At 42.1% G+C, this 144,179-nt stretch overlaps 7 protein-coding genes and 1 long non-coding RNA gene across 11 annotated transcripts; 4 read left to right on the top strand and 4 right to left on the bottom strand.

Moving 5' to 3' along the window:
• Positions 1 to 11,854: 11,854 nt before the first annotated feature.
• Positions 11,855 to 23,692, top strand: LOC135468333 (tRNA (cytosine(38)-C(5))-methyltransferase-like). Its single transcript, XM_064746529.1, has 7 exons — positions 11,855 to 11,970; positions 12,360 to 12,471; positions 15,755 to 15,862; positions 16,727 to 17,160; positions 18,560 to 18,617; positions 20,342 to 20,504; positions 21,376 to 23,692. Exons 1-7 carry the CDS (start codon positions 11,855 to 11,857, stop codon positions 21,489 to 21,491), a joined length of 1,107 nt encoding a protein of 368 aa, XP_064602599.1. The 3' UTR covers positions 21,492 to 23,692.
• Positions 23,693 to 27,131: 3,439 nt separating this feature from the next.
• On the top strand, positions 27,132 to 33,646 carry LOC135468618 (heat shock 70 kDa protein 12A-like). 2 transcript variants are annotated; one of them, XM_064746967.1, is made up of 5 exons: positions 27,132 to 27,262; positions 27,897 to 28,222; positions 29,079 to 29,285; positions 31,705 to 31,864; positions 32,296 to 33,646. In XM_064746967.1, the coding sequence occupies exons 2-5, from the start codon at positions 27,911 to 27,913 to the stop codon at positions 33,354 to 33,356; spliced, it is 1,740 nt and encodes a 579-aa protein (XP_064603037.1). In that variant the 5' UTR covers positions 27,132 to 27,262; positions 27,897 to 27,910; the 3' UTR covers positions 33,357 to 33,646. The 2 variants fall into 2 exon arrangements, with proteins under 2 accessions (XP_064603037.1, XP_064603036.1); XM_064746966.1 differs by lacking the exon at positions 27,132 to 27,262 and having other exon boundaries at positions 27,671 to 28,222.
• A 4,626-nt stretch (positions 33,647 to 38,272) lies between these two features.
• On the top strand, positions 38,273 to 41,920 carry LOC135467595 (heat shock 70 kDa protein 12A-like). The gene is made up of 4 exons (XM_064745367.1): positions 38,273 to 38,584; positions 38,876 to 39,082; positions 40,091 to 40,241; positions 40,530 to 41,920. The coding sequence occupies exons 1-4, from the start codon at positions 38,273 to 38,275 to the stop codon at positions 41,585 to 41,587; spliced, it is 1,728 nt and encodes a 575-aa protein (XP_064601437.1). The 3' UTR covers positions 41,588 to 41,920.
• A 73-nt stretch (positions 41,921 to 41,993) lies between these two features.
• On the bottom strand, positions 41,994 to 45,143 carry LOC135469021 (uncharacterized). Its single transcript, XR_010444275.1, has 3 exons — positions 44,959 to 45,143; positions 43,165 to 43,263; positions 41,994 to 42,956 (listed from the first exon to the last, which is right to left on the bottom strand). It is a non-coding gene; the product is annotated as an uncharacterized LOC135469021 (long non-coding RNA).
• Positions 45,144 to 56,167: 11,024 nt separating this feature from the next.
• On the top strand, positions 56,168 to 85,260 carry LOC135466325 (battenin-like). 3 transcript variants are annotated; one of them, XM_064743754.1, is made up of 14 exons: positions 56,168 to 56,379; positions 57,180 to 57,259; positions 57,871 to 57,938; positions 58,184 to 58,258; positions 58,677 to 58,729; positions 59,618 to 59,652; positions 60,356 to 60,462; positions 68,404 to 68,458; positions 71,046 to 71,221; positions 72,725 to 72,804; positions 75,106 to 75,225; positions 76,375 to 76,485; positions 84,598 to 84,763; positions 85,116 to 85,260. In XM_064743754.1, the coding sequence occupies exons 1-14, from the start codon at positions 56,305 to 56,307 to the stop codon at positions 85,175 to 85,177; spliced, it is 1,263 nt and encodes a 420-aa protein (XP_064599824.1). In that variant the 5' UTR covers positions 56,168 to 56,304; the 3' UTR covers positions 85,178 to 85,260. The 3 variants fall into 3 exon arrangements, with proteins under 3 accessions (XP_064599824.1, XP_064599825.1, XP_064599826.1); XM_064743755.1 differs by lacking the exon at positions 75,106 to 75,225; XM_064743756.1 differs by lacking the exons at positions 75,106 to 75,225; positions 76,375 to 76,485.
• Positions 85,261 to 87,100: 1,840 nt separating this feature from the next.
• LOC135467594 (galactose-3-O-sulfotransferase 2-like) lies at positions 87,101 to 88,482 on the bottom strand. Its single transcript, XM_064745366.1, has 2 exons — positions 88,460 to 88,482; positions 87,101 to 88,076 (listed from the first exon to the last, which is right to left on the bottom strand). Exons 1-2 carry the CDS (start codon positions 88,480 to 88,482, stop codon positions 87,122 to 87,124), a joined length of 978 nt encoding a protein of 325 aa, XP_064601436.1. The 3' UTR covers positions 87,101 to 87,121.
• A 4,954-nt stretch (positions 88,483 to 93,436) lies between these two features.
• Positions 93,437 to 99,513, bottom strand: LOC135466773 (glycoprotein 3-alpha-L-fucosyltransferase A-like). Its single transcript, XM_064744443.1, has 2 exons — positions 98,382 to 99,513; positions 93,437 to 94,357 (listed from the first exon to the last, which is right to left on the bottom strand). The coding sequence occupies exons 1-2, from the start codon at positions 99,365 to 99,367 to the stop codon at positions 93,994 to 93,996; spliced, it is 1,350 nt and encodes a 449-aa protein (XP_064600513.1). The 5' UTR covers positions 99,368 to 99,513; the 3' UTR covers positions 93,437 to 93,993.
• Positions 99,514 to 110,322: 10,809 nt separating this feature from the next.
• On the bottom strand, positions 110,323 to 118,389 carry LOC135466774 (glycoprotein 3-alpha-L-fucosyltransferase A-like). Its single transcript, XM_064744444.1, has 3 exons — positions 118,315 to 118,389; positions 112,656 to 113,909; positions 110,323 to 110,689 (listed from the first exon to the last, which is right to left on the bottom strand). Exons 2-3 carry the CDS (start codon positions 113,648 to 113,650, stop codon positions 110,341 to 110,343), a joined length of 1,344 nt encoding a protein of 447 aa, XP_064600514.1. The 5' UTR covers positions 113,651 to 113,909; positions 118,315 to 118,389; the 3' UTR covers positions 110,323 to 110,340.
• Between the last annotated feature and the right edge of the window lie 25,790 nt (positions 118,390 to 144,179).

The following is a 144,179-nucleotide window of genomic DNA, read 5'->3' as shown; positions in this document are numbered from 1 at the left end:
GATGAGTCCCCCATGTCAGCACATCTCCAGTGTACATTCTGTTCACTATTTCAGGCTGTGACTGTGGAAAAGCTGACTAGCCTGTGTGTAGACATGATTGTGATGAGTCCCCCATGTCAGCACATCTCCAGTGTACATTCTGTTCACTATTTCAGGCTGTGACTGTGGAAAAGCTGACTAGCCAGTGTGTAGACATGATTGTGATGAGTCCCCCATGTCAGCACATCTCCAGTGTACATTCTGTTCACTATTTCAGGCTGTGACTGTGGAAAAGCTGACTAGCCTGTGTGTAGACATGATTGTGATGAGCCCCCCATGTCAGCACATCTCCAGTGTACATTCTGCTCACTATTTCAGGCTGTAACTGTGGAAAAGCTGACTAGCCTGTGTGTAGACATGATTGTGATGAGTCCCCCATGTCAGCACATCTCCAGTGTATATTCTGTTCACTATTTCAGGCTGTGACTGTGGAAAAGCTGACTAGCCTGTGTGTAGACATGATTGTGATGAGTCCCCCATGTCAGCACATCTTCATTTCAGTTTATATTCTGTTCACTATTTCAGGCTGTGACTGTGGAAAAGCTGGCTAGCCTGTGTGTAGACATGATTGTGATGAGTCCCCCATGTCAGCACATCTCCAGTGTATATTCTGTTCACTATTTCAGGCTGTGACTGTAGAAAAGCTGACTAGCCTGTGTGTGGACATGATTGTGATGAGTCCCCCATGTCAGCACATCTCCAGTGTACATTCTGTTCACTATTTCAGGCTGTGACTGTGGAAAAGCTGACTAGCCTGTGTGTGGACATGATTGTGATGAGTCCCCCATGTCAGCAAATCTTCATTTCAGTTTATATTCTGTTCACTATTTCAGGCTGTGACTGTGGAAAAGCTGACTAGCCTGTGTGTAGACATGATTGTGATGAGTCCCCCATGTCAGCACATCTCCAGTGTACATTCTGTTCACTATTTTAGGCTGTGACTGTGGAAAAGCTGACTAGCCAGTGTGTGGACATGATTGTGATGAGTCCCCCATGTCAGCACATCTCCAGTGTACATTCTGTTCACTATTTCAGGCTGTGACTGTGGAAAAGCTGACTAGCCTGCGTGTGGACATGATTGTGATGAGTCCCCCATGTCAGCAAATCTTCATTTCAGTTTATATTCTGTTCACTATTTCAGGCTGTGACTGTGGAAAAGCTGACTAGCCTGTGTGTAGACATGATTGTGATGAGTCCCCCATGTCAGCACATCTCCAGTGTACATTCTGTTCACTATTTCAGGCTGTGACTGTGGAAAAGCTGACTAGCCTGTGTGTAGACATGATTGTGATGAGTCCCCCATGTCAGCACATCTCCAGTATATATTCTGTTCACTATTTCAGGCTGTGACTGTGGAAAAGCTGACTAGCCAGTGTGTGGACATGATTGTGATGAGTCCCCCATGTCAGCACATCTCCAGTGTACATTCTGTTCACTATTTCAGGCTGTGACTGTGGAAAAGCAGACTAGCCTGTGTGTGGACATGATTGTGATGAGTCCCCCATGTCAGCACATCTCAAAAGTGTACATTCTGTTCACTATTTCAGGCTGTGATTGTAGAAAAGCTGACTAGCCAGTGTGTGGACATGATTGTGATGAGTCCCCCATGTCAGCACATCTTCATTTCAGTTTGTATTCTGTTCACTATTTTAGGCTGTGATTGTGGAAAAGCTGACTAGCCTGTGTGTAGACATGATTGTGATGAGTCCCCCATGTCAGCACATCTCCAGTGTGCATTCTGTTCACTATTTCAGGCTGTGACTGTGGAAAAGCTGACTAGCCAGTGTGTAGACATGATTGTGATGAGTCCCCCATGTCAGCACATCTTCATTTCAGTTTATATTCTGTTCACTATTTCAGGCTGTGACTGTGGAAAAGCTGACTAGCCTGTGTGTAGACATGATTGTGATGAGTCCCCCATGTCAGCACATCTCCAGTGTACATTCTGTTCACTATTTCAGGCTGTGACTGTAGAAAAGCTGACTAGCCTGTGTGTGGACATGATTGTGATGAGTCCCCCATGTCAGCACATCTCCAGTGTACATTCTGTTCACTATTTCAGGTTGTGACTGTGGAAAAGCTTACTAGCCTGTGTGTGGACATGATTGTGATGAGTCCCCCATGTCAGCACATCTCCAGTGTACATTCTGTTCACTATTTCAGGCTGTGACTGTGGAAAAGCTGACTAGCCTGTGTGTAGACATGATTGTGATGAGTCCCCCATGTCAGCACATCTCCAGTGTACATTCTGTTCACTATTTCAGGCTGTGACTGTGGAAAAGCTGACTAGCCTGTGTGTAGACATGATTGTGATGAGTCCCCCATGTCAGCACATCTCCAGTGTATATTCTGTTCACTATTTCAGGCTGTGACTGTAGAAAAGCTGACTAGCCTGTGTGTGGACATGATTGTGATGAGTCCCCCATGTCAGCACATCTCCAGTGTACATTCTGTTCACTATTTCAGGCTGTGACTGTAGAAAAGCTGACTAGCCTGTGTGTAGACATGATTGTGATGAGTCCCCCATGTCAGCACATCTCCAGTGTATATTCTGTTCACTATTTCAGGCTGTGACTGTAGAAAAGCTGACTAGCCTGTGTGTGGACATGATTGTGATGAGTCCCCCATGTCAGCACTTCTCCAGTGTACATTCTGTTCACTATTTCAGGCTGTGACTGTGGAAAAGCTGACTAGCCTGTGTGTAGACATGATTGTGATGAGTCCCCCATGTCAGCACATCTCCAGTGTACATTCTGTTCACTATTTCAGGCTGTGACTGTAGAAAAGCTGACTAGCCTGTGTGTAGACATGATTGTGATGAGTCCCCCATGTCAGCACATCTCCAGTGTACATTCTGTTCACTATTTCAGGCTGTGACTGTGGAAAAGCTGACTAGCCTGTGTGTAGACATGATTGTGATGAGTCCCCCATGTCAGCACATCTCCAGTGTACATTCTGTTCACTATTTCAGGCTGTGACTGTAGAAAAGCTGACTAGCCTGTGTGTAGACATGATTGTGATGAGTCCCCCATGTCAGCACATCTCCAGTGTACATTCTGTTCACTATTTCAGGCTGTGACTGTGGAAAAGCTGACTAGCTAGTGTGTAGACATGATTGTGATGAGTCCCCCATGTCAGCACATCTCCAGTGTACATTCTGTTCACTATTTCAGGCTGTGACTGTGGAAAAGCTGACTAGCCTGTGTGTGGACATGATTGTGATGAGTCCCCCATGTCAGCACATCTCCAGTGTATATTCTATTCACTATTTCAGGCTGTGACTGTGGAAAAGCTGACTAGCCTGTGTGTAGACATGATTGTGATGAGTCCCCCATGTCAGCACATCTCCAGTGTACATTCTGTTCACTATTTCAGGCTGTGACTGTGGAAAAGCTGACTAGCCTGTGTGTAGACATGATTGTGATGAGCCCCCCATGTCAGCACATCTCCAGTGTACAATCTGTTCACTATTTTAGGCTGTGACTGTAGAAAAGCTGACTAGCCTGTGTGTAGACAGGATTGTGATGAGTCCCCCATGTCAGCACATCTCCAGTGTACATTCTGTTCACTATTCCAGGCTGTGACTGTAGAAAAGCTGACTAGCCTGTGTGTAGACATGATTGTGATGAGTCCCCCATGTCAGCACATCTCCAGTGTACATTCTGTTCACTATTTCAGGCTGTGACTGTGGAAAAGCTGACTAGCCTGTGTGTAGACATGATTGTGATGAGTCCCCCATGTCAGCACATCTCCAGTGTATATTCTGTTCACTATTTCAGGCTGTGACTGTGGAAAAGCTGACTAGCCTGTGTGTGGACATGATTGTGATGAATCCCCCATGTCAGCACATCTCCAGTGTACATTCTGTTCACTGTTTCAGGCTGTGACTGTGGAAAAGCTGACTAGCCTGTGTGTAGACATGATTGTGATGAGTCCCCCATGTCAGCACATCTTCATTTCAGTTTATATTCTGTTCACTATTTCAGGCTGTGACTGTGGAAAAGCTGACTAGCCTGTGTGTAGACATGATTGTGATGAGTCCCCCATGTCAGCACATCTCCAGTGTACATTCTGTTCACTATTTCAGGCTGTGACTGTGGAAAAGCTGACTAGCCTGTGTGTAGACATGATTGTGATGAGCCCCCCATGTCAGCACATCTCCAGTGTACAATCTGTTCACTATTTTAGGCTGTGACTGTAGAAAAGCTGACTAGCCTGTGTGTAGACAGGATTGTGATGAGTCCCCCATGTCAGCACATCTCCAGTGTACATTCTGTTCACTATTCCAGGCTGTGACTGTAGAAAAGCTGACTAGCCTGTGTGTAGACATGATTGTGATGAGTCCCCCATGTCAGCACATCTCCAGTGTACATTCTGTTCACTATTTCAGGCTGTGACTGTGGAAAAGCTGACTAGCCTGTGTGTAGACATGATTGTGATGAGTCCCCCATGTCAGCACATCTCCAGTGTATATTCTGTTCACTATTTCAGGCTGTGACTGTGGAAAAGCTGACTAGCCTGTGTGTAGACATGATTGTGATGAGTCCCCCATGTCAGCACATCTCCAGTGTACATTCTGTTCACTATTTCAGGCTGTGACTGTGGAAAAGCTGACTAGCTAGTGTGTAGACATGATTGTGATGAGTCCCCCATGTCAGCACATCTCCAGTGTACATTCTGTTCACTATTTCAGGCTGTGACTGTGGAAAAGCTGACTAGCCTGTGTGTGGACATGATTGTGATGAGTCCCCCATGTCAGCACATCTCCAGTGTATATTCTATTCACTATTTCAGGCTGTGACTGTGGAAAAGCTGACTAGCCTGTGTGTAGACATGATTGTGATGAGTCCCCCATGTCAGCACATCTCCAGTGTACATTCTGTTCACTATTTCAGGCTGTGACTGTGGAAAAGCTGACTAGCCTGTGTGTAGACATGATTGTGATGAGCCCCCCATGTCAGCACATCTCCAGTGTACAATCTGTTCACTATTTTAGGCTGTGACTGTAGAAAAGCTGACTAGCCTGTGTGTAGACAGGATTGTGATGAGTCCCCCCATGTCAGCACATCTCCAGTGTACATTCTGTTCACTATTCCAGGCTGTGACTGTAGAAAAGCTGACTAGCCTGTGTGTAGACATGATTGTGATGAGTCCCCCATGTCAGCACATCTCCAGTGTACATTCTGTTCACTATTTCAGGCTGTGACTGTGGAAAAGCTGACTAGCCTGTGTGTAGACATGATTGTGATGAGTCCCCCATGTCAGCACATCTCCAGTGTATATTCTGTTCACTATTTCAGGCTGTGACTGTGGAAAAGCTGACTAGCCTGTGTGTGGACATGATTGTGATGAGTCCCCCATGTCAGCACATCTCCAGTGTACATTCTGTTCACTGTTTCAGGCTGTGACTGTGGAAAAGCTGACTAGCCTGTGTGTAGACATGATTGTGATGAGTCCCCCATGTCAGCACATCTCCAGTGTACATTCTGTTCACTATTTCAGGCTGTGACTGTGGAAAAGCTGACTAGCTAGTGTGTGGACATGATTGTGATGAGTCCCCCATGTCAGCACATCTCCAGTGTACATTCTGTTCACTATTTCAGGCTGTGACTGTGGAAAAGCTGACTAGCTAGTGTGTGGACATGATTGTGATGAGTCCCCCATGTCAGCACATCTCCAGTGTATATTCTGTTCACTATTTTAGGCTGTGACTGTAGAAAAGCTGACTAGCCTGTGTGTAGACATGATTGTGATGAGTCCCCCATGTCAGCACATCTCCAGTGTATATTGGGTTCACTATTTCAGGCTGTGACTGTGGAAAAGCTGACTAGCCTGTGTGTAGACATGATTGTGATGAGTCCCCCATGTCAGCACATCTCCAGTGTACATTCTGTTCACTATTCCAGGCTGTGACTGTAGAAAAGCTGACTAGCCTGTGTGTAGACATGATTGTGATGAGTCCCCCATGTCAGCACATCTCCAGTGTACATTCTGTTCACTATTTCAGGCTGTGACTGTGGAAAAGCTGACTAGCTAGTGTGTAGACATGATTGTGATGAGTCCCCCATGTCAGCACATCTCCAGTGTATATTCTATTCACTATTTCAGGCTGTGACTGTGGAAAAGCTGACTAGCCTGTGTGTAGACATGATTGTGATGAGTCCCCCATGTCAGCACATCTCCAGTGTACATTCTGTTCACTATTTCAGGCTGTGACTGTGGAAAAGCTGACTAGCCAGTGTGTAGACATGATTGTGATGAGCCCCCCATGTCAGCACATCTCCAGTGTACAATCTGTTCACTATTTTAGGCTGTGACTGTAGAAAAGCTGACTAGCCTGTGTGTAGACAGGATTGTGATGAGTCCCCCATGTCAGCACATCTCCAGTGTACATTCTGTTCACTATTCCAGGCTGTGACTGTAGAAAAGCTGACTAGCCTGTGTGTAGACATGATTGTGATGAGTCCCCCATGTCAGCACATCTCCAGTGTACATTCTGTTCACTATTTCAGGCTGTGACTGTGGAAAAGCTGACTAGCCTGTGTGTAGACATGATTGTGATGAGTCCCCCATGTCAGCACATCTCCAGTGTATATTCTGTTCACTATTTCAGGCTGTGACTGTGGAAAAGCTGACTAGCCTGTGTGTGGACATGATTGTGATGAGTCCCCCATGTCAGCACATCTCCAGTGTACATTCTGTTCACTGTTTCAGGCTGTGACTGTGGAAAAGCTGACTAGCCTGTGTGTAGACATGATTGTGATGAGTCCCCCATGTCAGCACATCTTCATTTCAGTTTATATTCTGTTCACTATTTCAGGCTGTGACTGTGGAAAAGCTGACTAGCCTGTGTGTAGACATGATTGTGATGAGTCCCCCCATGTCAGCACATCTCCAGTGTACATTCTGTTCACTATTTCAGGCTGTGACTGTGGAAAAGCTGACTAGCCTGTGTGTAGACATGATTGTGATGAGCCCCCCATGTCAGCACATCTCCAGTGTACAATCTGTTCACTATTTTAGGCTGTGACTGTAGAAAAGCTGACTAGCCTGTGTGTAGACAGGATTGTGATGAGTCCCCCATGTCAGCACATCTCCAGTGTACATTCTGTTCACTATTCCAGGCTGTGACTGTAGAAAAGCTGACTAGCCTGTGTGTAGACATGATTGTGATGAGTCCCCCATGTCAGCACATCTCCAGTGTACATTCTGTTCACTATTTCAGGCTGTGACTGTGGAAAAGCTGACTAGCCTGTGTGTAGACATGATTGTGATGAGTCCCCCATGTCAGCACATCTCCAGTGTATATTCTGTTCACTATTTCAGGCTGTGACTGTGGAAAAGCTGACTAGCCTGTGTGTAGACATGATTGTGATGAGTCCCCCATGTCAGCACATCTCCAGTGTACATTCTGTTCACTATTTCAGGCTGTGACTGTGGAAAAGCTGACTAGCTAGTGTGTAGACATGATTGTGATGAGTCCCCCATGTCAGCACATCTCCAGTGTACATTCTGTTCACTATTTCAGGCTGTGACTGTGGAAAAGCTGACTAGCCTGTGTGTGGACATGATTGTGATGAGTCCCCCATGTCAGCACATCTCCAGTGTATATTCTATTCACTATTTCAGGCTGTGACTGTGGAAAAGCTGACTAGCCTGTGTGTAGACATGATTGTGATGAGTCCCCCATGTCAGCACATCTCCAGTGTACATTCTGTTCACTATTTCAGGCTGTGACTGTGGAAAAGCTGACTAGCCTGTGTGTAGACATGATTGTGATGAGCCCCCCATGTCAGCACATCTCCAGTGTACAATCTGTTCACTATTTTAGGCTGTGACTGTAGAAAAGCTGACTAGCCTGTGTGTAGACAGGATTGTGATGAGTCCCCCCATGTCAGCACATCTCCAGTGTACATTCTGTTCACTATTCCAGGCTGTGACTGTAGAAAAGCTGACTAGCCTGTGTGTAGACATGATTGTGATGAGTCCCCCATGTCAGCACATCTCCAGTGTACATTCTGTTCACTATTTCAGGCTGTGACTGTGGAAAAGCTGACTAGCCTGTGTGTAGACATGATTGTGATGAGTCCCCCATGTCAGCACATCTCCAGTGTATATTCTGTTCACTATTTCAGGCTGTGACTGTGGAAAAGCTGACTAGCCTGTGTGTGGACATGATTGTGATGAGTCCCCCATGTCAGCACATCTCCAGTGTACATTCTGTTCACTGTTTCAGGCTGTGACTGTGGAAAAGCTGACTAGCCTGTGTGTAGACATGATTGTGATGAGTCCCCCATGTCAGCACATCTCCAGTGTACATTCTGTTCACTATTTCAGGCTGTGACTGTGGAAAAGCTGACTAGCTAGTGTGTGGACATGATTGTGATGAGTCCCCCATGTCAGCACATCTCCAGTGTACATTCTGTTCACTATTTCAGGCTGTGACTGTGGAAAAGCTGACTAGCTAGTGTGTGGACATGATTGTGATGAGTCCCCCATGTCAGCACATCTCCAGTGTATATTCTGTTCACTATTTTAGGCTGTGACTGTAGAAAAGCTGACTAGCCTGTGTGTAGACATGATTGTGATGAGTCCCCCATGTCAGCACATCTCCAGTGTATATTGGGTTCACTATTTCAGGCTGTGACTGTGGAAAAGCTGACTAGCCTGTGTGTAGACATGATTGTGATGAGTCCCCCATGTCAGCACATCTCCAGTGTACATTCTGTTCACTATTCCAGGCTGTGACTGTAGAAAAGCTGACTAGCCTGTGTGTAGACATGATTGTGATGAGTCCCCCATGTCAGCACATCTCCAGTGTACATTCTGTTCACTATTTCAGGCTGTGACTGTGGAAAAGCTGACTAGCCAGTGTGTAGACATGATTGTGATGAGTCCCCCATGTCAGCACATCTCCAGTGTATATTCTGTTCACTATTTCAGGCTGTGACTGTAGAAAAGCTGACTAGCCTGTGTGTAGACATGATTGTGATGAGTCCCCCATGTCAGCACATCTCCAGTGTACATTCTGTTCACTATTTCAGGCTGTGACTGTGGAAAAGCTGACTAGCCTGTGTGTAGACATGATTGTGATGAGTCCCCCATGTCAGCACATCTCCAGTGTACATTCTGTTCACTATTTCAGGTGTGACTGTGGAAAAGCTGACTAGCCTGTGTGTAGACATGATTGTGATGAGTCCCCCATGTCAGCACATCTCCAGTGTACATTCTGTTTACTATTTCAGGCTGTGACTGTGGAAAAGCTGACTAGCCAGTGTGTGGACATGATTGTGATGAGTCCCCCATGTCAGCACATCTCCAGTGTACATTCTGTTCACTATTTCAGGCTGTGACTGTGGAAAAGCTGACTAGCCTGTGTGTAGACATGATTGTGATGAGTCCCCCATGTCAGCACATCTCCAGTGTACATTCTGTTCACTATTTCAGGCTGTGACTGTGGAAAAGCTGACTAGCCAGTGTGTAGACATGATTGTGATGAGTCCCCCATGTCAGCACATCTCCAGTGTATATTCTGTTCACTATTTTAGGCTGTGACTGTGGAAAAGCTGACTAGCCTGTGTGTAGACATGATTGTGATGAGTCCCCCATGTCAGCACATCTCCAGTGTACATTCTGTTCACTATTTCAGGCTGTGACTGTGGAAAAGCTGACTAGCCTGTGTGTAGACATGATTGTGATGAGTCCCCCCATGTCAGCACATCTCCAGTGTACATTCTGTTCACTATTTTAGGCTGTGACTGTAGAAAAGCTGACTAGCCTGTGTGTAGACATGATTGTGATGAGTCCCCCATGTCAGCACATCTCCAGTGTACATTCTGTTCACTATTTCAGGCTGTGACTGTGGAAAAGCTGACTAGCCTGTGTGTAGACATGATTGTGATGAGTCCCCCATGTCAGCACATCTCCAGTGTACATTCTGTTCACTATTTCAGGCTGTGACTGTGGAAAAGCTGACTAGCCTGTGTGTGGACATGATTGTGATGAGTCCCCCATGTCAGCACATCTCCAGTGTATATTCTATTCACTATTTCAGGCTGTGACTGTAGAAAAGCTGACTAGCCTGTGTGTAGACATGATTGTGATGAGTCCCCCATGTCAGCACATCTCCAGTGTACATTCTGTTTCACTATTTCAGGCTGTGACTGTGGAAAAGCTGACTAGCCTGTGTGTAGACATGATTGTGATGAGTCCCCCATGTCGGCACATCTCCAGTGTACATTCTGTTCACTATTTCAGGCTGTGACTGTAGAAAAGCTGACTAGCCTGTGTGTAGACATGATTGTGATGAGTCCCCCATGTCAGCACATCTCCAGTGTACATTCTGTTCACTATTTCAGGCTGTGAGTGAGGAAAAGCTGACTAGCCTGTGTGTGGACATGATTGTGATGAGTCCCCCATGTCAGCACATCTCCAGTGTACATTCTGTTCACTATTTCAGGTGTGACTGTGGAAAAGCTGACTAGCCTGTGTGTAGACATGATTGTGATGAGTCCCCCATGTCAGCACATCTCCAGTGTATATTCTGTTCACTATTTCAGGCTGTGAGTGAGGAAAAGCTGACTAGCCTGTGTGTAGACATGATTGTGATGAGTCCCCCATGTCAGCACATCTCCAGTGTACATTCTGTTCACTAATTTCAGGCTGTGACTGTGGAAAAGCTGACTAGCCTGTGTGTAGACATGATTGTGATGAGTCCCCCCATGTCAGCACATCTCCAGTGTATATTCTGTTCACTATTTCAGGCTGTGAGTGAGGAAAAGCTGACTAGCCTGTGTGTAGACATGATTGTGATGAGTCCCCCATGTCAGCACATCTCCAGTGTACATTCTGTTCACTATTTCAGGCTGTGACTGTGGAAAAGCTGACTAGCCTGTGTGTAGACATGATTGTGATGAGTCCCCCATGTCAGCACATCTCCAGTGTACATTCTGTTCACTATTTCAGGCTGTGAATGAGGAAAAGCTGACTAGCCTGTGTGTAGACATGATTGTGATGAGTCCCCCATGTCAGCACATCTCCAGTGTATATTCTGTTCACTATTTCAGGCTGTGACTGTGGAAAAGCTGACTAGCCTGTGTGTAGACATGATTGTGATGAGTCCCCCATGTCAGCACATCTCCAGTGTACATTCTGTTCACTCTTTCAGGCTGTGACTGTAGAAAAGCTGACTAGCCAGTGTGTAGACATGATTGTGATGAGTCCCCCATGTCAGCACATCTCCAGTGTACATTCTGTTCACTATTTCAGGCTGTGAATGAGGAAAAGCTGACTAGCCTGTGTGTAGACATGATTGTGATGAGTCCCCCATGTCAGCACATCTCCAGTGTACATTCTGTTCACTATTTCAGGCTGTGACTGTGGAAAAGCTGACTAGCCTGTGTGTAGACATGATTGTGATGAGTCCCCCATGTCAGCACATCTCCAGTGTACATTCTGTTCACTATTTCAGGCTGTGAATGAGGAAAAGCTGACTAGCCTGTGTGTAGACATGATTGTGATGAGTCCCCCATGTCAGCACATCTCCAGTGTATATTCCTGTTCACTATTTCAGGCTGTGACTGTGGAAAAGCTGACTAGCCTGTGTGTAGACATGATTGTGATGGAGTCCCCCATGTCAGCACATCTCCAGTGTACATTCTGTTCACTCTTTCAGGCTGTGACTGTAGAAAAGCTGACTAGCCAGTGTGTAGACATGATTGTGATGAGTCCCCCCATGTCAGCACATCTCCAGTTTATATTCTGTTCACTATTTCAGGCTGTGACTGTGGAAAAGCTGACTAGCCTGTGTGTAGACATGATTGTGATGAGTCCCCCATGTCAGCCATTCACGAGGATGGGCAGACAGAAAGACCTGGCAGACACAAGGACCAACTCCTTCAGCTATCTCCTCACACTCCTACAAAGGCAAGTGTATCTTGAGTCTTTGAATTCGACTCTTATAACAAAGTATGGCAACATAAAAACAATCCAGCTGTGACTGCAGAAAAACAAAGCTTCTGTGCAGGAAATATATGCACCTATGACCACAAAATAAAACAATCCACCTGTAAGAGCAGAAAAACAATCCACATGTAACCACAGATCACTGAAGATTCCCCCAGGGGCTGTGTGCTTTTCTCCCACCATAATGTTGGCTGCTGTTGTATAGCTGAAAAATTTTTGAGTACTGCATAAAACTACAATCAGATAAATAAGTCATTGAAAATTCTTTGAATGACACATCTGCTCTCAAAATGTTAAAGGTTGAAAACAGGTACCAATAGTAAGTTTGTGGTGTTGTGGTTGTCTCCCCTTGACAGGTTGCCTGCCCGCCTCAGTATCTACTGGGTGGAGAATGTGAAAGGGTTTGAGACATCACAGGCCAGAGGTTCCCTGCTGGAGACACTGGGACAGTGTCAGTACATCTACCAGGTCTGGTCACTTTTATTCTGTTCAGTTAGCTGGATACAGAGAAAGATTACTTTGTGTCCATTCAGGAGATAAGTGACACAAAAGAGGAAATGCTGCGATTTACCCTGTCAGATTTACATGGGTGACATATATATCATATGGTGACATTGGAACTGTGGACTGTCAGGTGGATAACTGTCATCTGTCCTCCCCAGAACTCCAGGCTCCGAGCACAAGCTTCAGGTCTCCTGGGTGGTCATGTACTTGGTAAAGTATGCTGCTCTCTCTGCCGGCACCTCTTGTGGTTGGCGTAGAAGAAAACTAGAAAGCTTGCTTAAAAACTTATTACATTATACAATGTAAAAACTTGTTACATTATACACTGTAAAACTTATTACATTATACACTGTAAAACTTATTACAGTATACACTGTATTTGCAAAGATGCTTCTCTTAAGGATCATAGAATGTGTTCACTATTTGTCTACCACCTGGGATTAAGAGACATCTGTTAATCCCTGAGACATCTCTTAATCCCTGAGACATCTCTTAATCCCTGATCCAGTGGACCCAACATCCACGTGCCATACACTTGCTGACAGTTAATTATTCTTCTGCGCTATAAACTCCATAATATTACACAGTTCAATTTAACCTTACCTCTCGGTTTTCATTGTATATGCTGTACTGTTGTAAATAAATGCAACAAACACTAAAATAATTGAAGACACTCCAAGCAATATTTAATGCTTTTGTTGCTGAAATAAATATCTAAAATTTAAATAGTACTGTTACTGAACATTTGCCTGTGCAGGATTACACTGTGGAATTAAAAATAAAAACAAAACAGCCGACTTCATACAGCTGTTCACAGCTTAACAGAAAAGAAATTCATAACAAATAAATTATTTAAAAAAAAGATGTCCAAAAATGACTATTCATTGTAAATGAAACATGCTCTTTTTTTATATTTTTTTTACGCCATTAAGGATAAAGAACATGACTCATAGACGTACAACTATTTACATGGCAATTACAACCTGTAATCTACCAGATTTTAGTCCCTGGGCGCGTTAACTTGATTTTGGATGACCCGACAGCATTGCAGTTTTAAAGTGTGATTTGCGTAGGGGTTTTTCTCACTTGTGTCGAAGGTAGCGCCCCAAATTTTAATGCTGCAAAAGTGCTACAAGAGTTCAGTGCCTAAAACTAACAAAACCTGGGTCATCTTTTAAGCTTTGAAGCCCTAGGGTGAAAACTAAAAACACAAAGGAGAATTTGAAAATTCTTATTTTTAGATTTATTTATTTGATTTGATTGATGTTTTACGCCGTATTCAAGAATATTTCACTTATACGACGATGGCCAGCATTATGGTGGGTGGAAACCGGGCAAAGCCTGGGGGAAACCCACGACCATCCGCAGGCTGCTACAGACCTTCCCACTTATGGTCTTATTTTTAGATGTTTTCAACAAAAGAAAAAATGCAGCAAATTGCATAATACAAAAATATATTTACTTTAGGTACATTTTCCGAAATCACATTAATTAAGTCAGCATTGTTCAGGCTTGGGGTGGGACTGGGACTGATATTTTTTTAATAAAACTGAAACATGACCCCTCTACCAGAAGAGCAGACATTTGAGACGATGCCATTTTGACGACACTCTGGATCATACCACAAGAAATGTAGAATTAATTTCGGGGGTAAATACCAATCGAATTCATGATAGTTGAATTAATATGTAAACAAACATATTATACTGACCGGCTCCGATAGCACAGTTTCTAGAGTGTCCGCTTCGGGAGGGTCAATCCTGGGTCGAGTCACACCCAAGTCCTTAAAAGAGGAAGTTGTAACTTCCTCGGTTGGCGTTCAGCATTAAGGGGTTAGTGCAATGACTGGTTGACTTGTATCGGTATAATGGCTGGGTTGGGGCGGCTTACTTGCCTTTGGTAAGCCGTGTCAGTGAATCAGCACTGGATAAATGAGCGGAGGAAGTCCTTCCTGCTACAAAGAGGCACATTACAGAAGACGTTAAACCCCATGCAGTCACTCACTACATTATACTGACCTCTGCAACCTTTTCTGGAATCTGGTTGATGACTTTAGGCGTATTTTGAAGTGTTACGGCAAAGATTAAGCGATGACTTCTTCTGTGGCTGTTGAGTTAATCTGGTGAATTCCCAGACTGCCGCGTGATCAAGAGAAGCTAATCTGGTGAAGTCCCAGACTGCCGTGTGATCAAGAGAAGCTAATCTGGTGAAGTCCCAGACTGCCGTGTGATCAAGAGAAGCTAGTCTGGTGAAGTCTCAGACTGCTGTGTGATCAAGAGAAGCTAATCTGGTGAAGTCCCAGACTGCCGTGTGATCAAGAGAAGCTAATCTGGTGAAGTCCCAGACTGCCGCATGATCAATGTAAGCTAGTCTGGTGAAGTCTCAGACTGCCGCGTGATCAAGAGAAGCTAGTCTGGTGAAGTCCCAGACTGCCGTGTGATCAAGAGAAGCTAATCTGGTGAAGTCTCAGACTGCCGCATGATCAAGAGAAGCTAATCTGGTAAAGTCTCAGACTGCCGCGTGATCAAGAGAAGCTAATCTGGTAAAGTCCCAGACTGCCGTGTGATCAAGAAAAGCTAATCTGGTGAAGTCCCAGACTGCCGTGTGATCAAGAGAAGCTAATCTGGTGAAGTCTCAGACTGCTGCGTGATCAAGGGAAGCTAATCTGGTGAAGTCTCAGACTGCTGCATGATCAAGGGAAGCTAGTCTGGTGAAGTCTCAGACTGCTGCATGATCAAGGGAAGCTAGTCTGGTGAAGTCTCAGACTGCTGCGTGATCAAGAGAAACAAGATTCTCAAGCCTGACTGAGCGAAAACAGTAGAGCTTCATATCCCTCCGTCTACATGTATCTTAATCCCAGCTACCACCAGAGCAGAAGTAGTCAGCATGCTAGGGCGGCACAATGACCCAGGAGCATCTCACTAATACATAGGCCATTCCTGTGTATTAGGATGAACAACAAGTCTAATGGCAATGACTGTGATTCACTCTGCTGTCACACGCAGAATCTGCAGTTCCGTGTTTCTTGTTCAAAGTATTGTTGGTACAGGTGATGTAGGTACACATGTACAGGTACTTGTACTTTCAGGTGCTTACATGTACATACATCCACCTACAGAATGATGGCTCATGAAAATCACAGTCTAACTTTCGGGTTTACTCTCTCTGATCATCCAGTTTATGCTGAATGTGCGGGATAATCTCTATGCGCTATCACAATCTCACATTAGGTTTTTTTTTCTCCCAGGAGTTCATGCTGACCCCTCTACAGTTTGGGATTCCCAACTCTCGCTTGAGGTATTATCTTATAGCCCAGAGAAAAGCAGCTCAGTTTTCTTTTGTGAGGCAATCAGATGTAAGTAGTAATATGAAGTGTGCATCAAGTTCAAAACCAGCAGAGTGCCTAAGCTCTGCATGTTTTTGTGTGCAAGTTCGTATTATTTTGCATATTTCATAAGGATTTCTTTTGTTCTAGTTGGCAATAACTGTTCAGTGATATTGTCTGATTTTGACCAAATTAGTTTTGCAGACTCATTTGGTAGTCCCTCAGGTCAAGATCAAAAACTAACTAGATCCATACATGATTTTTGTATATTTACTGCAGAATATGAAACCTCTGGGATTAGCTTGTTAGGCCCCCTACTTGATAAGTGGGGGATCACATTTATAGCTGTTGCAGGACTGACTTTGGTGTAATATGGTCATATCTGGAAAACCAATTAGAGGAGTAACAGCTTTACAGTCAGTGTTTGAGACTGCAGACATTCGGACATTTGCCATTTTACTCATACCAACAGGTGTAGTGACTCACACGGCCGTGAAAATGTTGTCTAAATAACATGGGGGTTAATACAAAACTCACCTCTCTATACCTTCCCATGTTATCTCTCACCTCGTCGTCTGCTTGCCGCTGACCGATGCCTGGATGTCTCCGGTCTCAAAAGTTAGACACTTGTGCTTGGTGCGTATTTGAACATTTAAAATTGTGTATATTACACTCTGAATTTACTTGAGTATGCGTGACTAATATGCTTTATGATTATCAAAAGCGGGGTTTGCATGCTCAGAATCTTTGATTATAACTCATTTTAAGCTTTACACTAAATCCATCGGGGTATTGTAGTGAACTGGGATTTCTTTCAGAACTTTGCTCTGTTTTGTTTTGTCTTCAAATTGTCATGTTTTTTTTTGTCTGAATTCTGAACTATTTTGATTTCAGATAGTAATAGAAATCCCAGAATGTTGTACACCTTTCCTTGTTCATAAAGATCCGACTCCAGAGTCCTGTAACAGCCATCTGGGAGAAAACTCTCAAAATGGGTGTATTTTAACCTCAAATAAAGACCATTCTAGGGCAGGAGTAACAGCTATCGATGTGTGTGAGATCAAGGATGACAACTCCTGCAGTCATCATCATGTAAGGGCTGATAACAGCAGAAAGACTGTCATAGAAGAGTTCAGCCAGACATTGCGGCAACAGTATGATGATGATCACAGGCCATATCCTGACTGCCAAAGAGTAGAGAACTTTTTAGAGGAGAACAGTTTGGAATATTTCCAGAAGTATTTGTTGTCAGATAAAGAACTCCGAAGATTTATCATAATGGACATAGTTCCCTCCTCAGCCAGGAAAACGTCTTGTTTTGCCAGAAGGTGGGTTGTATGTACAAGTGTAGGAAATACAGATGGGGTCTTTTTTGGATACATTTGTCTGAATATCATTTGTCTGAATAACATTTGATTGAATAACATTTGATTGAATAACATTTGAAAATTCATTGTGACATGATTACTCAGCTGTGCTTACGTGCTTGTGCACACAGAATGTACCAAGAGCTGTTTCCCCATAGTGTGTGGAACAATTTCTTAAATCCTCAGTATTGATTTGGAATGAACTTTATGGTGTATGACTGGTATATGAATGTCAGATGACGCTCAGATACACAGGTTGATTTTTATTCTCTCTGTTGTCATATGTACATCTGCATCAGTGTTCCGTAATCCAAAGCAAACAAACTGTAAATTGAACCATATTGCTTTTAGAAGAAATGGAAATGGTAGTCTGCAATGATGGTTAAGCACATTCATTAAGTCAGCTTGGGCCAATAATTGATGTGGAAAGTATGAGGGAGCAGTCTGTGTGCCTTTGGTGTGAATCCTGTATACTGGAAGCAGTGAACCAGGGAGTAGATACAAGTAGATACAGGTGCAGCAGTTGACTTGCCTTTCAAACCATAGAGTTGATTGATACAGGTGCAACTGTCTGTTGACGTCCGAACCATGCAGTTGATAGATACAGGTGCAGCAATCTGTTGCCTTCTGAACAATACAGTTGACAGATTCAGGTGCAGCTGTCTGTTGCCTTCTGAACCATATAGTTGAGAGATACAGGTGCAGCTGTCTGTTGCCTTCTGAACCATACACTTGAGAGATACAGGTGCAGCTGTCTGTTGCCTTCTGAACCATACAGTTGATAGATACAGGTGCAGCTGTCTGTTGCCTTCTGAACCATACAGTTGACAGATACAGGTGCAGCTGTCTGTTGCTTTCTAAACCATACAGTTGACAGATACAGGTGCAGCTGTCTGTTGCCTTCTGAACCATACAGTTGATAGATACAGGTGCAGCTGTCTGTTGCCTTCTGAACCATACAGTTGATAGATACAGGTGCAGCTGTCTGTTGCCTTCTGAACCATACAGTTGATAGATACAGGTGCAGCTGTCTGTTGCCTTCTGAACCATACAGTTGATAGATACAGGTGCAGCTGTCTGTTGCCTTCTGAACCATACAGTTGAGAGATACAGGTGCAGCTGTCCGTTGCTTTCTAAACCATACAGTTGACAGATACAGGTGCAGCTGTCTGTTGCCTTCTGAACCATACAGTTGATAGATACAGGTGCAGCAGTTGCTTTCTAAACCATGGAGAACTTCCATGGTTATCTCATGCTTGTGATATTCAGGGTATTCAGAAGCCTCTTCCTTAGCTGATATACATGACTGTATATAATGTGGTCAAGTAAGGACTAATCTCTCTACCTTTTGCATTGTCAGGTATGGTAATTTTATCGAGGGAGGAGGATCAGTTTTCTTGATGACTGACAACCCACAGGTAAGTAGTATTGTTGTTACTTATATCCCACTTCTGTCAATGGCCTGCTACAGCAGTCTCTATTGTGTAGAATTATGCCACAATTCCAAGCTTCTGCTGCTCTCTCTTACTGCCATCTGCCAGGTCATTCCACACAAGATATATTATGGTCAAAAATTCCCCTTGTGACCACCACCATTAATACTAAATGCTATCAAGTGCAAACTGTGAGTCGGGTCAAGTGGTCATTGCACTCTACTTGTTTATACCAAGGTAAACCCAAATAAGCCAAAGGTTTCATTCTGTTGGGACTATTTGCAACTTCTTTCAGCAAGGCTTCATACATTCTCACACAAGCACTGGTCCCGATAGCACAGTTGGTAGAGCGTCCATGTTGGAAGCGGTAGATCCAGGGTCAATCCTGGGTTTGCTCACACCTAAGACCTTAAAAAAAAAAAAGAGGAAGTTGTAACTTCCTCGCATGGCATTCAGCATTAAGGGGATAGTGCAACACCTCGTTGACAAAAGAGTGGTGGAAATCCGTCCAGTGACAAGGAGGCACATTATATACACTTTAATATGACTGAAAAATTGTTAAGTACTCACTCACTCACACATCCAAGCTTCTACCCAAATGTCTGTGAACAGCAAAGCCCTTAAAGACATGAGGTGTACATCTCTGTTTGAGGTATTTGTACACCACAGTGTGAGGTATAGATGAGGTGTATACCTCATCCATATTATCTGAGGTGTACTGTTCCTCATGTACACCCCAGCCGTATGCCTATACCTCAGATATACCTCAGGAACTTTTTTTGAATATCAGGTAATGTACCTCAAATAGACCTCAGCAACTTGGAAACAAATCAACACTTAGAAGATGTACCTCAGGCATACCTCAGAAACTTTGAAAGTTGAAAAAAATTAATGATGTACCTCTGGTACACCTTACAGACTTCGACAGTTTTTGAATATATTTATGTGATCATGTACCATATAATGATTTATTTATTTATTTGATTGGTGTTTTACGCCGTACTCAAGAATATTTCACTTATACGACGACGGCCAGCATTATGGTGGGTGGAAACCGGGCAGAGCCCGGGGGAAACCCACAACCATCCGCAGGTTGCTGAAAGACCTTCCCACTTACGGCCGGAGAGGAAGCCAGCAAGAGCTGGACTTGAACTCACAGCGACCGCATTGGTGAGAGGCTCCTGGGTCATTACGCTGCGCTAGCGCGGTAACCGACTGAGCCACGGAGGCCCCACCATATAATTATGTGATCATGTACCATATAATTATGTGATCATGTATCTCATGTACCCTTCAGCCACTTTTTTAAAGTCTTAAAATAAGAGATGAGATTCAAACATTTTACTTCAAACAAAATGGTGACAAAATTGCAAATGTTTTTGTGGTAAAAGAATGATTACTAAATAAATATAAGCTATTGTCTGATTTGCCATGCAGTGTGCAAATATTGACCAATTACAGAGCAAGAATATATTTGCCACTGATTATTCCACGATGGCTGCAGTTAAGAATGTGCATATTTCAGTCTGTGAGCTCGAGATTTTCCCATCACCTGTTTGTATGTCTTGGTACATATCTCATTTCCGGGCACAATGCCGTGCATGTCCTTCATGGGGAATATGGTACCAAAACATTAATGCCAGCAGGTTTTGTGCCATGTCTGCTGTCAGTAACTCATAGTGACTCATACCTTTGTGTTATGTTGTCAGGCTGTGAAGTGTGCAAGTGAAATGAAAACATGTCTGGAGAAGAAGAAAGGTGACCCTAAAGAGGAGTGGCCAGAACATACCATGGTCACACTGAGGGATTTACAGCTACGCTGGTTCACCCCCAGGGAGATGGCTAACTTGTTGTGCTTCCCTGCATCATTTAGTACGTCATCTTACTCCATCATGTAGCCTTTAGGTTGTAGTCTTTGTTGTTAATTTCACTATTTTCTGGGTAGCTGTGTCTATTGTTGTAAGAAACTTATATGGACAGTTTGAGGTCAGCTGGAGAGGTGTGTAAAGTACAGCGGGTGAAGGACAGACAGAGTCAGCTATTCTTCAGTTTAAAACCATGTCCATTGAGACAGATTTACATGCGGTGTAGTGGCTACCATTTCCCTAATTCCTCAACAATTTCACATATGAAAGAGCAACTTTCAGTGCAGACTTTCAGAGACAAAACTACATTGGCCAATTTTAAACTTTGCAAAACATATTTATTTATTTATTTGATTGGTGTTTTACGCTGTACTCAAGAATATTCCACTTATATGACGGCGGCCAGCATTATGGTGGAAGGAAACCGGGCAAAGCCCGGGGGAAACCCACGACCATCTGCAGGTTGTTGGCAAACCTTCCCACTTACTTGCAAAATATATCAGTCTGCACATATTACCTTCAGAATAAATTTGAGTGGTTGTTTAGTTGTAATCTGCACGATACATAGTGAAACATGACTGCATTTCTGTCCACTTGGATTGTGTGTTCAAATCCAGTTTCATTTGATCTGAGAAAGTTGAGTTGTTTTTAGTGAGATTTGAAGACTTCCTGAGACTGAGTGCTCATGAACTTAGTGGGCAGTGAGCAGTGTCACAAAGACTCCACTGGGTCAAAACATGTTATATAGTTATATGATTGTCTACAGTGAGTGGATGTGGAAAACTTAAACTAGAGAGACATTGATGCAGCCTGTGTTTAATTATTATTACATAATTATTATATGAAGGTATTGACCAGCTTTATTTCTACTCTTTCAGGTTTTCCTGAAGATGTGACCAGAAAGCAGATGTACAAATGTCTGGGGAACAGTTTAAATGTGCATGTAGTTTCTGTTTTGATAAGATTGTTACTGATGGAGGGAGGCAAATGCTGATTTGTAGAATGTGCTGAATGCTTTGGGGAAGGATTGTGCAATAATGAATTATATGTCAATTTTATGTGTAAATTTTTTGATGACAGGAACATTAACCTATTAAAGATACAATTTCCTGAATTTATCAGTAACAAATGCCTTGTTGTAAAGAGAGTATTAGAGCAGAAGAAAAATACTGTCATACTGTTGTGAACAGTCCTAGAACAGAAGAAAAGTACTGCCATACTGTTGTGAACAGTCCTAGAACAGAAGAAAAGTACTGCCATACTGTTGTGAACAGTCCTAGAACAGAAGAAAAGTACTGCCATACTGTTGTGAACAGTCCTAGAACAGAAGAAAAGTACTGCCATACTGTTGTGAACAGTCCTAGAACAGAAGAAAAGTACTGCCATACTGTTGTGAACAGTCCTAGAACAGAAGAAAAGTACTGTCATACTGTTGTGAACAGTCCTAGAACAGAAGAAAAGTACTGCCATACTGTTGTGAACAGTCCTAGAACAGAAGAAAAGTACTGCCATACTGTTGTGAACAGTCCTAGAACAGAAGAAAAGTACTGCCATACTGTTGTGAACAGTCCTAGAACAGAAGAAAAGTACTGCCATACTGTTGTGAACAGTACTAGAACTGAAGAAAAGTACTATCATACTGTTGTGAACAGTCCTAGAACAGAAGAAAAGTACTATCATACTATTGTGAACAGTCCTAGAACAGAAGAAAAGTACTATCATACTATTGTGGTGAAGCGGTATTAGAATTGAAGTAAAATACATTCATACTGTCGTGAAGAAAAATACTGTTGTGGTAAACAGCTCTGAACTGAAGAAATATACTGCCATACTGTTGTGATGATGCAGCCTTAGAACTGAAGAAAAATCCCCCCTCTCACCCCAGCATCTCGTAGAGATGTGCAGGGTGAGAGGGATTCTTGGAGTATAAAAGGCCGACGTCATCATGCATATTCTATGCGCCACATTGGCGAGATAATTTGATACATCAATCGTTGAGGGCGAAAATTGATTAACCTTCCGTTTGTTACACCAAAAACACCATCTTTTCCAGGCATATTCATACTGGCAACTAGTGGACTGTCGCCAGGATTTGACGATGAATGTTGAAGCCTCGATAGAAACTCCTGACTTTCGGAGGCTATCCCAGATAATAACGCAAGCGACTAGTTTCAGTTTCTGGCCCATGGAGTGAGTCCTGATAGAACCAGGCAGAGGTAACAGGTGTGGGCTCCAAGGAAGGCAGACAGGATGATCGATGAGCATGTTGATCACTTTCCGAAGCCACTGCTGTGTTGTCCAGCGTGATACTATTATAATGGCCATGGCTACTCCATCGTCTATAATTGTGGCGAGGACCCTCGATATCAGCCTAAAAGGTGGAAAACAATATGGTTCAAATTTAGTTCAAGAGTACACAAAACAGCTTGTTATACAGGCACTCGGATCAGGTCCCCAAGTTGCGTACGTCACCACTTTCTGATGGACTCTTGTGGCAAAAAAGATCAATACTGGGTTTAAAAAATGTTTTACTTATCCGATTAAATATTGTGGTGTTCAAGCCCCACTCCAAGTTATCATTAAATTGTCCAGATAGGAGATCAGCCTGATAAAGCCTGCAAAGCTGGATGGACTGTCTTTAATTTTAAATCATTTGTATGTTTTACCGATTTTGTCAATGACCATCGACCATGAGCTGAAGTGCCTTATATGGGGCAGGTAGCTTTTCAACCAAGTAAAGATGCGTCAGTATATATAACTATGTCAGCACGTGGCAACCTAATGCGGCATCCGTGGTGAGAATGCAGATTCTGAATCCACCAGTTAATAGCAGAACGCCCTGAACTCGATCATGTCATAACAGAGTCATAATCTTGTGTATCATGAAGAGCGGTCATTTTATCTTGATCAAGACTTCCATAGTGCAATGTACCCAAACGTATGACACGTACACACCATACATACAACCCAACTAACCTGGCAATTTGACGAATAGTTACTGCTGGGGATAACAAAATTTCCCTTGAAAAATTCAATACTCTGATCTTCTTCTGTCAAGGAAAACTGTAAAAAAATTGGGAATTGATAATAAATCCAAGAGAAATGATTTCCTGCGTTGGATTTAATACCGACTTAGACTGGTGAACGGTGAACCCGAACTTTGGAAACTTGAACAAACATAATTAGTCTGCTGACTACAACCAACTAGGCTCTGGTGCATGAGCAGAGAATCATCTATGAAATATCCACAACGAATGCAATTTGAGCGGAAAACCACATACAATGGTTTGAAGGTTTTAGTATATACTTCTGGCGCTGAAGCCAAACCAAGGGAAGGACATGTATACTGATATAAGGATCCTTCCCAAATAAATCGTGAATACTGAAGATGTGTGACATCGATTGGTATGCTTATGATATGCTTTTTTGAAATCTATCGATGTGAAGAAATCATCTGGCTGTACCAACTGAAGAGTTATCTAAAGTATTTCTTGCTTGAAATAATTGTATTCAACAAATGCATTGAGATGTCTGAGATTTAATATTATTTTTTACCGCAGAAATATATTTGATAAAAACTGAGTTCACCCTTCAGTTGCACCGATTTTAAGGAAATCCAAAATCTGATCATTAACGTGTTCTTTCTCATTTTCAGAGAATGAAATAGGAGCTGGTGCCACACTCTGCACCAGGGCCTGAGAAAACTGAATTTTATGTCCAGTAACGTTTTGTAATACCCATGGATCGTTTGTAATTGATTTCCAGTGACAAATATTATTACTAATGGCTCCTGGAAAAGTTTGGCTCTACCCTCTTATTGGGGGTAGGTGTAGCCTTCATACCCTCGCGGCTGAAACATCCTGGCTCGGCCCCTTCGTCGCCAGCTCTGATTGTGCGGGACAAAACCGCCTCTTCCTCGAGAGGACCATTGCTATTGGGGGCGACGGGAAAGTAATTCCGTCCTCTTCCTCACTCATGCGATGTTGTCTATCTCAGACACCCGTTCTTTTATAGTGTTGCCAACAGGCTGTGTGTAGTGGGTACATTAGGAGCGCACAGGGCGGCATATGTTTTGGCTTGGAACGGTTTGAACACCTGCTGTCGTGCGATAGACACATCAAAATATGAATAATAATGACTAGGAATCTGTGGACCGACACGCGTGGATATTAACTGAATATTTCTGCTTGCATAAAGATTGCGCTAAACGGCCCACTGCCGTGATGCCGTAACCGAGTAAGGCCAGCACTTTTTGAAGGGACGCATCCCGTTGTTTCACCCAAGCATTTATGGAGTTCAAACCAGGACTATTTGTTGGAATTGTATGTTTTTCCATAATTTTCTCAACATCTATTTTATCTACGCCGACTTTGACTTCTGTTGGAATAAAAATGTCGGGTACGACAAATCGCTCGTTATCTGCCATAATGCTGTTGATAGGCACACCCACCACTGGTAATGGTAACTGGCAAACACCCGCTGTTCAAGAAGAAATCTCGTTGAAGATCACGTTGTCAGCTGACCGCATGATAGAATGTGAATGGTGACCCCGAATTAGGCCGAGGCCATACGAAAAAGATTACTGTTTTGGCAAACAGCCCTAAACAGGGGAAATATACTGCCCCATGTTTTGGCAAACAGCCCTAAACAGGGGAAGTATACTGCCACATCTTGTGGCAAACAGCCCTAAACAGGGGAAATATACTGCCACATGTTGTGGTAAACAGCCCTAAACAATTTTTCATTCTTATGACGATGAGGAGTCATTAGGTATGTGTACATATAGTGTGTCATTGTCGCAGTGCGAGTCATGCGTACCCACCCAGTCACACTGACACCAGGTCAACCAGTCCTGCTTCCTTTCTCTAGCTTCTCGGTGCTGAGGAACAAGTGAGGCAGCAACAAGTAGGGCCTACCACTGTTCAGCCCTCTGCCACTGTTCAGCCCTCTGCCACTGTTCAGCCTCTAGCTCTAGACCAATGACCTTGAAACATGCCTTAGGCACGGGTGGTACGTGTGGTACACTTTCAGTCTTAAATTCTCTTTTACATGATACTGTGAATGGGAAAATATTCCTCGTTTAAACATTTTAATAGAATAAACTAGAGATATCAGCGCTTCCTGATTTGCTAGTGTATCTGAAGATGTGGTATTGGGGATTTTATTTTGAGTAATTACATTTATCTGCGAAAAATATACAGTACTTCAGTAAATGTGAAGACTTTCAATAGGAGTGAACGTTTGTAGCAAACTGAAAGTCCGTGAGCGCTTAGTGAACTCCGTGTTTTAGTAGCACCCGTCGGTCTACACGCACCTTCTCTTAAGGTTTTGACGTGGTCTCATCCCTAAGATAATAGTTTACCTTTATATGTCAAGGGCTGCATGTATTTCATGCAAAGAAACGTTAGATTCATAATTAAAATGAGGGTTTCTGCAGACGATAATCACGTCTCATGCGATCGTGTGCTATCGAGCACGCTTTTCTTATTAATGTTTATGTTTAGCTTTTTGCAGGAAAACTTGTGAGTTAAAAGTTAATTCGGCAATGAAATAATGTTTTCCTGCAGTTAACAGGCGGAAATAAAGCTGTTTGAGTTTGTTCTATTCAATCAAGCCGTGAAATTTGAATGTATGGTAGCCCGTTTGGGAACATATACTTAGAGTTCTAAGTTACTGTTTCACGAATATAAATATATTCGCTGATAAATTCCTGTGCACAGTTAATAACATTTAATACGATACACATTAAGGATAAGTGTATTCATGTTATGCCTTTGTTTGTAATTACGGAAGACCAGCGGTGACATAAATGCACCGAACATCGGCGTGAGTTGTGATGCGGTTTGAGGGCGTGATTTGTAATGCGGCGGGACAGAGTGAGTTGTGATGCGGCTGGACAGAGTGAGTTGTGATGCGGCTGGACAGAGTGAGTTGTGATGCGGCTGGACAGCGTGAGTTGTGATGCGGCGGGACAGAGTGAGTTGTAATGCAGCGGGATAGAGTGAGTTGTGATATGGCGGGATAGAGTGAGTTGTGATACGGCGGGACAGAGTGAGTTGTAATGCAGCGGGATAGAGTGAGTTGTGATACGGCGGGACAGAGTGAGTTGTGATACAGCGGGATAGAGTGAGTTGTGACGCGGCGGGACAGAGTGAGTTGTGATGAGGCTGGACAGCGTGAAAAAGTCATGGCCCCAATGGGCTTCCTCGCGACGAGTGCATATGCAAAAGCTGATGACTTGAATCGGGCTTATGTCATCGATTTCACAGCCTTTCTTCCACGACAACATGATATCGTTGATAAGCTAATATAAACCTACCATCTAGATAACACAGCTGAGATGTCAGTGTGCAAATGACCTCTGAAGATGTCCTTGAACAACAATCGTATGGCTGAACAAATATCGATAAATACAACCTGCAGAGTACACAGGTGGCGAAGTCAACATTACAGGTACCATTCCTTTTAGGGTTCACAGCGGACGAATAATGCAAGAAAACAATTACACCTACAACTGAGATCTATTTATTTGTGGTCGATTTATACTAATATGGGGCATAGTGATATATATAGTGTAGGACATGTAATTTGTAGAGTCGACTCGTCTGATTCATCGCCTGTGCGACGATCTAGTTTCAGTTTCACGCTACTTCTCAGAAGTGACTTCACTGTCGTCCCATGAGATTGAGAGTGCCACCTGCATGTGTAGACGGTCCGTGCTGCAGAGAGAGGGAGAAAGACGTTAAGCTAAATCATCCGAAATCAGTGAGTTTCTGGTCTTAACAAATGTCACTGTATACGACCTTTATTTCCCTTCAAGATTTTTTTCAAAACAGTGATCATGATATCTATGCATTTTGATCATGTAAATTATAGTTGTGCTTTGGCACCATATATGATTAGGATAAACACCGTCAGTGTGACGCTAAACACTTAACATTCATGCTATAACAGCTCTTCCTGTATCTGGCTGGTGCTACTCCCTGTGCGCATGTCGCTACAGGACAGCATTTCCGTATACAAAAGCATTCGCCATCAGTGTAAGCCATCAGTTCTACGTATGAAGGAAAGCGGACAGTGCCCAGTGGCCATTTTAGTGCTACCACCAATGGAGGGCCTCCATGAGCCACTCGATTCGATAATTCTTGGCTATCGCTCAAAGGGCCACTCGACTAGACCAGTCATGACTACCGACCAAGGGCCTCGTAGGCCAGTCGACTCGGGCCATTTATAGCAACCGGCTACGGGTCTCCTGGGCCACTTGACTCAGCCAGTCTGTTTGTTGGTTAAGGGCATGAATTTGCCAATCAGCTGGGAAAGTTTTCATAAAGTTTTACCGTAGTGTATGACAATATAGTGATGTCTGTAGTGATGGCAATATTAACTTACACTGTTACAGCTCAGAGGGCACTCATGGCCGGCTACAAACCGCTTCTAGTGGTCGCCATTGATATGGGTACAACCTATTCGGGTTACGCCTTCTCCTTCCAACACGAGTTTCTGGCTAATAAACTGAAGATCACAACCAACAAGGTTTGGCAAGATGGATACAACCACCTGCATACGTCGTACAAAACCCCGACCTCTGTGCTGATAGACCCTGAGTGGCAGTTTCACAGTTTCGGATATGAAGCCGAGGCTAAGTATTCGGATCTCACCAAAAACAAGGGCGAGAAAAACTGGCTATTATTCAGACGATTCAAGATGAACCTTTACAGATGTGAGGTGAGAACAGCGGGCACTGTTAGCCGCGACGGGGTTTTCATTCATCTCGTACCTATCTGAGTGTAGCCTACTATTACAATGTTGTGTCATGATTCTTTGCTTCAGTATAGCATCTAGTTATCCACGTTTAGAGCGTCGGGTTTCACAAAGCCAGTGAACAAATATCTCTGTATCACTATTCGTTTTAATATTGATACTTAGTGTATCAAGCAGTCTGATTTTAAAATATTAACCTTTCTACTTACTTTGTGAGGATTTACATAGAATATAGAAATAGAAATGGAAATCATCATTTTATCATTGGCGACAATGTTCTTGTGAGGGATGTTTGAGAAGGCGCATTTTAGCAAGGAACTTGTACTAAATACATAGCACGGCTGTATTACCTGCGTACTGTCAGGTAACAAACATGGCACCAGAGTGTAGATTGTAGGTGACTAAACGAAAGCGAAACTTACCACTAGTGCTTGATAGGCTGTGAGCTTTTATTAGTAATTGCCAAATGATTTCAAAGCCAAAGCTAGGCGACCTCGGCGTCAGGGATGGAGAACAATGTGACAAGCCTATATACAAGTGACCTTCTCACCATTTGTGGGTAAGTGGATAAATTACTTACCATGATGGCCATATGACAGTATTCCGCTCAGCGGTTAAACCTGCGCATATCAGATGCCTGCCTTTACTGGTGACATGTTGCCAGATTGCAGTCAAATATAGTCTTGTGGGCTTTTGGCTGATTGGGGACTTTCTTCTCTCGTCCATCAGTAAAGGCTTGGAATTGTAACAGATACTGGCAGTTTGCGTGGGTTTTAATTTTTGAAGTTATAGGAAAAAATCACTTAACTTTATTTGACAGATAAGCGAATCTATGGAGTTAGAGTCGCTGTCCGGACAACGTTTTAATGCTCTCAGTGTATTCGCCATGTCAATACGGTACCTTAAGGAGCATCTTAGCCAAAGTCTTCCGCAGCAGGTCGCTGATTCAGAGATCCAGTACGTGATCACAGTACCTGCTATATGGGACGAGGATGCCAAACAGTTCATGAGGAAAGCCGCTGTACAGGTAGGTCAAGAGTTCATAAGGAAAGCTACTGTACAGGTAACGCATCCGTTCACGAGGAAAGCCCCTGCACAGGTAGATCCAGAGTTCATGAGGAAAGCTGCAGTAAAGGTAGGCTAAGAGTTCGTAAAGAAAGCAACTGTACACGTAGCTCAAGAGGTCACAAGGAAAGCTGATGTGCAGGTAGGTCGAGAGTTCATAACGAAAACTGCTGTACAGGTAGGCCAAGAATTTATAAGGAAAGCTTTTGTAGAGGTAAAGCAACACTTCAAGATGTTAGCCACCTTACAGATAAATCAACAGTCTATGAGGAAAGCTGTTCTACAAGTAAGTCAACAGTTCATGTGGAAAGGCGTTTCACAGACAAGACAACGGTTCACAAGGAAAAGCGCTGTGCTGGCAAGTCAACCGTTTATGAGAAAAGCCGATGTACAGGTAAGTTCATGAGGAAAGCTGCTGTATAGGTACGCCAGGAGTGCATAAGGAAAGCCGCTATACAGGTAAGTTAACAGTTCATGAGGAAAGTCGCTATACATGTAAGTGAACACTTCATAAGGAAAGCCGCTATCGAGGTAAGTCAACAGTTCATGAGGAAAGTCGCTATACATGTAAGTGAACACTTCACAAGGAAAGCTGCTGTGCAGGTAAGTCAACAGTTCATGAGGAAAGTCGCTATACATGTAAGTGAACACTTCACAAGGAAAGCCGCTGTACAGGTAAGTTAACAGTTCATGAGGAAAGTCGCTGTACATGTAAGTGAACACTTCACAAGGAAAGCCCCTCTACAGGTAAGTTAACAGTTCGTGAGGAAAGTTGCTATACGTGTAAGTGAACACTTCACAAGGAAAGCCGCTGTGCAGGTAAGTTAACAGTTCGTGTGGAAAGTCGCTATACATGTAATTGAACACTTCACTAGGAAAGCCGCTGTGCATGTAAGTTAACAGTTCATGAGGAAAGTCGCTGTACATGTAACTGAACACTTCACAAGGAAAGCCGCTGTACAGGTAAGTTAGCAGTTCATGAGGAAAGTCGCTGTACATGTAAGTGAACACTTCACAAGGATAGTCGCTTTACCGGTAAGTTAACAGTTCATGAGGAAAGTCGCTGTACATGTAAGTGAACACTTCACAAGGAAAGCCGCTGTACATGTAAGTGAACACTTCACAAGGAAAGCCGCTGTGCAGGTAAGTTAACAGTTCATGAGGAAAGTCGCTATACATGTAAGTGAACACTTCACAAGAAAAGCCGCTATACAGGTAAGTTAACAGTTCGTGAGGAAAGTTGCTATACGTGTAAGTGAACACTTCACAAGGAAAGCCGCTGTGCAGGTAAGTTAACAGTTCGTGTGGAAAGTCGCTATACGTGTAATTGAACACTTCACTAGGAAAGCCGCTGTGCATGTAAGTTAACAGTTCATGAGGAAAGTCGCTGTACATGTAACTGAACACTTCACAAGGAAAGCCGCTGTACAGGTAAGTTAGCAGTTCATGAGGAAAGTCGCTGTACATGTAAGTGAACACTTCACAAGGATAGCCGCTTTACCGGTAAGTTAACAGTTCATGAGGAAAGTCGCTGTACATGTAAGTGAACACTTCACAAGGAAAGCCGCTGTGCAGGTAAGTTAACAGTTCATGAGGAAAGTCGCTATACATGTAAGTGAACACTTCACAAGAAAAGCCGCTTTACCGGTAAGTTAACAGTTCATGAGGAAAGTCGCTATACATGCAAGTGAACGCTTCACAAGGAAAGCCGCTGTGCAGGTAAGTTAACAGTTCATGAGGAAAGTCGCTATACATGCAAGTGAACACTTCACAAGGAAAGCCGCTATACAGGTAAGTTAACAGCTCATGAGGAAAGTCGCTATACATGTAAGTGAACACTTCACAAGGAAAGCCGCTATACAGGCAAGTTAACAGTTCATGAGGAAAGTCGCTATACATGTAAGTGAACACTTCACAAGGAAAGCCGCTGTACAGGTAAGTTAACAGTTCACGAGGAAAGTCGCTATACATGTAAGTGAACACTTCACAAGGAAAGCTGCTGTGCAGGTAAATTAGCAGTTCATGAGGAAAGTCGCTATACATGTAAGTGAACACTTCATAAGAAAAGCTGCTGTGCAGGTAAGTCAAGAGTCCATGAGGAAAGCCGCTGTAGGCCTACATGTAAACCAACAGATTATGAGCACGGTTCAGAAATGTAAAAAAAAACATAAGGTTTAAAAAAAATCGGTTACTCTACTCGGCACTCCAGTAGTTTTACGCGAATTTCGCCATTTAAGGGAAATTATGCAATTTAAAACTGTTTTCAAATAAACCTTCTCAACTTTTTTTCATACAAAATGAGAATAACCTACAAGTACAGGTCAGCTTTAAAACCATTGCATTTAATGAGTTTCCGGCAGGTACTTTTCACATGTTCACAGGCCGGGATTCCCAGTGAGCAAGTCACCCTGGCCTTGGAACCGGAAGCGGCGTCCATTTTCTGTCAGGCTCTGCTGGCAACCAAAGGCTCAGGGGGCGATATGAGTGACCCAGACGACATCTCGGCAACAGGATCACGCTACATTGTCGTGGATGCCGGAGGTAGGCCCGTGTCACTACGCAATTCTGATGCGGTGAAAATCAAGAGGCATACGAAAATTTCTCTGAAACCTTCAAATGCCCGTTAATAGGATAATAAATTGTCAGGTGGCGGTAACAATATTAACTAAATTTAGTTTTCAAAGTACATAAAACATGCTATTTCATAACACACCTGCATGGTGAGTTTTGAAGTCCGTATATTCAAATCACTCACACGTGGTATTCCCTTCTGGCATACTGCTTCCGTTAACCAATCCAGCCGTCAGACATGTCAAGTGACATCTATTTCCATTACGAGTGTGGGTGGTCTATTCCATTCTAACAAATCATTTATACTGTACGATAATGTAATGTTAAAAGATATAATATTGCCTCGGTAAGCAAAGACAGACTGTCGTGACTGATTCAGTCATCGTTGACCCTTGGTTTAGGTGGGACAGTAGACACGACAGTCCATGAAATCGTCAAAGGAGAGCTTAAAGAACTACACAAGGCCAGCGGGGGAGGGTGGGGAGGCACTCAAGTGGACCAGGAATTTCAAGATCTTCTGATGGAGATTTTCACGACCAAAGTTATGCATGAGTTCGGCAAAAAATACAAATCTGACCAACTTGAACTTGAAAGAGAGTTTGAGATAAATAAACGAAGAGTGTCACACAATGATCAACAAATTGCTAGCTTCCGGTTGCCTGCGTCTCTGCGGGAGGTGTTTAGCCTGTACAACACGTGTTCATTAGAGGAACATGTTTCCAATTCACGATTTGCGGGGCTCGTGAGGTTTACAGGTGACAAGATGAGAATCAATGGCAAAGTGATGCAGAATTTGATGAAACCCACCATCCAGAAGATCGTTAGTCATGTGGAAACACTCATGGCGGATCCCAAGTGCTCAGGGATTTCCCACATCTTACTGGTAGGCGGGTTTTCAGATTCGCCATTTCTTCAAGAAAATTTTCGAAAGAACTTCCCGACTGTGGTGGTGGTGACCCCACTGGACGCCGTTTTGTCTGTGATGAAGGGTGCGGTGATATTCGGCCATCACCCTGGGGTCATTCGTATCCGCCTGGCCACATTCACTTATGGCTTAGACACCTGTACAGAGTTTGACGCACGGGTACATGATCGTAAAAAGATGGTTGTAGTGGAGGGAGAAAGATTCTGCAATGATATATTCTGCAGATTTGTAGCCATGAACGAAGAAGTTCCGTTTGGGAAAGGGACGGAGGAGGAAGTGTACTCTCCGATGTGTACCGGTCAGACGGAGATGGAATTCCCTGTGTTTAAATCCACGGAGGAAAGCCCCATGTATACAACAGACCCCTCCTGTACGCTACTGGGCACGTTCATTGTCCCCATGCCGGCCTTGATGGGGGAGAGGAATCGTGAGGTAGGTGTCAGGTTTGTATTCGGTGGCACGGAGCTGATGGTGAAGGCAGAGGAGAAGACAACGGGCAAGCTGGTCGAGGCCGCCTTCAACTTCATCACCAAATAAGTAAATTCATTAACCCCGCTCCGGCTGAGGGCTCCCTGTTGGGAGAGTGGATCTTCTCCGATCAGCTTCGTTATAAATTGGCTTGATGGATTAATTATTAAACAAATACTGATGAACATAAAAGGTTGGCAGTAACCGTTTACGTAACCAACCAACTCATTCGAACACTATCCGGCTTGATGGAAGACATTTAACCAAGACACTGCGACATACACACAGACCCCCCCCCCCCCCAAAAAAAATGGTCGGCTTAACCGGTTTTAAACTGTATTGTAAGCTGTTAATCACGATCGCTACAAAAAGCAGTTTTGTACTATTTTTTTTTTTAATAAATAAATTATGTGAAAAAATGTAAGCAAGTCATATGTATGAGTTTTCTTTTTGCTGAATGTCTCACATAAAAAGACTCTCGCACTGGCGGTCGAATACGGACAGACGGACATAATTTAATATACATTAATTGCAATGAATGCTGTAGTAGCTAAACAAGGATTGTTGATTAAGAGTGTTACACGCAAAGATGTGTCGCAGTCTCTAACGGCTCATTGGTGGGGAGGTGAAAGACTGACTGTGAGTCGCGGACTCTAACGGTTCAATGTTGGAGAGGTGTAAGACTGATTAAGTCGCAAGCCCTAACGGCTCAACATTGGGGAAGTATAAGACTGACTGTGAGTCGCAGGCTTTAACGGTTCAATGATGGGAAGGTGTACGACTGACTGAGTCGCAGACTCTAGCGGTTCAAGGGTGGGGAAGTGTAAGACTGACTGAGTGGCAAGCTCTAACGGTTCAATGGTAGGGAGCTGTTAGACTGACTTTGAGTCACAGGCTTTAAGGTTCAAAGGTAGGAAGCTGTAAGATAGACTGTGAGTTGCAGGCTCTAACGGTTCAATGGTGGAGAGGTGTACGACTGACTGTGAGGCACAGGCTCTAACGGCTCAATGGTGGGAAGGTGTAAGGCTGACTGTGAGTCGCAGGCTATAACGGCTCAGTGGTGGGAAGGTGTACGACTGACTGTGAGTCGCAAGCTCTAACGGCTCAATGGTGGAGAGGTGTACGACTGACTGTGAGTCGCAGGCTATAACGGCTCAATGGTGGGAAGGTGTAAGGCTGACTGTGAGTCGCAGGCTATAACGGCTCAGTGGTGGGAAGGTGTACCACTGACTGTGAGTCGCAGGCTCTAACGGCTCAATGGTGGAGAGGTGTACGACTGACTGTGAGTCGCAGGCTATAACGGCTCAATGGTGGGAAGGTGTAAGACTGACTGTGAGTCGCAGGCTATAACGGCTCAATGGTGGGAAGGTGTAAGACTGACTGTGAGTTGCAGGCTCTAACGGCTCAATGGTGGGAAGGTGTAAGACTGACTGTGAGTCGCAGGCTATAACGGCTCAATGGTGGGAAGGTGTAAGGCTGACTGTGAGTCGCAGGCTCTAATGGCTCCATGGTGGAGAGGTGTAAGACTGACTAAGTCCTGCAGATGTTTCCCAAATGTATTTATCAGTTCTCCAGGCACCTAAGACTGGTTGAGAAAACATGGTCACTAGGAATATGAGATTAGTGAAGGAAACAATCCTCTCGGGGCGCTTTGCTTATCATGTAAAGAAAGGTGGGCAGCAAAGAATACCTTTCAGCAGCATCGTTCTTTGTTGGACGTCCGCTCAGTACAAATGGTATCGTCCACAGTTTCCCTCCAGTGGCAAAGTAATTACCAATGTTTAACATCAGTGAAGCCGATGTTAACAAACAGGTGTTCCTTTCAACCTCACACATAGCGCAGTAAAATGTCATTTGTTTGCGACAATTTCTCAGTGTAAATTACAACAACACAGCTTTTGAGTAATTACATGCATGGGCCCAGTTTCACAAAGTTGTCGAACATGTACGATAATCGCCCATATACTACAATGGTACGGTAATTGTGATGTACAAAATATCGTACGACAAATGTACGATAAAAAAACTCGGCCCATTGACGAGTAATAAGATGTAATTAACATCACTGCATTTGTTAAAACCTAATTCTGCTTAAGCCATAATGCTAGAGAGCGTGTAATTTGTCACTTTTTAGGCATTTTCAAACATTTAGCATAAAACTCTAATGAGGTAAACTGATAAGGTGCTGACTTTCCCTGGTCGCGCATGGCCATTTGACAACTATCATACTGACTGGTCTGGTCTTACTCTCCTCGTTGTAATCATATAATCTTTACAGGTTAATGTCTTGTTACTTAAAGCGCAATGGAATCAAAACGTGTCGGCCTCCCCGTGGGTGAAATATTACATAATTATTACACACTGTAAGTTTCACTTTCCCTTTCATTTCTGAGAAGAGCTTGTGACACGCATTTACAGCCCACAATCTGACTCAGGTCGTGGTTACCGGCTATGCACCCAGACCGTTATGTTGTCATAACGTTGTTAAGTGTGTGAGCTGACTAGTGTTACCCCTACAACGTGGCTTTATACGTCCAACCCACTGTGGTCCATTTTACACGTCAGGTAAGAGTGTGGAATAGATCTTTTTATACAGCTTCCTGATGAGTGCTTCAAACTGTGGCGGTTCTCTGTGTAATTTACACCCTATGTAATAAGCGAACGGGCTATTCTGCAGGACCAGAGAGAGGAAGGCTATATCGATCGAGACTGCACACTGCGGAGCAACTTCAACATCGTACCGTTATGGTCAGCTGACGATTCTTATAGTTCAATTAAATTAGACGTTGAGGTCTATTTTCAACGATCTCTGATATTTATCTGCCTCAATATCCCATTGAACAAGGCATGCTATACTGAGACGGCTACGGACTGTTTTGTGTCCTGGATACAGAAACAGGTGACAGGTACAGCTTTGTGTTCAGGGTACAGACACAGGTGCCACGTACAGATCTATGTCCTGGATACAGACACAGATGCCATGTACAGGTTTGTGTTCTGGATACAGACACAGGTGCCATGTACACTTTTGTGTCCTGTATACAGACACAGGTGCCATGTACAGATCTATGTCCTGGATACAGACACAGGTGTTATGTACACTTTTGTGTCCTACATACAGAAACAGGTTCCATGTACAGGTTTGTGTCCTCGATACAGAAACAGGTGCCATGTACAGGGTTGTGTCCTGGATGCAGACACAGGTGCCATGTACAGATCTGTGTCCTGGATACAGAAACAGGTGTCACGTACAGCTTTGTGTTCTGGATACACACACAGGTGCCATGTACAGATCTATGTCCTGGATACAGACACAGGTGTTATGTACACTTTTGTGTCCTACATACAGAAACAGGTTCCATGTACAGGTTTGTGTCCTCGATACAGAAACAGGTGCCACGTACAACTTTGTGTTCAGGATACAGACACAGGTGCCATGTACAGCTTTGTGTTCGGGATACAGACACAGGTGCCACGTACAGATCTATGCCCTGGATACAGAAATAGGTGCCATGTACAGCTTTGTGTCCTGGATACAGACACAGATGCCATGTACAGGTTTGTGTTCTGGATATAGACACAGGTGCCAGTTACAGGCTTGTGTCCTCGATACAGACACAGGCGCCATGTACAGGTTTGTGTCCTGGATACAGAAACAGGTACCACGTACAGGTTTGTGTCCTGGATACAGACACAGATGCCATGTACAGGTTTGTGTTCTGGATATAGACACAGGTGCCACGGGCAGGTTTGTGTCCTGGATACAGACACAGGTGCCACGTACAGGCTTGTGTCCTGGATACAGACACAGATGCCATGTACAGGTTTGTGTTCTGGATATAGACACAGGTACCACGTACAGGCTTGTGTCCTGGATACAGAAACGGGTGCCATGTACAGGTTTGTGTCCTGGATACAGACACAGGTGCCACGTACAGGTTTGTTTCCTGGATACAGAAACAGGTGCCATGTACAGGCTTGTGTTCTGGATACACACACAGGTGCTATGTACAGGTTTGTGTCCTCGATACAGACACAGGTGCCACGTACAGGTTTGTGTCCTGGATGCAGAAACAGATGCCATGTATAGGTTTGTGTTCTGGATACAGAAACAGGTGCCACGGGCAGGTTTGTGTCCTGGATACAGACACAGGTGCGACGTACAGGTTTATGTCCAGGATACAGACACAGGTGCCACGTACAGGCTTGTGTCCTGGATACAGACACAGGTGCTATGTACAGTTTCGTGTCCTGGATACAGAAACAGGTGCTTTGTACAGTTTTGCGCCCTGGATACAGAAACAGGTGCTTTGTACAGTTTTGCGCCCTGATACAGAAACAGGTGCTTTGTACAGTTTTGCGCCCTGGATACAGACACAGGTGTATACTTGGAAGTTAGAGTTTTAGGCCTATGTGTTTGAGAATGGTTTTTTCACTGACACAGGCCTACGAGGTAGGGGTGGGAGTATCCGACTGACAACTCATGTGTGGCTGTGCAGCTCAGCATTGGTTGCTGACCAATAGTTTTCCACCATACAGTAAGGTGTGCATATCTTTGTACATTACACGTCGGAAAATTCGTCAGTGAATTGGCAAGATCTGTCGTTTATTTCGATATAACTCACCCATAAAATTTTTGAGTGAAATTGTGTTAAACAACAATCAGATAAATAACGTGTCAAAAGGGGTGATGTCGTGTGGAAATACTGAGCTAAGTTATAGTTCTAAAGTTTGCACTGAGTATACAGTCAAAGTGGCATGACTGGGGCCATGCCTATGATGCAAAACATGAACTGCAAGATGATGTGTACAGAGTACAGCAAAGGTAAACACATTGGAACAAAACTCGCTCGTTATACTAATGTCTCATGTTGATGCTTTGAATATGTTTTTACCTCTATTCACCTAACTGTTCGTCATTACATATAATACATTTTTTCTTCCTAAATATTTATTACAGCATATAATTTATTCCAAAGACAGTCATGGCTCAGTCCAAGCCCCTTCTCGTGGTCGCCATTGATATGGGTACAACCTATTCGGGCTACGCCTTCTCCTTCCAACACGAGTTTCTGGCTGATAAACTGAAGATCACAACCAACAAGGTTTGGCAAGATGGATACAACCAGCTGCACACGTCGTACAAAACCCCGACCTCTGTACTGATAGACCCTGAGTGGCAGTTTCACAGTTTCGGGTATGAAGCCGAGGCCAAGTATTCTGAGTTGGCCAGGGCATCTAAGCAGAAGCAGTGGCTCTTATTTCGCCGATTCAAGATGACACTTTACACCAGAAAGGTATATTATGGATCAGTGAGGTATTTTCTTCTTTTAACATGTCACTTTACAAAACTGTTACAAAGACCCAAAAGACCTCTCCAGGTACGACCGGAGAGGAATCCAACATGAGCTGGACTTGAACTCACAGCAACCGCATTGGTGAGTGGCACCTGAATCATTGCATGGCCGATTCCAGTCTGTTCAGGGAAGTTACTGAGGATAATTGAGAGCGTTGAGCAATCTATTAATTAGAAAACAAATATGATTTGTGAAAATAAAACCCACAGTTGGCTGTTTTTTGTTTTCCAGATAAGCGAATCTATGGAGTTAGAGTCGCTGTCCGGACAACGTTTTAATGCTCTCAGTGTATTCGCCATGTCCATACGGTACCTAAAGGAGCATCTTAGCCAAAGTCTTCCGCAGCAGGTCGCTGATTCAGAGATCCAGTACGTGATCACAGTACCTGCTATATGGGACGAGGATGCCAAACAGTTCATGAGGAAAGCTGCTGTACAGGTAGGTCAAGAGTTAATAAGGAAAGATGCTGTACAGGTAAGGCAACAGTTTACGAGTAAAGTCGCTTTACAGGTAGGTGGAGAGTTCATAAGGAAAACTACTGTACAGGTAAGGCAACAGTTCATAAGGAAATTTGCTGTACAGGTAGGTCAAGAGCTCATAAGGAAAGCTGCAGTACAGGTAAGGCAACAGTTCACAACGAAAAGCCGCTGTACAGGTAGGTCAAGTTAATAATGAAAGCTGCTGTACAGGTAAGTTAACAGTTCACGGGGAAAACCGCTGTATAGGTACGTCATAAGTTCATAAAGAAAGCTGTTGTACAGGTACGGCATCAGTCCACGAGGAAAGCCGCTGTACAGGTAGGTCAAGAGTTAATAAGGAAAGCTGCAGTACAGGTAAGGCAACAGTTCACGAGGAAAACCGCTGTACAGGTAGGTCAAGAGTTAGTAAGGAAAGCTGCAGTACAGGTAAGGCAACAGTTCATGAGGAAAGCCGCTGTACATGTGGGTCAGGAGTTCATGAAGAAAGCTGCCGTAAAGGTAAGGCAACAGTTCATGAGGTAAGCCTCTATATAGATAAGTCAACAGTTCATGAGGAAAACGACTGTATAAGTAAGGGATAGATGCATAAAAGGAAATCCGCTACACAAGTAAGTCAACATTTCATGAAATGGTACAGGTAGGTCCAGAATTCATGAGGAAAGCCGCTTCAACAGTAAGAAAGGGACAGGTGCATACAGAATGCTGTTCCATAGGTAAGTTTAACGGGAAATGCTTTCTTAGTTATTATAAATCGAAAGTCCAGCCCGTGAGATTACAACAAGCGTAAACGAGTGAGGATTCACGCAACAGAGCCGTTTCGAACGCAAAACTATATCAATGAAACTCTCAGGTCGTACGCGATGGCTGTCATGGTGATCATTTCAGTTTTAAGATATAAATTTAATGTTTAAAACTAGAGGCCTTAGGTGTAATGGGTAACAGCGCTGTCGTTTGTTTTACTTCACAGGCGGGAATTTCTCCACAAAGACTCACACTCGCCTTGGAGCCGGAAGCTGCCTCCGTTCTCTTCCGAGTTCTCTCCAGCAGAAATTCTTACGAGTTTAATGGTGCTGACATTTCAGAGCCCGGATCTCGGTACATCGTCGTGGACGCTGGAGGTAAATCAGGACATAAAGAATGGGCTGAGTAGTGGAAGGCCGATGATAAATGTAAATATACCCAATCATTACGAGTAAATTATCGTTTTGGCCGTTTGTATCCTTTATACTCTCTTATGACAGACGTTAATTTGAAAATTCTTTAGTGATTTGTACAAACCCAGAATAAAAGCGGTTTCAAAAACTCCTTGCTAGGGGTCAATTGTTAGCATGTTGATTTCAGAAGACACTGTTAAGGTAAGTCGAGATCTAAGTATTACAGTTATTAATATCCATTTCAATTCTCAGGGGGTACAGTGGACACAACCGTCCATGAAGTGATGACAAGTGGAAAACTGAAAGAGCTGCACAAGGCTAGCGGGGGAGATTGGGGTGGAACTCAAGTGGACGATCAATTCACCGAACTCTTGTTGGAAATATTTACTATAAAGGTGATGAAGGAGTTCGGCAAAACACACCAATCTGACTGGCTGGAGCTTGAAAAAGAGTTTGAGATAAATAAACGTAAGGTGTCCGGTAACGACCTGCAGGTTTCCAGCTTCCGGTTACCGGCGTCTCTGCGGGAGGCGTTTAGCCTGTACAACACGTGTTCATTAGAGCAACATGTCTCCAATTCACGATTTGCGGGGCTCGTGAGGTTTATAGGTGACAAGATGAGAATCAATGGCAAAGTGATGCAGGATTTGATGAAACCCACCATCCAGAAGATCGTTAGTCATGTGGAAACACTCATGGCGGATCCCAAGTGCTCAGGGATTTCCCACATCTTACTGGTAGGCGGGTTTTCAGATTCGCCATTTCTTCAAGAAATTTTTCGAAAGAACTTCCCGACTGTGATGGTGGTGACCCCACTGGACGCCGTTTTGTCTGTGATGAAGGGTGCGGTGATATTCGGCCATCACCCTGGCGTCGTTTGTGTCCGTCTGGCAAAATGTACATATGGGATGAGATACTGGCCATTCTTCAATGATGCGGTACACGACAAAGACAAGATGCATATTGTGGACGGCCAAAGGTATTGTCGAGATGTTTTCAAAACGTTTATTGCTGAGGGCGAAGAAGTGCCGTGCTATAAGGAATCGAGTGAGGAGATCTTTACACCAGTGTACTCTGACCAGAAGACAATGTCTCTGCCAGTGTATATGTCTACAGAGAGAGCTCCGAAGTACATCACAGACCACTCATGTCGACAGCTGGGAAAGTTCACTGTCACTCTGCCGACTCTGATCGGGAGGAGTGCTCGGGACGTAGGGGTCAGGTTTGTCTTTGGGGAAACAAGTTTGCGGGTAAAGGCAGAGGAGAAGGCCACTGGCAACATTACCGAGGCTACGTTTGGCTTTCAGTGAAAGTGGACCACATTTTGTGAGTTTAAATTAAAACAGAATTTAGGTAGGTGGCTAAAGAGATACTCGGTTTTAAGTTATTTTATGGATGACAAAAAGGAAAACAGATATAATTATTGCGCTGTGGAGAAGCTTGCATATCAGACACTTTAATACAGCTACATTTAAATCATACGCTCAAGCCAAACCTAGGTGATTCTTCTTTGATATCGCAAACGTACAGGTGGCCTTCTTATCTGATATTCAAACGTATACCGTTTTTACATGATGTACATCGATCTTATCTTCAAAACCTAGGCCGTTATAAGGTCATCAATGACGTAGGCCGCTCTTGATCTCCAAAACCTAGGCCATTCTTATCTGATATCAATGACGTAGACCGCTCCGATAGGATCACCAAAAGGTATGCCGTTCTTATGTGATAACCCAAACCTCTATACGCCATTCTTCTCTGATATCCCAAACGTGTATAGGTCTATGTCGTTCTTATCCAATATCGCAAACGGATACATGTTGTTCTTATCTGATATCGAGAACATATGCTATTGGTACCTGATACTCAAACGTATACCGTATTTACATGATGTATATCGATCTTATCTAATCTCCAAAACTTACGCCGTTCTTATTTGACATCGATGACGTAGGCCGATCCTATCTGAGCTCCAAATCCTATGCTTTTCTTACCAGATATCTAAAACGTATATATGCCTGTCTTATCTGATATCGAAAACGCATGTCGTTCTTCTATGATATCCAATACGTATGCCCATCTTATCTAAGCTCCAAAACGTATGACGTCCTTATTTGATATCCATAGCTTATGCTATGATATTAACAGCAGACAGGTGTTATTGTAACCGGACTAATAATTTGTTATTTCGATTATAAACAAGATGAATGTGGAAACTGAGGAAGGTGTATCGTAGTACACAGGTACTGATGGAGCTCATGACACAAGGAGCACGATTGTGCAATCTGAGCAGTGGACAAAATTACACGTCATATCAGTCAGCCTTAGGATGTGTAACTCTTGTTTGAATACAGGAAATGTTCAACGAACAGGCTTTATTATTAAGACGTTGTGAAAGACTTCTAAAACAACGCTGTAAAGATAAAAACAGCCATCAGTTTGTTTTCACAAAAGTCCAGATATACTGTACATAAATACTTAGATCTGGCACACTTGTAATAGAGTAGTATAAATAGTTGAGGTGACACCAAACTGTGCATTCACACGCCTACTTCTGATAGAAGGAGACGTATTCGGCCGGATAGAATCCATAACGTTTCGGCGCGAATCGCCCATTTTTGGTCCAACCAAAACAGTGGCCGTGTTCATCCCGTGCAACCTTCTGCTTAATCACCTGACCTGGAAAGGAAAAGATATGTGAAGTGTTAATGCAGGTATTTTGCTGAGAATATTTTCAAGCGTTGCCTAACGTTTAAGTAACGTGCAGTAACATGGTAATAATACGTTTGGTCAAGTTACATTCGGTAATGTATTGTTCAGAGCAGCAGTGAGTTCCATACGGACTGAGGAAATCAATTGCCGTATAACTGTGGAGATGGATACTAACCCTTGCTGAAGGTCAGATGTCCTTGTTCCTGGGTGAAGTAGTCACAAATAGCGCGGACCTTGCTGTTCACCAGACTGCCAGCGTCCTCTTCTTCGGCGCCTGTAAACATACAATGCAGCAAACTGCCATAATGCGTGTAATGACCTGGGTATATTAAAAATAAATATGCTAAAAAAATATCCATCAACTTTCAGATTCATCTTTCAAATTGCTTTCACTCTAGTAAAAACCTCCCAGCCATTTATTCTGACCTGCTTACCAACTCTAAAAATCAATTTTTAATGAGAAATTCTTTCGAGGCCATGGGATACTCCATGTTAGAGTAACCGGAAACATGATGTTGTGTCGCACCTCACTTTCACATGGTTAAAAGTAAAACAGGGTACGGGTGTCAGCAGAAACGGATGCGTCCTCGGGATTTAGAAATAACTTGTGATTGATTGGCTATAATTCATAAAATGGTAGCGCTTTTGAGTTTCTTAATATGCGCTATATGACTGACTTTGAACTGCGGTGTCGTAGAACTAGAATGTACTATTTAAACTTAATGCAGGATACTTAATTGATACATACGCATTTGGTCTATTGTTTTTTTGTTTTTTTTAAAGCATAGAATACGAGATATGGGTTATCTTAAAGGCAACGAAACAAAAAAAATGAAAAAGCTAAAGTACACTGTCTGTTGAAAGACCATTAAACATTGTCCATCAAAACTATTCTGTTACTGTTTTGACCTAAAATGCATTGAAACCACTGGATTCTATGGTGGCCTTTTCTGACCACATTGGGACCAGTGGCGCCAGACCAGGATTCTGTGGTGGCCTTTTCTGACCACAATGGGACCAGTGGCGCCAGACCAGGATGCTGTGGTAGCCTTTTCTGACCACATTGGGACCAGTGGCGTCAGACAAGGATTCTATGGTGGCCTTTTCTGACCACATTGGGATCAGTGGCACCAGACCAGGATTCTGTGGTGGCCTTTTCTAACCACATTTGGACCAGTGGCGAAAGACATGGATTCTGTTGTGACCTTTTCTGACCACATTGGGACCAGTGGCGCCAGGCATGGATTATGTGGTGGCCTTTTCTGACCACATTGGGACCAGTGGCGCCAGACAAGGATTCTGTGATGTCCTTTTCTGGCCACATTGAGGCCAGTGGCGCTAGACCTGGATTCTGTGGTGTCCTTTTCTGAGCACATTGGGACTAGTAGTGTCAGACAAGGATTTTATGGTGTCCTTTTCTGACCACATTGGGACTAGTAGCGTCAGACTTGTTATTGTTACTTAACACATACAGAACGCTACATTTCATCATCCAAAATGCATATACATATAGATCTATGAATACATTTACCGAATGGACCTTGAAAGGAATCATTTCCAGCAAACAATATGGATGTGACATCACAGATACTCAGTCATTACAGGCCACCGTAGAAAGTGAGGTTTTAAAATCATTTTACTCCGCCAGAAAAATTCTGAGAAAAGATATCAAATTATTTTTTGGGCAGTTTTTGATAGCACCTCATCTAATGTATATACTTCAATTTTCATTTTTTTTCCTTTACATTTAATCAATGAGAATAATATCCAATTGGTCAGAAATCTCTATGGCTCCAAACCTTTGTCAGTGTCTACAGTGCTTACCCGTCTTGAATTGTCTCCCTTATTAATCATTAACCTTGTCCACAAGGAACTGGACGTCCAGGCAGCAGTTGAAACAAAACAGAGAGCTAATATGGGGATTGGTCATTAGGCTATATACGCAACCCTGAGTTCCCAGCACACTTACCTGGCTCGACGTCAGTGGCATCATTGGCCAGATCAATGGGAGAGACGATGCCAGTGGTTAGAGAAAGTCGGGCTGGAGATGTGGACAACACCTGAAACACTTCCTGCGAGAGTTCCTGGGAAGGGGCACAGAACTCTAGCAGACAGGTGGGCGCGATGTTGGGGGCCAGGGTGGCGGGAACAGCTATCATCTTCTCTGGGTTGTCAAAGCTGCCAATGCTGGTACTCTCTGTACAGGGAAAACGCACAGTAGAAAATGTAAGTGAATCAACTGAACGACGACGACGACACAGTGATCATTCCCGTCAGGTGCTTTAACTATCACATGTGAGACTAGCTACTCAGATGCTTTAAACTATTGTTTATATCAATGGTGTACTGTTTATATATAATACAAGACAAGGGTTTTTCAACAAGCAATGATGTAGGTACGTCATATACAAATGTAACTATTATCCTATGTGTGTGAGCAGAGAATGTCCGTCTCTGTTACAAACATAATGATCAGCTGTACTTTACTTCAGAGTTCTATCTTTATTCTTATGTCAAAATCAGTAAGTTAGCAAATGTTTGTTATTCTGGTGATTCTACTAAGATTAAATGAACTTTGCAAAGTGATCAAGCAGAAATGAAATGTTAAAGACAGAGTAAATAGTAGTGCCCATCGCCGCGAGATACATAAAGGTAAATCGCATGTTCCAGATGTGCTCGAAGACCAACCTAGGATCTCTGTGGCCGGGATGACGGTGACGACATGAGCCTTTGGCGTCCTGTTCTGTGGTACTGGGGTCAGGCTCTCACATGATGACCCCGAGCTGTAGAAGGCCCCCATCAAGCTTTGGTCCTTGCCTTGGCTTTCCGGGGCTGGCTGCTGACGTTTTCCTGGGCGGATTCGAATTGGTTCTCGACGACATGCCAAAGACTCGCTACAAAAACAGGTCATGTGAATGTCGTACAGAATCAATGACTCATAGGTTTCGTGTGTGGCCAAACATATTACAGCGTAGGTCTACCGTCCACCATTTTGACCTTCTCTAACTCCATGTAAAGTACAACTGCAATTATGCGATTAGATGATATGTTGCACATGTGATGACTGGTTACAGTAGGTACACTCAAGAAAGCAAGATGATTCCATACAGAATATGTCTGGTGGTCGATTAATCATATAGCAGTTTGTGCAAAATTTTCAAACTAGTTGGCTTCCATCAAAGTTAGTAACCGGCTGTACAGGCCCAAGAGTATATACAAGCTTGTTAGGTAAACTAGTGTGATAGGGCGTTAAAGACATTTGGACCGAGATAATCTTGGACTTTATTTATTTATTTATGTATAGACATACAGAACATCGTTATTTAACCTGCTTAAACTACTACCTTTTCACCAGAGTTATCGAGGTGACTGGTGTATTACAAGTCAAGAGGAAAGTTTGATGTGGTCTCCACATCCTTTCACACAGGTGTGGATGTCGACCAGTAACACTTACCAATATTTCAGTGAATTTCCGGCAATAAACTGAGAACTGCCAGGCCTACGTCCAATGTCTGATCCAAAATTCTGGCCCTGCCGCCTCAGTGCAGGATGAGTGTCAAACAGAATACTCTAAATGGGAACAAACGATATTAAGGTACTTAACTCCGAGTGAAAACATAAATATCAATCAATAATTCGACGATTATGTTTGTCCCATTATCACAAATGTTTGTCCCATTATCACAAAACAGTCACCGAAATAAGATTGACAATTGTGACTTCAACTCGGAGTTACATTCGTTTTATTTATGCTAAACTGATGAGAGGAACCACTCTTTTCCACACCGGGTCAGAAGTATTCATATCTGGTCAGAGGCACTTCGCGACAAGCATTTCGGACATCTTCTGTCTTATTTATTTATTCTAGTGAAGTTTTACTTTTACGAAATAGCATCACTTGGCATAATAGTGGGAGGAAACCGGGAAACCAGAGAGCTCACGGTAATTCTGAAAGGGTCAACTCTTACCCCCTTCTATAAAATTTACTTTATATCGTGTTAATCTGGAATGTTAATCAAAATCGCACAGAAAGTATGTCTTGTTTACCATAAGCGACTTGGATTGTCGAGATATCGATGACTTGAGCTTGGTGTCTGTGTCCTCTTCCCAGCGACTGATGATTTTATCTACGCGCACCGAGGCGACCAGCGTCTTTAGGTAGGCGATCCTGTCAGCCAGGCACGACCTGAATACCAGAGGTGTAAGACCACACAGACACAGTGTGTGAAGGAGAAAACTAACACACAAATCGAGTAAACAAACATCTGTTTGTGTGTAGATTCACTTAAATGTTTTTTTTCTAAAACTCTTTGTTATCGTTTTATAATCATCATGATCACCATTAATAATATCCTGGTTGACTACATTGCGTGAATATATGTATGTGTGATTTGTGAAGATCATCAAAATAAATGAAATCATTACCAGTAATGTAAAATATATTTCTCTATTTCCACATGAAAAATGTCGCCATACAGCATGCATTAAGCCAAACAAATATTCTGAAGCACAGTTCTTAATTCGGGGCAAGCATTAAGTGGTCTAAGCCGGTATGAGAACAGTGGGGAGCTTCATGAGTACCCGATTCTGTGACATCAGTACGCATTTGTTGGATACTGGATTCCTCTCCTGGTGTGGGAGCCCTCATGGTTTACTGTCTGTTAAACATAACTCCCCGGTGTCCTGGTACATGTATATTCTGTCAAGGTTAGAGAACGTAGATGTAAAGCATGGTCTTACCTCCATTCCATTCGCTCTGTTTTATAGGTGATCTCGTGGAAACGTTTGAAAGCTTCAACTGTAGCCTCAAGTCTGTGTCTCTCCACGACCTGTAGATCTTTGAATGTGGCCTTGAACACCTGGTGATAGCGAACGACATAAGTAAGGTGAAAGAGCGCAGACTTCACGCGGGCATGCAAGAGACATGTAACACTATTTACCTCATGCATGGTTAGTGTAAAGAATAATTTATACACATGCATGATGCGATTCTTTCTAATGATCCCCGGACTCTTGCTACAACAGACAAAAATCACAGTGAGTGGAGTACACAGTGCAGAGGAAATTGCTAACCTTGACGCAAAACCACCAAAGCAAGACTGCACTAAGCCCAGTTAATGAAACTTGACGTATAACTGAGTGTTATAAATTTATCCACTATTCTAGGCTATATCAGTTGTCATACCTCCGTTTGTTTCTCTTCAAATGCCTTGAGTTTGGCGCCGGAAGATGCCACACGTTTGTTGGCATTGTCAATCTTTGCCTGCAGATCGGTGATCTGTGCATCTAAACTCTGCCGCTTGGTCTCTCTAGAGTCGTCGCCGCTCAGATCCGTCTCGGCCAGTCTCTTAAGCTCTTGTATATAGCGGTCACGCACCTTCAAAACCATACCGAATCGAAATAGACATTTCGTTCTTATAAGTAACCCAAACTCCCCTAATTCTACACTTCCACACACTTTAAAGCGTTAACAATGCAACTAAAACATCTTAAAAATGATAAATACATAAATCTTATTGTGTAGTCTATTTGGTTATTTTATCATTTTAATAACATACTAATAATATAAATAATAACATCTTTATTTCAGACAAACAAAGTCCATTGTTATAAATACGACAAAGGAAGAAAAAAAGTGAAAAAACATACAGCAGGATACAACAGGAACGTGATTCTATACACAGAGGGGAAAACTACATGTGAACATGTAGATATAGCGTGACAAACCATTTGGCTTCGAGTTTAGAGTAGACACATACAGCAGTATTCATCATGTCATGAATGAGCACATTCTGCGAATTAAACGAGAGATGTCTAAATCTCAGCTCTCATTTACGCAAACCTTAACTAAGGGTTGAAATCCTATTAATACAAAACATGTAACTAGCACTACAATCCTTTCGGTAATTCAGCAGCCATCTCAGTGAATTGTTATATGTCACATGCAGGGCATTGACTGTTTTCTTATTATACGAACACCACAAATAATTACAATATATGTTACAGCAGTAAGATCGAAAGATCGAATGTTTTTATTAGGTCAGAACAAGCACGGAATTTCTTAAGGAGAACGTTCACTCTGATGCATAATTTTCTCTTTGGCATTCTATATCCTTATCATCCTTCAGATCATCAGAAATTATATGTCCTAGATACGACTGTGTCAACACAGGCAAGCCGATTACCACTTAATCACAGCGAAGGAGGAACACAATTCTTATAGGCCTTGGGTCTGGCAGAGAGGCATACAGAGTCTTTTTGGTATTATACATAACATCATGTAAAACAGAAAATTTGTCACAAGTGGAAAAGAGGGATTGATAGGATTTAGCAGAGGGGCAAATAATACACATGCCATCTGCGATTAAGAGATGAATTATAAAAACACCTTGAATGTTACGTCCTATTTTAGCTTCAGTGAGAGGTGTGTCCAGTCCATGCATGTAAAAGTGCTGGGGATCCCACCCTGTATAACACCATTACCTGCACCAAAAACCTCAGAAACAACTGAGTCCCATTTAACAGCAAAGATTTGAGTATTAAACCACACAAGGAGTAATTTCACATTATCCATAGGCACACCTCGCTTATTTAACTTCTGCAGAAGAGTTCAGTGATTCACGCGACCAAATGCCTTGCTAGCATCTAAAAAACATCTTAAAACTGCCTTGAGAACTATAAAAATGCATTACTTCTTTCATAACATAAATACACTGGTCAGTAGACCTGCCTGACTTGGAGCCAAACTGGAAATCAGATATATGAAGCGCATACTGGCACTTATTCAAGATAATTTGCTCAGTCAGCTTGGAAATCACCGTGTTAAGAGCTATTGGTCTATAATTGTCAAGGCTAGTTATACTGCCACTTTTATTTTTAACAAGTGGTGTAATAGCAACAAATGTAAGCTCAGGTGGCAGATAATAATGGCTAAATAACGCATTTATACACTTGATATATCACTACTGGAGATGCATACTGCAAATGTTCAACGTGAAAACAATCTTTGCCAGGCAATTTGCTTTTTTTCATATTACATACAACAGCTTGACTACTTCAAACGTCATAGCGTGTAGCACCGCATGCTTAGGCACAGGAAAAGATTCAAACACGTATGTCTTACTCTCAGCAGTGTTAACAGAGTTCAGAAGCTTATCAAACTCACTGCACCATAGTGATGCAGTATCCGCCTCCCCTACTGCCTCATTCAATCAGACAGGAAACCCCCATATTAATACCTAGCAAAAATGGAAGATTAAAATCTGGGCCGAAACAGAGTAGCTTCATTCGATCCAGCAACTTTACCATATACGTAATGCTGTTAAAACATATATCATAGATTTCAGTTGTCTTGTTTCGTAAAAAGTAAGAGCATAAGAACATGATTTCATTAGTTATATGTATAGTATATCAGTCTACACTAACTTTTTCTTTGGTGTTTAGAAAGCAAATATTTGGGTATGCGACTACGATTAATCGTGATAAATTTCCACTGGTTAACTGTAGTGCCAATGTTCCTTACCCTCATCCACTGGCTCTCGCAGTCCTGCAGGGAGCGCCTAGTAGCTTTGGCCTTTTTGAAATCAGCAGTGAGTTTCCCGACGTCGATCTCCCTGCCAGTGCGGGCTTTGCGGGATTGCTCAATACTGGAGAAAGAAGTAAAAATGTTGGATTTCTTGCAAACCACGTAGCTAGACTATAGTACCTTAAGTCTTTGATATCTCATGAAGCTTCCAAGCACAACTATGCTGGCGTAGACTGGTTCCAGATAGGCCAGGGCCCACATTGTATATATTTAAAACACAGCTGTCCCAAAACGGCCAAAACACTAGCAAATGAACAGAAAAACACATCAAATGTGGAAATGCAATGAAGACTTCAATAGCATTCTTCTTACACATAAAAACAACACTTGTGTTGAAATCGAACACAACAACTTGTGCTTTCATTCAACATAAAACTGCTACCTCAATACAAACAAGTGTTACTCCAACACACACAAATGTTACCCCAACACAAACAAGTGTTACCCCAATACAAACAAGTGCTACCTCAACACAAACAAATGTTAGCCCAACACAAACAAGTGTTACCAGAACACAAACAAATGTTACTCCAACATGAACAATTGTTACCCCAAAACAATCAAGTGTTACCCCAATACAAATAAATGTTACCCCAATACAAACAAGTGTTACCCCAACACCAACAAGTGTTACCAGAACACAAACAAGTGTTGCCTCCACACAAACAAGTGTTACCCGAACACAAACAAGTGTTACCCCAACACAAACAAATGTTACCTCAATACAAACAAGTGTTACCAGAACACAAGCAAGTGCTACCCCTACACAAACAAGTGTTACTCCAACACAAACAAGTGTTAAATAAATGTAATGTTGTTACGACCCAAACTGTCTGTATTATAAAGAGATGGCTTGTTCGAAATACACTACAGTTTAGCCGCACAAAAAAGTAACCAAAACCAGCAGATTTTATTTTACAATTCATAGCTTAACAAGAACAGATAATAAGACTTATACAAATACTAAAGCACTTAAGTTTAACAAGAAAGGATAGCAGTATGTATACAAATACTAAAGTACTTACGGTGTCAAGTCCAAAAGGACGCATATATTCCACAATATATATACCACACAGGCATAAATGCTCAGAGGCAAATTCACAAGAGGGAAAATCCACAGTATAACTGAGTGTATGACGAAATATACACAAAATTCCACAGACAGGGTTCGTGTACTAATAAGCACTGTGTATGCAAGAGCACAAATTAAACATACAAGTTCAGACTGAACAAGTGCTCGGTGGAGATAGGATATAACAAAGCCAGAGGCTATAGAGACACCAAAATTCAGCACAAATGGCCTACTAAAGTAATACACAGCAAAAGCATCCAAGCTCTCAATAATTCGTCTTTCTCCGTTCTCTCCGTTTGACCTGCTTTCATAGGTCTTATATAGCCTGGTGGAATTGTATAGAATAAGAAAATTCCTGAAAACTTGATGTAAACAAACAGGCACCGAACTGCGCGCATTGTGGAATACTCTAAGGCAGAGGCAGACAGCAGGCGCCGAACTCAGCGTATGTAAACAGTGGCAAGCTAAATTTAGAAACTGACGGCAGTCGTGCACATAACAATGTACATGTACACATGTTTGTGTTACAAACACAGACTTGTGTTGAACGAAAATTAGGTAATTTATGCAAAACAACAAAAACTTGTGTGTTTTGCAACAAGTCTTGTGCATGACATCCAACACATCAAATATGACAAGACTTTTGTCGGCAAGAACAAAAGTTTGTATTCATTTGAATGTAGCTGATTTTAAACACGTCAATCTTCTTGTTTTGTTTTGTTTTCATCCACTTGCCTAAAGCCGTAAATGTTTCCTAGTTCTAGTATGTTTTCTCCAGGGTATAGATGACATAACGCCAATGTGGGGTTCAATCCCAATCTATCATTCATTCTTTCATTTTTGATCCATGTATTCAAGTGGACTCATTAAAGCTTGTAGGCCTAGCTAAGTTTGGTGAAGATCAGTGTAGACGTTATCAACACACCGTGTATGCTAGTATGTTTGTATATTAGACTCCGAGACACTAGATATACTACAATGGAGGAAAGGCATTTAGTATAAATTATAGGATGACCAATTAAATATGCAAGATTACTGCAAGGAGAGTAAATCCAGAGCAGCGACGACAGATGGGCTGGCTAATGGTCACACGTTACCAGTGAAGTACGTCCTATTGTCAGTTTACCTCATGCAGTCAGGGTTTTATTCTAACTGTTTTATTATAACTTACTCTAGCAGAAATTTACGCGCCCCGCGCACAACGGCTTAATTATGTAAAAGAAATAAATGAATGCGGTAATGTTTATTGCCGTTTAGTAGAGGTCATCATACAATTGGACGTCACACATATCGGCATACAGTCCTATCAGCTCATTCACCCATAAAGTCTCGAACTATACATCTTTGTCTCAATTGATAGTTGCTCAAGAGTGTTTCACTTGTACGATGGATGTCAGTTTCCTATACGTGTGGATCAAACCGGAGTGCCCGGCGTTAACCACCGACTTTTGGCCATTTACTGACGAGCGCGTCTCACGTGCGACCTGCAGACATGCACACCATAACAGTTGACGAGTGGTTTTCAGCAGTAGACTACTCAAACGGCCAGAGGGTAGTCGACGGATTATTGCAACCGAGGCCACCATACGCGGTGAGGTCAGAGAATAAAACACAAGGTATACTCACCTAGTGATCTTTTCGAAGGGACTGTTCCGATTCCGAAATGCATTAAATGCATCATGATGCAGCTGAGATAGACTCTCTGCCTGTGCACATGCGCCCAGATAGAGTTGACGAATCTCAGTGGATGGGTCGAAATCTGAAAAGGGGACACCCAGAGTCATATACAACAGCGCTAATCCTGTAGATCCAGGTGAAAATCAATACGGTCAATGATAAGATCTTTCAAGTGGAACATTCAAACACATTCGGACTGTATAAGTAACAAAATGATAAGGAGTGAAAGGATACAAAAAAAAACAACAACAAACAAACAAACAAACAAAAAACATCAAAAAACAATGCAATAAAAATACTAGAACCATGGGTTTAAAAGGGTTGTGGTTACTGTGGAGTGCAGTTGCAGGTATTATTAGCCGCACGAATGTGGATCAGCTGATGTAACGACGCAGTATCGTGCCGAGCAGTTTTCGACTAGGGGAAAATACACGAACATCACCTTTATGTCTGTCAAATTAAGGGTTACCGGACAGTTTTGAGTGTTGAAAACACCCGTGGGTCGAGCAAAATGGTGAAGGAATAGACCATCGCCGCTCGAAAAATCAGGCTTATTTTGATGGAAAAGATCGATGCAATTGGAACATGGTAAACTTGAAAGGAAGCTCTCTTGGGGCATTTCACCCTTGGCTTTACAACTTTTATTTACGGTAATACACTCAATAGTTAAACCGTCATACCCGTAGCAACCCTCTCAAAGCTTGACAGAATCATTTAATCATGTACATGCAGTATGCAATATAAGAGTGCTTGCATGCTAGACAAACCAATACATTTCGGCGCTTTTGTTTATGCCTCAGCATACAGTCGTTTACGGCTGCCTTTCAGCTATTTTCACACAAAGAATTAATGCCATTTTTAGACTTTTAGGACCTACATTCATTGTGTGAAGATGCATACATGTACTGTAGGTAGTGGGTGAAATGAATTTTCTTCTGACTCCGGCCAGGGAAAACCTGTAATACTATACCTAATTTGGGTAAATCGGCCCCGTGCTGTGCAATGTTTGTCTCCCGAAGAAAGAAATTCTCAGATTTCAGGAAAAAAATTTGAGTTGGCCCGAATTTAGCGACTGCGTCACGTTGCCCGCAACAAACATTTTTCTTTGATCATGGCCTGGTCGAATAACTGGAAATGCAGCCATTTTATATCATGCAGCTAAAGAGTGCGAACAGGCAACACTAAAATTTTATTGTAAAAAAGCATAATTTGAGCGGTATTTTATGAAGTAAATCTTATGCTCCACAACAACGATGCTCTAGGTGTGTTTACATATACCCAAAATAGAAGAAAACCTTACAGAGATGCTAAAACATACCACAGCAGTACACTCTAAAACTGGAACTACATCGGAAAATCGGTGACAGTTTTCACCACCTCAGAAATGGCCTCATAAGACTCCGTTCGCTTTCAGAGTCCCAAAAAAGAAAATAAAAAGAAGAAGAAACAGAGCCAGACAAGATAAATGAATGCTGGTATCGGCGCGTCAACTCATAGTTTATATGAAACAGCACGTAGGGCCTACAGCAGCTTACATAGGACATACCTTTACTGTCCACAATAAGTCTGCTTTTGACAGCCCATTCCTTCAGAGCACGAGCATACTTCAGCTCTACTTCCGCTCGTTCTGCCAGGATTTCACTTCCCAAATGGGTCGCTCTAAGGTGAAAAATAATAATTACGAAGTGATAAATCAATACCGGTACCATCACCCGCAGTCACTTATCTATACATGGGAGTACTCTATAATTTTTAACTTCTGAGGGCCTCTGTGGCTTGGTGGTTAGGGTGCTAGTGCTGCGCAATGACCCAGGAGCCTCTCACCAATGCGGTCGCTCTGAGTTCAAGTCCAGTACATGCTGACTTCCTCTCCGATCGAATGTGGGAAGGTCTTGCAGTAACCTGCCGATGCCCGGTTTTCTCCCACCATAATGCTGGCCGCCATTGTACTAGAGAAATATTCTTAAAATACTAATAAATAAATAATTTATAATTACAAACAGTATAGATCTATAGCGGATTCATCAGTGTCTTTACTAAACACAAAGTTAACTGAAGCTGATAATGGTGTAGGCCTTTCTTTGTCAAAACATCTGGAAATAAAAGCCCTTCTATTTCTAAGTTTAAGTGTGTTGACGATACACTAGGCCTATAATATTGATTGGTTGACAGATCTGAGATATATGCCTGTACCGGCTACAACAAAGAAGCCAATCATGAGTGATACAAATATCATTCATGGACCGACGGCCGGACACCCTGACTGAGGGACTGACCATAGGGCATAAGACATCGTTTTATTATAGATGACTCACCTTACGCCAGATTCATATCGCTTGAAAGCGTTTTCTAGCAGAGCACGGTTGTAAACAAACGGATTTGTTTCCATTGTGGAAAGTCGATGGACTAATGCTCAGCTTAAAGGCTGTACGAAAACGTCAAAGCCTTCCATCCTGGCCATCAGCTCCAATCGACTTGGCAATACTGACGCCGCGAGTTGCCACGCGATTTTATGACGTCACAATCAGTCTTACGTCTGCATCTCAGGAGTTTTTATGTTTTTTTTTTTCTTTTCATTTTTGTTTTTTGTCTTATTTTATCACAACAGCATATAGAAATATTTGCGCCCGTAAACCAAACAACAAGTTAATTTATATCTTTCTTTCGATTCATAAAACGACGTTAAACCCCAAGCACTCACCCGATTCATAAATGAATGCTGTCACAAGGGAGGTAACTATGTATTTTGTTTCTTGACCGTGGAGAAGTCTTCTGTTGTAGAGTTGTGTTTAGTATTAACTACACTAAAAGGGAACTTTGACAGGTTAAAAGAGTTAGAAATTGTTTGTGGGATTTAATAAGTTAAAGATATATGCGGTGGACATTGATTTTGTTATATATGCTCAGAGGAAGCCGTCATCACTGATAACCCTTGCTGCCCTGTCATTTGTGTTTCGTGTCGTAGCGTGCGGTACCTGTGCATGCCAGAACTGGCAGACGAAACCTACCGCCCTACATTAAACTTACGTTTCGCTATGGCTTCCAAGAGAAACTGGGTGCGTTCGAAAATTTAGAATATTGACATTATTTTGATATAAACTAGTGTTAATTCTCATTAACTGTTGTGGCTGCACAAACACCTGGATTTAGCACTGATCAACATGACTTCAACCAGCACGTGATCGGTGCTAATAGGAGAACACCAATACCTTTATTTTCATACTAAATGTTCCCTCGACACAATATTTTGGCAATGTTAATATGTGAACTGCATTTGAAAAAATTGCATGTTCTGTAAACACAATGTTGGGTGTGATAAGATTTCCGCGGTCCATCAGCCTGCCAGAAGTTGAAAAGAAAAATTCCAAACATGGCAGACCTTAATTTGGTTTGCCCAATTTAAAAGTTTTAAATGGCAGGATTACTTTTGAAAGGAGGTTTACCGATGCTGGCTTTGACATTTTACGGTTTGTTCATATCAGAGAATCAGAGTGGATAGTAAAAATAAGGTTGGGCTTAAACCATGTTTTTTGACTGAAATTGTCTGCATGGAAGTCTAGATGACCGAAGCTGGGCGTTTCGGTAGGAACGTCCAGCTTAGCTTTGGGTGGATACGTTGGTGGATATATTCATGAGCAGATTGTGTTATTTTGGGTATGAGCAGAGTGTTGGTTTATTGAGATGGACTTGCATTGGTTTGATAAATTGTACTACAGCAATTTTCCTTGATGATTGAAGGAATTAAAAGAATTAAATATGAGTGTAAAATGCAATGCTTCAGCTGAATGTGTAAGCTTTGTGAACACTGCTGTGATTCCTCTGTCAGACCTTTACACACTTCTCCTCTTTGTTTCAGCTGGGACTCTTTCTTATGGGAGCTATAAACAATCTGCCATATGTTATTGTGAATTCTGCAGCCAGTTCTATTGCCAGCAGGTAGGGGTATATCTAGCACAATATGAATCTGTTCTACTAACAACACATTGACCATTTTCATTTTTATGTCTTTCATTTTTGTGTTTTATTTATGCCAATAGAACTGTAAGTTAAACCCATATTAGTTGTTTATATCGATTCTTGCGACTGAGAAACGTATTTAGTTTTTTATTGTATATTATTATTTTTGGGTACAAAATGCTTTTCAGGATAGATAAAAAATATAGTACACTGTAAATCTCAAAGAAGTCAATAATATTTGGGTAACGTACATTCAAGTAGATGAAAAATTACTCAAAAACTTCAAATTACATCAGTTTTTCCCACAAGTTAGCATTACAGAACATAGCATGAGTATCCTGTCTCTGTGAATCAGACTGAATATATCAAATGTCTGTAACATCTTAAAATGGTTTGGTAATTGAACTGGGTTTTTGTGTTTGGAATGGATGAAATGAGTAACTTATTGGATAACACACACAAGACAATAACAGAACTGAATTGAGACCTGTTGAAGCTATGTAACACTTTTGATTAAACATTTGTTGATTGACTCACTTGGGTTAGTGTTCATATCACTTTCTGTCTAGATCTGTGTTCTTTTTTTTCAGCTTTGGTGTGAGGAACTTTGTAGGACTGGTGTTTGGTGCTAATGTCTCTCTCTCTGTTTTTGTGAAATGTGAGTGGAAGCACTCATTTGAGTCATTTGAAGAAGCACAAGTTTTCTTGTAACATTGTTTTGATTATTTAATATGTAAGCTTTATATAATGTTAAGAAGTGAACAAAGCACAAAAAACAAATTCAGCGTTCATTTTGTAATTAATTTTCTCACAGTTTATATTCAGATCTGATACAGTTATCATCTATGAGCAATTTACATTGTCTCCTGCCGATTACGCATGTTACAAGTCTTATGTTTGCAGGTTTGAATACCTTTCTTCTGCTCAATGTGTCCTACCGGATAAGGTTTCTTGTCAATGGCTGCCTGATGCTGATTGGTAAGCACATTTGCTGAATACCTTTGTTTTACTTCATGGTGTTCTATTGGATAAGGTTTCTTGTCAGTGGTTGCCTGATGCTGAGTGGTAAGTACACCTGCTGAATAATAGAAAAACAATTTAGTTTCAGTACTTCTTTTATCTCGAAAACATTATATTGATGATTTTTTATATTGTTATTCACTGAACATGTTTAGCCTGTATACAGGCTGTATAACTGTGTGAAACAAGATATGTTACTCGACTTGATACTAGTACATGTACATTGCTGACCATATTATCATTCTTAATACACAGTATGTAAATTAACATGTAAGGACGAAGGATATCCCTAATTTAATGTCTCAGCACACTTACTCTCTTTTGCAAATGTGCTGTCAGATATACGTGTAACTAAATATCTGGGGTTTTTTTTCAGGTCTGTTTGGTGTTGCATACGCCACAAGTTTTGGATTTGCCATAGGTTGCATTGTGAGTATTTTGATAAGAAGTGCCTCTCAAATTGAAAGTGAAACTTCTTTGCACGTTGAGCTGCATGTATACTGAGCACTCCTTGATAAACCATATTGGGAATACCAACTGCTGAAACAATGGAGGTAAGACCTTTCCATCTTAGCTGTCAGGTCTCAGTAGCTATGATATTTAATTACACACTAAATAAAACCGGGAACACATTAGGTGGATATGTTCACTTGTAGGGGTGAACGTTTACTCGGGGGGAAATACGTTCTGGCTCAGGATGTTCGTAGCGTAGTTGCAGACACCCTATTTAGGTTCGGGTTTACCAAGCAATCAACTGATGGATTAATAACCGACCCAAACAATGAAGCTAATAAAACATCAACGTCAACTACGCAACAATATTTCAAGGAAGATTGGAAGCGACGTATAACACTATAAGCCAGATACATGTAGCTGTTTAGACTGCAGAATTACCACTGGTAGACAAACAATTCCTCGTGGCTATGATAAAAGCATTGTAACCATAGGCAGTCACGCACAATTTCATGCATTTTGTGTGTCTGTGTGATATTTAAGACTAAACATGGGCTCAAGGACTGTTTTAAATGGAAAACTCAGACAAAAACACTGAAAACAGACTAGAGCTTAGCTCTATATTGAAATCTGTAATAGGTGCACATGAAGGATTATGCTTATCTATATTTAGTTTATCTATCTACAGTATGACACATTTTACTCATGCGCAATTATTCACATCTCCAAACAGCTATCTGGCATACTGCACCACGTGAAAATTACGGTTACCGCAAATAACCCCCTTGGTTACTTATTAAAACTAGTTTCAAACTAACATAGTTGTTTGTACACGCACTGAATTCTCCTGAACGCTTGTTGCAGGTTATTGTGGGATCAAGTTCAGCCTTTGGTGAAAAGTGAGTAGCATTTGGGTCTTTGCATGTGTGTTTGGTGCCGTGTTAGACCTTGTGTGTTTTTCTTGATTTCTTTATCAGGTATCGTCACTGGACACTTTTTAGGTGCACTAGAAGGCTACAGTTTTTGTTCCTTGCTTGATTGATTTCACTGTTCGATTGGAGAAATAATGGGCACATCCATCTGAAAGAACTGATTTTGCTCATTTGTGTTCAAGTTCGTGGTTACGTTCATGTTCATCCTGTTCATTCACCAAGATATGTGTCCATTCCTAAATCGAAACTACATATAAGTATCTCAAAAATGGTTTCTCAGTGCTTGGTACAGCATTATGGAATTCTCTGCTTATTGAAATAAAAGCAAGTGACACCATTCACACCTTCAAAAGTAAAATGTTTTCGTTGTTTTTAACCTGGATCTGAATGGATTCCTGTAGAGTCACTTTGCGTGAATCCACCAAAATGTGAACTGTCGTGTAGTGTAAATCTTGTACCACTGTGCAGGGTTTACTGCAAATAAAAAGTAAACAGATATTTGGGTTTCAGAACTCATAACTTTAGCGATGTGAAACAATATATATTTTATTGTGAAAAGGTCAGAATGGGATTCCCTGCATGACATGTTTAGAATCAAAGAGAGAATATCACTGTGGTTTGAGTCTATGGACAGCCTGCACATGGACTATTATTTTCCGTGTGTTGTCAGTGTTACCCTAGGATACCTGCACAAGTTTCCCAGTAAGCTGGTCAACGCCTGGTCCAGTGGCACAGGGATGGCTGGTGTTCTAGGATCAAGCTTGTTCATCATTTTTGGTCAGTGAGTAATAAGGCTACCTTTCCAGTGTTCGAATCTGTACAAAACTGAGGTCAGCATAAAGGATACATGAAAAGATCCTAAAGAGTGAAGAGTATGGTTTTAAGGAAACTGACGAAAGATGGACCCCAAAATTAGAAAAAAGTGAAATAACTCCTCTAGTTTATAGATTCATTGATGAGCCATTTTAAGAAAAAGCTGTGAAGCATTTTGAACTTTTGTATGGCCACAGGATATACTCTGTGTCAAGGAATGTTACATACACACACATATACCTATAGTAGCTGGACAAGCATACACACACATATACCTATAGTAGTTGGACAAGAATACACACACATATACCTACAGTAGTTGGACAGGCATACACGCACATATACCTATAGTAGCTGGACAAGCATACACACACATAGAACAATAGTAGCTGGACAAGCATACACACATGTATACCTATAGTAGTTGGACAAGAATACACACACATGTACCTATAGTAGTTGGACAAACACACACACACATATACCTATAGTAACTGGATAAGTACACACACACATATACCTATAGTAGCTGGACAAGCATACACACACAAATACCTATAGTAGCTGGACAGGCATACACACACATATACCTATAGTAGTTGGACAAGCATACACACACATATACCTGTAGTAACTGGACAAGCATACACACACATACCTATAGTAGCTGGACAAGAATACACACACATATACCTATAGTAGTTGGACAGGCATACACACACATATACCTATAGTAGTTGTACAGACACACACACACACATACCTATAGTAACTGGACAAGCATACACACACATATACCTATAGTAGCTGGACAAGAATACACACACATATACCTATAGTAGCTGGACAAGAATACACGCACAAATACCTATAGTAGTTGGACAAGAATACACGCACATATACCTATAGTAGCTGGACAAGCATACACACACATACACCTATAGTAGTTGGACAGACACACACACACATACCTATAGTAACTGGACAAGCATACACACACATATACCTATAGTAGCTGGACAAGAATACACACACACATACCTATAGTAGCTGGACAAGCATACACACATGTATACCTATAGTAGTTGGACAAGAATACACACACATGTACCTATAGTAGTTGGACAAACACACACACACATATACCTATAGTAACTGGATAAGCACACACACACATATACCTATAGTAGCTGGACAAGCGTACACACACAAATACCTATAGTAGCTGGACAGGCATACACACACATATACCTATAGTAGTTGGACAAGCATACACACACATATACCTGTAGTAACTGGACAAGCATACACACACATATACCTATAGTAGCTGGACAAGAATACACACACATATACCTATAGTAGCTGGACAAGAATACACGCACAAATGCCTATAGTAGTTGGACAAGAATACACGCACATATACCTATAGTAACAGGACAAGAATAACACACATATACCTATAGTAGCTGGACAAGAATACACACACATATACCTATAGTAGCTGGACAAGCATACACACATGTATACCTATAGTAGTTGGACAAGAATACACACACATGTACCTATAGTAGTTGGACAAACACACACACACATATACCTATAGTAACTGGATAAGCACACACACACATATACCTATAGTAGCTGGACAAGCATACACACACAAATACCTATAGTAGCTGGACAGGCATACACACACATATACCTATAGTAGTTGGACAAGCATACACACACATATACCTGTAGTAACTGGACAAGCATACACACACATATACCTATAGTAGTTGGACAAGAATACACACACATATACCTATAGTAGCTGGACAAGAATACACGCACAAATACCTATAGTAGTTGGACAAGAATACACGCACATATACCTATAGTAGCTGGACAAGCATACACACACATATACCTATAGTAGTTGGACAGACACACACACACATACCTATAGTAACTGGACAAGCATACACACCCATATACCTATAGTAGCTGGACAAGAATACACACACACATACCTATAGTAGCTGGACAAGCATACACACACATAGAACGATAGTAGCTGGACAAGCACACACACACATATACCTATAGTAGTTGGACAAGCATACACACACATAGACCTGTAGTAGCTGGACAAGCATACACACACATATACCTATAGTAGTTGGACAAGCATACACACACATATACCTATAGTAGTTGGACAGACACACACACACACATACCTATAGTAACTGGACAAGCATACACACACATATACCTATAGTAGCTGGACAAGAATACACACACATATACCTATAGTAGCTGGACAAGAATACACACACAAATACCTATAGTAGTTGGACAAGAATACACGCACATATACCTATAGTAGCTGGACAAGCATACACACACATATACCTATAGTAGTTGGACAGACACACACACACATACCTATAGTAACTGGACAAGCATACACACACATATACCTATAGTAGTTGGACAAGCATACACACACATATACCTATAGTAGTTGGACAAGAATACACACACATATACCTATAGTAGCTGGACAAGCATACACACACATATACCTATAGTATCTGGCCAAGAATACACACACACATACCTATAGTAGCTGGACAAGCATACACGCACATATACCTGTAGTAGCTGGACAAGCATACACACACATATACCTATAGTAGCTGGACAAGAATACACACACATATACCTATAGTAGTTGGACAAGCATACACACACAGACCTATTGTAGCTGGACAAGCAAATACACACACATATACCTATAGTAGCTTGGACAAGCATACACACACATATACTTGTAGTAGCTGGACAAGCACACACACACATAGACCTATAGTAGCTGGACAAGCATACACACACATATACCTGTAGTAGCTGGACAAGCATGCACACACATATACCTGTAGTAGCTGGACAAGCACACACACACATAGACCTATAGTAGCTGGACAAGCATACACACACATATACCTATAGTAGCTGGACAAGCATACACACACATATACCTACCTATAGTAGTTGGAGATGTAGAGAAAGCCTATCCAAGGTGGAGATGAGGTGTCGTACACAATATGCAAATAAGCACCACAACTGCATCTCAGATGAAGTTTATATGCCTATGGGAGACCTACACATTTTTGATAGCTTTACTCATTTGTATGGTGTATGAGTTTATTAGATCTAAAGTATGAGGTGTATATAGATTTTTCGGCACTCAAATATTTTGATGTACTCTTTCTTTCTTTGACTTCGTTGATTGTGGACCCAGTTACATGGGTGATCATAATGTGACAATATCAACAGGTGTATTTAGAACAGAGCATGGATTGACCGAATACACACATGGATTGACTGAATACACACAAAGGTGCATATATTCCGCGCCGTCGGAAAACAACCCAAACACTGATTGATGCTTCCAGGGACAGAATGTGTGACATGATTGGGCACATGAACAGTTCTAAAATGCATAGGAAAGGGGTAGCACTAAATTTGCATCAAGCTGCTAGAAAGCCTCACATAACCGTAAATCACTCTTGTTGTTATTGTAAGTCAGCTGAGATTTACAGATACTGTGAACCAAGAACAGCATGCACTTACAAACTACCTTAAATTTATCCATAATTTCTATTTAAGTGTTTTGAGCTTGTTTTCTATCAAAGTAAAAGTGAAAACAGTATACATCCATCCATCCACCTTGCTTATAAGTGTGTAGGGGCCCTCCGTGGCCCAGTTGGTTAGTGCGCTAGCACAGCGTGATGACCCAGGAGTCTCTTACCAATGCGGTGGGTTGTGGGTTTCCCCTGGACTGTGCCCGGTTTCCACCCACCATAATGCTGGCTGCTGTCGTATAAGTGAAATATTCTTGAGTACGTCATAAAACACCAATGAAATAAATAAATAAATAAATAGAAACGTATACCTCAGCTATACCTTAGTAGTACCTCAAATACACCTCAGGCATCATATTTTTTACCTTATTTACAGGGTACACCTCCACTGAGGTGTACTACAGGTGTACTTGAGGTACTAATTTGAATAATTGGCAGTACCTCAGATACACCTTCAACACACCTCAGATACATCTGAAGTATACCTTATAAGGGTAAGGGAAACACTTTGCTATCAGATTGTGTGGCCTAAATTTTTGTGACGCTGTCACAAATTATGACAGGCAGTGCCATACTATCTTAGCCCAAATCGCATTCATCTCCCAAGCAGACAATAGGTCTACTTAGACACGCTGTTCAAATTTTACAAATACATTTTTTGTCGTTTATGTTACTGTTTAATCAGCATTTTCTAAAAAGCAAATATCAGAATCGGTGAACAATTTATTGGGGATGCCGAAGGCTGATGCGATTGAGAAGATGGCATCTGACCGGGCAATGGTTAAAATTAATTCATGATGAAGTCTTATGATATAATTTTTTTTCTTCAAGTTTATAAAAATTTAAGATTTTAAACTTTGTTCCTTTGTCTTTCTTGCATACAAAGAAAAGATTTTCTATTTTTTTGCGTAGATCAGCCTCAGTGGTGCCTAGATTTATTTCCATTGTTTCAGAATTAAGCATGAATCTAGTTGTACAACAGTCCTATTGTAATTTTGTATGTATTTAATAGGGGTCAAAATCACCAGCACAAGCCCTAGGGAGGCTATGACCTGAGCCAGGAATACCCGGGCCTTGTATCTGCAGGCTACATAAACTGTAAATGACACAGCAGGCTTACTGTATCAACAGATCGAGTAGTGTAAGAAACATCCCTCCAGTATGTCCAATGTCCGAGAAAGCTATTTATCACTTTGACCTGCATCGCCAAAGTTCACAACTTTTATTTGCCTTAGAGTACTGCTTTGACTATAATACGGAAATTAAAGAGCTAGAGTAAACATGATGTCACCTTGCAGTTAAAGTAAAAACCCGGACTGGGGTAAATTGACTAGAGGCCCTATTTCTGTATGTGTTTAATTATATTTATTAACTGGTAAAATGAGTAATTGTCTGAATCAGTGGTTCAACATGATGTATTTAGATATGCTACACAAATAATGGCATAACAAGTATTTTTTGTAAACAAGTATTTGGAGACATGGATTTCTTTTTCATATTAAGTCTACAGGTAGGTGGTGATGTTTCTGTATAATATTAAAATATATATCTGGGCACTGATCCATGTACTCAAACTAAGCTGTGAGGATTGAACCAAGAAGTGTTACCCATTAAGACAAATTAGGATTGCTGTATGGAGTGACAGATGATAGGATAAATTGCTACTCTTGCAGATGTACAGGGGTTAATAGATGTCGAAATGTTAACTACTCTACCAGAAATATTGAGTTTTTTTTCAGATTTAAGTGCCCTGTAATAGTGCCATATTGAGTTTTTGTCAGATCTAAGTGCCCTGTAATAGTGCCATATTGAGTTTTTGTCAGATCTAAGCGCCCAGTAATAGTGCCACATTGAGTTTTTTTGCAGATTTAACTGAACTGTAATAGTGCCACATTGAGTTTTCTTGCAGATTTAACTGCCCTGTAATAGTGCCGTATTTTGTTTGTTTGCAGGTCTAACTGCCCTTTAATAGTGCCATATTGAGTTTTTTTCCAGATATAATGCCCTGTAATAGAGCCATATTGAGTTTTCTTGCAGATTTAACTGCCCTGTAATAGTGCCATATTTTGTTTGTTTGCAGGTCTAACTGCCCTGTAATAGTGCCATATTGAGTTTTTTTCCAGATATAATGCCCTGTAATAGAGTAATGGATAAGCCATGTAAGCATAAATTCTCGATCACCATGCAAACTCCAAGAGAACAACAATTTCATATGTTGGCAAGTACAGTTTGCTTTCAGTTGGTAGCTTTCAGTTGGTATTCATATGTACTATATATTCATTTTAATGACAAGAAAATCTTTCAATCTTTATGCCAGTTTAAACAGAATGTAATTGATCATTGACGCCGGTAACTGACAGGAAAATGGCTGCTTGCATCGGTGAGCATAGACTACTGTGTAATGTGACCTGTGATTGGCTCAATGAAAATTACGTGACCAATGAAATGTCTTGTTTCATAATCCCAAATTAAAGCGCTTGTTCACATCTCTGAGAAGTTTGTGCGCACACATGGTTTGAAAAGTGACCTGGTGGAAGGCGTAAACCGTTCATAAAAAACCCTATTACATATGGCCATTGAAGGATAAGTGCATTCTGAGCTTTGATAGTGATGTTTAATAGAGGTGATTATAGAATTAAACTGCAATGCAAAATATGTGTGACGCATCAGTCTGCCATGTACAGGCTGAAGAGGGTCATCGGAATACGAAAAGTGTTGCACTAGCTGTGATGCAGTCAATTATTTATATGAGTGAGGTAATACATAAGCAAAGAATATCAAATGTAATTTAATGATTAATTCTTTAATTAACACTATTTCCAAGTTAAAATCAATCAAACAATATTATTAAAAACAGTACATATATATGACAATTCTCTGTACAGTGTGATGGTGAATGTATTATATGGGTGTGGGGTTACCATAAATCTGTATTGAGGGTGACGTGTCCCAGGTTGCAAAGAAGGAAGTCGAAGGTGATGTATGACCAGCAGCAATGAAAATGATGGGATGATTGTCAAAATGGCAGGAAAGTGTGGTATGAACATGTAGTGAAAACAAAACTTTCAGACAGCACTGATAAAGACGTTCCGACCTCCGCATATTTCACAAGGAGTGTCTTTTTCAGAATTGAGTGTTACTGAAACATATTCAGCTTTTCTGTACCTTGTAGCATACTTTTGAGTTTTTTTAAACTGTGTATTCAGTATTTTTAAGCTCTTAAGTGGCAATAATTGATAGTTAAGGTCGACATCTATCAACCGCTGATGTACAGTCTATTCATATCTGCTTCTGAAACTGAAATTTTGCTGCCAATGCACATGTACAAGCCACCATTAAAATAACTACCCCTAGTCTGAAACATTGGCATATCGAATTTCTAACATGGATTTGAATACTAGTTGCTTATAGAAACATTTCAGAGATTTCTTTTGAATATAGCCTTGTTATTTTTAGTATGTGATTAGATTTTGAATAGAGCATGAACAGTCCACTAACTATGTAGACCTCTTATAACTTTACTGTGAAGAGCCAAGGTTTTTGATGCCAAACTGTAAGCTGTGGAGTACATGTTTGTGAGTGAGGTGTCTGCCTTGCGAGTGGAATGGTGGGGCCATGCCTGGTGCCATCCTTGGTGCCATGCCTGGTGCCTCTTTGTGTAGCAAACATGCAATTTGGGAGGAAATGCTGTTAAATGGGATGTGCCACGTATTTGCTACTTATAGGCTGAATTAATAATGAACAAAATGACGAAGGGTTTAGTTAAATGAGCGTAAGTTTACTGCAGGGAACTTGATATAGAGTGTATGATACATTCGAGGCATGAGATGCATGAGATGTTAATTTTGTTGTTAAGTTGTTAGGTCATTGAAGCCAATGTATGGATTGTCACTCAGTCAGAAGTCACACAACCACAGGGGTATCATTACAGGTGCTGAAGCACTGTCTGAGTCCCAATATAGAATATATACCATGTTAAATCTGCCTAGCTAAACATGTCATTTATTGTTCATAACATATGCACTTTTATATGCACTTGAATGGCTATGTACTTCTGTTTCTGATCTATGAAGAGGTCAGGTAGTATCATCCTTATTTGTGTGATGCATTGATCTCAGAGCAGATGCTTTATCCATTTAGGGCACTTTTCCATCTAGCAGTGCAGTGTCATGACAAGATTTAGCCCTTTGAGGTGTATTGTTTGACCATATTTACAGTTCATTTGAAAACAAATACATTGTATGTCATTTTGTGTGTGTTTGTGCAGACTGCTCTGTGGGCACAGAGTCGGGAGATGAGCAACAGCTGCGCCGCCTCAACAAGTGAGTACCCTCTTTGTAGTAATGTCCTAGCCCTATCCTACATGGATTGATCTCTACAACTGTGTTTGTGTTCATGTCTACAGTGCTGTTTGTGTGAATGTCTACAATGCTGTGTGTGTTAATGTCTACAACTTTGTGTTAATGTGTAGTGCTGTGTGTTAATGTCTAGTGCTGTGTGTTAATGTCTACAGAGCTGTTTGTGTTAATGTCTACAACCTTGTTTGTGTTAATGTTTACAACCTTGTTTGTGTTAATGTCTACGACCTAGTTTGTGTTAGTGTCTACAACCCTGTTTGTGTTAACTTCTGCAACCCTGTTTGTGTTAGTGTCTCCAGCCCTGTTTGTGTTAATGTCTGCAACCCTGTTGTGTAAATGTCTACAACCCTCCTTGTGTAAGTCTTTATTATCATGTTTGTGTTGATTCTATCAGTATTGTTAATCTCCAAAACAGTATTACTGGGTATCATTTAAAGTTTGGTATGTAAAAATGTTTTATCACATGAATATGTTGTCCTAAAAGTGATAGGTTTGATGCCAATAATTAAGTTTATACAATAAGAATTAATTAAACTTCGCAAAAACATAGATGAAACAGTCAGAATCAAGCAAACTGTGTCACTTGAAAAATGTTCAGTACTGTACAGCAAATTTCTACCATCATTTTTGAGTTATTGTCTACATATGTATTTTTGGTAATCTCCACTATAATGTTTATGCTAAGTGGGACAGTAGTATTTGTGTTGATGAGAACATCTGTATGATGTGTGGAAGGTTAATTTTGTGGGTGTTTTCCTTGGATGTTGTGGGTGTTGTCCCTGGATGTTGTACCTAGATTTTGTCCCTGGATGTTGTGGATGTTGCCCCTGGATGTTGTGGGTGTTGCCCCTGGATCTTGTGGATGTTGCCCCTATGTTGTGGGTGTTATCCTTGGATGTTGTGGGTGTTGCCCCTGGATCTTGTGGATGTTGCCCCTGGGTGTTGTGGATGTTGCCCCTGGGTGTTGTGGGTGTTATCCCTGGATGTTGTGGGTGTTGCCCCTGGATCTTGTGGATGTTGCCCCTGGGTGTTGTGGATGTTGCCCCTGGGTGTTGTGGGTGTTATCCCTGGATGTTGTGGGTGTGTCCTGGGATCTTGTGGATGTTGTCCCAGGATGTTGTCCCTGGATGTTGTCTCTGAATGTTGTGGATGTTGCCCCTGGATGTTGTGCGTGTTGTCCCAGGATGTTGTGGGTATTGTCCCTGAATGTTTTGGGTGTTGTCCGTGGATGTTTTGAGTATTGTTCCTGGATGTGTGGGTGTTGTACCTGAATGTTTTGGGTGTTGTCCGTGGATGTTTTGAGTATTGTTCCTGGATGTTGTGGGTGTTGTACCTGGATGTTGTGGGTGTTGTCCCTGGATGTTGTGGATGTTGCCCCTTGGTGTTGTGGGTGTTGCCCCTTGGTGTTGTGGATGTTGCCCCTGGGTGTTGTGGGTGTTATCTCTGGATGTTGTGGGTGTGTCCTGGGATCTTGTGGATGTTGTCCCAGGATGTTGTCCCTGGATGTTGTGGGTGTTGTACCTGGATGTTGTCTCTGAATGTTGTGGATGTTGCCCCTGGATGTTGTGCGTGTTGTCCCAGGATGTTGTGGGTATTGTCCCTGAATGTTTTGGGTGTTGTCCGTGGATGTTTTGAGTATTGTTCCTGGATGTGTGGGTGTTGTACCTGGATGTTGTGGGTGTTGTCCCTGGATGTTGTGGATGTTGCCCCTGGGTGTTGTGGGTGTTGGCCCTGTTACAAGCTGGAGAATACAGTTATTCAGCATTCCTTCATTTATTATAAGTATTTACCTTGTTTGTGGACAATGGCCTGTGGATGGCCTTCCTGTTGACAACCCAGTATTTACCTTGTCTGTGCACAGGATGGCTTTCCTGTTGACAACCCCGTATTTACTATGTCTCTGAACAGGATGGCTTTCCTGTTGACAACCCTGTATTTACCTTGTTTGTGCACAGACAAGCCTTCGTGTTGACAACTCCGCATTTGGCCTTCCTGTTTACAACCCCTTATTTACCATGTTTGTGGACAGGATGGCCTTCCTGTTGACAACCCTTATTTACCGTGTTTGTGGACAGGATGGCCTTCCTGTTGACAACCCCTTATTGACCGTGTTTGTGCACAGGATGGCTTTCCTGTTGACAACCCTGTATTTACCTTGTTTGTGGACAGGATGGCTTTCCTGTTGACAACCCTGTATTTACCTTGTTTGTGCACAGACAGGCCTTCGTGTTGACAACTCCGCATTTGCTTTGTTTGCGCACAGGATGGCTTTCTCGTTGGCGCCCTCGCATTTGCCTTGTTTGCACACAGGAATGCCTTTCTGTTGACGACCCCACATTTACATGTAACTTACCTGTGCACAGAATGGCCTTCCTATTGAAAAGCCCGCATTTACCTTGTTTGTGCACAGGATGGTCTTCCTGTTGACAACCCCGTATTTACCTTGTTTGTGCACAGGTTGGCCTTCCTGTTGACAACCCTTTATTTACTTTGTCTGTGCACAGGATGGCTTTCCTGTTGACAACTCTGTATTTACCTTGTCTGTGCACAGGATGGCCTTCCTGTTGACGACCCCTGTGGTGCTGATTTATTGGCTGGCTTACTTTGTGGTCATCCATGAGCCTGGTTACTCACCTGACCTGTTCAGTCGGACCAACATCAACGTGCAGCATGCCCAGGTGGAGGACTCAGAGGATGCCCCCTTACTGGCTGGACAGATTCCCACAAGTAGGAACTCATGCAGAACAGACTATCATTCTTGTGATTTCAAAATGCTGGCTGTAACGGGGATGTAGTTTGTGTTCTTTACAGATGGCATAGTGTTGTAACATAGATGGTTGGGGACGTATGTGGTGGTGTTCACAGATGGCGTAGTGTTGTAACATAGGTAATTGGTGATGTATTTGGTTTCGTTTATAGATGGCATAGTCTTTTAAATACATATAGGTGATTGGTGATGTAGCTAGTGTAATTCTTAGACAGCATAATGTTGTAAGATATGTCAGTGGGGATATATTTGGTGTCATTTAAAGATGGCATAGTGCTGTAAGATAGGTGAATGGGGATGTAGCAACAGTAGAGTGTTGTTCACAAATTGTTACATGTACATGTAGGTGATAGGGGATGTAAATTGGTGGTGTTCACAGATGGCACAGAATTGTAAGGTAAGTGATTGGTGATGTATTTGGTGGTGTTCACAGATGTCACAGAATTGTAAGGTAAGTAATTGGTGATGTATTTGATGGTGTTCACAGATGTCACAGAATTGTAAGGTAAGTGATTGGGGATGTATTTGATGGTGTTCACAGATGGCACAGAGTTGTAAGATAAAGTGATTGGGGATGTATTTGGTGGTGTTCACATATGGCACAGATTTGTAAGATAAAGTGATTGGGGATGTATTTGATGGTGTTCACATATGGCACAGACTTGTAAGATAAGTGATTGGGGATGTATTTGGTGGTGTTCACAGATGGCACAGAATTGTAAGATAAGTGATTGAGGATGTATTTGATGGTGTTCACAGATGGCACAGAGTTGTAAGATAAGTGATTGGGGATGTATTTGGTGGTGTTCACATATGGCATAGAGTTGTAAGACAAAGTGATTGGGGATGTATTTGATGGTGTTCACATATGGCACAGACTTGTAAGATAAGTGATTGGGGATGTATTTGGTGGTGTTCACATATGGCATAGACTTGTAAGATAAGTGATTGGGGATATATTTGGTTGTATTCACAGATGGCACAGAATTGTAAGGTAAGTGATTGGGGATGTATTTGGTGGTGTTCACAGATGTCACAGAATTGTAAGGTAAGTGATTGGGGATGTATTTGGTGGTGTTCACAGATGTCACAGAATTGTAAGGTAAGTGATTGGGGATGTATTTGATGGTGTTCACAGATGGCACAGAATTGTAAGATGAAAGATTGGGGATGTATTTGGTGGTGTTCACATATGGCACAGACTTGTAAGATAAAGTGATTGGGGATGTATTTGATGGTGTTCACATATGGCACAGACTTGTAAGATAAGTGATTGGGGATGTATTTGGTGGTGTTCACAGATGGCACAGAATTGTAAGATAAGTGATTGAGGATGTATTTGGTGGTGTTCACATATGGCGGAGAGTTGTAAGATAAGTGATTGGGGATGTATTTGGTGGTGTTCACATATGGCACATACTTGTAAGATAAGTGATTGGGGATGTATTTGGTGGTGTTTACAGATGACTCAGAGGTGATAGAGGAGAGCAGATGTCACAGATATATCAGGTGTTTAAAACTTATTCTTTGGCTTGCCTTAAATGTAAGTACACCATTTTCAATTTTTTGAAATATTTAAAAAATGAGTTATTTAGGTATAGCCATTATGGTTTTAGAGAAAGGTCAAAAATCAACTTCAATATAAGTGCCTGAGCAAAGTTATTTTTCTTGTTGTAATTCCAGTTTTTGTATCATGGTTAAAGCAATAGTTTCATTAGAAATGTCTCAACTCCTTTGTAAAAACTGGAGAAAGCAGGAGGTACTACATGTAATTGTTTGGGACATTGGATAGTTTGTGGGTGTATTGTACTGGACACTGTAGTTTGCGAGTGTGTTGTACAGGGCAGGTCCGTAGGTGAGTGTATTGTACAGGACAGGTCTACTGGTGAGTGTATTGTGCAGCACACAGGGATGTTGGTGGTTGTATTGTACAGGACACAGGGCTGTTGGTGGGTGTATTGTACAGGTAACAGATCTGTTTGTGGGTGTATTGTACAGGACAGGTGTGTGGGTGAGTGTATTGTACAGGACAGATCTGTTGGTGGGTGTATTGTTGAGGACACAGGGCTGTTGGTGGGTGTATTGTATAAGACAGGTGTGTTAGTGGATTATTGTACAGGACAGGTCTATTGGTGAGTGCATTGTTGAGGACACAGGTCTGTTGGTGAGTGTATTATTGAGGACACAGGTCTATGGGTGAGTGTATTGTTGAGGACACAGGTCTGCTGGTGGTTGTAATGTACAGGACATAGGACTGTTGGTGGGTGTATTGTGCAGGAGACAGATCTGTTGGTGGGTGTATTGTTGAGTACACAGGGCTGCTGGTGGGTGTGTTGTTGAGGACACAGGTCTGTTGGTGGGTGTATTGTTGAGGACACAGGTCTGTTGGTGAGTGTATTGTTGAGGACACAGGCCTATTGGTGAGTGTATTGTTGAGGACACAGGCCTGTTGATGAGTGTATTACTGGGGACACAGGTCTATTGGTGAGTGTATTGTTGAGGACACAGGTCTGTTAGTGGGTGTATTGACCAAAACAGATCAGTGGATGAGGACACAGGTCTGTTGGTGAGTGTATTGTTGTTGACACAGGTCTGTTGGTGAGTGTATTGTTGAGGACACAGGCTTGTTGGTGAGTGTATTGTTGGGAACACAGGTCTATTGGTGAGTGTATTGTTGAGGACACCGGCCTGTTGGTGAGTGTATTGTTGGGGACACAGGTCTGTTTGTGAGTGTATTGTTGAGGACACAGGTCTGTTAGTGGGTGTATTGACCAGAACCGATCAGTGGATTGTATTGTTGGGGACACAGGTTTGTTGGTGAGTGTATTGTTGAGGACACAGGTCTGTTGGTGAGTGAATTGTTGAGGACACAGGTCTGTTGGTTGGTGTATTGTTGAGGACACAGGCTTGTTGGTGAGTGTATTTTTGAGGAAACAGGTCTGTTGGTGAGTGTATTGTTGAGGAGATAGGTCTGTTTGTGCATGTATTGTTGAAGACACAGGCTTGTTGGTGAGTCTATTTTTGAGGACACTGGCTTGTTGGTGAGTTTATTGTTGAGGACACAGGCTTGTTGGTGAGTGTAATGTTGAGGACACAGGTCTGTTGGGGAATGAATTGCTGGGGACACAGGCGTGTTGGTGAGTGTATTGTTGAGGACACAGGCCTGTTGGTGAGTGTATTGTTGAGGACACAGATCTGTTGGTGAGTGTATTGTTGAGGACACAGGTCTGCTGGTGGGTGTGTTGTTGAGGACACAGGTCTGTTGGTGGGTGTATTGTTGAGGACACAGGTCTGTTGGTGAGTGTATTGTTGTTGACACAGGTCTATTGGTGAATGAATTGTTGGGGACACAGGCTTGTTGGTGAGTGTATTGTTGAGGACACAGGCGTGTTGGTATGTGTATTGTTGAGGACACAGGCCTGTTGGTACGTGTATTGCTGAGGACACCGGCCTGTTGGTAAGTGTATTGTTGAGGACACCGGCCTGTTGGTAAGTGTATTGTTGAGGACACAGGTCTGTTGGTAAGTGTATTGTTGAGGACACCGGCCTGTTGGTGAGTGTATTGTTGAGGACACAGGTCTGTTTGTGTGTGTATTGTTGAGGGCACAGGTCTGTTGGTGTGTGTATTGTTGAGGACACAGGTCTGTTGGTGTGTGTATTGTTGAGGACACAGGTCTGTTGGTGAGTGTATTCTGTTTAATTTGTATTGCTCATTGTCATGCCTTTCATTGTTAATTAGATGGTAGCTTTGCAGTTTATGTTCTAAACACATGCCCAAGTGTCCGAAGAACCACTGAATCAAATATGCATGTGGCTGTATTGATTGGCTGTTCTTTCTTGATAGATGTCTGCAGTGTATCTGTTTGAGTATGTAGCCAGAGCATGCGCTGCCAAAGTCAGACCTCCACAGGAGTACAATCATGGCTGTCCAGAACTTTATGCTGCTCTACAGTTCTGCTATCAGGTATGTGATACATATACAGTGTATCTGTTTGAGTATGTGACCAGAGAGTGTGCTGCCTAAGTCAGACCACCGCAGGAGTACAATCATGACTGTCCAGAACTTTATGTTGCTCTACAGTTCTGCTATCAGGTATGTGATACAAATACAGTGTATCTGTTTGAGTATGTAGCCAGAGTGTGTGCTGCCAAAGTCAGAGCTCTGCAGGAGTACAACCATGACTGTCCAGAACTTTATGCTGCTCTACATTTCTGCTATCAGGTATGTGATACATATACAGTGTATCTGTTTGAGTATGTGACCAGAGCGTGTGCTGCCTAAGTCAGACCTCCGCAGGAGTACAATCATGACTGTCCAGAACTTTATGCTGCTCTACAGTTCTGCTATCAGGTATGTGATACATATACAGTGTATCTGTTTGAGTATGTAACCAGAGTGTGTGCTGCCTAAGTCAGACCTCCGCAGGAGTACAATCATGGCTGTCCAGAACTTTATGTTGCTCTACAGTTCTGCTATCAGGTATGTGATACATATACAGTGTATCTGTTTGAGTATGTGACCAGAGTGTGTGCTGCCTAAGTCAGACCTCCGCAGGAGTACAATCATGACTGTCCAGAACTTTATGCTGCTCTACAGTTCTGCTATCAGGTATGTGATACATATACAGTGTATCTGTTTGAGTATGTGACCAGAGCGTGTGCTGCCTAAGTCAGAGCTCTGCAGGAGTACAATCATGGCTGTCCAGAACTTTATACTGCTCTACAGTTCTGCTATCAGGTATGTGATACATATACAGCGTATCTGTTTGAGTATGTGACCAGAGTGTGTGCTGCCTAAGTCAGAGCTCCGCAGGAGTACAATCATGACTGTCCAGAACTTTATGCTGGTTAGTGCGCCAGCGCAGCGTAATGACCCAAAAGCCTCTCACCAATGCAGTCGCTGTGAGCTCAAGTCCAGCTCATTCTGGCTTCCTCTCTGGCCGTATATGAGAAGGTGTGCCAACAACCTGCGGATGGTCGTGGGTTTTTGCCGGGCTCTGCCTGGTTTTCTCCCACCATAATGCTGGCCGCCGTCGTATAAGTGAAATATTCTTGAGTACAGCATAAAACACCAATCAGATAAATCAATAAATTTGTTTTGTTATGACTTTAGGCTGGAGTTTTTGTGTCTCGGTCCTCAGTGCAGCTGGTTCAGATTCGCAGAGTAGATGTCCTCTCAGCACTGCAATTAATCAACATGGTTGTGTGGATCACGGATGTCCATGTGAGTGCACAGAGCTATCTTCTCTTGTCTCTCCATAGTAGTGGTCATGGTTGTGTGGATGAGAGATGTCCATGTGAGTGCGCAGAGCTCTCTTCTCTTGTCTCACCATATTAGTGGTCATGGTTGTGTGGATCACAGATGTCCATGTGAGTGCACAGGGCTCTCTTCTCTTGTCTCACCATATTAGTGACCATGGTTGTGTGGATCAGGGATGTTCAAATGAGTGCACAGAGCTATCTTCTCTTGTCTCACGATATTAGTGACCATGGTTGCGTGGATCACAGATGTCCATGTGAGTGCACAGAGCTATCTTCTCTTGTCTCTCCATAGTAGTGGTCATGGTTGTGTGGATGAGAGATGTCCATGTGAGTGCGCAGAGCTCTCTTCTCTTGTCTCACCATATTAGTGACCATGGTTGTGTGGATCACAGATGTCCATGTGAGTGCACAGGGCTCTCTTCTCTTATCTCACCATATTAGTGACCATGGTTGTGTGGATCACAGATGTTCATGTGAGTGCACAGGGCTAGCTTGTCTTGTCTCACGATATTAGTGACCATGGTTGTGTGGATCACAGATGTCCATGTGAGTGTACAGGGCTCTCTTCTCTTGTCTCACGATATTAGTGACCATGGTTGTGTGGATCACTGATGTCCATATGAGTGTACAGGGCTCTCTTCTCTTATCTCACCATATTAGTGACCATGGTTGTGTGGATCACAGATGTTCATGTGAGTGCACAGGGCTAGCTTGTCTTGTCTCACGATATTAGTGACCATGGTTGTGTGGATCAGGGATGTTCATGTGAGTGCACAGGGCTCTCTTCTCTTGTCTCACGATATTAGTGACCATGGTTGTGTGGATCACAGATGTCCATGTGAGTGCACCGGGCTCTCTTCTCTTGTCTCATCATATTAGTGACCATGGTTGTGTGGATTACGAATGTCCATGTGAGTGCACAGGGCTTTCTTCTTTTGTCTCACCATATTAGTGACCATGGTTGTGTGGATCACAGATGTCCATGTGAGTTCACAGGGCTCTCTTCTCTTGTCTCATCATATTTGTGACCATGGTTGTGTGGATCACAGATGTCCATGTGAGTGTATAGGGCTCTCTTCTCTTGTCTCATCATATTAGTGACCATGGTTGTGTGGATCACGGCTGTCCATGTGAGTGCACAGGGCTAGCTTGTCTTGTCTCACGATATTAGTGACCATGGTTGTGTGGATCAGGGATGTTCATGTGAGTGTATAGGGCTCTCTTCTCTTGTCTCATCATATTAGTGACCATGGTTGTGTGGATCACAGATGTTCATGTGAGTGCACAGGGCTCTCTTCTCTTGTCTCACCATATTAGTGAGCATGGTTGTGTGGATCACAGATGTCCATGTGAGTGCACAGGGCTCTCTTCTCTTATCTCACCATATTAGTGACCATGGTTGTGTGGATCACAGATGTTCATGTGAGTGCACAGGGCTCTCTTGTCTCATCATATTAGTGACCATGGTTGTGTGGATTACGAATGTCCATGTGAGTGCACAGAGCTCTCTTCTCTTGTCTCACCATATTAGTGACCATGGTTGTGTGGATCACAGATGTCCATGTGAGTGCACAGAGCTCTCTTCTCTTGTCTCATCATATTTGTGACCATGGTTGTGTGGATCACGGATGTCCATGTGAGTGCACACGGCTCTCTTCTCTTGCCTCACCCCCCGTGGGGTTTCCGGGGTGATAAGAATAGGACCTCAGCCCTCTAGGCAAGCTTGTCGTAAAAGTCGACTAACCTAGAGCTCTCCTGTGTGAGCCCGGTGAATATAATAGGCTCACATCTTCTCGGTTGTGTGAGAGGCAACCGGGAAGCGACCTGTTTGCCGTGGGTTGCGACCCGTAATCTCCGAGGACGGGATCCTGTGGCTGAGGGTGTGTTGGTCTTGCGAGATCCTCAAGCCCAACACGTCACTTTGGCCCTTACTTGGAGAGAGACGGGAGGTCGGATGGGCCCGGTCCGATCAATCGGCTGGTCATGTCTAGCCCTACACTTGATCCCGTTTGTTATTCTTTGTCTTACCGAGATGTCAAGTTGGCTCTTCTTCAACAGCACTTCCTTTGGGGTCAATGCAGAAGGCGGTGGCTAATGGGTCAATCGAGTAGATTGAATTTAACCTTTTGGTATAACTCAATCTGTTCGAGTATACCTTGCGTGGATTCCCTGTTTTTATTCTCTGCTGGTCATCCGCAGAGGTAGATTCGCCCTTGTTGGCACTCCGTGGTGGGTGGGGGACACGCAGGGTGAAATTAAATAAAATATAACATGGCTTCTTCTGAAATTACAACAGTCGTTGCTAAGAAAAGAAAAAATGAAGTTCCATTAGATATTGAAAGAGAAAATACCTTCTTAGTAATATCTAATAAAAATGAAGGCAAAATGAAAATAAATCCATTTGTACTTAAAAAAAAAACGTTAGAAAGTTATGCTGGAACTCTGAAACAAGTCAAAGAAATGAAATCTGGGAACATTTTGTTGGAAGTTTCCAGAAAACAACAATATATAAATTTACTAAAAATTCAAAATATAGGAGAGCAGCCTGTTTCTGTTTCTCCACATAATACATTGAACTGCTGTCATGGAATAATTCGTGACAGAGACCAGGACCTTACTGAAATGACAGAGCAAGAAATAACTGAAGAACTTAAACATCAAGGAGTGATTAAGGTCAAACGCTTCATAATAAAAAGAGATGGAAACCTGATAAAAACGAACACTTATATGATAACTTTTAACAGACCTTCCCTTCCGTCATCTACATTTGTCGGACCGTATAGCGTACGAGTGGAGTTGTTTATACCTAACCCCACCCGGTGTGACTCCTGCCATGGCCAAACCGTTGGCAGGAGTCAATGCCGCAACACACTGGTCTGCTTTAGATGTGCGGAAGCAGGACATGAGGGATTTGACTGCACAAAAACAATAAAATGTTTCAATTGTAGCGGAGCCCACATGGCCTCTTCCAAGGACTGCCCTCTTTTCAAAAAAGAAAAAGAAATTATAACCTTAAAATGTAAAAATAATATATCCTATCAGGAAGCGAAGCGTATGGTCTCTGTCACGCATGGCCTTACAACATCTACTTTTGCCAACGTTGTAAGGAAAACCACTGTTTCTGTGGGGGTCCAAACAACTTTTACTTCGCCCATTGACAAAGAACAGCCACAGAAACTCGTCACGAAACCCATAAATAAGACAGCCAGCTCATCATCTCAGACTGATATCAACCCATCTAAAATACCTAATACTTTACCTGAATATCCAGCACTTTCTTTATCTGACCACACTTCATGTGATAATAAATCTAAATCTAATAAACCCGTTGATTCTTCACAGAAAACAACGGGTGACAAAAATAAACCTGAGAAAAATCATAAAAAGGATAAACCTAGTGGCCCCCTGGAGCGTCCCTCTAAGGCCACTAGGGACCCAATCCAAACTTATAATAAGTTTGGATCGTTGGAGGATGTCGATCCTTCAACTTCATGTGCAGACCTGATGGATACATCATCTGCACCTGGGAGATCTCCTAGTAGATCTCCCAAAAAGGGTCGTCCTCGGTCAAGACATAAATCCCCAATACGTCTTCCTCCATAATGGCGATATATGACAAAATTATGCAATGGAATTGTCGAGGCCTTAAGGTAAATTTTATTGAAATAACACAGCTAGTTCAATCTTTAAATCCAGTAGCCCTATGTCTTCAGGAAACTCACCTGAAGACATCTGACAAAAACAAAGTAGCCCTTAAAAATTCTTCATTATATAGTACTTATTCAAATGAAGAAGAGCGAGCTGCAGGCGGCTCCTTGATATTCATTAATAACAGTATTATCCACAGCCCTGTTGCTCTGCATATAGAGCTTCAGACTGTGGCCGTTCGTATTTCACTGTCTAAAACACTTCTTTGTCAGCTTCTCAGTTACATAATCTTACAGAATAATTACCTAAACCGTTTATTATAATGGGAGATTTTAATTCCCATAACCCTCTATGGGGCAGTAATAACATAAATAATAAGGGCAAGATAGTCGAAGACTTCTTATGTAAGGAAGAACTGTGTTATTTCAATGATGGTTCTAATACCTATTTACATCCGGGTAATGGCACTTATTCTGCTATCGATCTCACTATCACAGATCCATCACTTCTCCCAGATTTTCCTTGGAAGGTACATGACGATCTTTGTGGCAGTGACCATTTTCCTATTATCCTAGAGCATATCACTTCTAATTCTTTAGAACGTGTAGCTAGGTGGAAATTCGATAAAGCAAATTGGATCGCATTTGAGATGTTCTGCGAGGCTGATATCTTTTCAGAGACTCTCAATGCAACAAATGATCCTATATTAAAATTTAACGAGCTTGTATTACGAGCTGCCGATAGAACTATCCCTAAAACCTCGACAAATCCAAAATCCAAAAGCAAACCCTGGTATGATAAGGACTGTCGCAAAGCCATTAAAGACCGCAAAAAGGCCGAGCGAAATTTTAGTATATGTCCTACTGATAATAACTTAAACCAGGTTCGTATTTTTAGAGCTAAGGCTCGTCGATTACTCAAGTCCAAGAGACGATCTTGTTGGCGGAACTTTGTTTCAGGCATTACGTCAAAAACACCCATGCGTAAGGTCTGGAACATGGTTCAGAAATAATAAAGCAAAAGTTCAGCATTTAAAAGATGGAGATAATATTTTAACTTCTCCACCCGATATAGCAAATAAACTAGCTGAAACAATTTCAAACAAATCTTCTGATGAGAATTACTCTAAAGAATTCCAACGTATTAAAGGAGGAGAAAATTAAATTGCCCTTTTCTTCTAAGAATTTAGAAGATTATAATCATCCTTTTAATATCGAGGAACTTAAAACTGCATTAAAAAGGGCCCACGATACTGCCTGTGGTCCTGATAATGTATATTATAAGTTTCTGAACCATTTACCACCTGAGCCACTGGAGACTCTCCTGGACTTGCTTAATGATATTTGGATAACTGGTAATTTTCCACCATCATGGAGGGAGGCGTGTATTATTCCGGTTCCCAAACCGGGTAAGGATCATACTGATCCAAATAATTACCGTCCCGTAGCTCTTACCAGCTGTGTCTGTAAGACTATGGAACGGATGATTAATGATAGACTTGTTTGGTTTCTTGAAACCAACAAGCTTTTATCTAATATTCAATGCGGTTTTCGGCAAGGTAGATCTACCATGGATCACCTTGTTCGATTCGAAACTTTTATTCGCGATGGCTTCATCAATAATGAACATGTGGTGTCCATATTTTTTGACCTTGAAAAGGCCTACGACGCCACATGGAAATATGGTGTTTTAAAAGATCTCGCTAATATGGGTCTAAAAGGTCGCTTACCTATATTTATATCCCAATTCTTATCTGATCGTCAGTTTAAGGTACGGATGGGTTCCACTCTTTCTGACCCTTATGAGCAGGAAATGGGTGTACCCCAGGGCAGCATTCTATCACCAACTCTGTTCAGCATAAAAATAAATAGCCTAGCAAAAACATTAACATCTGGCACAGGGGGTTCTTTATACGTGGATGATTTCCTTATATGCTACCGAGCTAAGAATATGAATAATATCGAACGTCAGTGGCAGCTTTGTCTCAATAAGATGGAGAAATGGGCAACTGAAAACGGTTTTAGATTTTCAACGTCTAAAACCGTCGGTATGCATTTTTGTAATAAACGGAAACTTCATCTTGACCCTGAGCTTAATGTTTGTGGTGAACAGGTTAAAATTGTTGGAGAAACAAAATTTTTAGGTATAATATTTGATAGTAAGCTATCTTTTATACCTCATATTAAAATGCTTAAAGCTAAATGTTCAAAGGCTCTGGATATAATTAAGGTCGTGTCTAGCACCGATTGGGGTGCTGACCGATCAGTTTTACTTAATTTATATCGTTCTCTGGTGAGGTCTAAATTGGACTATGGATCCATCATTTACGGTTCCGCTAGGAAGTCGTACATTAAAATGTTGGATCCTGTTCATCACCAAGGTTTGAGGCTCAGCCTTGGTGCTTTTAGAACCTCACCAGTAGAAAGTTAATACGTGGAGGCAAATGAGCCTTCTTTATATAACCGACGTATAAAACTTAGCCTTCAATATGCTACAAAGCTTAAAGCACATCCAACAAACCCTGCCTACGACTGTGTTTTCAATCCATTGTATGTAGACAAATATACTAAATGTCCTAACAAGATCCCTTCGTTCGGTCTTCGTATACAGGACCATATTGTGGGAGCTAACATCAAGAAGGAAGATATAGCTCCGGTTTCTTTTCCGGAGTCTCCTCCATGGCTTCTCCCACAACCTAAACTAATATTTGATCTACGTAAATATAATAAATGGAATATAAATTCTCTTATAATTCAGCAAGGTTTTGCTGAAATTAAAGCTAATTATATGGATTATAAATTTATATATACTGACGGGTCGAAGGATGGGGACAGGGTTGCGACTGCGGCTGTCCTGGAGCAGCGGGTCTCTTCCTTTCGTCTTTCATCCTCTTCTTCAATATTCTCTGCTGAGGCCAGAGCTATACTCCTGGCCTTATCATATGTTTCTTCTGGGTGTGCCCAGAGGGCAATGATATGCACTAACTCGTCTTTCTTATTGGCAATACAGAATAATTAATTTAAAAATCCATTGATCCTTCAAATTTTAGCCATACATAGGAAACTAATTAGAAGAGGTAAAAATATTATATTCTGCTGGATACCAAGTCATATTGGTATCCATGGAAACACAGTCGCAGACAGGGAGGCGAAAGCTGCCCCAAATAAACCCATATCTAAGATAAAAATCCCTTATACTGACATAAAGACCAATATTCTTAAATATATTCGTTGCCTTTGGCAGGGTGAATGGAACTTGCAGGTCCATAATAAACTGCATGCTATTCATCCGGTCATTGGCTACAACAATTATACTTGCGAAAAGTCTCGTAGAGACCAAGTAGTTTTAACAAGGTGTCGTGTTGGGCATTCTCGTCTAACGCACAATTTCATACTAGATGGGAGCAGTGCTCCCGAGTGCGTTGGATGCGATGCCCAATATAGCATCAAACATATCTTGGTTGACTGTGTAGACTGCCCACGTTCGGCAGAGATTCTACACGGTCGACTCTACATATGATTTGTTTGACAACATCGCTGGCGATGTTGTCATCAATTATTTGAAGGCCATTGGCCTTTATCATAAGATATAATTTATTAATATATAAATATTTATCACAAGATATAATTTATTAATATATAAATATTTATCTATAATGTTATATATACATTTCTTGATATATTATTTTTAAAATATGAGGGTTTTCGAGTTTTAACTGTTTTTGGTTATTCTAATCTGGTTTTAAACATGTCCAAACATTTGTTTCCATTTTTAATGTTCTCACCACCATATCGGAAACCTCAACCGCCTCGTGTTTCGACCTTCCTCTCGCCACGATATGGCTGAAATACTGCCGATGTGGCGTTAAACCATAATTATTCATTCATTCATTCTCTTGCCTCACCATATTAGTGATCATGGTTGTGTGGATCAGGGATGCCTATGTGAGTGCACAGGGCTCTCTTCTCTTGTCTCACCATATTAGTGACCATGGTTGTGCGGATCAGGGATGCCCATGTGAGTACACAGGGCTCTCTTCTCTTGTCTCACCATATTAGTGACCATGGTTGTGTGGATCAGGGATGCCCATGTGAGTGCACAGGGCTCTCTTCTCTTGTCTCACCATATTAGTGACCATGATTGTGTGGATCACAGATGTCCATGTGAGTGCACAGATCTCTCTTCTCTTGTCTCACCATATTAGTGACCATGGTTGCGTGGATCATAGATGTCCATGTGAGTGCACACAGCTCTCTTCTCTTGTCTTAGCAGATTATCATCTATTTTAAGTGGTATGTAGACATTCCTTATATACTGGCAACTTATTATTCTGACTATACCATATGCAAAAGGGGGTTACACTCCTCATTATTCGTACTGAATGTATATAAAAAGGCGTTACTGACCAATCCTGTTTTTTTTTCAGTACAAGTTCATTCCAGTGTATCTGCTGCCAGCATTGATGATCTATGTGGGACTTTTAGGTGGCGCCTCCTATGTTAATATATTCTATCTGCTTCTAAATGAGGAGAAGTATCCACCCAGGGACAGGGAGCTGTGTGTCAACCTGGCTGCCTTGTTTGTGACACTGGGTAAGGACATGGCACACATCCCAACCCCTTTGCCTCGCTGGCCTAGTGCTAGAATTCGTCTACTGGACCAGGTAGCATGCTTGTTGACTCTAGCTCCCTCTGGATACTGGCTTTCATGCTGGAGATTGGTGAGGTCCTTGTACAGATGCAGTGGTGTTCTCAAAAGCAAAAACTCAACTAGCTGATACTGTTCAAATAAATCTGTTATGAATGAAATTTTACTCCCAACCCGATATCGACATGTTGATTGTACAATTAGTTTTCACTTTCCAACATAAACTTTGGTATCATATGTTATTTTAAACAATCAAAGGTTGTTGTCCTCATCAGTGTCTTGTGCTTCTGTCTGCAGGTATTGCCCTGGGAACAGGCCTGGAGACACTACTGTTCACCACTGTATTAAAATCTGACTGAGATATTGTTACACACAGAGTTTGTCTTGGTGAGATTCGAGTCCAGTGCTATCTGGTGACGTCTTGTCTGTCCATTCTTGAAGGGCATCCAGCTTGCTTGTCATTCTGCTGTTAATGAGGGTCACAAGGTTACAGACCACTTGAGGATGGCCCTATACATGGAATCAGGGTAGTCACTGGAGACTTGCAGTATTTCCCTTGCTATAAAGATGTATAATTAATGACCTGTCTACTTAGCCTCTGTTTTAGTTACCGATATATATAATGACAACACCACAACACACTACAATTTTAATAAACTGCAGACCTAAGAACATGAACTAATGTATTAGTAGTCACCACCATTTCGTAGAATGCTGTTGCTTATTACATGTACTAGGGCTGCTAACTTCTTTGAGTTACATGTACATGTATTTTTCTTATGAATTAATAATTATCATCAGAAAACAATGAAATAAATGACAGACTCAAGTATTTTGTAATATTACTGAAGACCTTTGGAGATGACTGGTGCTATGGTTTGATGAGCAACATGACCTGGTGTTTGGAGTATTCCTGATGGATGCTCTTAGCCTTACAGGTCCCTAGTGGGGACATTTACCCTTGTGTTTGTGTTTGTCTGGAAGATGACAATCTGATCAACAAAACATTGAATCCAGTACAGAATTGCCGTTCCCTGATTTCACTGTGGACCTTTCATGGAGTATGTTTCTTCACGTCTTATTTATATTGACGATTCTGAACGTTTATTGTTTCATTGTGTAGCTATCTGCTGTGTATGTATGCGGCTTCAGGTTGAGTATCTGTTACATTTACATTCCATGTGTTTAGTGATGGCAATTACCAATGCAAGACATTCCATCACATATACTTACCTGTGAATTGCTGTTAATTACCTGCAATACTCTATGGTTTTATTTAAATTATGGTCTTAAATATGCAAAAATGAAAATATTCCCCAACCCAATCCATGCTAGCATGGTTCTTTCAAACAGGTCTTACCTGAATTTTCTCCAATTGTTATTATAGAAACGGATTGTCAAGCCAAATATGTATAAAGAAAATAATGACACTACGTTGATAATACTCAATGGTACACTCCAGATAATGATATAACTTTGTATTTTTATCTTTGGCGCTTGTCTTATTTGACATTTATACTGAAAGAGTTAATAATAAATAGAAATGACTAAATGAGAATTGCATAGTGATATTTGAGTACGTAATATTCCATTGAACATAATTGAGTATGGGTACAGTCATGGTGATAAGCGTGTAGTTCTCGTCCGAATTATGTTATGAATTCCATGGCACTGTGTCTGTAAATATTTATATTCTTAACATTCTATCTACCCATATCCCTGCAAAAGCAGACATTTTCGTTATTTTACCATTACGGTCTCCCGTGACTGAGGGGGTTAGCACGCCAGCGCGGCGCATTGTCACCAGTGCGGTCGTTGTGAGTTCAAGCCAAGTTCATGCTGGCGTCCTCTCAGGCCGTACGGGGGAAGGTCTGTCACCAGCCTGCAGATGGTCGTGGGTTTCCGCCAAGCTCTGCCCGGTTTCCTCCTACTATTATGCTGAACGTCGCCGTATAAGTGAAATATTCTTGAGTGCGATGTAACACCAATAAAATAAATAAATAAATAGTAGTATACTTCAGAATGATGGTGTATTCTGGTTGAAACGTTCTCTAAACATTGTCGTATTGTAGACCCATTCCTCAAACACTGTATAGAGAGGTACTCATAGTAATGATTCTGCTGAGGAAGGCCTGAATTCCTGCCAGTTTTCTCCGTACTGATAAATTCTAGCATGTCTTAGTATTTCAGCTCCGTTTAACTGCAGAACTATACAATCCTGTCGGGGAATCACGGAGCGCTTGTTCCATTTGCTGTCGGGAAGCTCCAGATATTTGGCAGAAGCAGAGGTGTCTTGACAAAAATTACTGACAAGTCGTAATAACGTCTTGAAATGTTCCACTTCCTCTTGCAGTCCTGGTGCCGCTGAAATTTCTTGCTGGAGTTTTTTGTAGAAAAAGTTGTACAAGACAAAGTGTGCCGGCATCATGGCCTTGAGCCTCTCCAACTCTTCCTCTGTACGTTTGTACATGAGGTTTCTTCTTGTTGACATTCCGGATGATATAGATTATGTCCTGTAGCTTCCAACATAGCCGCCGCTTCAACAGCACCAAACTTTCGTCCAGTCTTTCCAAAATCATAATAAAATCGATCTCTTTTGAGATAACTTCGGCGTGAGCCCGCACGAAACTCTCATTGAAGAATTGTTGCCTGGGGACGCCCAACTCGTACGCCATTGAGTTATTGATGTAACGATCACTTCTCAGCAACTCTGGGTTTTTGAGGTAAGCACCAACCTTGTCATCGTGGCCATCATATTGCTTGCTGTAGTAATAATACATGCTAGATTCCAGCTGACCCATAGGTTTGCGGAGAACAGCAATTATAACACTATCTGAAGGAAACAGGCGCTTTATTTCGGATTTCTCGTAAACTGCGTGGTTGCTCAGGATATCGTAGTGATCGGCCCCCGGTGGCACGGGGAGAATGTTTCTCCACGGTTGGGACAGGTGTAAGGATACCGTCACGTCCCTGGCTGGCATCAGAAATGTCAGGTTGCGGGAAATTCCAAACCGGAATAGGATGTTGGCAATAGTACTGCTGCCGGCTTTGTGTACTTTGATGAAAACCACATGACGTTTCTCTTCACCGCAGAACTCCATATGGGGACGTGTGGTGTGATCTTTAGATGGGGAATGATCAGTTTTTCGCCATCTACTTGACTCCGCGATGTCCTCAACGGGCAGGCGAAAGCGGACATAAACGGTTAACACCATTAGGGCTCCTATCACCACCACCAGCAGGCTATTGAGGCTTAGTCTGAAACAGAGACGAGAAAAAGACAGTTTAAAACAGAGAAGCAATAGTCAGATGGAAAAATACCTTGAAGACAAGATATCCTCCTTAAAATTGTTGCACGCGCTGAACTCGAGGCTCTCGTGTCAGAACCATATACTTTCCAAAGAACCCTTGCGGACATTTAAGACAAAATGTGTAATACGGAAACCAAAGACCCCTTTTCGAACGTTTTCCTATGAGAGTTTTTCACAAGACTTTCATCTAGCCGTCTAAGGGCTTTTGTTGGCTTGTACCCCATTGCCACGGGCAAAATTTAATCCGGATCTAAACTGAACCGGTTTAAATCTAATTTGTCAAAATGCGTGCGTTCGCACGACCATATGGCTAAGCCGGTTTTAACCCACTTCAAGCCTTTGTCCGTTAACATGATCACATTTAAACCGGATTAGTAATTGCAACGTCATCCTGACCTCCGCGTATCCGGGGCATTTAATCCCGTTACCGTTCACACAGCACAGATAAACCGACCCAAAATCTGAAACTGGCTTACAGCAACGTCGCTAGCAGGGGCAAATAAACCGGATAAAATGCCCCCTCTTGCAATTCAAAAGCCACTTTCTGATTTAAACCAGCTTAACTCTAGGCGGCCCCTGGTACTCACCTAAAAGACCTATAGGGTTATTAGTTTCTCTGCGTTAGCTCCCCATCCTCGGTGGCCTAATGGTTAGAGCGTCAGTTCGTTCGGGTCATACCAAAGACTTTAAAAGTGATATTTGTTGCTGCCTCGCTTGTCGCTCAACACTGAAAGGTTAGGGCAAGGAAACGACTGCTTGGCCCGATGTCAGTACAGGTATAATGTAACTGGGTAGAGTGTCATGTCTGGTGTCGTCGACATTATACTTCAATATACCTAATGACTCCTACACATACATATGCATGCACTGGTATCGTGACTGATGAACGTAATCTATTAATATTGATACCATATATGGTACTGCACGTACAATTTTAACAATATGTATTTACTCCCAGGGGATCGGTCAATTAACCACTAGGGGATCAGCCAGTTGGCCTTTAGGGGATCAACCATTTGGCCACTAGGGGATCACCCATTTGGCGTCTAGGGGATCAGCCAGTTGGCCACTAGGGGATCAGCCAATTGACCTGTGTTTCTGTATCTCTTAGACGTGCAAGACCTCATCGGGATGATGAATAAATTGAAGTTTCTGTCCTCAAAACCTTGGCTTTCCGCTATTTGGTTTGACATTCTTGGGCAAGGCGTTCCGTTCTCACACAAGACACAACAGCAGCGGTTTCAGCCAAGTTGTACAGTTGTTGTCATCATTAGGACTTTCATGTTATGAAAGACAAAAGCCTTATTTAATCATCCTACATGCGTGAGAGAAGGTTAAGAAACACCATCTTAGCAGGTGTTACTCTGAACTGTCAAGATGAAACATTAGTTTACACTTTCACTGAGCATTTTATATAAATGAGCTGGTCTTTTTGACTGAAGGCGTAAATATGACACTTCTTGATTAGAATTAATTTACAAACTAATTAATGACGAATTTTGTCACACAAACATGCTCCAAAAATTTCCCCCCTATTTTCAGCTCTGTGATGAAATACTTCAATTGCTCGTCTATCTTCCCACATAACGCTTTGACATTTTGAACAGGTGTAGCTAAATACTTAAACACATTTTTGATATATTTGCTAGTTTTAAACGAGTGATTGATAATCATTGAAATTTAAATTTTTGAATGTGGATGATCAATATTTTGGGCAACACACGACAAAATGCGGAATTTTGCTTGGGAGGGGCTGTAGTATATCTTTAATTAAAAACGAACGTGAGTGCTGAACTTGTGGGAATTTAATAAGGCGTAAGAATTGCATTAAAATAATAGGATGCATTTTGGCGACATGGGTATTCCTATACGGGATGAAGCATTGTTCTCTTGTAACACATGCATGGTTATGACGTCACCAGACGGGATGAACCATTGTTCTCTTGTAACACATGCATGGTTATGACGTCACCAGTTTGTCCCCAGTCGTGTTCGCAAATACAGACATGAATAACTATAGACTGTACACAGCTTTTAACTCTAAGCCAGAAAGGCACCCCGTCAGGCGAGAAAGGCACCCCATCAAGCGAGAAAGTACCCGTCATGCACCATTAATGGTGTTTTCATTTGACATTATTGGATGTTGTTTAAAAGCTTAGTGCAAGATTTAAATTAATGGATGACAAAAGTTTGATTGACTTCAACTGGACTTAGAGCTGCAAAATCTGTTTGCTTTTTAATTGTGTATGGAACTGATTAAATGTGTTTTGAACATTTCCATTTCAAGTCTGACATCAGCCGGTTTAACATGAGTATCAGCTTTCATCGCGATAGCCTTTTTGTATTAGGCCTTACATATTCCTTTGCGAACTGTTTAACTGACGGTCGTGCCTAAGTATAGTGACGTTCTACAACTGGGATTCGAATTTCCCAACTCTTTCGATTCTAATTAATTCAGTTTTTCAACTTTCTATTGTGGTATCAGCATGCTTCATTTACATAGATATGGCAAACTTTTGTTGCGATAAATTACAGTTTATGTTGTACATACCGTTGTACATAAGGTGTACTTTATAATACAACAAACAGATTCACCATAGTCCCTGCCAAAGAGCCATACCTCATACTTGACTTGATTCCACCGATGTCCCGATCTACACGCTGTAGAACTCTACCTCTGCGGCAAACGACACTCCGATGATGACAAACGTTCACCAGGGTAGATTAGAATAATAACTGGTCATGCATCATGTCAGTTAGGCGTGCTCCTCATGTGCAGGAGAGAAGGCTTGCAGCAGATGTCATTGATTTTTTACCTGGTAAAAGGTTATCCACGTAATTATACATATGATGGGGTTAGCATTGCGGGGTGCTGTGACTTTGGAACAAACCGATGACAACCTGTGGTGTTCACAGTGCACGTCCAAAAACGGTATAGTAATGCCTCCGCAACACGGGTTACTTACGGCATGTTAAATTAAAACTCAGTATGAACTAGAATGCCATAAGACTTAAATATGGTAAAGTGCATGGTTTATTTCAAAACATTATTTAATTTATAAGACCGCTTCTGTGGCCTAATGATTAGAGCTCCCGCCTCAAAGTCGGGGGACTTGGGAGCGAAGGCAAGTAGGCCCCGCCCGAGCCTTTATACTGATACAGGTCAACCAGTCGCTACACTATCCTCTCCATGCTGAAAGCCAAGCGAAGAACACAACTTCCGCTATGAAGGTCTTAGGTCTGAGCTGACCCAGATTGACCCTGGATCTACCGCTCCCGAAGCGAAGTGGAAGTAGAAAATTATCCTGTACGATCGGCAACAATGTGATACAAAACAAATACGGACTCTGGTCGAAACGTTATTATAGCTCGTTGACAAGAAGACCCTACTGTTCGATAATAAAAATTTACAGTTGAATTTAATATCGGTCACTGAATAACATGAACAATACTAAGCACATGTCTCAAACAAAGGATTAATGCAAGTCTTGGAGGCTCAAACCTGTGACTGACTATGCATGAGCAGCTGCTTGAAATTTGATTTTCCCACGCCAAATTGAATATCACAGCCTGTATATCGGTCACATATGTATAAGGTGAATAGAGATGTACTGGTGGGCATTTCTTGTTTGGTATATGCATATTCCAATTCATCACTTGACAATGGGCAATGGAATTCCTGCAACTTACCGATTCTGCCATTTTTCCTTTTGATGAAATTTTGAGCTTTAAATTCGCTGTATATACATGTAACTGTGTAGGTTGATATATTGAGACTACATGGAATCTTTTGCTCATGAATAGGTTTATATTTTGGGACTACATGGAGTCTTTTGCACGTGTATAGGTTGATATATTGGGACTACATGGAGTCTTTTGCACATGAATAGGTTGATATTTTCGGACTACGTGGAGGGTTTTGCACATGAATAGGTTGATATTTTGGGACTACATGGAATCTTTCGCACATGAATAGGTTGATATTTTAGGACTACATGGAGACTTTTGCACATGTATAGGTTGATATATTGGGACTACATGGAGTCTTTTGCACATGAATAGGTTGATATTTTGGGACTACATGGAGTCTTTTGCACATGTATACTGACACATGAAAATCTGGATAGAACATTGCAAAGGTCACCGTAATGATGGGGTTCAAGGGATCGAAGTTTGATTCATTCGAAGAGAAGCGGTCAACAATTTTCACAAGGAATATGGGTGCTTTACTTATATGCTAAGCTTTTCACATGCCTACCTGCTTAAAGATTAGGTTGGTGCCACGGTTTTATGGTCATCCAACATATGTTACTGAACTGGCCAGCGAGGTATGTATTCTCCGTTATTGGGGAATACAGACGACGGGTCCTGTGTCTCCTGTCTCGTTCATCACATTGACGTACGCCGGCCCATTGAGCCAACTCCCCCGTATACAGTAGATTACCCACTTAGGCCTATTACCGGCACGCAAATTCTGGGGCACATTGTCTAATATTGCAACCCAGGTATAGATCTTTTTTAATCTAATTCTTCTAAAGCTGACCAGCAAATTAACATAGCAAGTACTGGGATTATAGCCAAAAGGTGACTGTACAGTTTACGTGAATAAAAGGATCCACTTTTGTAGTGTATAGATCGGTAATTTTCCAAAAAACACATTACCACACGATTGGAAGGACAAGCGCATATAAAACCGTATTATGTTCTGTCTTCGAGGAGAGGCAACACCCACAGTTACTTAATGTTAATATATGGTGGCTTTCACCTACAGCCTTACTCCATACTTATCCACCCTTGTGCGCGTGATCGCGAGGACGAGGTCATAAAGCCCGGATGTAATGGTTGAAGAATTTACTGTATAGGTTACAAGGGGGTTTGAACTCGGATCTCCTGATCCAAAACTCAGGAACTCTCAAGAAAATAATCTGTGAAACATAAGAGAAAGCCTGTTATCTGAGTGACGGAAGGTTAAATCCTGTTGTTGCAGCACATTATATCTATTAAATATACACATATTCTGTTAATTCCACATAAATATTCTATCAGACTAACAGGATATTGTGTTGAATATGACACAATATTATGTTACAATAGCAGAATACATTCTAGCGTGTAGCAGACAACAGACTTTCTGTTAAAATTAACAGATTAAATTTTTGAGTGTTGGGCCTACAGCTAGTATTAGCTTTAAGTGCTACACATGGTCACGCGGTAAATATCCTTTTATGGAAACGGTGCATAAAGATGACCATCGCTCCAGTGTTAAAATGATTGAGATATTGTATTTTATCTCGTCTGATATATAGTTAACAGCTTATAGCGATCGAGCTTACAGATTTCGGGCTTGCAAGATGACTTTACTCCCACGAGGCTGTGTCCACTTATTCTCCGTCTACATCCACTATAATATCAAACACTATACAACACAGAGTAAAATTCGAGCAGCGACGACAGTGTCAACTGACCATTGATCACAAGTAATCCGTGAAATATTGCCTTTTATCACTTTACCTCAGGTAAGGTACACATGAAAAATTGCAACTTAAACGCCCCATGGTTTATGCAGAATTAGTTCAAATAGTGCATTATATTTCTAGATGTCACCGGTCTAGGAATACTCAATTTATCTATACATTTCCCCTCCACACGCACTCTATCCACTCGCCTACACCCACAATGACCCTGCACATTTCCCGCCTACATCCACAATATCCACAAAATACTTCCCACATAAACCCACTGTGCACTACATAACATCTCTCTTAAATCCACAATATCCACATAATATTTCGCAAATCGCAAATCACATTAGATGTTTAGCAAACTGCTTGTCCACTTTGCTGGTTGACTGTACAGATGGTTTTCTAGGCAAACAGACCCCCATGGGTGTCTTCGTGTTTCCGGCGATGTGAATCCCATCGATCGCTTCCTATGCACACACCTTCTCCAGACCACCAGTCACCTAGCTTCTTATATTCGCTGACGGGCCGGGTCTCGTCGTGGAGTAAGGCGCAGACACGGCACCAGAAATGTGTGTTGATAAAAGTGCCAGTGCCTTTCCAGGAGAAGTACGTGTTGTACAGGTCATCTCTTCTGTCCAGCAGATGGAGAAAGTCGGCGAGTTCTCTCGGCGAAGAGAACTCCTCCACGTGAATGTACGAGTGTAATGGCGCCACTCGTTCATAGTCCTGTGGCGCGGCTCCCATCACTATGGGCAGGACGTCATGTCTGTAATGGTACAAAATTACACATATTTGTCAACAAAACTATTTTGACACTTAATTGTGCCGTTTCAGACACTTTCGTCCACAAATATTTTGTTACTGTTATAAGTGAGTATCTATTTATTGCTATAACATTAGCAGTAGATACATTTCTACAACGAAACGAAATCACGCACGTAATGCATACATTCGAATTACCTCCCCTTGTTTCTATTCTACTATTGAAGTACTGTGGGAAGTCGCATCTGGGCCTGGACCAGCAGTTAAAAACCAATTTTCATGTTTCATGCCATTCGTGAATTTATTCCGTTCCTTCGTTAAGCCCTTACGTCGAACACACCGGACTTAACATCCAAACGTCGACGCTGAGCCCCCAGGGAAGAAACCCTTCTTCCCGACTGGTCATGTTTTTTTGTAAATTAGAAAACTGAATCTTCGTATCCTCAAAATAAATCGATAACCTTTTTTTTAATAAGAGACATGACGTTTCTCAACTATCCGGCCTAGACCTTGTGTAGGCAGAGATCATGCGGATGGGTTCTCCAACTCGTTTTTCTTCGCAGGTACGTTTAGAAGGGTTCTAGTTCAGAAAAAAATAGTGTGTCAAAGATACACCATCAATCTTCTAAACTTCAAGGTTGCTAAATGTCTACAAGAGCTCTGGTGATCTGTTTTATAGTTGTGTCTAATTTTGCTCAACCCGGTTACGTGTTCCGCTTTTACTATCCAGCTTTTTTTAAGTATACTAGGCATTTTCATATTCACGTACTATGACAAAACGGCATATCATTGTCATATCTTGGATTAAAAGACGGAGGGATATGAAACTCCAAACTCAGAACCCGCGGTGTTAAACTCGCTATTATTTTAGCCCGGTCAGTGGCGCCACAAAATCTGGGTAGCGCACGGCTAGCCCGGACATGTCGAGACTGCTTCGGGAGCCATCGGCTGCCAGAGTGAGGTCTAGAGGACAGAGCCGATGTAATATCATACAGACCTAATGAATATAGTCAACACGCCTGTTGCCATAAATCCCACTAGGTTAGGGTCAAATCGCCCCCCGCTGTCGTTTCTTCACATACATGGAAAAGTATGACTCCCGATACCGACAAATAATTGTGTGAAATCATACGCTATGCTATAAGAGAACCCGGAAGGTAGAGACCATGTGATTCGCTGGTTACAAACAGGGTGGGTGAAGATCTTCTTCAGGCAAAATGTTATATTGGAAAATGTCTATTTTTAAATCGATGTCGACATAGTGTATTCGTTGGATTTGTGTAATGCTCAGCTTTCCAGATAGTCTAGGTGTTTTTGAACAGCTCAGGTGATGTTTTTATACAACATGGAGCGTACTCATCACTGACGAAGTAGAAAAAATGCATCTTATGTCCCGTCATAAACGAGTTGTGTGTACGCCCGATACCCTGGAGTCGAGTCACACATAAGACGAAGTTGTAACTTCCTCGCTTGGCGTTCAGCATGAAGGGGATAGTGCCACGACTGGTTGACCAGTATCAGTATAATGGCTTGCGCGGAGCGGCTTACTTGCCTTCCGTGTGTCGTCTCAGTGAAGCAGCACTAGATAAAAGAGCGGTGGAAATCCGTCCTGCTACAAGGAGGCACATTACACTTACATGCACCCTAAGGATTCCTTCGTCGTCATATGACTGAAAAATTGTTGAGTACGACGTTAAACCCCAAGCACTCACTCACGATACCCTGAAGTGTAATGATTTTCTTGTGCATACTTATGAAGGTCAAGCAACAGGACAGGACACTCAGAAAACTTTATATGCGGCTTTCATGTTTTCTTTTCTTCTTTTGACCTTGACGCTGGCGGTATTGTTCATAAAGCCAGTCCTGCGAAAGATATTCTCAGGGTATGTATGACCATTTCTTCATGATCTCCCACGTGTTGTTTATCCGCCCCTCCCCTCCCCGCTGTGACCTACAAACACAGATATGGCCTGATCTATACCTGGTTTCCTCCCACCATAATGTTGAGTACGTGAGTAAGTGAAATATTCTTGAGTACGAGATAAAACACCAATGAAATAAGTAAATAGTAATAGGTGTGAAAGTCCTTCTCTGTGTGACGTTCCATTGTTATATGATCTGCGATTGTTAACACAGTTTCCCGACCCCGTAGCTGTTTTGACTTAAAAATATAGGTGTTAAAGCAAATCTCTAAGGCAATAAAAGACACCGCCTTAAATGAAAACAATATTTTGTTTAACTTCAGAAATTATGCGTACATCATTTATTTTACAACTGATATACATGCAAGCGTTACCCTAATTCTTCAACCACCACTGGTATCAATATTTGGAAACATTCTGATAGAACAATGGGGTGCAGAGAAATAATTTGAGTAGCTTAATGAAATTTGCATCTTTAGTGACACAAATAAATCGTAACTAAAGCTTGCTTTTTATATGCAATTTTTTTATGCAATTGAGAATGTACAAAAATGTCCAAAAAATGACTATTCAGCGTAAATAAAGCGTCCTTTTTTGAGTTTTTTTTTATGCAATTGAGAATAAAGAAGACGACCCATGGACGTAAAATTATTTACATGGCAATTACAATCTGTAATCTACGAGATTTTAGTCAATGGGCATGGTGACTGAATTTTGGACGAGTCGTCTTGATCAGTTGATAGGACTAACAGACCCGATAGCATTGCAATTTTTAAGTGTGATTTCCGTAGCGGTTTCTTTTTTAATTGTGTCCAAGGTAGCACTACCAAACTTTAACTTCACACGCAGTTAACTGTGTAATGAAAGTGTTACAAGAGCTCAATGCCTAAACAAAACAAAAGTTGAGTCGTCTTTTAAACTTTAAAAAACTTAGGTGAAAACTAAATACACTAAGGAAAATTTGAAAATTCTGTGTTTTAGACGATTTCAACAACAGAAAAATGCAGCAAATTTACGTTATCTAAAGACATATTTACTATATGTACATTTTCCGAAATCACGTTGATTAAAAGTCAGTGTTGCGCCATTTTGACGGCAATCTCGATCATATCACAAGAAATAGAGAATTAATTTCGGCGGTAAATACCTGTCGAATTCATCATAGTTGAATTAATACGTAAACAAACATACTATACTGAACTCAGTAGACTTTTCCGGAATCTGGTGGTTGACTTTGGGTGTATATGACCCTTCTACGGAAAAGATTAAGCGATGTCTTCTCTTTTAAGTTCTGTGGCTGTTGAGTTAATCTCGTGAAGTCTCGGACTGCCGCGTGACCAAGCGCAGCGAGGCCTGATTCTCAAGCCTGACTGAGCGAGAATAATAGAGCTTCATATCCGTCCGTCTTTTAATCCCAGGTCGTGTAACCCAACAGATATGGGATACCAGGGACTCTCATATTCACGTACCCTAACATATTCAGGATACCTGGGACTCTCATATTCACGTGCCCTAGCAGAGAGGGGAAACCAGAATCTAACAAGATTAAATTTCAGATTCATAGTTTGTGAATAATTTTCTGGTCGAATACAATTGTAGGTATCTCGGTCACGCTTTAACTGAAGCTCTTCCATTCAGTTCACAAAAGTGCCATTTTACTGCTAAACATGGATGCTTATTCCGTCGCTATCACCGGGTTAAGATGAATTATAGATGACACAGATACCCTGAGATCTTGAATGCGCTGTCTGCACTCTCAACAACAGTGTTATATTCACTGTGGAATATGAGAAACTTAGGAGTGAAGTCGTCTGAAGGAGTATTCTTGGCACTCTGGTTTTTGGATCAACAACTTGAAATCACAGTCATCACGTCTAGCACATGATCTAACAATGCTACATGGCCAGGTATGTGCATATGCCATATGCAGGGCAATTTGATATATAACACATTTACAACTATCCAAAGACTGATAATTTACAATTTCAGATCGAAATTTTCCCTTTTGTGAAAAAGACGGCATATAATAAAACTGAAGTTAATGACTGATTGGAAATCGTGTACAGATGAGTACCACAAAACAGCTAAGCATGATATAGTACTCACTGTAATCCGAGGACAAAGAATTTCTCTGTGATATAGTCTTTGCAGTTGGCATTTTCAAACGCCAGGTAAAATTTGTAGTCAGTGTTGAGTTTTGAGTAGCACTCCTCTTCGTCGTTCAGACCCCGTGGACAGTCGAACTCCCCACACTCCCCGTAAATATCCACACTGATGTACTCGGCCAGCTCCCTGGCGTACTCCAGGCGCCCGTTGTCACTCCCACAGTTTGACACGAACCAAACTACCTGCTTACTTTTCCCAATAGCATAGTTTCTCTCGGTCACTTGTATATCGTCCAGACTGGAATACGGCGCAAATTTCTCATAGGGAGTGACTATAGTGGAGTCATGGCGGTAGGTAGCTGTCCAATTTACCCCTTTCATCTCTGACCAGTCCTCTGTCCGAAGTGGACATTCTAGACTGGCCATCATCCAAATCTGATTCGGTCTCCTCGGCTTCCAGGGATGACCCACGGAATGGAACATGATCATATCCGCCTCATCAGCCATGTATCTCTGCCCGTGTATGTAACACGTGTTCACGTGGCAACTCTGTAAGAAGAAATGTGATTGTCCTTCAACTACACCCTGTCCTCCCAAACCGGACCATAGAAGGATGTTCTTAAGTTTCCCATTCCCATCCCCTTTCGCGAGAGGGTACGGATTGGCGTTCAACTGCGCAATGATTCTGTCATCTTCACCTGAATGTGGCCAAACTTGTCCCTCTGAGAGTTTCTTCCCCATGGCAACAATTTTTTTCCGAATAACCGAGGGATCGTGTCGTAGTTTAAATGCACTGATGAATTTGCGCTCTCTATAACCGCGGATGACATTCCACAAAGTCGGGGAGTGGAAGTGCACCTCATCAGCATCTAGATCAGGGGAAGTAAACAACAATGAACTGACCGAACACAGACAGATGGCGCTGAGGTAAAGCTTCCTGCGTGAGAATCTCATAACTTTATCTGATTCTAGAAACAGGCTCTGCATTAGCGGACGGTATCATGGACCCTATCTAGTACCTGTAAGACATGACATTTACGTTTATAGTAGACATAGGCTTTTACGGCACTAAATATAATCCCAAGTACAAATGCTTGACCCATTTTATAAGGTTTTTTATGTGTCGAGCGATGAATTCCAATCCACGTTGACCGTATCTTAGACTACGGGCTGCCTTATGTAGGCCTTCGTATATTGGATTCGTATTTTGAATCCATAAATGTTGTTTAGTATACAGTCTAATCTATTCTTTATTTTCTGGTTTGGCTTTAGAGGCCTACTCTGACATGCCTTCAGAAAAGTGTAGATTTTATGTCCTGATAAACAGGCCTCTGTATTCTCCTCAAAATTGCCGGTCGAAGTTGTTATTATAGTACGGTAAGCATTCACTGGGCACAAACCTAATCGCTTGGATCCAGAATACGTCACCTATAACGGTGGTATCGCCAGGGGATCAACCTGTATCACATCATATACTGGGAAATGCGGACTCTCTCCAGTGCCCTGACTGAAAAGGCTTGCCGAACAAACACCGTGTCTGGCTGAGAGTGTGTAAATAGCCCGCAGTTGGCCTATGAGTGCCATTGAGGCCTAGTCTTAGTGTTGTCATGTATGTGGACAGAGGAACGAAACGGTGTATCTGTGATGACACTTTCAATGTTTTTTTTTTTTTTATACTGACCGCTACGGATTATTGGATGCTTCTACAAAGCTCTGTGCCATGCTCTAGTAATTATTTCCAGTATGTTTAATCCCAGGGCAGTCATTGTAAGGGATTATCCATCCATTCCACATGTACATAGATATTCGTCCATCACCAGATCGACAGACAGGAGTTGTATGACAAAGAGTACGAACCAGGTACTAGCACATGCTAACCTGTAATTACAATACGGTCTGTATGTAAACAGGGCCTTCGGGCTGTATAGGTTTAGTCACCACGATGTGGCCCTAATAGGGCCTGCCGCTATTAGGGCGCAAATTCCAACCATACATTCATTTATACAAGGCTAATAATGCGTACCATAACTCCGGACAGCCTACTAATTCATAGGCGTTGAGCTTCACATGACATTATGACTCGGCCAGCATGCCACTGACAATGGACGAAACAACCGCGCTTTACGGGGAACACCACATGACGAAAAGCCGCATCGGGGACAGCCCAAGGATTGCACAGTTTGGCAATGGAGTACGGAAGCCTTATTTAGGGAACCCTTCCTAGGTTCGGGTGATTTGCACACATAACGGGGGGTTTGAATCATGTAACGGTATTTCTCTGCTGGTTGTAGATCCTCGGACCCGTTTTACAAAGCTGTCGTATATTGCGGCTGGCATGACATTCATGAAAACGTATACGGTACCGAAGTGATAATGGTAAATGCGTTTGACACAGCGTTATTACAACCTTGTAGAACGGTCCCAGGGTACAGTATACAGCTTTTCCCGGATAGGACAGGGGAATAAGCGCTGACTGAAGATACAGATCTCTAAAACCAATGAAAATCTGACATGTCTCATCTTTTATGACCCGTTACACACGTTAAATTGCTAAAACTGTCTCATGCAACATATATCTTGGATCACTGCTGGCCTATATTCCTACATACCTCCCACCATGCGCTATTGGACTATGTTTGGTCTTCGAAAAGCAAAGCTTTTATCATCAGCCACCAGTTTTGCGCGGGTTCTCTCGCCAGCAGGATTTGCTACCTCTCCAACAATAACGACATCTTCCGTACAAGCCTGTTCATTTGCGTGGATAGCAACTAATGCCGCATTTCTGCCATATCAATAGGCCTATTAGTCATCTTGACGCTTAAAGCCACTCAAATACCTCACAGAAGCATATAGATGAACCTACAGCGTTTTTCACACTGTGGTCCTTTGAAGCTGGCGATTGAAGAAGGCAGAGAGGCAAACCCGCCCCATTCCGCCAATTCCGTGCTCAGGAGCGTCAGACTGCTCAATCGACATCACGAGCGTTAGACTTCGCAATCGGCCTCGCGAACGTTAGACTGCGCGATCGTCCTCACGAACTTTAGACTGCGCAATTGGCCCCACGAGCGATAGACCGTTCAATCGGCCCTACGAGCGCTAGACTTCACAATCTGCGCTGTTGTCACCAAGGCCCGGCAAACAGTGAGAGCGGGAGACTGCAAATTCCTCGTCTGAGGCCAGGTTTGAACTTGCACCTGGTGTGCCCCTAGCGATTGAAAGGCAAGAGTCTCTAGCCACTACACCTCGCCCCCATCTCCCTTCCCTTACAGAATGTTAAGATAAGCTTATTTATATATTCAGGGAGAATGGGACAAGTATGTCATGGGTACAAGGATGACCTCAATTTTCATTCATACTACACACGTGAGATTTTTTTTCGGGGTTTGAAATCTTTGTTTTTGTCCAAACATTAGAGTCAACACCACAACAGGGCATACCTCTTGTATTGTAAAACATCCTTCTGAACTCACGAGGATATGTCTGAAATATTGTCGACGTGACATTCAGCCTTAATCATTTATTCATTATGAGCTCCACACCCTATAAAATTGACAGAACATACGAGTTATATTTTCACTTGGCAGAGAAGGGGGAGTAACTATACAACAGCCGTCCAAAACTTATCGCCCTATTTTCTGGCATAGAATAGTAGGCCTACCCATTGCGCTTTAAAGAGCGCGCTACAAATAGAGAACTCTTTTTCTACAGAAACCAACTTTGTATGTTACGCAACAAAGCTGACTTTATCAGATTATAGATAGAGAGCTACGGAGAGATGACTCGTGTGCTACAGAAACCAGTTTTGTATGTTACACGACAAAGTTAGCTTTATCAGATTATAGATAGACGGCTACGGAGAGATGACTCGTGTGCTACAGAAACCAGTTTTCAGTGTTGACATTATCAGATTAGCCTCTTGATGATTTATTTTTAAAAATATATCACAATTCTAATTCGATCGAGGCCTCAAGTGACTGGTGGAAGGGGTGCTGGGTTATGGTGTGGAAGTGGGTGAGGGGCGTGGGTAATTACGTAATTATTTGGAACAGGTGGTGCGACAGGTGGTGTGAAAAGGCATGTGACATTAATGTTAAAGTGTTTCTGGAACTAAATTGCTTTGAAGGTGTTGTGGTGGGCAACCATGTGTAACTATAAATGAACAACACACCTGTGGCTGATATTAGTAACATATGTCGTATAAATTCTAGAATATGTACTGGTATTGCTGGGTACATGTGGTGTATCATTAGAGACATGATTTTTCAGCTGCTCATATACCTGGGATTTTGTCTGTAGGCACAGATAGATCATCTCCAGTGTCTGTTTGAGTAGGGTTTAACATCGCCTTCAACATTATTTCGGTCATATAAGAAGGGCGTCTCCTTGTAGTAGGGCTGACCCGCTGCCAACATTTTTATAGAGCTGCCATGCTGAAGACACCACAAACATGACGCCCCACTCAGTTACATTATACTGATATCAGTATTTGACCTATTCTATCATGCAATGTAGTGCCCAGATAACCCATGGCATCGTCTGAGATGTGACTCGACTCGGGATTGAACCCCAGACCTTTCATATTATCCGCTACAATCGGTTCCTCACCAGTGTTTGCTGATCAGACAGAATGGGTGTTACATGGTTAGTGATGATGTGGCATCATTGACCATTAGAATAGACATTAAATTTAACTGATGTTAAATTCAGAAAATTTCCAAGACATTCACAAAATACCATCGCCCCCTCCAGGTCCCTGCACCCGCTCCAATTCGATTTGTTCTCCACACACCCGCCGCTATTCGGTTAATTTCCGGACTGACCGCTAGGGCCTTAAGAAAACTGTACCGGTACTTTGAAGCCATTTTTACCCACTAAAGCGAAAGTTGAATGATTTGTTTGTACTGTTATTACACACCATAATCTGCACATTACGAAATAAAACCAAAGCGTTTCATGCATCCTGTAAAGGTTTAGTGACTTCAGATTGAGCTAATGGTCCTAATTACAACGATTTACTTCCCAAGACGATCTTCAATTCGAGATCACGCACCTTTCTACGTGATCCTACCGTACTCGTGTATTGATGGGCGCCATTAGCAGCAGTGATTTTCCCAAAATTTGGGGATAATTGTTGATAGAGGAGTATCTGATATTTGATAAATATTTTCAGATTCCTTGAGTCTAAATCTGTACCAAATGTGTAAAAATCAAGCATCTACCTGTATCCGAATTAATCAAAAACATCCAAAATAAAAATGAACCATTTCTCACGTATTAGTTAATGAATGTTAAGTTATTTAACATGGCGGCGCCTGCGAAAGACGGCATGAAGGAAAGTTCGAAGAAATAATCGCGTATGTCAAGGCAAACAATTGCGTTTCTGTAGAGTTGAAGGCAAAGCAGGTCACCGCTCTTCAATCGGAATATGAGGAGAAAGATATCACTGCAGTCTGATCGGTAAAAGCCTTGTATATCAGCTTATGTCTTGGGTCGTCCAGCGTCGAGAACCTAGTGAGGTACCCACGATAACTATTGTTGTACCCCCTCTGAATTCTGGTATGCGAAATCAAGTGGTAAGTGTGTAAATATATTGAAATGGCTATGGATCGGCCTGAGCACGGACGGACATGACAATAATACCCACGAACGCCTGTTGATAGAGCACTGCTGAACAGTTCGGTACGTTCGCCATCACCTGCAGTTGTTCACATAAGGAGAAAGTAGCCATCTCAAAGTAGGTGACGTAATGCACAAGCCTCGTTTTCAACGTCGCTGTTGTGAAAAGCATGGCACCCAAGTATAGCAAAATGTAATTCTGTACATTTTAGGGTATTAAGTCTTTTTTTTTTGCTCCCAGGCAGCCATTTTTGGTGCACAGGTGCATGCTTGGCATTAAAATGCTGGAAATGGTCTAAACTTTGAGGAGGTATGAGCTTTATTGATAAAAGTTTGAAATTGTTGGCGAGAGCACACAATGTGTGAGGTAGTGATGAGGCTGCGAATGACGTCCCTTGGCGTTGCGAGGCACAGGCTGGGGCCTCTTTCTCACAGGCTGGGGCAGGTACCAAACCTTATTGGCCACGGAATGTTTGGGACTGAGCTACAGCGCTAAACGTTAACATTGTCGCTTATGGAAAATTAATGGGGTCTGTGGCCAGAGATGTATTCTCAGCGGAGGCAGTAGGTATATTTCCATTTTAAAATGGCCGATCTTCAGCCGGTCGCCCGGTACCTTATCGGTGACGTCACAGCTGACTGCCCATAAGGCTGGTTGGGCATACAAGTTTAACCAGGGAATTCATACAAAAACAACATCATGAGAGTAGCCCTTCTGAGGGTTCATAGACTGGAAATCCATCGCCTGGAGGGATGGGAAAACGACATCATTTCGGTAGACTTGGTGTGGGTTGGTAGAGGGGGAAATCCATCGTCGGGAGGAATGCGAAAACGACCATCTTTGTGAGGAAGTCCACATCTTTGGATCGATGATATGGAAACCTCCATTTTGAGTGAAGGAAGACCACTTTTTGAGTAAAGAACAACCAAAGCCACTATTTTGCGCGGAGGATAGATTTTTTTTTTTTTTGATTGGTGTTTTACGCCGTACTTATACGACGGCGGCCAGCATTATGGTGGGTGGAAACCGGGCACAGCCCGGGGAAAACCCACGACCATCCGCAGGTTGCTGGCAGACCTTCCCACGTACGGCCGGAGAGGGAGCCAGCATGAGCTGGTCTTGAACTCACAGCGACCGCATTGGTGAGAGGCTTCTGGGTCACAACGCTGCGCTAGCGCGCTAACCGTCTGAGCCACGGAGGCCCCGCGGAGGATAGAGGAGACCACTATGTCACGCGGAGAATGGAGGAGACCATCAATTTTCGCGGTGCATAGCGGAGACCACCGATTTGCGCGGGGGATAGAATAGAGGATAAAGGAGGCCACAATTTTGCGCGGAGGATAGAGGAGACCACTATTTTGTGTGGAGAATAGACGAGACCATCAATTTTCTCGGTGCATAGCGGAGACCCCCGTTTTGCGCGGAGGATAGAGATCACTACTTTTCCCGGAGGATAGAGGAGGCCACAACTTTGCGCGGATAATAGAGGAGACCACTATTTTGCGCGGAGGACAGAAGAGACTACAATTTTGTGTGAAGAATAACAAACACGGTCATTTTGAGTGAAGGATAACAAACACGGTCATTTTGGGTGGAGGATAATGGATACCACCCTTTTGGATGGAAGGTAGGAGAGACCACCATTTTAAACAGAGGATGAACACTACATGCAGATAATCTACACGAAACCCAATGTCAGAACCCCAAAAATAACTTTTATTTTTTTTTTCAGTCAAAATACTTTTCAATTATTACCATGGATCGGAATCAACATTTCACAGTTCAAAGAACAGAAATAGCAAAAACAAACGTAAATAAAATACAAGAGACTGGAATGATCGTGGAATTATCATGTTCAAAGGCACATTATCCAGATAAACATTGTCCACCCTATACATACCATACTTACCCATATATATATATATATATATATAGAATCTTAGATTTTAATGCCCTCAGTTAACTAAGCAATGCCTTGCTATTGGCATTGCCGTGTGCTTTTACAAGCACACATCTTATTGGCTATTGGCATTGCCGTGTCCTTTTGCTCACGCACATTTTATTGCTGTGATTAGTTCACAGTTGGTACACCTGTGTGTAAGACTGTAAAGCTGGCACATGTACACCTGTGTGTAAAGCTAGAGAACATTGTACACCATAAATGAACAAACACCCTTCCATTCAAACCACGCAGTTCTTTTCGATCTTAATCAATATAGATTTCTACAAGCATGGAATGCCTCTTGTAAGGCTGGAAATTCTGCCTACGCGAGGAGATGAGCAATGTCGTTACTGTATGGAATGTCTTATGTAAGGTCAAGAAATTCTGCCTTAGGAAGGAGGTGAGCAATACCGTTACTGTATGGAATGCCTCGCACATGACTGGAAATTCTGCATTAGGGAGGAGATGAGCAATACCGTTACTGTATGGAATGCCTCGCACATGACTGGAAATTCTGCATTAGGGAGGAGGTGAGGAATGCCGTTACTGTATGGAATGGCTCGAAATTCTGCCTTAGGGAGGAGGTGAGCAATGTCGTCACTGTATGGAATGTCTCGTCCGGAGCTGGGAATTCTGCCTTTGGGAGGAGGTGAGCGATGCCGTCACTGTATGGAATGGCTCGAAATTCTGCCTTAGGGAGGAGATGAGCAATGTCGTCACTGTATGGAATGTCTCGTCCGGAGCTGGGAATTCTGCCTTAGGGAGGAGGTGAGCGATGCCGTCACTGTACGGAATGGCTCGAAATTCTGCCTTAGGGAGGAGGTGAGCAATGTCGTCACTGTATGGAATGTCTCGTCCGGAGCTGGGAATTCTGCCTTAGGGAGGAGGTGAGCGATGCCGTCACTGTACGGAATGGCTCGAAATTCTGCCTTAGGGAGGGGATGAGCAATGCCGTTAATGTATGGAATGTATCGTGCAGAGCTGGAAATTCTGCCTTAGGGAAGAGGTGAGCATGTCGTCACTGTATGGAATGTATCGTGCAGAGCTGGAAATTCTGCCTTAGGGAGGAGGTGAGCAATGTCGTCACTGTATGGAATGTCTCGTCCGGAGCTGGAATTCTGCCTTCGGGAGGAGGTGAGCAATGCCGTGACTGTATGGAATGGCTCGCACATGGCTTGAAATTCTGCCTTAGGGAGGAGGTGAGCAATGCTGTTACTGTATGGAATGTCTCATGCAGAGCTGGGAATTGTGCCTTTGAGAGGACGTGAGCAATGCCGTTACTGTTTGGAATGTCTCATACAGAGCTGGAGATTCTGCCTTAGGGCGGTGGTGCGCAATTCCATTACAGTATGTAATGTCTCATGCAAGGCAGGAGATTCTGCCTTAGGGAGGTGGTGCGCAATTCCATTACAGTATGTAATGTCTCATGCAAGGGCAGGAAATTCTGCCTTAGGGTGGGGGTGAGCTATGCCGTTACTGTATGGAATGCCTCGCGCATGGCTAGAAATTCTGCCTTAAGTAAGGAGGAAGTGAGCAATACCGTCACAGTATGGAATCTCTCGTGCAAGGCTGGAAATACTGCAATAGCTAGGTGAGAAGTGCAATTACTGCGTAAAATGCCTCGTGCAGGGCTGAAATACCAAATATAGCGAGGAGGAGAGGAATCCCGGTACTATATGGAATGCTTCCTGAATGGCTAGAAATTCTGCCACAGCCAGAAGGTTACAAATGTCATTACTATATGGAATGCCTTGTGCACGACTAGATCTTCTGTCCGGAAGATCTACAATATAACGCATGAAGGCATGAACAAGATGGCCTCGATCCAACATTCCCATAACAATGGGTTACTGTACTGTGCCATAATGACGAACTACTCACTAGGGACACGTACAATTTGAATGCTTTGGCTGATATGTAAAAAGTTGTGGATGATCTTGAATATGCAGGCATAAGTATGAAGAGCATACCAGAGACAACTCAATCTCTCGTACGGCGGACTTATGTCGGTTTCGGATTCGTACCACTGTGGTCACTTCACTGCATATATACAAGCAAAGTTAGCAAATATTAACAAAATAAAAAATACATTTTACCAAGAAAATAACAAAAATAGCCATTGTAACAAGATGGGGACCCCAGTGAAATAGCGGTAGCCATATTTAGTCCCTACAATTAAGACGCCTTTTTAGGAAGTGATTGTCATGGTGAAGTTTAACATAGAGGCGTGTATACATGCATGTGTATTGAGGCAATGCTACATTTGGAATGTCCACAGAGCCTGGATCAGACGCCAGATAACTCTTGTCATAGCCCATAAAAGTTACTACACCTTACAACAAGTAAATGGCAACAAATACATAGTGGAACAGTTTACAAGGGAGCATTTCCTTGATAGTTCCGTTCTGAATAGAGAAAGAAACGTCTGTGGATAAATGGCAAATACATATACAGATATGTGACGAAAACACAGCCATCTCTTAGTCAACTTTTTGTGTTTTTTAAGAACACCATTAAAACGGAAGAATATTATCTTAACATCAGAAGTTATTAACATAACCTCAATAGAATAAATCATTTAAATTGCTTTACATAACAGATAAACTAGATTGTGATATATTGCATGTTTAGCTTGGAACATGTGACATATCCCTTATTGCTCATTGAACAAGTGTGTAATCATCACATGTTTACAAGTCAACAAATTAAAGTAGAACATAAATTGTACCATTTCCAGTTCTGGTTGTTGTAACTAAACCTGACAAACAATGCCAACTAACCACACCTGTTCTATTTATCACCTAAAGATTTCCCCACGAGTCAAGTATTGTATATAACAGTCATCTGGTTAAAGGCAAGTCAGTGTTCAGAGATAATGCACCAGACATGGTCGATGTCAGCTCCACAGGTTGCATCACAAGTTTATACAAAATTGCGAACGTTGCAATCAATTAAAGCTCACCTAAAGAGTCATAAAAAAAATACTTCTCACACTGAAAATATAGAACAATTTTAAAATCACAAAAATGTGGTGACATATGAGCTTTGCTTTTCAAAGTTACGATGTATATGAATTTGGATCAATTGCCCATAAACGGATAATAAAGAAACAATCGATTGAGCGTTCAGTTGTGATCTCGCGACATGGTGGGAAAACGGAAACCGGTAGAGGCTTACCCATGTACATGCTCCCAAACGATGAAAATATGCTACAATAAAGCTTACTGCAAGCAGGCTAAATTTTCGTGTGTGTATTTAATGTTTGTCGCACCTGCATGTGATAGCGTGCTCTGGTGTTTGTTTTCAGGCATACTACGCGTCGCGTTCACGGAGCGCTTTGAGATAACAAGTACACATATTTAGCTATGAGGCCAATTTACGAAGAGTTTTGAGGAGGTCGAGAAGCGATATGGCAAGTAAACGTTTTCAGCCATATACTTGTAAAATCTCGAATTCAGGTACAGTTTTTGAGGAGACATAGATAGCGAGATGGCAAGTGAACGTTTTCAACCTTATGCGTGTACTATATCAAATTTACGCAAATTTGAGTCATGGCAAATCGAGATGATGGCAACTGAACTCTATCAGCGTCCATAACAACATTCTAGACAACGGCAAATGCAATATACAGCCTTACACAAAAATGCTCGGTGTTTTCAGTCTAGTAACAACTTTAACCCCGAACTCTAGACCCGGCTGCATTCATGATCATAAAGTAAAGGAGAAGATATTGCCAAGTCAAATTGAAATTGTTTGAGATTCGTTTGGAATAATGAGATTTTTGGTCTCTGTCATTACGGAACGTTATCAATATAGTATGCTTTAGTAATGGTAACACGAGAAAACAAATCACAGAATTCATGTATAAATATGAAACGATGGGATGACGCTTTCTTATGTTTAAACTATACAGGATGGTTAAGCCCAGTTCACATGATGTATTATCATGTGAACACATATCCATTATGAGGATGATTACGTAGGATATGTAGCGGGCGACAGACAACCGTTAGATTGTGTTGGACTTGTTGACACTATAATTCTAACTGGTAACATTAGTGACTGAGCTCTGGTATGAACCCTATACCTGGTCTGTTGCTATAGCTCACTTAACACCTTCAGACCCATGGGTGTTAACCTGACCCCGCTCTGTGATTGATCCAGTCACGTCTATATCTATTCTTTTATGCACAGATATGTTTTAAACAACCATATAATAGTTGGGGCTTAATTAAAGGAAACACCTTTTGGACGGTATCAGCGTACTTCTCCTACCGTTCGTCTACGTCTCGCTTCAACAGAACAGACAATCCCTGCTCACGTCAGCTTGCCCATCCTACGTGAGAACGCGTCCCGCGTTGTCCTGGTCTATATACACCCTGTTTCCCCTCAGACTGCCAGTCAGGTCAGCTGTCTCATCCTCCGTGAGAACGCGTCCCACCTCTCCTGGCCTATACACACCCCATTTCCCCTCCACCACTTTTCAACGTCTTCAAATGGCGTTGGGGAATTGTCCACGTCATGCGCCAGAGCACATAATCTGCACCAAAAGTAAGTGTTGATAAACTGTCCTGTGCCCTTCCACCGGAAGTAGTCGTTGTACAAATCATCATTCTGGTCTAGTTTATGCAAGTATTCGGCCAGCAGTTTCGGGGATTCGAAATCTTCCACGTGTATATAAGAATGAGGTGGTGCCGCTCGCTTGTAGTCTTCTGGCCTAGCACCCATTACTATAGGGACTATGTCATTCCTGTCGAAAAGAGAAAACAGAAACATGCTAAAACCATTGCCGTGCAACATCCACCAAGGAATGAATTAAAGTTATTTTATTTGCTCCTGTAAAATTATAAACAAGTTTATACATCTATACGGATAGATATACACAGACTTATCCTTACAGCGCATGTGCCCCTGTCTCGCTCTATACTTTATATCACTGCCACCACTAGACGAGGTCGACATTTGGAGCTTCTACGATGCTCGCCGGCTGGTTAATCTTAGCCTCACCACTGGTGTCCTCGCATCCATGAAATTGTTCCAGGAGTTGGTAATAATCGCGCTGAATACATGTGCATAAAGTATTGTTAGAAACAAAGTTTGAGACTGAGCTTTTCGGTTCTATGTCATCACTTCTTGCCTCATCACCGTGACCCCCGTCATGTCGGCGTTGTTGAAGATGTTTTGCACAAAATCTCCTAATGGTGGCAATGGTCTAAAGCGGATGTAGCGGCATAGGTGCTGTACACAAATGGTACGCAAATCACGAAAATATTGGAAGGTTTGCCAAAGGCTATAGAATAACCAATCCTATCAACTATCACAAAGTAAGCACATTAAAGTGTTCAATGGTAAATCCCCAAATTGCCACAGATGTATCATAACGATGCCCAGTCGAGGAATAGCGTTAAGTTGGTAACCAGTCACCGCTAAATCCGAGAAGTTGGAAAGCAATCACTGCTAAATCCGCGTAGTTGGTAAGCAATCACTGTTAAATCCGCGAATAGGACGAGAAAAGCATATTGGCTGTGCCAGCAAAGGATTTCTGCATGTAAGTTATCCGAGAATAAACTGAGCATATACACAAAGGTGTCACACAATAAGCACTGCAGGGTATTGCACCGCAAACATGCATTGCTAACCTGCATTGCTAACCTGCTGTGCTTATTTATGACACGTTTATATACATATATTTAAATCCATCCCGAAATGACACGTGTAAGTCTTCTGGTTAACTACTCCTAGGCCCTCATAACCCAAAGACCCTTGTTCATATCCCATACCCTCTGGTCCAGGACCCAAGGCCCTCTTGTTCACCGCCAAAATCTGATCCAGGACCCCAGGCTCCTTGTTCACAACTTAAACCCTCTGGTCAGGACCCCAGGCCCCCTTGTTCACAGCCGAAACCGTCTGATCCAGGACTTCAAGCTCTCTTGTTTACAACCCAAACCGTCTGGTCAGGACCCCAAGCCCCCATGTTCACAGCCTATACCCTCTGGTCCAGGACCCATGCTCTTTTTTTATAGCCTATATCCTGTGGTCCAGGAAACCAGGACCCTTGACACCCTTGTTCACAACCCAAATCCGCTGGTCCAGTACCCCAGACCTCTTTGTTCACAACCCAACCCCAATGATATCCAGATTTGACCATTGGTTCATAAACTCAGGCCCTCTGGTTCATGACCACATGTCCTCTGGATCATGACCACATGTCCTCTGGTTCATGATCCGAGGCTTTCTGGTTCATGAACCTAGACTCTTTAGTTCATAATCCCTGGCAACCGTAGGCCCTTTAGTTCATGGCCTCCAGCCCTCTGGCATGAACTACAGACGCTCTGGTCCATGATCCCAGGCTCTGTGGTTCACAACCCAAACCGTCTGGTCTATCTGGAAGAATGCACCATGGGGCGACTGTTCTTTATAATTCCAAGACCCAACAAAAACTTTCCAAACTTTCCAACTCGAGTTAATTACAAGTAAATGCAATTTCAAATTTCAGATGCATTTGTATACATATCAGTGTATCACTAGTCCATGATAACACTTTGTACAGAGAATTTCCCAGGTAAATATACAAGACGTGAATGTATTAGGAGGCGTCATTTGCGAGGGAAGATTCTCTGTTGAGGCTCATGAAAACGGTTACTTATGTCAATTACATTTAGAATTATGTGGGCTGAAGATCGTGTGCGTATAAAAATATCAAAATCCATACTTACTGCAGTCCATTAACAAAAAACTTTTCTGTTATATAGTCCATGCAGTTAGAATTTTCGAAGGCGAGGTAGAATTTATAGTGTTTGTTCAACAGCTCGAAGCAGTCGTTAGATTGAAAACGAGGGCACTTCAAAGGCCCACAAGCACCGTAGATGTCCACATCTATGTATTGGGCCAGTTCATTAGCCACTTGTCTTCGCCCGTTCCTAGCTCCACAGTTTGATACGAACCAAGCCACTTTCTTGGTTTTCCCGGCAGCATAGTTTTTACTGTTCCTTTTCATTACTTTTGAAGAATTATAGGGTACAAATTTTTCATACGGTGTTACAATTGTAGAATCGTGTCTGTAAGTCGCCGTCCAGTTAAAGACGTTTCTGAGGCTGGACAAGCTTGGGGTGTGGTATGGAGACTCCAGCATATACAGCACCCAGATTTGCCTCGGGAGCCGTTGAATGGACGGAACACTTACACCATGTTTGAACAACATCACGTCTGCAGTTTCCTGGAATTCCCTGTTGCTGGTGACAAAGCACCGGTTCACGGGACATTTCTGTTCTAGGAAGGTCTGCTGACCAGGCTGCACGGCCCAACCCCCCATGCCAGTGTACACGAGGATGACTTTGCTGCCGTGTTGGTCGCTCTCATTTAAATTCATCAAGGATCTGGGGATATATGTCATCTGTTTGACTATTCTGTCATCATCAGGGTCTGCTGAGTTTGGCCAAACGTTAGATTGTGACAACACCCGCCTCTCTGCGGTCTTACGGACATCTACTTTGTCCAGAGCCATCCCCAAATCTTGGTTCTCGTCGAGGTACTGGGGAGAGAGATGTACAGCTCGGCCCTCAGCGTGTAACTCCAGCCGAGACTGGCGGTTCCAGGGTGGGGAGCTCGCATGTTGTGTCCACGAGTCAATGTTATACACATTGATGACAATCAAAACCCCAATGCAAACCGTTAGGCCAAATGTCACGATTCTCTTGGAATGAAAGCGCATCGTGAGTCCGATTTCTTAAAGAATATTAACGCTCCAGTGAAAAGTGACAACTTAGCAAAATCATGAACAAGGACCTAGCTCTGTAGTGCAGCTGGCATGAAGTCCTCATGGGGGATACATTTTTGTAGGATTGCGTAACAGCGCGATTTCTTGACACGGAAGGTTAACCTTTCATCTCTTAATACTGGAGCTACCTGTAGCTGTCACCCAGCTTCACTCCAGCGGCCCCCAGTCATTGCCAGTCCAGTCCCAGGCCGACCTGCATATAAAAAAGAAAAGAATACTCAATTTGACACATGTGAATAGAGAAATGCAATAGGGATAGGTAAGAGGTGCTGCTGAACTGCATACAGTTAACCCTACAAATGGTATAAATGACCGTGCTGTTCGCCCTCCAAATCAATGATTATAACCAGTGTTTCACTGCTAATGGCACCCACGCTCTACCTGTCAATCATTGAACACGTATCCCTCGCAGCAGACTGCCTTACATCTGCCATATAAACATAGGGTAAATACCCAGGTGATCACATACAGTTAATGCTTTAATCGCCTTAATCTAGAGATAGGACGATTACGTATATGAGTCCGCACGTCAACAGATTCAGTTACTCTGCTACACAGGATAACTCTCCATTACCAGATTTAGTCACCCCGTTAAACAGGATAACACTCCGTTATTCAGTCTCTCCGTTATTCAGTCACCCGCTAAACAGGACAACACTCCGTTATTCAGTCTCTCCGTTATTCAGTCACCCGGTTAAACAGGATGACACTCAGTTAAAGGAAAAGACCTCTAAAAATCGAAGTAGGCATCACTAAGTAGACCACTTATAACTATGTATAAATAAAGTTTCATTCCTTTTTTCAGATTCTTGTGAAAGGCGTTCAAACATTTGACTTTTAAGGAGGGCTTTATGGACCCCCAGAGGTTAGAGGCTCTGACGTCACATGAAGTTTATCAAACCCTCATCACGACACTGAATGTTGGAATAACTCTTTTTTACCCATGAGTGAAAAATTACTGAAATAATGTTCCCAAAAATTCCTTCCTTCAGGTGAACATCGGGGAAAAAAGATGATGTGACGTCAGAGTTCCTCGCTACCGTTAGTATGGCTCATAAAGCCCACCATAGTTTTCAAATATTTTAATGCCTTTAAACACTCTCAAAAAATCTGAAAAAAAGAAATGAATTTATTTTTACGCACAGGTCTCAGTTGTCCTTTAACAGATTCAGTGCCCCCGCCCCCCTCTACACGGGATAACAGTCCGTTAACAGATTCAGTCACCCTGCTACACGGGATAACACTCCGTTAACAGATTCAGTCACCCCGTTACATATGACAGCACAGATTCAGTCACCCGCTACACATGATAACATTCCGTGAACAGATTCACTACATATTGTAACATTCCGTTAACAGATTCACCACACAGGATAACAGTCCGTTAACAGATTCACTACACAGGATAACAGTCCGTTAACACATTCACCACACTAGTACTGGAACTAGTAGGAACATATCAATTATACAAGATGACATAAGTATTTATACAGATGATTTTCATACAAACACATATCAATCAAAAGGTGAATGTTTTAATTTTAACAGAAAGTCTGTTGTTTTAGTGATGTATTCTGTTATTATGACACAATATTCTGGCATATTCAACATAATATCCTGTTAATGTAATAGAATATTTAAGTTGAATAAATAAAATATATGTTTTATTTTTAACAGAATAATCTGCTGCAATAGCATAATGCATTCCAGCATCATTTAGACATGAGTCTTTCTGTTAAATGTAACAGATTTTTTTTCTGAGAAAAAGTACTCAAGTAAAATTTTCCATAAATTAGATAGCTAATTAATTCAAAATTTTAAGCAAGATTCGAGCCACTGACCCTGACAACACAACTTCTCAAATAACTATTGTCGAAGGAGTCTGAACTAATGACGTCTTTCTCATTTGTAAATCTGACGTCTGGCTGTCATTTGTAAACATGAAGTTTTGCCAGTTGTTATGGGCAAACGAGGTAATTCAGCTAAATGGAGAAGCGTTAGTGGTCTTAGTTTTACGTGTAGCATATGTAATATGTACTATTAGTGATTTAAGATTACAAGTATAGGTGATGAAACATCGACAATTAACCTTGATTAAATACACTGACTCAGTCTCGATCTCTGACATGTCACACTGACATGACACAGCATGCATGTGTCACACTGATGTGACACACCACACATGTGTCACACTGATGTGGCACATCACATATGCGTCACATTGGTGTGACACACCATACGCGTGTCACACTGATGTGACACACCATACAGGCGTCACACTGACGTGACACACTATACGTGTGTCAAAATGATGTAACACACCATATGTGTGGCTTATGCTAAATCGTTGTAACCGTCGGCAATCGACACCCACAATTCACGAAACACCTGCTCGGCAGTCACACACAATTCAAGGGACACCTGCTCAGCAGTCACACACAATTCATGGGACACCTGCTCGGCAGTCAAACACAGCTCATGGGACACCTTCTCGCCAGTCACACACAATTCATGAGACACCTGCTTGGCAGTCACACACAATTCATGAGACACCTGCTCGGCAGTCACACACAACTCAGGGGATATCATTTTGCCGCGTCTGTATATCCTAAATTGACAGGCCGTTATTTGGCCGTCGGCCCGTCAGGGTAATTCGGGACCTGCTCGGCAGTCACACACAACTCAGGGGATATCATTTTGCCGCGTCCGTATATCCTAAATTGACAGGCCGTTATTTGGCCGTCGGCCGTCAGGGTAATTCGGGACCTGCTCGGCATTCACACATAACGCTATTTACAGTCCTTAAGAGAAAAGTTTATTTAGATACAAAATGCGAAAAACATCTTCTGGAAGCGAAAACATATTTATGGTTAACATTAACATTTATGATTTTCTTATGGTAAACATGGCTAAAGGTGTATTTAACCCCCACTTTTGCATTAGTCTGAATCACGGGGCAAATGCTGACCGTGATTACCACGTATAACCAGCCTATTACCCAGAAGAACTGTAAAATGGTTTTATCCAGACTTAGCCTGCTTACAGTCTAATTAATCTACATGGAAAATTTGTGAAAAAGAAATTTAATCATGCAAAACATGCCACAACAACTTTCTAATTTTTGTTTTTCTTTTTTTGTCATTCTCTCCCGTCCTGAAAGCTATATCTTAATAATCGATATAGACCTAACACTTTTCTATACATCGAAATGCAATATTTATTATTACTTACTTTGGTAAGCGGACGGGGTGTCTCCTTGAGCACGCCTTAAGAAAAAAGGACTGGACCCCAAAACTTATCAAATCTTTGTTCCTCTCCATCATATTGGACGAGGAAATGTGAATATAGAAGCCGTGAGCCGGACTATCGTCGAGTCACTACCCTAACTCCCTGAAGCCGTGAGCCCGACTATCGTCGTGTCACTACCTTAACTGTTTGTGTCTCTCGTCAGCAATGCTAATATATGTGTAATCGTTATGTTTACAGGTGAAAATAGACGTCAGCTCAATAAGATTCCATATAGCATCTAATGTGTGACTACAGTGGACGCTCACCTGCTTGATGATTAACATGCCGACATCAACACGATGTGAGGACATTCTGTGACATGCTAGCGACACACGTAAAACAGCACGTACCCATAATCCTGTATGCATGCGGAAACACACTCCTAGCTCCAGCCCACATCCTCATATCTACAAGGAACTTCATACACGTGTACCTTTATACTCATTACATAAATAAGCAATATAAGGTGACTTAAAAAGCAGAAGTACAGACCGTGTATAATCTCATATTTGTTTTTCAGGCTTAAGATATTGCACGACAAGATACACATTGCTCGGTGAAAATTTCTAAGCTATAAGTACTGCTGGGGATGATGAGGCACTCAATTTGTGGTATCGGGCGTGGTAAACATTGAGGGTCAAGTTCTCTCGGAAACACGATTTACAGAGAATGTATAGCGAACATATAGGGAGATGAAAGAGTAATAATAATTACCGATGATGGGAAATATAGTGCAGACTGACTTTGTGTCTGAAGAGTAACATTCTGAACGCAAGATACAAGGGGAGATAATTCCATCGATTCGCCACCTTGTGGTGAAACATTCCTCTCTTTTTTTTAAAATAGAGAATAGGGTAAAGAGAAAACAATCGAAATTTAATTTCACTGTAACTGGACAGCCTGCTTTACACAGTATCACAGGACATAACAATGTAAAGATCGATCTATCTGTTAAGACCTATGCTCTACATCTAGTAATCAACGACGTGCAACAACAACAAAAAATGATTTAAATATTCTTAGGGGTGACCCCGGGGATCATAAATAAATCCGATTAGAGGCAGACTATATCGAGAGAGGAAGTTAATAGGCAACAAATTTGCATGTGACACACGAACAAAACTGACATTACTGATAATGATTTAATATAGACTTTCGAAGACCGCCATACTTCCATGTTGTAGTCACTGCAACAAAAACTTTCAAATCCCAGTCAGGGTGACCCGTCGGCTGACTTGAGACTTAGAACATAATGAGTGAAATATGGACGTAACATAAGATTCAATCTGAAAAGACCAAAATTTACTCACATCCACTGGATTCTCGTGTATCCATGGAGACCCATGTAACATGGCCTGGGCTTCTGTAACGGTGTGTGTGTATTGGGGTGGGGTTTGATGTGGGGTGGGGAGTGGTGGTGGTGGTGGGCGGTGGGTGGAGGGGGGTGGAGGTTGCGTTGCGCTCAAACCACTCATTCAAGGGAGATAACATGTAGCTGACTGGTGTTTTTAACTATTCATCGTGAAAATTTATTTATTTATTTGATTGGTGTTTTACGCCGTACTCAAGAATATTTCACTTATACGACGGCGGCCAGTATTATGGTGGGAGGAAACCGGGCAGAGCCCGGGGAAACATCGTGAAAATACCATCTGGTTAAATGTGAATTGAGATGTCAACAAGTAATGTAATAGGCCTACAGCATATCCCTCCTCGTGCTGTAACTTTAGTGCATATCCCCTCTTTTGCCATAGATTTCGAGCATATCCCACCTTTTGCTATTTATTTGGCGCATATCCCTCCTTTTGCTATACCTTTGACGCATATCTCTTCTCTGACTATAGCTTTGGCGCATATCCCTGCCATTGTCCCTCCTTTTGTTATACCTTTGACGTATATCTCTTCTCTGGCTATAGCTCTGGCGCATATCCCTGTTATATCTTTGGCGAATATCTCTCCTTTTGCTATACCTTCGACGCTTATCCGTTCCCTTGCTAAAGCTTTGGCGCATAACAGCATTATGATCCGGTAACGTTAATTGACCATAGGCCTTCAAAGCGCTATTAGAATGGGACAACCAAAAACGCAGACAATGATTATTGTTGACCTTCGTGTAAGACGTAGTTAAAGTTGTATGGCCCTGAATGATCGTTTAGGTATACGGCGCTAGAGCGGTAATAACCTAAACTGATTGTAACTACCATGGCAACACATTTTCAAGATATATGTCACAATCACCATTTGCTTACGATCGCTTCGTGCAAGAGGCCACTGGTATGTTGTGAAATATAAAACCTAGTGAACGGTGCATGGTGTATAGGCCTAATGGGCCATATATTCCAAGTAGATATTAAACACAAAATTTGATTACGGCTGATATAGTACTTAATATAAATGTCTAGTGGATATGAAATGTTACGTAATCACGTGACTCAGTCTTTAGAAAAAATATACTTACTATTTTCTAGGAAAGAAATTTCATGCAAAGACCTACGGACCAACCCTATTGTTGATTTCTGCAGGTGAAGACACGGGTAAACGGCCGTGTATCTGACTTATACATGGGACGAATGATCTGGAAATACTACCACCAAAGCGAGCTCTTTGCAGTCGGTGTCACGGCGTTAGTTGTCCATATTTTGCTGCAGTGCACAAACAGGCCTCCATGTATGGCGAACTACAATAGGCCGGAGCAGGCGTGACGCTTATACCCTGACTGAAAATACTCCACCAATACAACTGGATGCATGTGTATTATTGCAGTCTATTCTGTATGTCCCACGTCCGTTTTGTGCTCAAAGGAGCCCAAATGAATAGGTTAGAGTTGAATGTGTTCCTTCATGCCATGAAATGCAACCAGAACTAACAATGGAGATATTGTTTGCGCGGCCTATGTGTTAGTAACGGCTTTCGAAGATGGGCCTGATGGAACTAATTTAAAACTAATTTAAATTCTGGTACAACAATGACGTTTGTGCCTACAAGTGGCTGATTTCAGTCTCAGATTGTGAATGTCATATTTAAAATTGTTCCTCGTGTTCTGTAGGCTATATCATGAATATACACACTAATCTGATTTTAAAACGTGAAACATAAAAGTTTTCAGGCCAGTCACCACCACGTCCTAGTTTAGTACGCTTAAACTCCTTGTCCTTGGGTATTTAGTGGTAGGTGGTTCGGAATGTTTTATATTAGAAGGTGTGCATGGTATCGCGATTTGTGTACAAAATTAAAACAGCATACAAACATTTTTCTTTCAACGACTAAGTTCTACTTTCCCTGAAATCTTAAGGTCCTCCTGATATACTCCTGTGCACATTAATACTTCACCATAGATCCCTTTGTGTTTTACACTTATCACAACAATGAGATTCAAAAACTAAACCTTAGCAAACAGTGAGTATACTTAAATATCATGATCGGGGTGACATAATCATGTGCCAAGACACTGGCATCAGCTAAAACTTTCATATCCCGTTCTCATATACATGTATGTATAAATTGGCCTGGACACTAATCCTCGTGTGTCCGTCTAGGGAACCTTGTGTGTCCGTCTAGGGCACCTCGTGTACCTCATGTGTCCGTCTAGGGCACCTCGTGTACCTCGTGTGTCCATCTAGGGCACCTTGTGTGTCCGTCTAGGCAACCTTGTGTGTATCTGTGGAAAATGTTATAGATTCTATTGCTGAGTAGCTAGAGGCATGTCACTGACACAAACAATAAACTTCGATTATTTATTTATTTATTTGATCGATGTTTAACTCTATATTCATGAATTCACTAAACTTTGAAGGATTAATTAATACTACTACTGTTAGAAATTCCCAGAAATGTGTATAGGGTGCCCTAGACGAATTTGAAAGGCTTTTTTCATGTCTTAGTTTCGGTGGTTATGTGTCAAATTTAAAAAAAAAAAGTTCTGCAAGTTTTAGTCCATACCATTGTGTTGTGGATAGGAGCACTGTAAAATGTGGCGCCTCTATGTGATGTAGAGAGGTGCACTGTAAGTAAGTAATAATAAGTAAGTAATAATGAGATGTGTGGGTGTACTTGGCATAATGAAATCAATTTTACTGAACAATTTATTGCTCACGTTCACAACAATTACGCCTACCATTTTCCAGCTGTGTACATCTCGCCTGCCGTACACCTGCCAAGCCGGTACTTAGGTGCAGAGTCGACAGGTGCCTGAATTGAATCAGGCGAAGGTTGTTGTTGCGTTCTGCTCGTCTTAAATCTGAACTAAACCAAACCACACCCTTGTGTACATATTGTCTCGTCGTTTCCTTTGATATCCTAATAACCATATGCAGGTGAATCACCAAATATAAATCATTACGAGGTATTTACAATGTACATTTACAGGTGTGACCTCAGCTGGTTTGTCCAGTGACTCGTGGCCTTCCTTGATTTTTCTATCCAGATGAATGGCAAGTCACCCACATTTACAGGTGTGACCTCAGATGGTTTCCGTAGAATGTAGATGGACAGGTGTGATCAGGTACCTGCTGACGTGACGTAATTTCCCAAGGACCATCACTTTTCCCCTTAAGCTATTTTCATTCTGTTTCTTACCACAGTCACTATGTTATCTGTAGTTCCTCTTAAAAATATAGCTAGTCCAAGAAAGTATTTTAGTTCTTCTTAAAATACACCTAGTCCAAGAAAGTATTCCAGCATTTGGATGTGATCACTGATCTATGCGCTGAAATTGTCCCTAAAACTACTCAGCTACAAGTGTCGAACAGCTGGGAATGTAGAATTATTCTTTTTTAAAATGAAAAATGAAATTGTTTCCCCTTAATGCACTACCATTTCCTGATGTAGTTACTCAGCATATACGTATGTCGTTCCATTAGTCATCGTCTGGTGAACACAGATTGAGTCTTTAAATAAATGATCGATTAATCTGACTGTTGAAGTCATCAGTTGGATGTAACTTTGACCAACAGCGGTGCAGCAATCAGACCCGCAGTCTGTCGGCAGCCATACAGCCCCTGGGGAGGTTGGCTAAAACGGCAAGTTGATTATTTTCAAGATGACCTGCTAAAGTATGCAGCAAACGTATAGCCAGAGAGGAGCGGCAGAGCACGTAGTCTTCTCTGTGGCATATTGGGCTAATGTCTCACAACCTTAACACCAGCTTCATCCTGGCAACCGTATGTCTTCTCTCTGTGTATGTCTTCTGTCTACACATAAAAACATGACAGGACCAATGTTCGTAGGAACTGTTCAGTTACACGTTAACCCCATAAGGTATACTATGAAGTATACTACACGTAGCTTTATGACGCACTTGGTCTCCATCTTAATGAAGTATCCAGCCTCCAGCTTAATGAAGTATCTGGCCTCCAGCTAAATGCCGTATGCATGCCTAGCTTATATGACATTTACAGCCCTCATCCTAAAGTATACAGCACCTAGTTTAACGGGGTATATTGCCTCCAGCTTAATAAAATGTATGGCATCTAGTCTATATACCAGTAAAGATTCCGCTTAAGTTAGATTTCAGGTGCAGCTGACGATTGTACAGAAATTCCAACATGTCTGTATGCCAGTAAAGATTAGGTCTGAATTGGATTTGAAGCGCAGGAGACGACTGTACAGTAATGCCAACAAGTCTATATGGCAGCAAGATTGGGTCAAAATTGGATTTCAGGTGTAGCTGACGAATGTACAGAAATGACAACGTGTCTATATGTCAGCAAGATTCCGTCAAAATTAGATTTCAGATGCATTTAACGAATGTACAGAAATTCAAACATGTCTACAGGTTAGCAAGATTCCGTCAATATCAGATTTCAGGTGCAGCTAACGAATGTACAGAAATTTCAGCACGGCTATATGCTAGGAAAATTCCGTGGAGGTGACGAATGTACAGAAATTCCAACATGTCTATACGCTAGCAAGATTCCGTCAAAATTAGACTTCAGGTGCAGCTGACGAATGTACGCAAATTCCAACCTGTCTATATGCTAGCAAGATTCCGTGCAGGTGACGAATGTACAGAAATGCCAACGTGTCTAAATGCTAGCAAGATACCGTCAAAATTAGATTTTCAGGTGCAGGTGACGAATATACAGAAATGACAACATGTCTACAGGTTAGCAAGATTCCGTCTAAATTAGATTTCAAGTGCAGCTAACGAATGTACAGAAATTCCAACATGTCTATATGCTAGCAAGATTCCGTGCAGGTGACGAATGTACAAAAATTCCAATCTGTCTACAAACTAGCAAGATTCCGTCAAAATTAGATTTCAGATGCAGCTGACAAATGAACAGAAATTCCAACACGTCTATGTTCCTGCAAAAACTTGCATATGTTGAACGTTAATCCCCTGGGCTTGCAATTTAAATCTCCGGTGTTGACACGTAAAAGTCATTAGCTGTTTCATTATTTAAAGTCAACAATAACAGTAACGCCGGGGCATGCCCTCAGTCCTGTCATATCACAGGGGTACAGTTGTAATCCTGCCTTACATCCTACTTGCACGATGTTCTCATCACGTAATTTGCGCTTTTATTTTAGGAATCGCCCTATGAGGAAGACATACAACTAATTCCATGCTCTCATATGAGGGTCTAACGCCAGCTTGCCTTTGTGGTTTGTACAAATTACCCGGGCATTATGTCTGTGTGACGGAGCCTATAGCGTCCCGTGGGTAAACAGGCACTGACTGAGTGAGAGGGAAGCCATCATGCACACTGACATGGTTACCTGAGGGATGATAAGGCGGCAGTTTTAGCCTGCCTGGAGAGAATGCTGAACGAAACAGACCACTGTATCGTCTATATGACCGCTGTAAAACTGGCCTTACACATAAATATAGATGGATCTGGGGGACCACGTCACACAGAATACCTGACTCATTACAAAGTGTACATATGTAGCCAGTATCAAATACGCGAATATCTTGAGGCCAAAGTATAGCTTTAAAAAGTTTACCCATATGGACATGTGGATACCTGAATTTATCATGGCTTTTTTCGTACATTTCGCACGCGATAAAACATGCTTTATACTATAGACAAATATAGCCATTTGAAGGGTCATCACAGATTTACTTGACATTAAAACGATATTACGATACAGGTGCATAACTATAGCTGATCTTAAAGATCGCAAAGAACTCACGCAAGTAAGACCATGCCATTCTGTGCACTCCGCGAAAAGAAAGGGTACCAATATGTCTTCAAATGTTATACAGCTTGATGTGAGTCTGATAAACCAAATAATGACGGGCATTGATTGGTGAGATGCAACTAGACCAAAGCTTGTACAATACACTGATGCACCCTTTCTGCAGAACCGAAGGGGCATATAACAAGTCGTTAGTCTAGTTGAGTCTAGCTGTGTAAATAAGAATTATGGATTACCTGTTCTACAGCTATCTACCTAACCGCCTTTGGTCTCTGCTCCATGTTCCGGTCAGCTGCTCTTTCTCCGCCCCTCGGCAGCACTGATAAGCAGCTAGACCAAAGCTTCACCATCATACACAATGCCGATAAGTCGTATCGATCCAGCCGCCAATACCTGGCGCCCGGAATTTGTCAATCATTAACACGATCCATCGCCACTGGTTTCATTCTCTACTTTGAGTACATGCCGTGCAGCCATGCATGATGCCTACTTGGAGTAAATTTCTGGCGTGTCAATAAATGGCAGATCTATACAATTATAGACAAGGATCTAAGCTTCGGAGCGATTTCTTACATTTGATATAAGTGTACACTCTGTATAGCCACAGATCATTGTACATTGGCTACACACATGTTCACCTGGCTGTAATGGTCACATTTGAGGAGAATACATAAAGGTGGAGGTCGAATTGACTCCAAGCTACAAATCATAGCAGGTCAGTATACAGACTGCTTGGAATATCAGTTCGAAAATACACGTATTATGCATTGGCATAATTTGCAACGAACCAGAACGAAACATAAAATGGTTATTTTATGAATGCACCACGTTCATATATCGATGTACGGAGCCTGGATACAACAAGCTGTCCACTGATCTAAAAATTTTCATTCAGTTTTAATCTAAAACACTGGCAGTAAACCATAAGACCCCAGAATGCCTAGAAACGTGTCCATCTGGAATAACATAACAGTATACACGTAGGGCAGGGTGTGAAGCCTTCGTGTTCTAACATCACCCACACCCAATCACTCTCCGCACATACGTAATACTAAAATTATAAAATATAACAACCTCAGGAAAGAAAAAAAAAACAGCTAGATAATCCTAAAGCACAAACCGCAAATCAGGTAAACATAACCCAACGGTTAGATGGATTTTCTCCACTTACGTGGTGGTTTGCTGTTCGCACCGAGCAGATCCTCAGCTGTCAGGGCTTGGCGGTCTTACCCGCCCCAACGTCTCTTCTACAACTACTACACTCATCTGCTACACACCGCAGCCTAAATCCTTCCCACTGAACACAGGCTCATTTACAGGTGTTTACGTTGGCTTTCGTTTGCTGCTAGGTAGAGCCTGGACGGCTTCACCGACTACGGGACAAACACACGCTGTTTGTTTATGTCCGTGGAGTGTGTCCACAAAATGCCAGTTGTAATATTTACTCCGTGTCGTTTCAATATGTAGATGCTGTTCAAGCTTAGTGTAAATTTTTGGCCCTTGTGAGAGTTCGACCGGGAGACGTCAAACAAAAGACTGGTCTAAAATGACGCGCGTTAATAACCGTGTCAAAATGCCATGATTGCAAACAATTGTAGCTTTGGTCCCTTGATAAAAATGAGAGTTTGACAATATTGGTGGTAGGGTCTACCTATTCCGCATGAAGGGTGAGTATCCACGATAGACCACATCATTCCACAGCTTAGTGTATAATCATGGCCAAAGAGCATCGTTGTTTTGAGGATTGTTAGAGTCAAGCTGACTGATCGATGAGAACTGTGACATTGTTACTCACGTCAGTTTTAGCACAGGCGATATGGTGAGGGGTGGGGACCGCGACTGATTGTATAAAATTTGAGACAAATGTTTGGTGATCACTTTTACCTTTTGCAAATGGTCACGTAAATCTTTTGATGTGAAGACATTCCAGGATGTTTAGCTACATGTTAATGGAAGTCGAAGTTAAACCGATGGGTTGTTTACCTTCCTTCTGATGTTCGCTTGTCTTCTATAAAAAAGCATATACACGTTAATACCGATGATGGTTAAGCCCACCATAGTTCCATCGCCCGATGATGGAACGAAGCGATGACACGACAGTAGGCCTACGCAGCGATCACACGACAGCAGGTCTACGCAACGATGACACGATAGAAAGTCTACGCAACGATGACACGACAGCAGGCCTACGCTGCGATGACACGACAGTAGGCCTTCGCGGCGATGACACGATAGTGCAAAGGAATGACAAGATAATGCTAAGCGATAGAAATATACTGCAGTGATGGCAAAAATCATTATTAGGCTATATCATCATTATGTAAAATCTCTATACTTTATATAAAATATCTTCATTTTTATACTGCGAATCGTTCCATTGCATGGCGTCATCGATGCGCAATGTCACAAGAAAAAAACAATACCAAAAAGAAAAAACATAAATTAATAATTCAATCAAGTGCGCGTCCCTTATTGAGTCGATTTAAATGTACAGCCTGATCTGCAACATATATTTGTACATACAGTAAACATCTCTGTCGCCTACAGTTTCATGTTAGACTGTTGAATACCATTCATGTATTCTGTTTATATTAGGCATCTTACAGTGACCTACACCACCACTAGTATAGACACCACATTGACACGTAGGCAATATAAACTATGTGTCAGGATACTATAACTGATGCAAGGGGACTTTTACCGAATGTATATGTCTGTATATATAAACTGTGCGAATCTATACGTTTGTAGATATACCTGCTTACTTAGTTGTACTGTGGGAATGTACACGTCTGTAGACATACCTGCTTACCTAGTTGTACTGTGCGAATGTACACGTCTGTAGACATACCTGCTTACTCAGTTGTACTGTGCGAATGTACACGTCTGGAGACATACCTGCTTACTCAGTTGTACTGTGCCAATGTACACGTCTGTAGACATACCTGCTTACTTAGTTGCACTGTGCGAATGTACACGTCTGTAGATATAACTGCTTACTTAGTTGTACTGTGCGAATGTACACGTCTGTAGACATACCTGCTTACTTAGTTGTACTGTGCGAATGTACACGTCTGGAGAAATACCTGCTTACTTAGTTGTACTGTGCGAATGTACACGTCTGTAGACATACCTGCTTACCTAGTTGTACTGTGCAAATGTACACGTCTGGAGACATACCTGCTTACTTAGTTGTACTGTGCGAATGTACACGTCTGTAGATATACCTGCTTACTTAGTTGTACTGTGCGAATGTACACGTCTGGAGACATACCTGCTTACTCAGTTGTACTGTGCCAATGTACACGTCTGTAGACATACCTGCTTACTTAGTTGCACTGTGCGAATGTACACGTCTGTAGATATAACTGCTTACTTAGTTGTACTGTGCGAATGTACACGTCTGTAGACATACCTGCTTACTTAGTTGTACTGTGCGAATGTACACGTCTGGAGAAATACCTGCTTACTTAGTTGTACTGTGCGAATGTACACGTCTGTAGACATACCTGCTTACCTAGTTGTACTGTGCAAATGTACACGTCTGGAGACATACCTGCTTACTTAGTTGTACTGTGCGAATGTACACGTCTGTAGATATACCTGCTTACTTAGTTGTACTGTGCAAATGTACACGTCTGTACACATACCTGCTTACTAAGTTGTACTGTACAAATGTATACGTCTGTAGACATACGTAGACATACTCCCTTACATAGTTATACGGTGTGAGTATTGTTTACAGAGTTCTACATGTATGCATATTATATAATAACATTTTGGCAAATCCGACAAATTATGGAAGTGTGTTGCCAATAATTGGGAATATATAGGTCGAACTGGTCTGACAGTATGTATACAGACTCTCAAAATATCACTTATTTTAGACCTGTGTCATACTTCAAAGGCTTACAAGCAGAAGATAGCATGCAAGGTTTTTGCATAAATGTATTACGACCATTTGCATATACGTATTACGACCACGTGAAGTGACCTGTCTGAAAAATGAGATTAAGTTTAGCTGTCTCACAAACATGTTGATTATATGATTCGGTATGATTGACTAGTAGAAAATAAGTTATGGACGATCATACAAAATATAAGCTTATAGTGTAGATGGATTCTTACAGGAGTTTTCGAACGTTCCTCTCCAGTTAGAATATCCTCAACTCATCTTTCAATCTGATTCTATTTCTACAGCTTAAGTATATGAAAGTGGTTCAGAGGCCATACAGAGTAACATCATTTCATACATGTATTTGGCTTCCTTTCCTTGCACACACTTGTATATATAGGTTATATAAATATAGCGATGTGTACTATCACGTGATGCCAGAATAAGAAATTTCCACAGTTTACTAAGGCTATGACCTAATACTACGATACAATGCTAAAACATTTACACCAAGGTTCAACTGCACCTTCCGTAGTACGCCTGTTTATCGGCATATTAACACAATGAAGCCCCGGACTGATACACATGTATATATGTATGTAAGATAAGCATGTAATTATCATTTTCTAAACATTGATTTTCCACAATATGGCTTAAATACTGCGTAAAGCGTCATAATTCATTTATTCTAAATGACACTATGTTGTTATGATCGTGTGTCAATTGCTCCAGGCATACGGCTTCGTCTGACAGATTTACTACCATAGATGAATATAGCATGTCATATTAGATTAGTGCATCAGAAAGTCGAACAGCTGTACGCAGGATCGGTTGTCTACCTGAGCAGGATTGTGAGGCTACCTGAGGATGATCGTGTGTCTACCTGAGCAGGATTGTGAGACTATCTAAGCAGGAGTGTGAGACTACCTGAGCAGGATCTTGTGTTTTCCTGAGCATTATGGTGAGGCTGCTTGAACAGGATTGTGAGGCTACCTGAGCAGGACACTGAGGCTACCTGAGCAGGATTGTGAGGCTACCTGAGCAGGGTTGTGAGGCTGCCTGAGCCGGATTGCGAGGCTGCCTGAGCAGGATTGTGAGACTACCTGAGCAGGACTGTGAAGCTGCCTGAACTGGAGCGTGAGACTACCTGAGGAGGATCGTAAGACTACCTGAGCAGGAGTGTAAGACTACCTGAGCAGGAGTGTAAGACTACCTGAGCAGGAATGTGAGACTATCTGAGCAGGATCGTGTGTCGTGAACTACCAGAGCAGGACTGTGAGGCTACCTGAGCAGGATCGTGAGGTTACCTGAGCAGGATTGTGATGCTACCTGAGTAGGGTGGTGAGGCTGGCTTAACAGGATGGTGTGTCTAATTGAGCAGGATTGGGAGAATAGCTGAGGAGGATCGTGAGGCTACCTGAGCAGGATTCTGACGCTACCTGAGTTGGATTGTGAACCAACCTGAGTAGGATTGTGAGGCTACCTGAGTAGGATTGTTAACTTATCTTACTCTTTTGTTCATGTAATGTACCTGCTCGTCAAATTTACTTACCATCAATCAAGAGAATGGAATGTTAGCAACATTTCGATTTGCAGACGAACGTGTTCCATTGCGCAGCGGCCGTTAATTTGAAAAAAGAGGTTAGTAAAACCGCATGAGCAAATAAAAAATATATGCAATAAACATGAACATAATGAGATAAACATGAACATACTGGAAACGTGCAGTAAAAACGAACGTATTAAGCGCGTGCAATAAACATGAAAATATTGGAAACGCGCGGTAAACATGAACGTATTGGGCGCGTGTGGTAAACATGAACATACTAGAAACGTGCGGTAAACATGAACGTATTGGGCGCGTGTAGTAAACATGAATGTGTTGGGCCCGTGCGGTAAACATGAACATACTGGAAACGTGCGGAAAACATGAACATACTCGTACCGTGCGGTAAACATGAACATATTGGTCGCGTGCAGTTAACATGAACTCATTGGTCATTTGCAGTAAACATGTACACACCAGACGCATGCTATAAACATAAACATATTGGGCATGTGCGGTAAACATGAATATAACTGGATATGTGCGGTAAAAATGAACATACCTGGGCATTTGCGGTAAACATGAACATAACTGGACATGTGCAGTAAACATGAACATAACTGGACATGAGCGGTAAACATGAACATAACTGGACATTTGCAATAAACATGAACATAACTGGACATTTGCGGTAAACATGAACATAACTGGACATGAGCAGTAAACATGAACATAACTGGGCATTTGCGGCAAACATGAACATAACTGGGCATTTGCGTTAAAGATGAACATAACTGGACATGAGCAGTAAACATGAACATAACTGGGCATTTGCGGCAAACATGAACATAACTGGGCATTTGCGGCAAACATGAACATAACTGGACACGTGCGGTAAACATGAACATATTGGACACGTGCGCTTAACATGAACATACTGGTTGCGTGCGATTTTCATGAACATACTGTGTGCATGCAGTAAGCATGACCATACTGGGCGCGTGCGGTAAACATGAACATAATAGATGCGTGCAGTAAACCTGTACATACCAATCACATGCGATAAACATGACCATGCTGGGCGCGTGCGGTAAACATGAACATACCAGGGGTATGCTATAAGCATGAACATTCTGGACGTCTGTACAATGGGGCCTAATCTCGGGAAGAACGAGCAGATCAGAACCTCCACACGGTCACCACCTTCATAGCGACTCAGTAAATCGATAGTAATTAACCCATTATCATCATCAAGACCAGGATTTCTGCCTCTCATCGGGTTGGATCCCTCAACCGATTACATCTGCTTTCAGAGATAAACACTTAGTAATGCCTACCCGAGGCTGTTTACTCCATCAGTGCCAACATAGTCATGCATGAGGGTTTGTGTGCAGCATATCGGAAGTCGATAGCATAGGTGAACCACAGCGTAGGTGATCGACAGAGTAGGCAAATGACATCGTAGGTGAAAGTTAGTGTCGGTGTTCGAAAGCGTATGTGAACGTCATCGTAGCTGATCGACATCGTAGGTGAGGGACTGCTTACGGCAGCGTTGATCAGTGTAGGTGAACGAAAGACATTCAGCCCGAAATATTGCCTAAGGACAACTCTGATGGAACATAAGTCCATAGACACAAACCATTTCAGTTCCATCTATAAACGTGTGCCCATGTGATGAGATGGTTGTAGATTATGTTTATTTTTACATCCTATTCAATCTATTAGTGCTTGAAAATAAATTATCTTAATAACTTACATGCATGTTTGCCTATCAGATAACAATAAAGTTAAAAACACTGTTTTCGGAACCGTGAGAGATTTAGTCTCAAGTGACGAGGCAGAACGCCTGAATTTGGCGTGCTGGGTTTTTGCCTTATAACATCCGATTTTCTATCTAACACCTGGTTTTGCCACTGCGCCTGGTTTTGCCACAAATGACACCTGGCTTTCCCATAGATGACATCTTGGGTGTCCTTGGCGGTTCAACAAAGCCATGGTGATGTTAACACGTGACACAATATAAATATATTATTAACGGCGCTATAAATACGACATTTGTTGTAGGTCTTCTAATACCATATACTAATACATCATTGTAATTCTATCCACACGATATGCTCACAGAGGACTATAGATACTTATATAATGTCATTTTACACCAGTACTGCCTTTACATCCGGCACACAAAGAAAAACACTGTGTCTGTTAACCTGTGGCGCTATCGCAGGTAGGTCGTGTCCTAACCATACCACGCCGGACGCCGGATGCCGTAGTTAGGTCGTGTCCTAGCCATACCACGCCGGACGCCGGATGCCGCAGTTAGGTCGTGTCCTATCCATACCACGCCGGACGCCGGATGCTTGTAGTTAGGTCGTGTTCTAACCATACCACGCTGGACGCCGGACGCCGGATGCCGTAGTTAGGCGTGTCCAAAAATATACCACGCTGGATGCCGTAGTTAGGTCGTGTCCTAACCATACCAAGCCGGATGCCGGATGCCGGATGCCGTAGTTAGGTCGTGTCCTAACCATATCAAGCCGGATGCCGTAGTTAGGTCGTGTCCTAAACCATACCACGACGGATGCCGTAGTTAGGTCGTGTCCTAACCACACCACGCTGGACGCCGGATGCCGTAGTTAGGTCGTGTCTTAACCATACCACGCCAGACGCCGGATGCCGTAGTTAGGCCGTGTCCTAACCATACCACGATGGACGCCGGATGCCGTAGTTAGGTCGTGTCCTAACCATACCACGCCGGATGCCGAAGTTAGGTCATGTCCTAACCATACCACGACGGATGCCGTAGTTAGGTCGTGTCCTAACCATATCACGCGGGATGTATTTACGCAACAGCTACCCCAGGACATATACGAAGCTGACACACACGCTTTGGTCTACAAAGTAATTGATTTTCATTAACGACAAAACATTTTTGTAAATCCACAGTGTAAAAGATATCGAACATTTTTCTGCCTGAAGATATATTCAGCTCTTCATAAAAGCGTAGACTATGTGACAATGACTCCATATATATGTGCGAACGAGTACAGCTATTAAGAAATCATGAATCACAGTGACCCATAAAACCGCGAAATCAGTCCGGCTTGTTTGGGTATGTGAAGTCCTACTGAGCCGAAAAACACTAGAATCAGTCCGGCCCGTTTGGATATGTGAAGTCTACTGAGCCGTAAATCAGTGGAATCAGTTCAAACATAAAAGCATAAGTAAAATCAGTGTTGTTGGGGATATAAAGCCCTATTCATCTAAAAGGCAATGAGACAAATGAAATAACGCGACCACTGGGGATTTCAGCCCTATGCTTTGTTTTTCTTTAAAATGTGAGACAACGCGACAACTCAGATTAGGAGAGAACGTAATGTCCTACTTTAATTTTGAATCAATGCGACAACGTTATTATGGCATAAAATTTTCACAGGCCGCGTCAGCTAAAGGTGTACATACCACTTTTTACCGTGTTACATAAGCGATCAGCCACAGCTGATTATCGGAAGCTCTAGGCGCTCCACAACGCAATCCCTCAGTGGGGTGTTCTCGAGAAGAAGCCGGTCAGTGGCTGTTAGAGGCCTTCGAGTCGTTAGCAACCAGATCGTTAGCAGGCTCCCCGGCCAGCTACAGTAGGACACCGAGATCCAATTTGACAGCTAGTGCCTGAAAAGTTTAACCCAATTGTTAGGTGTGCTGATAGCCTTGTACAAGAAGCATCGCTTCCTTTCAGTATGTGCATATTGAGGCATATACGACAGTGTCGAAAGTACGACGTAAAGAGCTATCTGCTTATAAGGTTACAAGGCCTAATCCATCTCACAAAGAGACATGACCAAGTGTACCCAGACACAACGCCTAATTCAGCTCACAAAGAGACATGACCATCTGTACCACAATACATGGCCTGATTCAGCTCACAAAGTGACATGACCAAGTGTACCAAGATATAAGGCCTAATTCAGCTCACAAAGACACATGACCAAGTGTACCCAGACACAACGCCTAATTCAGCTCACAAAGAGACATGACCATCTGTACCACAATACATGGCCTGATTCAGCTCACAAAGTGACATGACCAAGTGTACCAAGATATAAGGCCTAATTCAGCTCACAAAGACACATGACCAAGTGTACCCAGACACAACGCCTAATTCAGCTCACAAAGAGACATGACCATCTGTACCACAATACAAGGCCTAATCCATCTCACAAAGAGACATGACCAAGTGTACCCAGACACAACGCCTAATTCAGCTCACAAAGTGACATGACCATCTGTACCACAATACATGGCCTGATTCAGCTCACAAAGTGACATGACCTAGTGTGCCAAGATATAAGGCCTAATACAGCTCACAAAGAGACATGACAAACTGTACCAAGATACAAGGTCTAATTCAACTAAAAAGCGGCATGACCAACTGTACCAAGATAAAAAGCCAAATTTAGCTCATAAAGCGCCATGACCAACTGTTCCAAGACACAAGGTCTAATTCTGATGAGAAAACGACAAGAGGCTCTACTTGATAAAATGAGGCTATACCAGTATAAAGGAAGGAGTGCCAGGTGATTAAGCTGAGGCTATACCAGTATAAAGGAAGGAGTACCAGGTGATTAAGCTGAGGCTATACCAGTATAAAGGAAGGAGTACCAGGTGATTAAGCTGAGGCTATACCAGTATAAAGGAAGGAGTGCCAGGTGATTAAGCTGAGGCTATACCAGTATAAAGGAAGGAGTACCAGGTGATTAAGCTGATGCTATACCAGTATAAAGGAAGGAGTACCAGGTGATTAAGCCCAAACCTGGAGTCAGTAACGCTCAGTGGTTTCAGCAGTAAATTTACAGTTTGAATACAAATAAGTGTGGTTTAATAACGGATTGGAAATTGTTTTGACTCTATCATGTTTAAACTCATACGCTAGATTAGCGCTTGTACACAGTGTACGAAACCAATGCTTGCGATGGTGGCTAAATAGCAGATATGTGCTTCATACGTTAGATTAGCGCTTGTACACAGTGTACGAAACAAATGCTTGTAATGGTGGCTAGATAGCAGATATGTGCTTCATACGCTAGATTAGCGCTTGTACACAGTGTACGAAACTAATGCTTGTGATGGTGGCTAGATAGCAGATATGTGCTTCATACGCTAGATTAGCGCTTGTACACAGTGTACGAAACAAATGCTTGTAATGGTGGCTAGATAGCAGATATGTGCTTCATACGCTAGATTAGCGCCTGTACACAGTGTACGAAACTAATGCTTGTGATGGTGGCTAGATAGCAGATATGTGCTTCATACGCTAGATTAGCGCTTGAACACAGTGTACGAAACTAATGCTTGTAATGGTGGCTAGATAGCAGATATGTGCTTCATACGCTAGATTAGCGCTTGTACACAGTGTACGAAACTAATGCTTGTGATGGTGGCTAGATAGCAGATATGTGCTTCATACGCTAGATTAGCGCTTGTACACAGTGTACGAAACTAATGCTTGTGATGGTGGCTAGATAGCAGATATGTGCTTCATACGCTAGATTAGCGCTTGTACACAGTGTACGAAACAAATGCTTGTGATGGTGGCTAGATAGCAGATATGTGCTTCATACGCTAGATTAGCGCTTGTACACAGTGTACGAAACAAATGCTTGCGATGGTGGCTAGATAGCAGATATGTGCTTCATACGTTAGATTAGCGCTTGTACACAGTGTACGAAACTAATGCTTGTAATGGTGGCTAGATAGCAGATATGTGCTTCATACGCTAGATTAGCGCTTGTACACAGTGTACGAAACTAATGCTTGTAATGGTGGCTAGATAGCAGATATGTGCTTCATACGCTAGATTAGCGCTTGTACACAGTGTACGAAACTAATGCTTGTAATGGTGGCTAGATAGCAGATATGTGCTTCAGGGTGTTATAGGCTATCCGTACATTTGGTGGTAACAGAAAATTAATAATATAGAAAGGATTCGTACTTAGTACTTGGTGTTATCTGAACTGAGCTTAGATAAGATAAAGAATTCTTTTTTCTTGTAAAATAACTTAGCAGTACAGTTAACACGTCTTTATGTCTTACAAATTGTTGTTAGAGTATGTTTACACGTTCTACCTGTCTCGTAGTATCTGCGTTTATCCTAGTACACGTATGGTATTACCAGGTTGCCCCTTAGTCTGCTTATTGTATTGTCGTGTTACCATTTGTGTCTACTTATCCGTGTTATCAGGTTGCCATTTAGTCCATTGTTGTATTGTCGGTTTACCGTTTTGTTTTTACTTGTCAGTGTTACCAAGTTACCACTTCGTCCGCTTGATGTATTGTCGTGCTGCCGCTTTGCGTGTGCTTGTCAGTTTTACCAGGTTGCCACTTAGTCGACTTGTTGTAATGTCGTGCTGCCCATTTGCGTGTGCTTCTCAGTGTTACTAGGTTGTCACTTAGTCCACTTGTTGTGTTGTCGTTTCGGTGTTACCAGGGTGTCGCACATTTTACTGTTGAATTCCTGATTACGTTAACGCAACTTGCTTACCTTTGTGACACATGTGCATGAGTCACTTTCCACCCGCTAACATGTCGGTGATTGACTTGGTTCAATTACTGCTGAGTCATTTGGGTCGCCCATACATGCACTAAAATGTACTCACACCGCACCTATTGTGTAGCGGTACTCATTCATCCCTGATGCTTTAAAGAAAGCTTGACACTCACCTTCTTGGCTACAAACAGACAGTGACATGGCCATCGGCCAAACCTCGTCAAGAAGGCGACATGGGAGAGCGGATAGACTGCAGGTACTGCATATTCAACATCGATAGTTATCCCATGGCATACTAGATTCATCAGCGAGAGTAAAGGTCTCTGATGACAGTGGTGGAGGGATCGCCGTGAGGTATAACCAGCGCGAAGCTGTAACCAGCCACACAATAGGCAGAAACTAAGTTTAATCCAACGACAGCTGTAACAGCGCTACCACCTAGATTTCGTCTAGCTGGTAATGAATTGAACGAAATCGATTTTGTCCGCTTCCATTTTGAAGAGTATTAGGAATTAGCTGTGTCTACCATAGCTGATTGCTCGGACTCGGGACAAAATCATAAACGACACGTTGTCCTCAACTGCCGGCATTCCGTCACTAGCTCTGTCAGATACGTCTTAATTATCACCAGGCTGGGCATATAAGTTGAGATCGACCGTTACACGAAGGTGCGGCCAGAGCTGATGGTTCATTGCCACAAAGTGTCCATGGTTATTCACGTGTCCACAAAGTACCCATGACCGTCCACCCATTTTCATGCGTAAAATAATGGCAGAAACGTATGCACACGCTGACCAGCATCGTATCTTGGTGGTTGGTGATTCCTAAAAAGCGATTCTGTGCTGATGTCCCATTACGGAGAGAATCGCCTGGCTTTGGCCTCAGTGCACACGGCAAGTGCTCCTTACCTGGCCGACATGCCCTTTATTTGCCCAGGCACACGGCCCGCCAAATCCTGCTGCTCGGCCTTACATGACGGCGTCGTACGACACGCTCAGGCTTTGTTCTTCTTTCGCCCATCAGAGGAGATTCAGTTGGCATTCTGGGCTGAGTGAAGAAAACGATGGATTTGTTTGACGGCGCTCAGTACAATCAAATAAATCGTGTCACAAAGCCTTTTCTTTTACAGGCTTAACTCGTTTCCACGGTGATTGCAACTGTCAACTATTCAGGGAGGAATGTTACATTCACCGTATTGGAGGTCGATGGCGTTGTCCGCTGATCTCTACACGGATCCCTGAACCCCCTAGTATACAGTGTACAGAACCAAACATTTTGCCTGGGAAATGCGGTGCTATGACGTTATGCCACATATCTGCAGCAATAACGTATAGGAATTGAGAAGAAAGGCACTCAATTAACGAGAAGAAACTTAGATGTAGAAAATGCTCTTATTATTAACAATCTACCTTAATAGGCTAACAGAACAGGTCACACTGCGTCATATTGCATCTTTTCCCTGTTCGTGTACATGTTGAGTAATAAGATGGGTATTTCCCCGTAATCTTTCCACAAGCTATCACCGGCCTAGATGTACACACACACATTCTGGACAATCTCAACCTATTGATTTTTTTCATTTCGGCCAAGAGTGGTAAATTGAAATGTCTCCACGTCCTTAAACACATTCCACAGTCGTCAGTAACGACCACGTTCTAACGAGCTTTGGCATCGCTGGATACTTAATGTTTGGCAATGACACTACTTAAGACCGTTTATCAGAATGCATACAAGCTTCTCCGGACCGTGATGCAAAAGTAATCAGTGTACATCAAAGTTTTCCAAACACTATCAGGGCGTCATTTGGCAAGGGCCACTTCTCAAGAACTACACACACACACACACACACACACACACACACACATGAGAAAAAACTAAATTAACGAGAACAAACTTAGATGTAGATAATGCTCTTATTATTAACAATCCACCTGTTGAGGGAGGGTAACGACGTTAAAACCCATCACGCTGCACCATATTGCATCTTTTCCTTTTTTTGTACATGCACATGTTGAGTGATAAGATGGTTATTTACCGGTAATCTCCGTTGTAATCTCCCTCGCAAATTGCACAGGCTATCTCCAGCAATTCAAGTAATGCTTATACCTGATCCAAAATAATTTATTTTTATCATTTTTCAGCAAATATGTCTACACTTCCATCTTAGACCAACACCCAAACCCAGATCGGTTGATACCAAAGACTTTGAAAATGGTACCTGTTGCTATATCGCTTGGCGCCCGGCAGTGAGAGGTTAGAGCAACGAAATAAGACTGGTTGGCCTGGGGTTAGTATAATAGGACTGGGTCTTCGACATGATACTTCAGCCACAGCAACACATTGGCGGCACTGACCCGCCTTGGCACAAGAAGACACAACATATGTACACACACCCTCTTCGTCATATGTCTGAAAAAATGTTTGACGGCAAAAAAGTTAAAAAAAGCTCAAGCATAAATGAATACATGCACAATGTTTCCCGCTCAACGACGGTAAGTCAATATTATCTTAAAACTGGTCAGTATGAGCTGTCAATTAAAACACATCAAGGTGTGACATAAGACTAATGACCCTCGTGACATTACATCTGTTTGGTAAATGATTTATTTTTGTTTCATTTGTTTTCAAATTAAACGCCGGAGTCAAGTTGTCAGCTTAGATATGCAAGTCAGGTCAGCTTTCTTTCTTCCTTTCTTTCTTTCTTTATTTATTTACTTCATTGTTGTTTAACTCCAAACTCAAGGAATTTTCGCTTATACGAGGCGGTCAATTCTAGGGGCGGAGGAACCTGAATTGCCTGGCATAATTCACCCAACTTTGGCAAGTTAATGACGAACCTTCCCACGTGATACGTATAGACATGCATATATTGGACCAGGTGGAAGACATGTTGTCATCAACATGGCAGCATCTTGCCTAAGTACAGCATCGTGTCTACAGCATCGTGTCTGAATACAGCATCGTGTGTAACTACAGCATCGTGTCTGAATACAGCATCATGCCTAAAGCATCGTGTCTGAATACAGCATCGTGTCTGAATACAGCATCGTGTCTAAATACAACATCGTGTCTGAATACCGCATCGTGTGTAACTACAGCATCATGTTTGAATACAGCATCATGTGTAACTACAGCATCATGTTTGAATACAGCATCGTGTGTAACTACAGCATCATGTTTGAATACAGCATCGTGTGTAACTACAGCATCATGTTTGAATACAGCATCATGTGTAACTACAGCATCATGTTTGAATACAGCATCGTGTGTAACTACAGCATCGTGTCTGAATACAGCATCGTGTGTAACTACAGCATCGTGTCTGAATACAACATCGTGTGTAACTACAGCATCGTGTCTGAATACAGAATCGTGTGTAACTACAGCATCATGTTTGAATACAGCATCGTGTGTAACTACAGCATCGTGTCTGAATACAGCATCGTGTGTAACTACAGCATCGTGTCTGAATACAACATCGTGTGTAACTACAGCATCGTGTCTGAATACAGAATCGTGTGTAACTACAGCATCGTGTCTGAATACAGCATCGTGTGTAACTACAGCATCATGTTTGAAAACAGCATCGTATCTGAATACAGCATCGTGTGTAACTACAGCATCGTGTCTAAATACAACATCGTGTCTGAATACAGTATCGTGTGTAACTACAGTATCGTGTCTGAATACAGCATCGTGTAAGAGACACGATGTAAAAGACCCATGCTGAACACAGATGTCAGGATACACGATTTATGAAGACCTGAAGAGGAACGATAGAGCAATGTGATCAGCAGAGCACTAAGGCAAACTATTTTGCGCAAAATTTCACATTGCGCCTGTGAAAAATGAGTTGCAAAATTTAAGTCTAAATGTGGCCGGTACTCTATCATCCACTTCGCACATTATACAGTTTTCCCATTAACCCAGAAACTTCTAGCGTTAAAAAACGTGTAAGCTCTGGCTCACCCAAAAATGAATAGGTCAATCTCAGACGCGGACCCCGTAGTTTAGGCCTGGTTGTTGTCCGTTCATGGTCATTAACACTGGTTTCACTTTGGGAACCTACCTGTCGGAGGATTACTACGGCTGTCATTTCCATCATACTCTCTAGGGTAGGGCGTGGTGCTCCAGGGTTTAGAGGAACCCGAAGGGGCTGCTGATGGACAAGTTCAACAATGTCACCACTGTTGTCGCCAGACTCCTCCACATGATCTGTTTCACTAGGTCTTCTTCGTTTCCTTATCCTATTTATTGCAGACTTTCTAGGAATCACATCATCAACAGCTAAGTAACTGCGTGGTAGAAGAACACTGCAGTGGAGAACTCTCTCTTTCAGACTTCACCTCGAAAAGTGGTTGGTGCCCCATCTGCTTAATTACTACGTGGGTTGTGCTACGTGCGTCCTGGTGAAACTCCTTACAAGGACTAAGTCACCAGGACGCAGATCAGTGTGGTTTACCCTCTGATCGTATCTTTCTTTATTGCAAAGAACCATCTTCATTGACTGTTTATGAGCAATGTCGTAAGCTGTCTTCATTCGAGTCGCCCAGTTCCGAGTGAACTCTGAGTAATCTGCTGATGATTGCTGTTAGTTCAACCCAAAGATGAAGTCATCCGGTGGCCTAAGTGGCCTTCCGGGGAGTAGGAAGAAGGGTGAGAACGAAGTTGCCTCATGGTGAGTGCCGTTGTTGGCAAAGAAGACTTTGCCTGGCGAATCTTTCCAATTCCCCTTCTGAGATTCTTCAACCGAAAGATGAAGTCATCTGGTGGCCTAGGTGGCCTGCCGGGGAGTAGGAAGAAGGGCGAGAACGATGTTGCCTCATGGTGAGTGTTGCTGTTGGCAAAGAAGACTTTGTCTGGCGAATCACGTTCTGAGATTCATGCAAAGTCAGTAACATTTGCATTAGGGTTCTGTTCATCCTTTCAACTTTCCCGCCGCATTGTGGGTGATATGGAGTGGTATGACCAATCTTCTATTCCAGACAAACTCGGGAGTTCGGAAAACAGTTGATTTTCGAATTCACCTCGCTGACCATTTGTGTTGGAAAGCCAAATTACAATGCAAATGTATTGAAAAGTTCACCCGCAGCAGTTTTTGCAGAGTTGTTTCTGGTTGAATAAGCTTGAGCAAACCTTGTAAATGGTAAACCAATAGAAGAACATACTCGTAACCGCCCTTACTTTTCTCCAAAATGAAGAAACTCTATGGACACTAACTCCAGGGGATAAATACAGTATAGGTTCCATCGGTGCTCTGATAGACCTTAAAGGAGGTCTCTGCTTCAGGCGTACACATGTCTTGGTGACGTAGTTTTCCACATTTGCTTTTATGTACGGTTAGTAAAACCTATTCCTGGCAATGTCCAAAACACGTTCCATTCCAACATGTCCCATCTTATCATGAAATTCCTTGTACACAATTTGTCGGAGACTCACAGGAAGCAGGGCCTGTGTTTTATTTGCAGTCTTCCTGTAGAGTTATCCATCAACGATTTGCCTGTCTACATGATTGGTCTTCGATTCTTCCGTTTCAGTTCCACATCTTTCTTTATCACTTCGTCTATGAGTTAAGGTTTTCTCAAATCAATGATCTTAAGAGGATCAACATTTCTCGGTGTGTCCGAGTTTTGAACCGCAGATGAAGCAGTCACAGGAGTGAGCAAGGGAAATGAGCCATCCAGGGCCACCCCATTCAGGATTGCCGACAGTGTGTGCAAGGTGCATTCCTCTGTGCCTGATGGGATGTACGATCTGCAGCGGCAAACGAGAAAGGGCATCAACGACAATGTTCTTTCTACCAGGACGATACTTCAACTCCAACCGAAAGTCTGCAAGTTCCGCAATTCACCTGTGTCCTGTTGCGTTGAGTCTAGCACTGGTTGTGACATAGGTTAACGGATTATTACGCTTATACACAGTAAAACTTGGAGCATAATACAGGTCGTACAGTGGTTTTGAGGTTTTTGAGAATTCTTGAATGTAACGTTTATAGGAACCTATCTGTATAAGTAACCTACGCCGCTCACCAACAATCTTTGGCTTTTGCTTTTTGAGAGCTACTACCGGGATGACGTGCCTGGGATCCATCCTGTATCCCTCTTCACTAACGGTCTTAACTTGACACCATGGGGAACCAGGTGTCTTAATAAAAGTCTGTTTAGCTCAACCTTGTCTTTGAAAGTCTTAGCATAGACCATAACATCATCCAAGTACGGCAAACAGGTATCATCCTGTAATCCTTCAAGGGCATATTTCATGAATCTCTTTCGTAATTCGTAAGGCCAAACAAAATACTATTCCACTGATACAGACCCCATGGCGGTAACAGATGTGGTCAAGTATTTGCTGTCTTCATGCATGAACCCTTGGTGGTAAGCTTTACCTTAGTCCAAAAGAGAAATTCAAGAGTTTCCTGAAAGACTGTTCAATGCGTCCTGCACACTGAGAATAGGCTGACGATCATGTATTGTCTTTTTGTTAAGCTGTCTATAGACAAAGCCTAACCTAAGTGAGCCATCGTGCTGTCGGTCAGCTTAATTTCCATCTGTAGACCACGAGCACATCCTGCATCATCAGAAAAGTTACGTTTAAGGGTGAAACAGAGCAATCTTTCTCTAATATCAGTTGAATTTCTACCCAACCCACAAATGGTACAGCACTCCCATTTACAGCTCTGAGCTTTACATCACCATCAACAATATCTTCAATATGTCCTATGTTACATTCCAGACAATTACTTGTCAACCATGAAATACTAACCTGATTAACCCGGAACCTGTATCCCATAATGCACTGGTTGAAACACCATGTAACATACAGTTAACAAGGTTTTTCTCTCCAACAAGTTTAGTGATTTTCAACTTGTTAGAATTACATACATAAGACACACATTCAACATGTTCTGTGAAGTTCTATGAAGATGTGGGGTTTTCAGTGGGAATGTCATGGACTATGGTTGACCTCGCCCCAAAGCTCCATTGACGTTTCCCGTCTGTTGTTTATTAGAACAGTCTCTGGCAGTGTGATTATTGGCACCACAGTCCCAGCTATGGCGTCACGACCTAATCATATTAGCTTGCCTACGTGCCGGACACCCTATGTACAAGGGTTTTACGCTGTCCTCTCCCACGACTACTGTTGAACAACGACTCCTTAATGCTGGCTATTTTTGCCAGCAGTTCCTTGACGGAGATGAGGTCCTGTTTTGTCTCAGCATCATCATCTGTCAAAGTGTTCTTTGGGGTTTGAACTTGGCTTGCTCATAATCTTCATTTTCCTCAATGGCCACATTTCTTTGTGATCTTGAGGTGAGCTTCAGCTGTCTCTCTTCCTCCTGCCTGGCAGCGCTGCTCATCTTCTCAATAAGAACCTCATCTGTGATACTGACATTGTCAGGATAGGGCCTTAGTTCGGCTCTGGCTTTGTCATTAGACAGCCTAGTTTGTAGCACATTTCGAGTCATCAGTTGCACAAGATCACAATCGTAGGCAATTTTAGAGTCTACTTCGATGTCTGATTCGACGCCTAGACGGTCAGAGCATTCTATCAAGTTCTATCAAAAGCTACCAGCAAATGGCACGGAAAGACTATAGTGAAAAAACATGAAATGCGAAATAATGTAGCTTAGCTGTGCTTAGCTTGTTTACGGTCTCTTAAAACTCGAATTACAAGCGGCTGAAGTGTTTTATTCCTTCCTCTGATCTCTCTGCATCCCATGACAAATACCAGCTATTCACTGCTATTTACTATATTTGTGCAAATATATTCTATATAAAAGTACGGTCAGATAAAATAGATACATCCATGATATTTACATGTACGCACTTGCTGCGGTATAAATGTTTTGGTGTCTGTGTCACATTTCCAACCATAGGTTAGAAAAACAGGAAAGCTGTACTGAATATATACAATAACAACATGCTATTATCGACTTTCAAGCCATGAATTCTTTGTCACACAGTGAACAGATTGCACAGTTGAAAATGTATTCTTTTGCAGCTGTTGCAAGACCCGAGTTTCACAAACATGAGTCACGACCAGCAGC

Source organism: Liolophura sinensis, chromosome 6 (genome assembly GCF_032854445.1).
Source record: "Liolophura sinensis isolate JHLJ2023 chromosome 6, CUHK_Ljap_v2, whole genome shotgun sequence".
Lineage (NCBI taxonomy): Eukaryota > Metazoa > Mollusca > Polyplacophora > Chitonida > Chitonidae > Liolophura > Liolophura sinensis.
Note: the sequence above shows the minus strand (reverse complement) of the source record. Positions and strands in the feature narration are given on the sequence as shown.

Excerpts from the sequence above, each read along its gene's own strand:
- LOC135466774 (XM_064744444.1), bottom strand. The coding sequence starts at position 113,650 with ATGCGCTTTCATTCCAAGAGAATCGTGACATTTGGCCTAACGGTTTGC. Across the intron at positions 110,690-112,655 it reads TTTTTTGTTAATGGACTGCA|GAATGACATAGTCCCTATAG; the intron begins GTAAGTATGGAT and ends TCTTTTCGACAG.
- LOC135466773 (XM_064744443.1), bottom strand. The coding sequence starts at position 99,367 with ATGCAGAGCCTGTTTCTAGAATCAGATAAAGTTATGAGATTCTCACGC. Across the intron at positions 94,358-98,381 it reads TTCTTTGTCCTCGGATTACA|ACATGACGTCCTGCCCATAG; the intron begins GTGAGTACTATA and ends GTACCATTACAG.
- LOC135468618 (XM_064746966.1), top strand. The coding sequence starts at position 27,857 with ATGTCTGTAGTGATGGCAATATTAACTTACACTGTTACAGCTCAGAGG. Across the intron at positions 28,223-29,078 it reads TGAACCTTTACAGATGTGAG|ATAAGCGAATCTATGGAGTT; the intron begins GTGAGAACAGCG and ends TTTATTTGACAG. Across the intron at positions 31,865-32,295 it reads CATTGTCGTGGATGCCGGAG|GTGGGACAGTAGACACGACA; the intron begins GTAGGCCCGTGT and ends CCCTTGGTTTAG.
- LOC135467595 (XM_064745367.1), top strand. The coding sequence starts at position 38,273 with ATGGCTCAGTCCAAGCCCCTTCTCGTGGTCGCCATTGATATGGGTACA. Across the intron at positions 38,585-38,875 it reads TGACACTTTACACCAGAAAG|ATAAGCGAATCTATGGAGTT; the intron begins GTATATTATGGA and ends TTTGTTTTCCAG. Across the intron at positions 40,242-40,529 it reads CATCGTCGTGGACGCTGGAG|GGGGTACAGTGGACACAACC; the intron begins GTAAATCAGGAC and ends TTCAATTCTCAG.
- LOC135467594 (XM_064745366.1), bottom strand. The coding sequence starts at position 88,482 with ATGTTAACGGACAAAGGCTTGAA. Across the intron at positions 88,077-88,459 it reads TTAACGGACAAAGGCTTGAA|ACTAAGCCTCAATAGCCTGC; the intron begins GTGGGTTAAAAC and ends TCTCTGTTTCAG.
- LOC135466325 (XM_064743754.1), top strand. The coding sequence starts at position 56,305 with ATGCCAGAACTGGCAGACGAAACCTACCGCCCTACATTAAACTTACGT. Across the intron at positions 71,222-72,724 it reads GGCTGGACAGATTCCCACAA|ATGACTCAGAGGTGATAGAG; the intron begins GTAGGAACTCAT and ends TGGTGTTTACAG. Across the intron at positions 72,805-75,105 it reads TTCTTTGGCTTGCCTTAAAT|ATGTCTGCAGTGTATCTGTT; the intron begins GTAAGTACACCA and ends CTTTCTTGATAG.
- LOC135468333 (XM_064746529.1), top strand. The coding sequence starts at position 11,855 with ATGATTGTGATGAGTCCCCCATGTCAGCCATTCACGAGGATGGGCAGA. Across the intron at positions 17,161-18,559 it reads ACGTCTTGTTTTGCCAGAAG|GTATGGTAATTTTATCGAGG; the intron begins GTGGGTTGTATG and ends TTGCATTGTCAG. Across the intron at positions 18,618-20,341 it reads TGATGACTGACAACCCACAG|GCTGTGAAGTGTGCAAGTGA; the intron begins GTAAGTAGTATT and ends TTATGTTGTCAG.